At 45.5% G+C, this 121,896-nt stretch overlaps 1 protein-coding gene across 1 annotated transcript; it reads right to left on the minus strand.

Moving 5' to 3' along the window:
- Positions 1 to 24,250: 24,250 nt before the first annotated feature.
- On the minus strand, positions 24,251 to 116,654 carry ST8SIA1 (ST8 alpha-N-acetyl-neuraminide alpha-2,8-sialyltransferase 1). The gene is made up of 5 exons (XM_030959409.1): positions 116,335 to 116,654; positions 90,861 to 91,005; positions 64,363 to 64,472; positions 60,454 to 60,546; positions 24,251 to 26,697 (listed from the first exon to the last, which is right to left on the minus strand). Exons 1-5 carry the CDS (start codon positions 116,577 to 116,579, stop codon positions 26,217 to 26,219), a joined length of 1,074 nt encoding a protein of 357 aa, XP_030815269.1. The 5' UTR covers positions 116,580 to 116,654; the 3' UTR covers positions 24,251 to 26,216.
- Positions 116,655 to 121,896: the final 5,242 nt, after the last annotated feature.

Raw genomic sequence — 121,896 nt, forward strand, 5'->3', positions numbered from 1 at the left:
TCTCTAAATGCATTAAATATTGATTCTAAGGATGGGGAGCAGATACCATGTGCCTTATGGCTTTTTGCAATTCTTTTATCTCATGAGGTGGGATAGCAACCCATGTTCTAGTACCACCAGCTTGCTGGCTGAATAGCACAGGCATAGCTAAAGGAAATAGACTTTCTTCTTTGCAAATGTGGCATCTGACCTCATGCCAGTCTGTTAGTTGAAAATTATCAAAAGATTTTTGTGAATTTTCTAATTTTTGGATTAATGCTGGCGAATTTTCAAGGTTTAGTGTCTCATTTTGGATTGAGAAATCAGTCCCAAACACTGGGGGGACTCTGGAGCTATTTGGGAACAGTTCTTTTTCAGAATTCTTTTGTGTTGGGATCAAAGGGTTGGTATTTGCAGGGGCAAAATAATTCTCTGTCTGTCCTGTATTTATTAAAGCAGCCGTTATATTCCACCCTGCCCCTCCTCGTTGCAGGGTTTAGGTGCATGGATGTGGCTGTGAGGGAGAATCGCGACACAAAGTAGTCCCACTCGGTGCTGAGAGAGTGGAAGGCGAAAACGCGGTTGCGTGCTCGAGGCCGTGATGCGGTGCTGCTTGGGTCGGCTGCGGGTTGCGGCGGCAGGGGAGCGGGACGTGGCAGCGGAGGCACATGAGGTATCGGTTGCGCAAGGGCGCGCGCGCTGCGGTGGGATCTCTCAGTGACTTGGACGGGCCCGGGTCCTCAAGTTCGGCAGAGAGAGAGAGCGGAAGGATACATGCAAGGCGCTGCAGAGTCAGGGTGCTGTTGTACCCGTGTGTAGACCCGGTAGGGGCGGAAGCGGCATGACAGGGCACAGGGAGGCCGGCTCTGGCTGGACAGCGGCATGCAGCGGCTCGGGACCGGGAGGCTGTACCGACGCTGCGCCGAAGGCAGAGGAGGGTGGGGGCGGGGCCGTGGAGAGATAACTGCTCCGTGCGGCCGATTCCAGAAGCAGCGCAGTGGTCGGATGGGAAGGCGCGGAGTGGTATCACTGGTGCGGGAGGGGCGGGTTGCAGCAATTGCGCATGCGTGGCTTACGTCACTAGGTCAGCGTGGAGAGACTGGAGGGCGGGCGGCCGCGTGCCGGTCGCGTGGCAGGCGCCTGCCGGTCGTGCGTCGTCGCGTGCGGTCGTGGCAGGCGCCTGCCGGGCGCGTGCCGGGCGCTGCGCGGCGCTGCCGGGCGCCTGCCGGGCGCTTGCCGGGCGCGTGCCGGGCCGCGTGCCGGCGCGTGCCGGGCGCGTGCGGGCGCGCGGCGGGCGCTGCGGGCGCGGGGCGCGTGCCGGGCGGTGCGGCGTGCCGGGCGCGTGCGGCGGTGCCGGGCGCGTGCCGGGCGCGTGCGGCGCGTGCCGCCGCGTGGCGGGCGGGCGGCGGCCGCGTGGCGAGGCAGCGACGGACGCGGACGGAACTTCGGCCACCACCGGCGCCCTGTCGGCAGGGGCGAGGGGAACTTGAGCGGCGGGAGGAGCGGCCGCACTCGCGGGTAGCGGGGCCGGGAAGCGGCGGGGCCGCGGTGACGCTGCTGGGCGGGCTCGGAGAGGCGGAATTGAGGGGCGGGGCCGCGAGGATGGCCAAACCAGGGGCGGGAACCGCGGTAGCCGGGACAGCAGGGACGGCAAAGGCGGCGATGGCGGGAGCGGTGGGAGGGGCCGCGAGGTCCGCGGAGGCGGCTGGGGCCGCGGGGACGGGTATGGGACCGAGAGGCGGGGAGCGGGGCGGCAGGGCTGAGCGAGACTGCGGGTAATGTTGTCCGCACTCCCTCCCCCTGGGACATCTGCAGCGAAGGGTCTCTGGGTTATAAAATGCCATTCTGAGGGAAAATGAATTTGGCGCACCAGTCCTACCACGGCTTGGTTTCAGCTGTGGCGAATGAACAATGAGGTTGCCAAAAGAAAGCAGTGTGGGGATGTGGGAGCAATGTGGAGCTATTCCACCAGAAAAGCTTGCTGGGACTCTAAATGAGGTCCATATAGACAGGAACAGGAAATGAGGGGGGAAAACCCATCAGTCATTTTTATAACAGTGAATTCCCAGTTCCTAAAGAAAGAGGAAATTACCTCAGCTCTTGTGTCATGCTTTAGGTTTCATCCCAGGTGGCAACTACACCGCACAGGGCTGCGTGCTCATTCCGCCATCGGTGGGGTCAGGGAGAGAGTTGGAAGAGCAAAAGTGAGCAAGCCTATGGGTTGAGGTAAAGGCAGTTGAATGGGTTAAGCCAAAGCTGTGCACAGAAGCAAAACAAAACAAGGAATTAATTCACTGCTTCCCGTGGGCAGGCAGGGGTTCTGCCATCCCCAGGAGAGCAGGGCTCCATACAAGCCGAATAATATTAATAGGAAGAAGCACTACTGGGCTAAATTGTCTTTTAGGAGCACAAAAACTCGGGAGAAGTGATACCAAGGAGCACCAAACGTGTCTTTGAAGGGGAGGGTGTGTGAGGGAACTCCTTCACGAGGTTTTTGGAGGGAAGGACTAGAGAGGTGGTGCAAGATCTCACCATGCAGAGAAAAGAGAAAAAGCAATGGGGAAGTGGTCATACATAGGGGTTTTTTCCCTAAGTTTTTTACACTGAAAACAATGTGAACAGATTATATTTCTATCCCCTGGCTAAGGTCCCCCTGTTTTTTGCCACTGAAGCATCCTGGATTCCTCATGATCCATGCCAGCCCACTCTGGCATACCTGTGTCTTACAGCACTGCAGCAGGTGTGCATTTCACCTGCCCAAAACATTCAGCTACCAGAGATGTGAAGACTTGTGGCAGCCAACTGTAACTTCCCCCCAATCACCAGACCTTCAGTTTTCTTTGTAATAGCAAAGTCACAAGTGGTTAATTCTTGATGAATTTATATTTGTCCATGCAAACAGAGACAGACTGGCTGGAGGTTGTCTCCTGAATCAGCTGAGCTGAAATCCGCTGACCCTACAGGTCTATTTTCCTTCAGTCCTCTATGTTTCCCCCTGACATGTGAATTCATCAAATGCTGATGCTGCTCTCTCCCCCAAGGAGAGCTTTCACAAGCATTTTTCTGATTTGGAAAATGTGATTCAGAAAAACATTTTATTAGAATTAGTTTATATGCAGTGGGAATAACACCAGCATGGGGAATTTCAAGTTTGTTGAGTGGTATTAGTTAAATGTTTGATATGTTTCCCAAGAATGTTTTCCACTTGAAAAGACAATTAATTTGTGCCTGTTCACATCTTTTTTGTGTTTGCTTTGCACAACAGCAAAACATCTGCATTGCTCCAGGCCAAACTAATATGAATTACCACAAGAATTGTAATTTACCCATTTATACAATTGCTGTCAATGGTTTGACAGCTGACAAAGTTCCCTGCTTTTTAATTTTCCCTCTAGTCAGTCTTGCCCAGCTGACTAATTGCTCCATAAATTATGGGTTTTCCATGAAGGTTCACACTGCATGGAAAAGAGGGAGCACTGAATAGAGCTTGATTAGCCAAAAGGTAATAGCCAAGTGTTCCCCATGGGGACAGTCAAATGAACTAAGTCAAAATGTGTCTTTTTGTTTCATCACTGATTATACAAACATACCTTGACTCTGTCTGTGTGAGCATAGGAAATCTGGGGCAGAATGTCCAATAGATACAAAAACATACAGAACTGCTTGTGCTGCTTTGGAATGTGCAGCCACTGTGGCTTCACAAACCAAACCTAAATTTAAATTGAAAAATAAACCTGCCCAGAGCAATGATCTATATTTTTGCTTAGTATCTTGATGAACTTCTAAGTCTAGGCTTAATCTGTGGAAAAATGCTGCGCTCCAAACATAACTATTAGAGCTGATTTGACATGTGGAATCTATAAGATTATTAGGCTATCACCATATTAAAAAATAATTATAAATCATATGAAGCAGGAAAAAAACCCCTTCTTCCTGAATTGATGTAATTAAATTCTAGCCTTCTGTCAGGATAAAATGCAAACAGTGATTTTTCCTACTCTATTAATTCTGCATGAATACTGGTACAAATGCTTTAAGAATATTACAAGCTGCTTTGCTGCCCACATTTGAAGAAAGTGAAAAAGTAGAAGACTGAGAAGAGCAGCCTGGGAGTTGTTAAAGTATTACAAACATTCTGCAGACAGTCTTGAGGAGCTTACCTTTAAATCTAGCGAGGCAGCAAGGGCACGGTGACCGTAGTGCACGGACAGATACTTGTGGAGAGGAGGAGAAGTGCGAGGACAGCTTTCTTCAGCCTGGCAGGGAGGCACAGGAAGATCCAGGGGCCTTTCTGTGAGCTCAGATGGCTTCAGAATAGAAGGGAGTGCACACAGTAGTCCTCTTTGGAATCCTGTAGCTGCTAATATTAAAAATACCACAGTTTTACTCCATCTCTTCTTTTCATGAATGGCTTTAGCCTATTGAGCCCTGCCCTTAGCCTGCTCTTTATCACGGCTCAAAGCCAGTTTTCTCAGCAAGTGTGACCACGGCACACGCTGGCCCAGGCTGCCCGGAGCAGCTCCGGCTGTCCCTGGGTCCCTGGAGGGGCCCAAGGCCGGGCTGGATGGGCTCTGAGCACCCTGGGACAGTGGGAGTTGTCCCTGCCATGGCAGGGGCTTGGAACAAGATGAGCTTCCACGTCCCTTCCAACCCAACCCATTCTATGGCCCTGTGATATACCACAGACCATGGTACCAATGGGTTTTTTGATTTGAGGTAGAAGACATAAAGAGATATTCTTCATCTTCTATAAGGAGAAAGTCCACAAGCCATGAGAAGCTCATGCTGGGAGTCTGGGTTTCCACCTGTGCAAATCCTGAGTCAGCCTCCTGGCTGATAATGGTGATGTTCCACATCTTATCATGGGGATGTTAGAAACTAAAAATAAGAAACTCCAACCAAAAACAAGAAAACTCCAACCAATCTATTGCTTATTCCTCCCACAGAGACCCAAAACTACTTCACCTGATTTTATAAATGGCCCTGTTCCCAAGTCCAGATCCAGGAGACTATGAGAGCTTTGCAGATGCTTTTGGTTCACTTTTGTCTACCATAGCTAGTGACAACAATTTTCTTGAGATTTGCAAAGCTACAGCTATTATCCATTTCCAAAACCTCCTTTCAACAGATGGACCCAGAGCTGAGTGATGGTTCCATCAAACACTTCCATGGGATTTGCCCTCCTAGGGCCCATGTTTGCTGGTTTACCCATCTCCTGCAGGACGACAGGAGAGCTCTGCAAGGGATATTTACTTCTTTCAGGAAATCAAAACAAAAAGTCATCTCCAGACCCAGCTGTCACTTTTAGTAAGTTTGCAAGGATCAGTTTTTGCAAGTCTTAAGAGCCTGTCCAAGAGCAGCTTTGTTCTTAAGAAGTGTAAAGCAGACAGCTGCTGAAAACCAGGACCCAGAAATGCCACAGACTGAATTTGGGGACTTCCCAGGATTTAGCTGAACTACCCTGGTTGTGTTTGAAATTCCAGGCTGTAATCTTTGGTTGTCATAACAAGAAGTCAAGATTAGCTATTTAGCATTCAGTTTCTCACATCTGAAAAAGGAGATGTCTAGAGAGTATCAGTAACGTCCAGCTCTAAACTCTCCCAAGGATTTCTATTTCAGATGTGCTTCTCTGCTCTGGTAGAACTTGGCTACAATTTCATCTTCCTCTGGAAGTCTGTCTTTGCATGGGTGAATATATATTAACCCTTTATGAACAATGATCTGAGTCTGACAGGAATGTTAAAGACTTGTAGGGATGCTGGTAATTGCCAACAACTTTAACAGAAATGTATCCCACTAGCAAGATTGTTCAATATTGATTTCTGGGCAGTTTTACTTCTGCTCTTCTCAAGTCAAACTGAAATAGAGTTCCTAATTCCTGTTTCAATCTGAAAGAGTTTCTAATTCCTTCTCCTTGAGATTTTTAGTGAACTGAGCTTGAACTCATCTTACATTTTTATTAATCTTGTGTAATTGTTCTGGAAATCCTGGTACTCTTCCCTTTAAATTCACTCCATCTGCTCACAAGTTTTTTTAACACAGAATTGAACTTCTCCCCTTACACATCCATCTGAAATAGAAAAGTCTGGTTCATATTCTTTTTCATTAATTGCATGGCAAAAGACTTATGAACTATTGAAAATGGATTAAAACATGAGCACATTCATTGTAATCACATTATATCTTGGAACAGACTTCACTTAATGAGAAGCAGAAGGGAAGAGAAAATATTTTCTGGCAGGTTATGAAATAGTAAAGGCCCTGCTCTGTAACCAAACTGGAGAAAGTGGAACCTATTCCTTCATGTGAGGAACACTTCCACCAACATAGGCAGTCCAATATTAGTCCATCATTAAAGAAAAATATATGTGCCCATCCACATACAGCGGGCAGGTTTGAACAGATATTTTTTAAAAAAGGATAAAAAGAAAGCAAAAAGAAGGAAAGAAACATGGATCTAAAGATCTTGCCTGAATTGTTTCCCTCCTGGCCGAGCAGTGCTGGTGCAATGCCCACACAAGGCTCTTGCTCTGTGGAATGGACCAGTGACAGGAACCTGTCCAAGCAAGCCCCAACACTGCTTACTCAGTTATTCAACACCTGAAAAACAAACTATTACCTAGTTTGAGCTTGAACCAAACACAGAGTATTCTATAATCCACAAAACCAGCCAGCTGAGACCAAAGAAAACCAAAAAACAGAAACAACAACAAAAAACCCCAAACAAAACAAAACCAACCCCCCAAAAAAAAACCACCCAAACCAAAACAAAAAAACAAAACACCCAAAAAGTCACCCAGCTTTAGTTCCTGGACTTGCAGAACTGTTTTCTATTTACAGCCCCTCTGACTCAATTCCCTGCAGTGCAGATCCCTTCCCAAACTTTACCCACTCAGTACATACATCCCGCTATCAGTTTTACACGGAACCCTGGTGGACAGCAAGCAGGAAGAGCCAGCAGGACGCTGAGTTGCACCAACAAGGCCATGCCCAGCAGAGATGCAGCAGCCACTGTCCCACTCAGCGCTTGTCGGGCCCCGGCTGGAACACCATTCCCAGCTGTGGCTCCCACGGCACAGAAATGCTGCGGACAGGCTGGAGAGGGTCCAGAGCAGGCACAGAGATCAGCAAAGGCCTGGGAGGCTGCTCTATGAGGAAAGGCTGAGAGAAATGGATTTGAGAGGAGAATGCTGGGGGGAGACCTTAGGAGCACATCCCAGTGTTTAAGGGATGCCCACAAAGAAGGTGGAGATTCCCTTTTAACAGGAGTCACATGAAAAAGATGAGGGGCATGAGGACAAGCTGCACGCATGGAGATTCCTGCTAGTCACAAGAGGAAACTGTTCCACAGTTAGGTCAATCGGCCGCTGGACTGATGTCCCCAGGGACGTGATGGATTCACCAACACTGAACATGTCTAAGATTCACCAGGACAAGGGGCTGGGCCATCCTGCTGGGCTGTGCTTTTACTGAAAAGACTGGACCAGGTCATCTTTGACAGGTCACAGACTCACCTGTGATACCAAACAACAGTAATTTTAGTTTGCAGGCTTCTTTTTCTGCCCAGGGATTTTAGATCAGCAATCCCACCCTGCTCCACAGGTTTGTGTTGCTATCAGTATCCCCTCAACATGGCCAGCCTGTGCCAGGTATTTGTGGAAGAGCTTGCATAATATTTGTTTCCATTTTCTGGGTACATCTGTTCTGAGCCCTGCCTGGTGCCAGCGGGGTTGGCAGAATTAAACCTTGGGGATCTGTGAACTCAGAATTGCAGGAAGTAGGTAATATCCATCTGAGTAATGGATGGATACCAGTATTTGTCAGAAGGATGATGTTGGCATCAAAAGCACTTTTTCAGTAGTATTGGTTTTCTGTACTCCTTTTCCTCTTTTGATTTTTTTTTTCTTGCCAGACAGGAATCTCTTCTTTTTACACTGAATAAATAGTTATTTATACCTATTTTATATTCAGTGTGACTGTCACGATCTTCCTAGAGTTCAGACCATCAAAATATGCACAGATGAAAAAATATTTGCTTCCTCCAGGCTACTTTTGTGGAATCTTTCCCTACAGCACCTGCCTCAGTCTGCCCAAGGTCTTTAACGTGGAGCAGCAGCTTTAGCAATGCCTCTGGGGATCTGAGGGGAACAGTCTGGGGCTTGGAGGATCCCTCAGAGGGGGGAGTGGGCAGGGAACACCACCAACAGCAGGGCCCTACGGGGAAGGAGACGTCCGGGGACTAGGAAAGGAGCAAAAGGGAGGAGATGAAATGGAAGGAGAAGAAGAAATGCAGAGTACTCCAAAAATTGGGAAAGGTGATAGTTCTGAGAGGGCTTGGCCAGAGTGGGTGGGAGCAGGAAGGGACCTGGAAGGCAAAGGGAACCCAGGCCTCACCCACCGTGCCCCAGTCCCACCGAAACGCCAAGGGAGATGCTCCAGCTTCCCAGTGTCAGCCACCAGCTGAGGACACACTCACCCTCACCTGCCTGCTTGTCCTCCTCCATGTCAGTCAGCATGCTGGTACCTGGAAAAGCCAACAGGGGGGCCCCTGGGCTGCTGAACAGCCCCAGGGAGCAAACAGCAGCAGTCTCACCATGTAACCTGCTGCCAAGCTGGCAGGGCAGTGGGATCAAAGGAAGTACTCACAGTTTGGAGAATCATAGTTTGAAGAGACATCATTTCAGTTGGGAGGACCTTTAAAGGCCGTTTGGCCAACTCCAGCATCAGATGTGATGGCAGAGGCACAACTGACACTGAAGAAGGCTTCAAGCATCTGCAGCTCTGTGTTGTCCCTCAGCCCAGCCTTTTGTGCCCTGCTGCTGCTGCTGCAGTGCCCCTGTGTGCCCTCTGGCATTGGGCAGTGCCCCTGGGCACTCCATGGCTTGTTCCCTTCAATGCTGCTCACCTGTGCTGCACAGCTGGGGCCAATGGGGGATGATTGGGCACAGCCCACCCCAATCACCACTGACTCTGTGCCTACAAGACACAGCACTCAGACACTGGTTCAATCACTCCATTGCATGGGAAGATTCCCTGTCTCAGCCTCCTGGCCACACCACGGGGTCACTGGCCATGGCAAGTCTGCAGTATTGACTGGACACCCGGTTTGCTGCCCTCCCAAGCCCTCCTGCCACAGGCACAGTCCCTCAGAAGCACTGCTGCCCTTGCCATTTCCCTGTTAGACAGGAGCTCTGAGGACACCTGGTAACTACCAATTATCCATCCCAGCAGCTGATAATTCCAGGAGCCAAAGCACAGCTGACAGGCCATGTGCAATCTGGGCCCCAGGTGTAGTGCCATTTGATGGGCCCAAGGCCACGGTGCTGTCACTCGCAATTTCCTTTTGTTGCCATGTTTCTGGCACACTGTGCCCATCCCCAGCCAGGGCTGGTTTGTGCCACCTGGCATTTGTCAGCAACCTGTGCTGACCCAGTGGCAGTGAGGGGTGGGAGATGGGCGGGGTGAGGAAGGCAGAGCACCTGATCCACATGGATGGGTTACAAAGTTTGTCACATTGCTTTTCTGGACTGGTGAAGCCTTCAAACGAAATCTTCATTTTAATAACTTGGGTGGAACAACTTCTGGGAGACTTTTCTAAAAGGGACTCTGAAAAACACATTAAGATAAAAACACTCCATTATGGCACAGGGTTGTTACGAGAGAATGCAACTGAACTATTTTGAACTTTGTCTTCTCTCTCACATGCATATTTTCAGTTTCATCTCCTTACTGGAAAATCTCACACTAGCTTGATTTTCAAGTACTTTGTTTTGTTTTAGAATACTTTTTAAATTTAAACACCACACAGAGCCTGATGGTAATTCAGCATACACAGTTGTATTTTATTTTTAGTATCATGGCAGATAATTTTTATAACAGGGATTCTGAATAGCTTTTCCTCATAATCTGCAATGTTTTTTGGTAGTAAGCCTGCATAACACAGTAAAAAAATTCCCTTTTTGGGAAAGTACTCTGTGCCTTATGAAATCTTTTTGCACAACAACATGGATATAGATTAATTTCAACTGGTAGATCTGCAAGTATCACCACTTGTAATCCTAAAGAGTGGATACAAAGCTCTAAGAAATTGATGCATAAATCCTGCCTGAAAATTACCTAAATCTCTTTTTTTTACATGGTATTGGCTTTTTCTTTGGCAGTATATACAGATACTTGATTTTTTAAACCATTTTGTAGGACCTGTGCATTGCTGGTACTGGTTAAAAAAACCCTGGTTTTTTCCTCAGTTATGGGTACATAATATAGGAAAAATACAAAGTGGATGAACCAAAATCAAAATATTGAAAATGCTACAGTGATCTTTTTGAGAATTGGATGAAAATTTTTGAGACAAGGACCCCTGTTAAATGCCTACAAAATAAAAGGAGTCTGTAGCAGAGTGGACCAGAGCAAATGATTCCACCTCCCATTATCTTTTGAGATAATTAAATTAGTTCTTTTTGTTCTTTACAAAAGGGGCCCATGCAGACCTTTTAATGGAAAGTAGCTGAGCCCTAACAATCTTTCTTAAAAATATCCAGATATCCAAAGGGGTTGCATTTAAATCCCTCTTTAGTAAGAAGTCTACTTCAGATATCTGAAGCCTTCTCACCAAACCCCAGGATATATATGTGTACATATAGATATATACACACACACACATATATATATATGTACACAGAAATTAAATAGAACAATTCAAGAAAGTTCAAAAATGTTCTACTTTTAAATTTTAATTTTGGCTGCTTAGCCCACCAGATTTGCACATCTTGAGGTTCTCAGGGAAGAGGCTAAAAGCTGGAGATGGGTAAGGCCTGATTTGACAGCCACTGAAAACAGTGAAAAGGAACCTTGTAATTGGGATTCCATGACATTCTAAGCCTTTTATCTCAAAAAGAAAGAGGAAGGACCAGAAAAGAGTGCAGGGAAGAGCAACAGGGACAATAACCCCAGCTGCTGGATGGCTTTGATCAAAGCAGTGAGTAAACGGGGAGTCCTGTCTGCAGGAGATGCAGGGCCTTGGCATTGGCAGAGGCAGGAAAGCCACACTCCATGGTGGGAAGGTAAATTACCCACCTGACAGGACAGTACAGGAGCATATTTTATGGAGTAGCAGTTTAATTGAGATGGACTATGCAGTACCTCGTGGTTGTGGCACACTGGGAACATTCTCTGAGCAAATATGGCAACTCCAAATGTCGCGGTGGCCGGGGAGCAGTGCTCAGCTGGAGGGACTTTGGGCAGGGCAGCTTGTTTCTTTCCAGTCTCCAATTCTCTCTGCCACAATTTCTGAAGTTCCTTAAGAACATTTTACCTTTGTATTTGAGAGACTGCTAAGAATTGGTCCTTGTTGACAAACACAGCAACTTGACATAAAATGGTTGATCAACTTGAGGGGGTGAGGAGGAAATCTGCAGCAGAAAATCACAAATTAAGGTTCTTAGCCCAAGTCCCACATGTCTTTTCTGGAAAATCTTCTTCTTGATGTTGTTACTCATGTTAGACACAATTTCTGTGCTCATTAGGAGGACAGCACGTGCTGCCTGATGGAGGCTGGAGTCTCATTGTGACTGAACAGGCCCAGGCAAAATGCCACGGCCAGGTGATAGATCCTGGTGTGCCAGAGGCATCAACTCCACAAAACCTCTCAGCAGACCTGGGCAAAATTGCACCAGAGGGGGATATCTGCATTAACTCACCCTCACCAGCCCCACTGCAGCTCTCTCTGCCAGCTGAGCTTGGCATTTCAGAGTGACCCTCACATTTCCTACCAGACAGCCAGATCAAACCATGGAACACGAGCAGCACTTCTGCTGAAATGCCACAAGGGATGAACTGGAAAAGCACATCAGTGAAACTGATACTTGGAAGCCAAAAGTACCAGCCACACCAGGCTGTCCACGCTGGGGATGTCGCTGTGTGCTGGAAACGTGGGTGGAAGAGGATGTGAAGTGAGATAGCAGGAGAAATCTCTGCACTGGATGTGCTTCTCTTGTCCTTCCCTATGACATTCAAGCATCTCCTGTCAAAGCCAGACAGAAGGAATTCTAAGGCCCTGATGCTGACAACACTTTGCCTTTTCACAGCACATTTTCCTACAAGGAACGAACATCAGTGTACCAAGGTTACAGGGTTAGGAAGAAGAGGCACACTAAGAGCTAAACAGAAGTACCTGGGATCAGGGGTGTGACTAAGGAGGGATTCCCTTCCAGAAGGAGTAAAAACTGCAGACATCACTTTCAAGTGGCACTTCACCAGCTCCAAGTACAATGTACCTTGAAGGACTTGGATCTTTGACTGGGTTTCCCACATTCCAAGGCAATTCTGCCTCCAAAAGGAAGCACTCACAGAGAGATCCTGCACAGAAGTTTCCACCCGTGGAGAGCTCCCCTGGCAGGAGTTGGCAGAGGCAGGGAGTTCTCATTTTCTGAGCCCTCACTGACATTTGACTCTCCTTGCAACAGGAACTAACCTAGAGAGTCACCTTGATAGAGATGCTATATTAAAAAAAAAAGAGAGAACTATTAAAAGAGAAGAACTCTCATTTAATCACTGTGTAGGAACATGCATGTAAAGAAAGGAAATGAATGTGTGACAGAGCCAAGGAAAGCTACAGCATAACCTGAGGATTTCTAGCACAAACATCATCACTGGGATATTGTCCTTGACTGGCTTCAGCAATTTATATCTGCCCACACCTGAATAAACTGGAAGCTAAATGGACTCTAACTTATCTTGAAACGTGGGTTTTTGAAAAAGAACGATCACAGCTAAAGGAAAGCTGTCTGTCTTCCCCTCTTACCTCAGAAGAGACCACCTTTGCTATGGATAATCCCTCCAATGAAAGGAAAGCAGAGATGTTTGCTCTTTGGTACCTGCCAGCTGGGGAATCCTGCTCCAGCTGTCCCTGCAGTGGCCAGCACCGTCTGCCCCTCTGTCCCCATTGAGGTGGGGAGCTTTGACATGTAAAGAGCAACAGGAAATTGCCTCGATTGTTTGGGCATTTGGGGTTAGAGAGCGAGGAACAGAAAAGAAAAAGAAGCCCTGCAAATATTCTTTTCATTTCTTAAAATGGCGATATTTATTTGTTAAGATAATGAATTTCAAATAATGAGTAACATAATAGTTAACTCTGAAAAACTTCATCAAAACTAAATGAAACAATGAGCCTGTCCCTTCTGATCATGACTCTGCAGCTATGAAAAAAGGCATGGGCTACTATAAAATCATTATTTGTTTCCATCCACTTGCACAAACATTATAAATAAGACTTTCCTTATAAAAAATCACAGAAGATGCTTGTGGCACATTTTGTAAAATGCAACTAGAAAAAGACAAGATACTGTTAATAAATAATACATTCAATAGCAAAGCAATTTTTCCTATTAAGAGACATCTAGACATTTTGGGTACAGTCACCATGAAACCACCTGAAAAAGGGACATTCTTCAAAGAAGCACTGCACAGTACTTGAAAAATGAACAAATTCTACTGACATAATCATAGAAAATACATTATTGCAGGGCAAAGAAAGAGATTCCCTTAGTCCTTGAACGGTGTTGGCTGACAGCAAACATTTGCTACATTGGAGAGTGAATTAGATCGAAGCCCTAATCACGAGACTCAGAACAACACCACACTTTGGGATGTTTAACACACTCCACACAAGCACCTCTGCCCCTGAGCATGCCAAAAAACCAGTGATTCGAGACATTCACCCAAGTGCTCCTGTCATTTGGACACGATATCCAGCCTGTAAAGCTTACACACATCAGAAATGAGAGATAATGTTACATGCCGGGCACTGGAGGCAACACAAATCCATGGAATTATGCAATCTCAGGGGCATCATGGTTTGCTTATCTACTTTAAAATCACCTCAAGACATCGAACTACCACTTACCATCACACTTCTTCAATAAACTGGGCAAGAGAAGAAGGAATGCAAATAAAAGTACTAGAATTGAACAGCTAACACTGACATCCCACATCACACAGCTCTGTTGGGAATATTGTGAGAGAGCAAAAACGGCAACGGTGCCCGTCCCTAAGGAGCCAGGAGCAACCTGGAGTCTGTCCTGCCAGGGCTCTGCATGGCAGCAGTGCTGTGGGGCACAGACTGACCCCAAACCAGCTGGTTTTACCCAAACACTGAGCTCCCTACCAGCCTGCTGACGTTTTGGTGGCACCACGGATCCAAGCAGCCCTTCCCTGAGCACTGCCCCTGCCCCTCCTCACAGCCAGAGCAGCCTCAAAGATGTCAGGTGGCAGCTCAGGGAAGGTGACAGCACCTTTCTCTCAGGGAGAAGGCAGCAGAGGCTTTCAGCAGTGCTCCCTGGGCTGCTTGCCCTCAGATAACACAGCCTGTTCCCAAGGTCAGACACCAGGGGCTTGGGATAACCCAGAGACATTCCCTGCTCCCCTGGCAGGGCACGTGTTCAGGATGGCTGCAACTCCAACACACATTGGTGCCCTGTGGAATCACTCACTTCTCCTAAATACCTCCGTGAGGTAAATGCAAAATTAACAAGTTTGAAAACCCTTTGCCCGGCCCACTTCTGTTCTGGTTGAGCACAAAACTTCCCCAAGTTGCCCCACATTCCTTTCAGGTGGCTGTGCCTACAAGAAATGAAAGGGAATTCTCAGAGTTTTAGTTTGCACTGCAGCTTGTAGCCATAAGTGCAGGATGTACCAAACCCCAGGGAGTTATCTCCTGGCACAGGCCCAGACTGGGGATGCAGATGTGGGCTGGGGGCAGCAAACACACGCTGTGGCATCACCAGTGAGCCCGGCTGATGCCACCAGTGCAGCTGTGGCATCACCAGTGAGCCCGGCTGATGCCACCAGTGCAGCTGTGGCATCACCAGTGAGCCCGGCTGATGCCACCAGTGCAGCTGTGGCATCACCAGTGAGCCCGGCTGATGCCACCAGTGCAGCCCCGCGCCTGGCAACAAATCAGATGGGCTGGAAATACAAACAGATTGTCCCCCCCAGTGCTGGACAGAAGCAGATTTAACTTCAGGGACAGAGCAGTGTGTTTATTACTATCCTAATGCTAAGGGCAACGTTACCAAATCTGAGAAGGAAAAGCAGTCAAAAGGGGATGTGGTTCACTGCAAAACCCACCAGAACTATCTTCTTTCCACTTCCCTTCTCTTTGCAGTATTTTTACACTACAGAGCTCATACTAACAGTCCATCTCAGGGAGACAACATTCACATAAAAAGACATGCAAGTGTTTACATTCATCATCATCCACATGCTACATTTCACAGTTCATTATCAGAGCAGTGTACTGCTCTAGGAAAACACCACAGCAAGGCACCTGTCATTTCCTCGGTGTCTTTGTTTGCTTGCTTTTCGCTGGAGCTTTCAGAAATAGCCAGATGGAAGCAGCATTAGCACAGGTTAAAGCCAAGTGTCTGCTACCTGTAAAAACAAATAAGTTTACAAGTCCTTGTAACTTCTGTGAGACATAAAATTAAAACAAAAAATCCTGGACACATGTGCCCTGCTCCAGTCTGGAGGCTGGTCTGTGAAATGGTGGGACAGGTACCTCCAAACCAGGTGGGGAAGAACATTCAAAGCCCTGACTGCTCCCACTGAAGCCAGGGCTGCTGGCAGGGAACCCTGAATTCACTGCTCCAAAGCTGAGAGCCCTCTCTCCTGAAACAAGTGGAAAACAGAGACTGATACAAATCAGGACTGTGTTATTTGAATGGTTCTCCTGTGCATGTTCAGCACACAGTTAGTAACCACAGTGCAGATTTGGTCCCAAAATTTGCATGCAGCTTTAGTCCAAAATGTATCCAAAAGCTCTTCATAAGAACAACCTGCCAGGCTGGTACTGAATATGTGAAAATTCGGTCTGGTAAGTTTTGCCCCCAGATAAAGATCGGGCCTCTGCCCATGGGGCTGTAATTCCAAACATAATATTTGACCACAGTAAGGATTATTGAACATATTGAAAAGCAAATTTCAGGTGCAATTTTGGCCCCACAAGAAGTCCATGATTTGTCTGGTATAGTTTTACAAAACAGAATGACTCTAAATTTCCTACTGGCTGCAAAATCATTAACACTGGTTGTTGTTCTTATGTAGATCAGGGGGAAAGAATTATTAAGGATTTGGTTGAAATTTGAAAGCAAACTCAAATTCTACATCAGGTGGTTTTCAAAAGGCCCACTGAACTTTGAATATATCTTTGACATTCTGACCTCATGGTTATGGAACTGGGCCTGGATAAAAGGAACTGTTCATACTACTTGTACCTGTAGTTATTCTTTAAATAATAGCTGGCTGTCTGATACATGGGTCTGGTTAAATATGGAGTAGAGACTAGACGAGGCAGAGTCTGGTTAGTCTCTAAAAACAGGGGGAAATGACGCCAAATTGATTTTTACCTTTTTCCTGGTATATAAATTCTCTGTATTATTTACACACCTATTTGTACTTCTGCAGCCTATTATTGTATTCTAGTTTCCCCAGGACATTTCCCTGCCCTGACAAAGACAAAACCCATTCCAAGGCCCCCATCCTGCCTTGGCTCTCCCTAGGAACCAAGGCTGAGACATCTCAGCTCTCTGAGATGTATTGTTATTATCAAAGTTTAGTTCCCATCTAAGGGGAGGGGGGGCAGGATTCAGAGAGGGTTGAACTGGGGGAAATTGCCTCACCACTTCTGTCTCACTCAAAAAGTGGTGATTTTTGTCAATTATGCTAATTTGCTAAACTTACAAAACTGTATTCAGCCCGTTGTGGGGTGTGTGGGCATTTTGAGGACATTTTCCATGCCTGCCCCTGGAGGCCTGCAGTGAAGACCAGCCTTTATAACACCTGTACTAACATTATTATCTCCAAAGGGTGTTGTTTTATTCCTAGGTTCTTTAAGGCATCAGTACCACCATGGCAGTCACAGGCCCTTGTTAAGGGGAAAACTCCTCGTTTTTAACTGAAGTTGAAAGCTGTTTTGGAAATCAATTTCTATTTATTGACACCTGATTGAGTACGAGTGTACTAAGATGTGCCAAAGATTCAAAGTGTAACTGTGCTCAATTTAGGATAAAACCCAAAGACCCTTGACAGTTTCATGAACTGGGGTTTATGAAAGCCAGAAAATCTTTCAGTTTTTAAAGAGGAAGATAATTTGTTGAGATTTCATCACTGAAAACTTAAGTACTGTTATGAAAAGAAAATATTGTGCCCAACACAGAAAAAAGCATGAGACCAACTTTAAGAAAACCAGCATTTGAGATTAGAATAATGCCTTAAATATAAATTGTCATTTTAGAAAACAAGAGAGAAGAAAGAAGTATTTCTTCCTTGCAAACACTATCAGAAAAGAAGAACTGGAGTCAAAAAGCAGGGGGAAAAGATCATCCCATTCCATCAGTCAAATCTAACAAAATTATTTGATGAGAGGAAACACTCGCAGGCATCAGATCCATCAAGAATAATAAATTCAGGTTACAGTTACAGCCAGTGAATGGTGAAGCTTGCCAGTGTTGAAAAATCCTTTTTTCATTTTCCCTTGGTCACCCAATGCCCCTGACAAGTGGAGCAGCTCATGGATCACTTCCATGGGACGAGGCCCTGACATGGAGCACGACTGGATTCCAGCCTGTGACGCCTTCGTGTGGCAGGAGTTTGAAATGCAGTGAGATATTTGCCTTACAAAAGCAACCAGCAAACAGCAAAAACTGCTCAACTCGTGGGGGAAAAAGAACTGGCAGATTACAGAATTATGATACTTTGACTAAGTATCATAATCTGACAGTGCTTTAAAATAATTTCAGATTTTCATAGGATGAATTCCCTCAGGTTTGAGAAGAGCCAACTAGTTAAAATCCAGGCAACTCTGTTGATTTGATTGAGTCAGAACAGTGAAAGAGAGCAGAGAATCTGGTTTATAGATTGAAGGGTGTGGCTGAGAGGAGAAAACCTTTTCTCTTTATAAATGCACAGCTTTTCCCTCCCTGCCATCCAGGTGTGCCCTGAACATAATGTTCCTATTGTACTTCCTAACAATGGCAGGGGATTTTAGCACAAAGGCATAAATTCACTCAAATAGAGAGGGTAGTTCATTTGCTTGTTTGCATTGTTCAAAACAGATAAGCTTAATAACATTTCTGGGTTTTTTTCCCTTTAATTCCCAAGCATGAGTTAATTAATTCTCACAACGCCTGAGCTAAAAGCAATCTCCATTCACCTAACAGAGAAATCACCACAGGAAGAAAGACTTCAAAACTCTGGGATAAGCAGGAGTTTCCACTACTTAATTTAATTCTGAGTTAATAGAGTAATTAGTACTAGGAAGATGTAAGATGCTGCATACAAATATTGATAAACCTGAAGTGGTTTTTGCCTCTCTGGTAATTTTTAGGTTTAGGACCAGAGGAAAGTTCAGCGTAGTGCAGAGAAAATTTTAAGCAATTTGTGAACAGGGCAAGTTTCACCCCAGTACAACAAGAACTGAGAGAAAGAGAAGCAAAAGAATAAAGACTTAACATCAATTAACAACTTTGGGTTCCAAGCATTTAAACCTATGCTTCCATCCCTTTATCTTTACCAGAAATATTGTGTCATTTTGTGCATTCTTCTCCTTTCTGACCTTTGCCTACTTCTTTGGCCACCACTACTAAATGGCAGAACATAAACAGAGCTTTCAGAAGAGCTGAACCTGTCCTGGGGCTGCTTTTTTGACTACATTTGGAGTGTAACTTTTTTGTTGTTTCTTTGGTTTTGTTTTTTTGTTGGTTTTTTTTTAAATTTTTTTTAGTCTATGGACACCACATGGGACAATCTAGAAATGGAAGCTTTACAGAAGTATGGACTTGAATACAAAGCTTGAAGCACAGAATAAGTTGGAATGACCATGTCTCTTTTAACATGGTTTCTTCAGTTATTAGTACATTTTAGGAGAAAAAAAAAGGGGGGATATTTTTCACATGTAAAATTTTTGCAATTTTTTCCCTCTAAATGATTTGGAAGTAATTATTCAAGACACTAACCAGCATCTGAGCTATAAACTTCAGGCTACTTTGTTTATATTTATGTAACTGTGTGCCTATCTATTATTGAGGGAGTCTTCAGAGCTCTGCCTTTCTGTTCCATTTTCAGTGCAAGGTGGCATGCGTGAACAAGAAAAACATCTCCTGTTTCTGCCTTTGCACGGAGCAATTATTGGAAATGCTTATGGAGTGGGAGTCTCAAGAGCACTCAGGGCTGACCTGATCCAATATTACCTCAGTAGGGATTTCATTATTGACAGAAATAAAACCACAGTGGTTTCTGCAGTCTGCAGCATCAGGCAGTCACCTTCCAGTGACTCCTCCTACCTGTGAGTTATCTCGGTGTAACTCAGGTAAGATGGCTTTTGGAGACCCAGATAAATGGTTTTTATGTACATGTTCTGTAACAGGCCAGACCCTGCAGTGACCAAACGATAACACACTAAAGGACACAATTCCCAGGCATCTCCATGCCTTTAAACCAGCCAACACATGATTGATCTGTAGGATCAGAGTCCTTGAAGGGCCCCACAGAATGAACAAACATCACTCCACAGTGGGACACATCAAGCAGGCACAGCTGTGGCTAAAATATCTTTGTTTTTTCTGTATCATCTGCCCAAACTCTACAGCTCAGGAAGCAGCAGCCAACTCACGTGCTCCAGGGAGTCCTGCCAGACCACTCCAAGGCAGCATTTTCCTGGAAACTGCACATCTCCTGGCAGTTTCACTCTGCATACCATGGGTACCCAAACAGAAACTCGTGTTCCTGATGAAGGAGTGTTTGTTTTCAGCACATGAAGGGCATATAAAAAAATTCAAGCATTTCCTATAAGAACACATGCACAAAATAAAAAATAAGTTGTGATTATGGCACTTTTGCAGAACACCAAAATCTTTGCTGGAGATATCGGAGTAAAGACTCCAACTGGTGTCAGTACTCCAGATGATGCATTTATTTTCAGTGAAGAATTTTCATTTACTATCAAGATAATCACCCAATAACAAAGCTTCCTGCAGAAGGAAGATTCCTTGAGTTGTTGGTAAGAATTCAGCTTGAAATGTAATACAGTTCTGTAATTGCTTCCTTCCAATTAACAGAAAATAATGCAACTCATCTCGGCTATGGGTCCCATCTGACTGAAACAATTCATTGAATACACAGTTAGAAATCAGAAGGAGCTGTCCAAAAGGTACTCCAGTGTTTTGCTGAACACCATCTTTTTCATAACCCCAGAGAACAAGTACTAGTGGCGCTGCTTTCTTAAACTCACTCTGGAGTCACTCACAGGAGTTAAATCCAGGATAAAAGGGGAAAAAAAGGGTTTAACTTGGAAGATGAAGGCCTCAAATAACACAGTAATTTCCACATGGTCAGAGTGTAAAGGCTCCCTTGCTTTAGAGGGTCCCAGACAGGATAAATATTGAGCTCAGCAGAAAGCTGGCCCCCACAGCAGAGGGAGCACACAGTCAGTAATTAAAGATGCAATAATTAATGGGCCTTCCTGAGACTTGCAGGGATCTCAGGTGCTGCTGGGAGCAGGCTGGGCTCCGGAGGGATGAGCTCCCACCATTCCCAGCCCTCTCCAGTGCTTCCAGGAGCAGGCTGGGCTCCGGAGGGATGAGCTCCCACCATTCCCAGCACTCTCCTGTGCTGCTGGGAGCAGGCTGGGCTCCGGAGGGATGAGCTCCCACCATTCCCAGCACTCTCCTGTGCTGCCAGGAGTAGGCTGGGTTCCGGAGGGATGAGCTCCCACCATTCCCAGCACTCTCCTGTGCTGCCAGGAGCAGGCTGGGCTCCGGAGGGATGAGCTCCCACCATTCCCAGCCCTCCTGACCGTGAGGCAGGACAGGGCTTACCTTGCCTGGGGGCAGGCTGGGCTCCTGGAGCTGCATCCCCTGGCCCTGAGCCCAGGCAGGGGCACGGCTGGGCAGAGCCACAGAGGAGCAATCAGCCCGCTCCAGAGAGGGAGAGCCCCAGCCCCTGCTCTGTCCTGCCCAGCCACAGCTGCAGGGTTTGCACAGTCCTGCAGAGAACCCAGAGTGCCCAGAAGGAGCCCGGATCTGGCAGTGCCTCTCTCCTGGCTGCACCAAACCAAGCATTTTCAATTAGCAACATGTTTCTTCCCCCCACCATAACAGCTGTAAAGCAGAGTGAAATTCATTGTAAAGCACATGCATTAAGCTGAAGAGGCTGAATACACCAGGGCTCAGCCTGCTGCAATAAAAACTGATGAAACTGAATAATCAGAGAGGAATGAGTAGCTGTTTAAGTTCTCACTGCTGCCAAAAAATATTAGCCAGGGAGGACAGGCTAAGCCTCCTGTTGGCTCTTGGCATTCCACTTATGGAAATGGGTTTGTTGATATTTAACAATAAGAACTCTAAGTCTTTTACTAATTGTTCTCTTCAGGAACTACAAAAAAGTCAAACATATGATAGATTCCAAGAGATAAAATATGGGAATTCAAGGTAACAGGTATTATTTTACAACAGTTGGAAAACACAACCTTCTATCATCTATCATCTTTCTCTTCTCCAATGAGGCAATCACCAATACCTGGCTGAAGCCATAATTTTATTTAGAGGTATTTGGAGGCCTTGGTGAATTTGTCAACAGTTTAAAATAAAAGCTCGTTCAAACTACAAAACATATTAGCTGCCTTATGGCAGGATTTTTAAAATCATACTTCAATCCCCAAAGGGAATGGTCATCTGGAAGGACAGGGAAGAGAGATCCTTTCTGATGATGGTTTGGGGCAGAAATACAAGTCCACATTAAGAGGAGGTCACTGCACATTAGGACAGCTGCAGAACCCAGAACACCCCTCAAACAACCATGGAGATGGGGAACAGGCATTTCTGGACAAAGCCTGATGAGTTGTGCTTACCTGGAAGAATCAGCTAATGGAAACTCCACCATGTGAGCTTTTGAAGGAGGCCATGATTCAGGACAGCAGCTGGTTACTCCATTTTATATCTGTGATTTGATGGGAGTGGCAGGAAAACAGCTTGTCCTTCCTATAACCTGGACTTCTTCCAATGCTTACTAATCTGTTAAACTGAAGAAGAGTCAGAGAGGCAGCAAATGGTGAGATTGCTGTCACCTCCTTCATTTTCCTCACTTCTAGATGAAAAGTTCCCTTGCACCTTCAGTACAGGCCAGGGTGAGCTGGATACCAGGTTAGTGCTCATGAAGCTGTTTCCAGGAGAGGTTTTCTATAACTAACACATTTCAGGACACCAAGTTTCAAGAAGCAGATACTTTGCATAGTTTCAGCTCTCACAGAGGTGCTAACTCAGTTGCCTAGAAAACAACGTTAATTTTGAGGAAAATAACAAAAAGATGAAAGTAGTCAAGTCAAAAAAACAGCCAATATTTCCATATTCTGTAAGACTTCAGCTGTAACAGAGGCTTAGACCTTTGAATTTAGTAGCTGCCTCACACCAAACTTGTTATCTTCATTCCAGCGAAAATATAAAAATACAACATTCACGAGCAAGAGTTCTTAGCACTGCAACAAAGTCTGTGCCAAAATTAGAGATGGCTTTTTTCTCACGGGCACATCTCCCGCTCCCTTCTCTGGGATTCTGCTTTGCTGGTTTCTGTTCTGCTTGTCTGATCTGGAAAGAGCTCCAAGAGGCTTCCTAACCAACAAGGAGGGAAAGTTTCACATGGTTTTGTCACAAGTTCAAAAACTGGTCTTGACTTCCTCAAGAACATATACAGCCCCAAAAAGATTGTATCAAGAGGGGTTTCGGTGCATGCCTTTCTTGTAAAGGTATTTAATTTATTCTCCTTACAAACATGGGACAATGATTGCTCTGCAGGCACAGCAATATTCCAGCACTTCTGTCCCTTGCCAGCTCTATGATAAAATTAATAACTATGAATATTAACAAATCATTTGCCCAGCCTGAACCAGATTTTATTGAAGATGAACTGCAGTGGCTTTCAACCTGGCAGATTTGTGCAGCTTCAGCTACACTATCAGGGAAACTCAGGGACTGGCAGTGGAAATAGAGGTGCTGCAAGAGGGAACTTCACTAACAAATATAAGATTTCAAAAGACTTCACTAAAAATACAGCAAGACAAGCAACGACCTCCCTCCTGAGGATGGATAAATTCTCAGGCCCTGCCATGCAATGCCATATTTGGTATCAGTGTTCCTACACGTGGACTGCCCTCCTCTGGGAGATCCCCAAGGCCAGCTCCACACTCCCCATGGATGAGCCTTCACTCCAGCATTTTCTCAGCTAACAGCCACTCTTACCTTCCCAGCTATTTGGATTTGCCTTTTCCACTGCTCACGCCACAGAAGAGTTGCAGTGCTCCCCTGCATCCCTTTTTACCTGCTGGGCAAAGGCTGATTGCTGGCCAGCATTTCCAGGGACTGACAAGATAAACCAGATTTTGCCTCTCAACAGTGGCATTTATTTTTGTTTCTCTCCTCAACTGGCACTCTTGTGGAAGTTATAGAGAATGGTTTACCCTTGAAGCCATGACTTCCTCACCACATGTGGCTGCCTGGTACTGTGTGTGCCAGTTACACTCGCTGTAGGCAGACGTGAACAGAGCCAGAACTACAGATGTGTCCATTATCAGCTGCACACCACACACGGCCTGGGTGCCTCCTGCCCCCACAATTCCTGGGAAGCTGTCTCCTAGCAAACATCAGGACTGCAGACCCCAGAAAAGGCCTCAGGCTCAGTCCTGCAGAGGTGGGGAACACAACACCTCCAGGTATCCAGGGCACCGGCTGAGCACGAGCAGCCAGACATTACCAAACACTCCAGAGTTTTCCTGCACAAACACTTGTTCTTCTAATCCAATTACTTTCCCAACACACAGAACAAATAATCACCAAGGGGTTGGAGAGCTGTAGGAGAGGTTCAGAAGCAAATTCCTAAGTACTGCAACAACACCACGAGATGACCAGCAAAGAGGCAGTTCCCCCTCACTTTCCCATTCCCTCCTGCTCTGAAGGAGATGCTGGCACCCTGCTGAGGTGTCATTTGTAGCACATGGTATTCCAAATGTTGTTTTCACAGATAATGAAATCTATAAAGCACTCAAAAGTGCAAACCTGATGCACCCAATAAAAACCACACAGGCACCTCTTCGTCTCCAAGAAAGGCAGCTCAGTCAGTCAAATTCTGCCATAACAAGCAGAAATGAAAATATTTTACTTTCAAATCCTTCCTCACCGAGTCCCCACATCATGGACAATGCACTAATGAAACAGAATGAATTATCAGGTGAGGTTCCATCAGTGTGCTGACTGTACTTTTAATGAAAACATGGACAGAGATATCATGGGCTATGAGGTACATTCAGATTCTATCAGAACAATACCTAGAACACCCCAAAATCTCCACATTACCCTTTAGCATTGCCCTGTAATCCTATGAAACAGTGCCCACTTTATGCTTGGAATATCCATATTCCAAAATAAAATTTTTATTATGAAACATAGGTTCAAAAAGAAAAACATGATTATTTCCCCCCCATTTTCTTACACAGAGTGTTGAATTATTCATATTTAAAGAGGAGCCATGGATTTCACTTTTTAAAAAAAATTATTTGTATCTATAGAACTTGCAGCTGGTAGTCTAGAAGGAGAGACCTTATCAACTTGAGAAGAGACATCCCCCAAAATACCAGAACTTTGGGGCTAGAACAGCACAGGAAGTTGTGGAAAGTTGATGACAGGTTTGACAGTTGATGACACCTTGACTAGATTTTCAGTAAGAAGATAGTAAGAAAGAGAACACTGATCTGGATTTTTCAAGTTAATGGTGGCAACATCTTGCAGCTTAAATTGTGCTGCAGACCGAGCTGGGATTCTCCTCTTGTCCTCCAGAGCTAAACCAAAGCAAACAAACAAAAGGATTTCTCATTTCCACAGTGAGAGGACTATCTGCTGCCCAAGTAACAACCCAAAATAAAACAGTCCTTCAGGCACTGTGCACACTGACAGGATTCACCACTGCGAGCAGGGCCGCCTTGCATCAGGCATGCCCTGCTCTTTTTTCCTTTTCTTGCTGGCTGTGCAGCATTTCGGTGCTCCCAAAGGCTGTTTTATTTCCCAGACTCTCTTTAAGCAGAGACAATCTCGTGTGAGAAGTACAAGTCTTTAAGGCTAACGTTACAATCCAAGCAGAAGAGCAAGTCACACGCAGAGAAACGATTTTCAAAGCTTCGACTAATTTTAAATGACACTTACATTCATTTCTGCAATTTTCCTGCTGTAAGCACATGAAGAACCTCATTCTACATTCCACTGAACCCCTCAAATACCCTCAACAGTCCATGAACATCTGGAGTCCAAATGAATACAGAATTAATCCCTAAGGCTGGACAGAGAAAAAGGTCAGGAACCATCCCTGCTATGAGAGTCGCTGAGGAAATCTTGCAGCGGGTCACTGAAACCAGGCTGCACTTCCCTGCTGGTTTTGTAACACGCTTTCTTTTCAGAGCAGTTTGCCTTAACCAGCTCTTGCCCACAGCACAGCACTGGCATGGCTGTAATGCAGTGACCCGAACCATCCTGATAATACCTACGACACACAGCTCTATCTGTCCCCAGTAGCAAGGCATTCCTAGGACATTCTAACCAGATTCTTAGCACCTTCACTCTCCCAAGAGTCTTCAGAGGAGCTGATGGTGCTCAGCTCCTTGGGCTTCTAAGCCCTTCCTTTTCCTTCCTCAGGGGAGGGGGCGACGCATCAAAAATAAAAAAGAATAAAAGGAAAAGAAACAAAGAGTCAATGACACACACATGCTGTCCTACACACACACACACCCCCAAACAGAGGGAAAAAGCAAGGAAAAAGGAAAGTTCTACAGGGTGCTGATCTGGAATGAAATGGAATTTGGAAGAGATAGTCATATTTGGCACTGTCAGCAAAAGCTTATGAGCGGCCCGGTGACTCTCTGAGCCTTAATGCCCTTTGTACACTTGTCACTTAAAAACAGCCCTGGAAAGTTCAGCTGTGCTGCTTCTGACATGTTTTTCCCACCGCTGTTGAATGGACTTGATGGAGAGATACATTTCCTCCTCTCCCAGTTCCATACAGCACTGACCAAGAAGGACGTATTCCATTTGGCCTTCAAGTAGCGTTTTCATGGTCCATGCAGATCCCTTTAGAAACAACCAACATCAACCAGAGCTCTCTGTTGGAGAGCATGGAAATTAAAAACTCCTGATGTCCCAAAGTGCCCCTCAGGCTGAAGGCTGAGGCTCCTCACAAGGTTCCAGCTGCATCCTGAGCACGCCGCTCTTGTGCAGGAACCAGAGCTGCAGGAACTCCTCGGGCATGGCGTGGAAGCCGGAGTCGGGCAGCACGTTGTCGTAGTAGTGGTGGCTGATGAAGCTGCCGCGCAGGTCCACCGAGAAGGGCCAGAAGCCGTAGATGGTCACCTCCTCGCACAGCCCCAGGGCTGCGCTGACCAGGAAGAGCCCCGTGGAGAGGCGCTTGGCGTGGATGCCCTTGCCCTTCCAGAAGCGGCCGATGTCCCGCAGGAAGGTGGGGTTGGCAAACAGGACAGACTGCCTGGCACCGAAGTCCTGCAGGGTGTAATAGACGCGCAGGGAGGGCCCCGTCCCCGTCCTCATGGAAAAGGCTGGCATGTAGATGTAGCTGTGGTTGTACACCTTCACGCTGTCCACAAAGGCCTTCCGGGACCACAGCAGGTTCTGGAACCTGGAATAGCACAAGGGAAAATGAGCAGGTCACACATGGATTTCCCAGATGTCTCATAATCCACCTAAGGGCTCATACCCATATTTACAATCCACTGCACACCTTTTTGAGCCCAGAGAAACTCCAGACAAACTTCTGGCTGTCTGACACGGCCTCTCTTTTGAAAACAGACACCTGAATAGAGAGTTGAAAACTATCTGGTATCCTGCCAACTCCAAAACATTTCTGATTTCATATTCTTTAAAAAAAAACCAAATGAACACTGACAACATTCTGTAAGACTCAATCCTTTTTAGCAGTATCTTTCATCTGTCCAAAAATTCAGATTTTTCAGGTATGGGAATCTATAAAAAGAAATTTTCAAATCTGTGTTGTTCTTGTTCTTAAAGGCAGACTAAAATAAGGAGGCAAGTTAGATTAGGAGAGCAAGGTGCATGTACAGATTATTTCTGTGATAGCAAAACAGCACATTCCAATTTGTTTAATTGTCAATAGCTATTTGCTGATGGCTGTTTTATTCCTGATGTCTGACTGACAAACTGCTCCACAGCCAGCATCATGGGCTATAAACTTTCCTTGCCATACCCCAAAGGTGGGGTTTCCTCCCCACCTTGGTCACTTGACAATGTCCAAAGCCTTCAGAGTGCAAAGCTTACTACAAACCAAGCCTCGCACGCTCCTCTCACTGCAGCTAGGCTGCTCCCCTGCATGTGATCCCCATTTTTCCCTCAGCTCCCAAATGCCTGTGTGCTGCCTCCCCTCCCTGTTTCCTGCAGCCAAGGCAGATGTGTCATGACTAATTCCCTAGTCACACACCACAAGAGTCAGAACAACAAAGTTAAGCCAGCAGCACTGGATTTTTTTTTCCTTTCTCTTGTGAAGGCAGAAATAGGTATATTAATATGTTTTTAAATGGTTATAAAGAGATCAATTTTATGTATAAGCCTCTTTGAAACTATAACAAGAATGACACAGGTTTAAATAGAATGCCAGATGATCTCAAGAAGAATTAAACAAAACTTCAGCTGAAATGACTGGAAACAAAAAACCCCAAACAGCTTCAACAGCATTGGAATGTCTCATAATATATGCCAGGTCTTTTTGTAGTCTTTGTTTTGGCAAAAAAACCAAACCCTTGAAATATTCTTGATAAATTGAAAGGTTTTGTTGACATTTTTAATATGAAATATTTGGTCTCTTGATTTGCTACAAGGTTCTTGCAGAACTTCCTGCACATGGTGCTAGAATGAAGCTGGTTTGAAATCTGAAATCTGTCTGGCTCTCACTGCTTCTCTGCAGATCTGCTCCTACTGCATGGTGCTATTTGCTAATGGAGACAGAGCCACTAGCTTCCAAGCAAGACATCAATTCAACCCCAACCTACAAAAAATCCCCAGTAATTTCATAACTTATTGCATTTGGCATTCTCTTCTGTGGAACCAGCCAAGACACAGCTTTGTGCAGAAGGCTGGCCAAGACCAAAATGCCTTGGCAGAAATTCACTGTCTGCTCTCCACGTGGGCCTCTCCCGCCATCACTATCAGACCTGTGACTGTTCCCCAAAATCAGCTTTACCAGCCTCTCTTCCCAAGGGGCAGCAGGACAGCCCGCAGATCACCAGGTGCATGAGTTGGCTCCATCCTACCAAGCTAATTTTGTTTCCATCAGGACACTCTCACTGAAGGGTTAAAAACCAAAAAGAAACTTCAAGCTTAATTCTTTCAATATTCACCTAAGTGCTCAGACCCCCAGTACCCAAACACTGTCCTAATATCCCCAATCACTGTGGAAAGGTCCCTGTTCAGTCACAGGGCATTGCAGGCTCAAGCTTCCTTCCACAGTGAGGGGTGTGGAGCCAGCACCCTGGCTGAGGAGGGGCCAGAGGCTGTCCCCTGAAGAGGATGGTCACTGGCTCTCCTGAAGCACCACGTCCTTTCCCACTTGGAACTAGTCCACAGTTTTACTGCAGAGGGCAAATAGTTGTGGTTCTTCTAAACCTGCGTTTTCTAGCAAATGTACCATTCTTAGACAAGCCCCACGCAGCTCAGGATGAACACATTAAAACTCCTCAGTCTCAGAGGGCCAGAGACTCTCCCAATATTCATTTGCTATCACTGCCACAACATTTGCAATTCTTCTGGATAAATCTCCCCAAAAGCTTTAAAGTAACAGGGAGTAAAGAGCAGTGCCATGAGACTGGTGCATGGGAGGGTCCATGCAGGAGGGACAGCAACATTTGTCACCCTGCTGCAAACTGTCCTTCAGGAACATCATCACCTCCTGCAAGCCCAGCCTCATTCCAGCAGTCTGGATGGCAGTGCCGTGGGCATCCTGCCCAGTTCAGCACGTGGGCATTATGCAGGTGGCCAGGAGCCCATGGAGAAACATAAAACATGCTGATTATGGCTGGGCTGACAGTCTGACAGCCAAAAAGCTGCTGCCCATCTTGAGCACCTCATGAGGGGACATATTAGAAACAAATGAAAATTTCTGTTACCTATTTGTAAAAACGGGAGCGTTGTCCAGCATCCTGACACTTCACAGGCTGGACAGAAGCTGAGAAATCTGGGGACCAATGCTGTGCATAAGCAAGTTCCTAGAGCTGGTGCTGGAAGCTCAAGCGTGCTTTCCTTTAGCTCCCAATCCAGACAGGGAGTCCTGCAGGCTTTAAGGTACCACAGCACACCCATGCCAGCCAGAAGGCTGCTCCACGCTTGACAGAGACCAGGAAGGCTTTTCCCTAGCGGCTCTGTGGTGCCCACAGGAGCACCAAGGTGTTTGTCTCCCGCGTGTCCTGGCACAGCCCTCGATCCTCACGGGCACCAATGCCTTCCCTCGTGCCAATCCTCACCCAGAACGAGGAGCTGCTGGTTCCTGCTGGCCTCTCCGTGGCACAGCCCAGGAGCTGTGCAGCTCCACCACACACACAGCTTCCAAGGAAATGCATCAAGTGATCTAGAGCTTGCACAAGAGCGCATCTCAGGGGATGTTATCTCCCCAGCACAGCTTGGAGCAAGAAACAGCTGAACTGCTCTCAGGGTCCTGCCCTGACCTTCTGCAGGCAAGCTCACACAAACATGTGGTGAGTCGCTGGCTTCTGGGTAAAAGTGGAGCTGGAATCTTCCAAGCTCTGAGCAGCACCTGGAGACTCCACAAGCAGCTTGGGAATGTGCCATGATGTGTTCCAGCAGCTCCCAGAGAGGCACGAGTGACTGAACCCTGGCAAAAACAGATCACAGCAGCTCCAGCCCAGGCACTTCTATTTCCACTGCACTCATCAGGGGACAGTGAACAACTCAGAGCATCAGCACCACATGTTTCCGTCAGGTTCCTAGGAAAAATCAACTCAAACCCAGCAACTTTCAGCAGCATGTGGAGGCAGAGCTGCACAGGTATCAGAGAAATAGTTTCCTTGCCAGCAGCTGGAGAACTCCCTCAAATCTCTGCTCTACTTTTCCAGAGAGAAATATTCATCCAAGAGAAAACTGCCATGGCACACTGTCACAACAGAACCACCGAAGACTTAAGAGCAGTAAATGCTTTGGGTTTTGTTTTTAATCTGTTTTTTAATGTTCCTTAGCAGATTCACAGGGACTGTGCTGCTCTCTGGTACTGAGAGACAGTTCTCAGTAACCACGAGGAATTTGCTGCAGTGACATTGAGCTAACCCTCTTGCAGATAATTATGGCAGCATTCCCTTGCATCTTGGTTTCCTTTTGATCTCCCCAGAGTCGCTATCTCATGCCTGTGACGATATCCCAGGCATTGACTCTGCTGGCATCTGCAAAGTCACAGGTTCAGCATTCTGCAGTAACTGGCAGTTGACTTATCAGAGGGGAAAAATAAAATTATGTAACGAGGGGAACAGCTCAAATGCCAAAGAAATAGCATATTATTTTAAAATTATGACAGAGCTCAAGGGAATAGAGCAGAAGGTGTAAAGACTTACATTTGTTATGTCCCTATGACAAACAATAACCTCACAAAAACTATTTAGGTAATTTGATGTCAGCACTAGCCAAGAATGATTTAGCAATTGCTGCAGCTGTTGGACTCTGCTCACAGCTGGGGTCACAAGGAGTCAGCCTACAAACACACACGTGAGCCTGCTCTGCTGTGACAGAGGGGTTGTACTGCACTCATTGCTCAGAGCGCCATCCCAACAGTAGTGCCCTCCTCTGTGCCCTGTGCTCTCACATCCAGCTCCTCCTGAGGATGTGCCCCTCTGGGGCTGCAGCAGACAATCTCACTGGCACACAGCCTGTGTCCCAATTAACACATTGCTTCTGTGTGCTCATTCCACATCTAGCATGCTTTAGGTGCAAGGCAAACTTTGTACTTGTCCACACAGGGAGCCAGAATGGAGCACTTAAAGCACTATAAGTGGACCCCATTTCATTTTACCCCAGCTTTCCCAACAACACAAGCCACTGTTTACTCACCCTAAGGATGGCAACCTGACTTAAGGATCAATTATAATCCCACTAAGGTCAATGGCAAATCCAACTCTGATCCCAGTGTTCTGTCTGACCTCATTTCAGGCACCTTAAGCAGGAGGCATTCTCTCCTGTTCTCACTCTGGGTCCCTCCACAGGCACCCAGCTGAGAGCTCGTGGCACAAGTGGGATGATGCTATTCCCACATTTTCCTTCCCCTCTGCCCCTCTTTCCTGCTGGCTGTTTATGGACCAGATGCTCGCTGCCCTCAGGGGTGACTGACCCCCAGACTCACTCCAGCTCATCCCTTCCTGCTGAGACCCCACACTGCTGTTCCTATGGACAGGGGCCCCCAGCCTGTTCCTCTCTGTCCTCTCTGATACCAAGAGTTAAAGACACATTTGCCTCATTCTCCTTTTCATAAACCTTTGGAATGGTGTTTTCCAGTGCAGGGATTCTGGGTACTTCCACCATCGTCTTTAAATGGCCAGAAGCAGGGGAAAACACTCTTTCCAGTGACCTTCTGGGCTAATCTGTTTCTTTATGATGCCCTGTCCTTAGCATGTGACCTTCAGAATACTTTGATGCATTCAGAGAGTCCAGTGAGACATGGCAGAGGTATGTTTTAATCCTCATGAAGAAGTCGCCTCCTTTTCAGACTGAATTAAGCATTAATTAGAGCTTTTTAAAAAACCTCCACCATTCCTCAGTGGCCCCAGAAATACTGGATATAGTGCCAAGGGAAAGCTGACTTTTCCAATGGAACACAGAGCCAGTTATCCTGTACAGCAAAACAATGAAACATTAAAATCAGTGCTCACTGGTATTTTGGGACTGTGTGTGATCCTTATTCTGCCAGCTCAAATTCAAATGTGCTTTAAATAGCTACTCTTTCCAAAAGCAGCAGAGGTAAACATCAATCCTTTCTGTTATCTGACAGCTTGGATCTTAGCTTCCAGAAGATGAGCTGCTCATCTTAGTCTGACTCTTGGAAAATTGGGGCTGCTGTTGTCACACACAAGTGGAAATAATAAAAAAGGACAGGCAGAACAGCATGGATGTAAATTACCAGTATTGTTAAAATCACTGCTGCCTCGTGTTTCTAAGTCTTCTGAATACTTCCAAACGCTTGCAGCTGGAAGTCAGGAAGGTGGGGAAGTAGGAGAAGCAATGAAATCAGCTAGGAAAAACCCCAAACAGCACAAAACTAAGTCTAATATCTTTGAATTGGCATTGAATTATCTAAGTCTGATATCTTTGGCATTGAATTTCACTGGACTGCACGCCAGAAAGAGCTGAGCAGAAACATAACCAGATCACACATTTCCTCAGGTTTTAATGGAAAAAGAACCACAACAAAGCCCAGACAGAGACTTTGGGAGATTTGCTTTGGATTAAGACAGTGTCCCTAAGACTGCTGTGTCTTTGGGACAGCAACAAAAGAGATTGATCACGTGGATCTTTCACTCAAATACATTCCAGAGCCAGGTCCCTGTGGATCACTGCAGAAACAAGGCTAATAACATCACACCTTCCTGACTGTGCTGGCCTCCCGTGCTTTGCCACCCAAACACAAAACCTACCAAATGATTGCAGTTATGAAAGACCTGCTCATAGCTGAGAACACTTTTGCTGAGTCTTTGAGTTCTCTCTTGAACGTCATGACATCCTTCACACATTAATAATTTGCAAATATCAGTGAAGGTGACATTCAGCTACATCCTCTCTTCAGACTCCTGGAGCTCTCTCCAAAAAAAGCTGGAAAGGGAGAGGAAAACAGCGATGTTTGAATGAGTATTCTTTTTAAAGGTGCTCTCTGCTACAAAAATTATAGACTGAAGGACGATATTTAAAACACTAAATGCTTCAACAGGGATTATGGCAAGACCTGTAACTAGGATGTGCTCCCTTTTGAGTATGTAAGCACCCTTTTTAAACTTTAGTACATGAATCACTGGTGCTCTCTGAGACCATGCCACAGCTGCAGCACAAATCCCTCTCAAAACTGCCAACTAGAAGCCTGGTAAGAAAATCAGAAGCTCAGAGCCCATAGGAATATGTGGTGAATGTAAAATATTTGAAATGGGGTAAAATAAATTCACACAACTGTACAATACATAAAAGAAGATCTCTGATTTTCTTCTGTTGGCTGCTCCTACTGGGTAACCTCTCCCGCACTCCTGAGTGGACAAGCATTGTAACTGAGCAGTCAACTGGTGGCCACCTGAGTATGAACAGAGGAGGTGACAAACTGCTCTGGATCCAAACACGAGGCTGAAACTATAGGAAAAAAAGAAGAAATAAACAGCTGTCTGACAGACAAAGAAGTCCCTTCCAGTCCTTGGCACACAAAAGCTCAGGTCACTTGTAAAATCCCTGGCAATAAGCCAGGGGAATTCAAACCAGCCCAAGGACTGCAGCTGCAGACCCGCAGAACAAAAAGGCTTTCCTGCCATCTAATGCCCATTTACAGCCATCCTGGTGCTGTTCAGCCATGCTGGAAGCATCAGATGCTCCTCCAGGCTGCCAGCAGGGTCCAAGGTGTGTTGATTGCTGCACACTGGATCTTTGAAAGAGCTTTCTTTCCCTTCACACACAGAGCCTTAAGGAAGACTAGAAACAACACCAGTATATTTTCAACTGCACATGCAAGTATTTTCAGCTCAGATTCCCTGATATTGCTGTAGTTTGTCAGTGAAGAAACCCCAGTAAATCTTCCAAATATTTGCCTCATCTGTTATCCTCTGCATCCTCCTAACCAATTAGTTTACCAATACTTTTTTTACTTCATGATTGCTTCAATGCCTTTGTAGAAAGCCTTTTAAAATTTCAAATATACTCTTATCTACTGGATATCCACATGCACCTATTCAAAGAGCCCCCAGAGTTTTGCAGGAGCACATACATTTATCCAGGTGTTCACTAATACTACCTTTTACTGTAGTCTCCACCAACTGAGCTGGAAGAGATGTCAGGCTTGCAGATTCACTTGAGCTGTTTTTCATTTGGACTGTTTTTAAGCACTGATCCCATTTCTAACATCTCCAGTCTCCAAGCACAGAGGCAGCTTTCAGTGAGGAAGTACACACAGGGCTCTTCTTTCATGGGCGAGCCCAGCTCTGCCTACAAACCCATATCCATCCTGATCTATGCCTTAAATTCACCTACAATTATCTCAGTCTCAGCCTGATGAGTGTCCCCATGGGCACAGGGAATGATCTCAGTGTCTTCCACAGTGAGGAAAGATGCAAATAATTCATACAGCCTCCCTTTTAATCCTGTTTTCTATAGCTGGCCAACAACTAGCCGCACACACAGCAGGTGGGGGTGGGTGTTTTCTGCTGCTTTTTGGCTTGTGTGGCTGTGCAAAGAGGCTGCAGCACCAGGCTTTCATCCCTCTGACTGCTCTTGGAAACTTTTTCTACTTGCCACATAGGTAAAATATTTAATCAGTCAGAGTTAATTATAGGTGCAATTTCCTTTGGAAACAACTCCAGCTTTTGGTAGGATGTTTCTCTGTTTCCATTAATCTCCTCTGTCCTTCAGCGATGTCTTTAGTAACTTCCTGTTACCTTTTCTTAAGGTTAACTGATGCTTCTGGAACTTTGTCCAGAATGATACCCTTAGAAGAGTCCATTATTTTGGGTAGGTCATCCAGATGAATTTTCCAAGATGCTCCTTGGTGCTTAAGGCTGAGAATGCCACTTAAACTTCTTTTCAACACAATCAAACAGCCAAGGTTTCCACTCAACTCTTTGTGCAGCCTGTACTCAATTTAAATTGCTGTAGCTACAACAATTCTGACCAAAATAATAGAACAGAATCAAAGTACAGACAGCTGAAATATGCTGGAGCTTTTCCTGATATCTTCAACTGTTTTGATATCTGTGCAAGTTCTAGTTCCTATGCCTTTTTACCCTTCACTAACTTCATTTAAAGGAGACACAGTGTAAAAGAAGTAAGCAAACTTTTTTCCTAAGGTAGCAGGAAAGAGCTACTATTTGCTAGGACAAAACGATGCTTTTGAAAGCCATTGAGTACTGTAGAGCCCTCTCTGCATTGCCTGAGGAAAGTGGAGCACAACAGTTAATTTCCCATTTCTCTTAGTTTCCAAATGCCAGTGAAGATTCAATGGCAGAAATATTTATATTATTTAGGAGTAACTTGATAATTGTGGTTGGTGGTTTCCCTGTCACATCTAAAGATGCTATAGCTCTTCTTTTTTATATAATGTGTCATAGCTCAGATGTGGCCCCATCTCCTCACAATCTGAAACACCATGCAAAAATACCTTTCTCCCTTTTGCTCTCTGCCTCAGGGAACGGTCAACCCCAATGAATTGTCAGAACTGGATTGGCACTTCTTTCAGATTCAGGCAGCACAAAAATAAGCTCCTTTTCTTTAATGCTCAGGGCATTTAATCCTGAATTACAGTAGAAATTCTATCAAAGGATTTCAGACAATCACATTGATACTAAATAAGTCCCACGTGCTTTCTGTGATTACAATAAACACCAAAGATACAAACACAGATTAAGCCCCTATTTTCAAGTATTACTGGCTAATCAAACAGAAACAAAAGCTACCATGAGTGCCTTGGCTCCCTGAAGCAGCAGTAACATATTACCTTAAAAAAAACAGGGATGTGGACCTAAAAGCCAGGCTTTTTGAGGGAGCAGGGAGGCATGGCCTGGTGTCTACAGCACAATTCAGACACAGGAAAAGAGAATACCTTAAGGGCACCTGTTAGAGAAGGCCAAAGTATTTTTCAGATGATGCCAAACTGTAGGTTTGAAAGTTGCTATAAATGTCAGCAGCTGTCTGTCAGCAGCTCCAAAGAACCTGAGCTTGGCCATGAATCACTGGAACAGCCACAGCCATAAACTCCTCCTTGAGGAATCAGCCCCAGAAGACTTCCAGACACTGGAATGATCATTCAGGGATGATGCCTGACAGACCTTTATATCCCAGCAGCTCAGCACACATATTCCTAAAGCAGCAACTCAAAACAGCACAAGTGGTGAAATCCAGCCCCATGTTTGCACAGACCAGAGCCAGAATACTTTGTCTGGTGATGTGCAACCCTGGGAAGCTCTTGCTGAGGTTTATATCCACAGGCTTTACCCAGATAATGATTTGTAAAACAAATATAGCTTTTAACAAGTGACATATCTTTATCTGAATTTGTCTCAGGGCCAGAATTTCCCTTCCTTAAGCTGCCACTGCAGCAGATCAAGCCCCAGTGCACAGCACTGCTCTGCTCCACCAGTAACCTTACACACTCCAGTAAATCCAGCACTTTGCTTGACTACCAACTACTCTTCAGCAGTAGTAACTAGCCTTAGCTATTTACTCGTAGTAACTAGTCTCCCTTGTTCTAAAGATCAGACAACTTTTTCTACTTTCCCCCATATCTGCATTTTTATGTTAAAAATGACCACCCTAAGGAGCACTGTCAAATATGACAAATCCTTTACTTTGAATATAGTTTGACATGGAGTAAAAATGCAATCATGAAGATTCTGCCTGGAGTCTTTAAATTGACACAATTCCCCCGGTATCAGTGGATTTACACCAACTTCCATCAAATTAGGATACAGCTCAGTGTTGATGCTCTCATATGCCAGATGCTGAAAGTTTCAGGGAGCACCAGCACACTGCATTATTCAAGAGGCACACTGTGAGCACACAGCAGAGACAATGACATCATCTGGATGCACAGGGCCATGGAGATGATTCACCCAGCACAATCATTTGCATTCCTGAACCGGGTTTAATGTACCGGGGAAAATGAGGGATGGCAGCGACTGTGCTGGAGCATGAAGTGAGGAAAATAAACAGAGCACGGATCTCTGGCAAAATCCGTCCTGCGTGCTGCTTCCAGAAGCCTTTCCCAGTCCCATTTCCAGCTTAATGGGCCCAGGAGCACACAGCGAAAAGCACAACAATTTGCAGGAGAGCACGCTGGTGTGCCTAAGGGATTTCCTTTCCCCAAGGCAGGCTGCAGAAGCAATGCACACCGTCAACCAGCACACACCATCCCGCTCCCGGCTGAAAAACAAGAAAAAAAAGAGCAGAAGAAATCAGGGATATCACCAGTGTCCTCTTGCCTCTGAACTATGATATTTGCTATATAAAAAGCTCACAGATGATAAGCAGCTATCTCTGACTATACTGCAAAATCTATGAGTAGACTCATAACTCACACTCTTGACATGGAGAAAAACTTCTTGCTCAGCCCTGAGGCAGAGAGCATTTTCCTTTCAAAGTCAAGTGTACAGACAACTGAGTGCAGCCACACCATCTTCACTCTAAACCTTGTTCTAAAAATTCTTGCTGAGAGAACAGCAGGAACTTGTGCAAGTTCCCCTTTGCAGGACAATGGTTTTGTTCAGCCTTCCCGTGTAGCAGCTGGGGACACAGTGCTGTGGCACTGTGAGACACAGAGTCCCCTTTCCATTCAGAAGGACCTCGAGGCCAGCAGAAGAGCTGGATTCCCAGCTGGACTCCAGATCCTGCCTGCAGGAAAAGAGCCGGGGCTGGGGACGGGGCAGAGCAGGGCTGAGCTGTCAGCCCAGGCAGGGCAGGAACTCAGTGCCTCCCGTCAAGGGTCACAGCAATGTACTCCTCACGCTCACAGGAGCCAATGGAGTCTCCTATAATCCTTTCTACAGCACAATCTGCGCACTGCCCACAGTTTTCTACTTTATTTTTACATTTGTGCTGACTATAGTGCTATAGGCTTTCACATGCTTTCAACTTCCACATGCGTACCAGTTCCTACTCACAATATCTTGCTTGTCATCCTCCCAGGTTTTATTCCCTTTGGGAAAGCTCCAAGATTCAAGTAGCCACCTTCTGATTTACTGTCCTGAATTGGGAAAAAAGCCCTCAACTTTCTTCTGCAACATTCTGACACTTGAGAGCCTGGTCTATTTTCAGATATAATTAGCAGCCCATTTCCTCCACAGAAATACCCCATTAAAAAACATCATTGCCGTGTTTGAAAACCAATGATGACAAAGAATAAAATTCTAGGATCACAATATTCAAACCCACATTCAAAAAAGTTACATTACCAGTTCAACATTTCTAAATATACAGCAATATTTTTTAAAACGTTCCCAAATAACTTAAAAACCAATTTGCAATAAAGAGCAACTTATTTACATTTCTTTAACATTATCCCTGAGCATTCACAGCTAAGCTGTAGCTTAACAAGAAATCCAGTGTGCAAGAATAGCTTATTACACCCATAATAGTAGAAGTTACTTCCTCATTTGCCTTCCACAAATCCTCCTATTTCAGTGCCATGAAACTTGTAAGCATCTTTACTGCTGTTTGCACATTTGATGAAAAATTGGTGACTGTCCTTACTGAAGTGCACGTTAGCTAAAGAATAACAAAAGCTGAAGAGAGAATTTTGCTAAGGGTTTTTCTCCTAGGAAAATTCTCTGCGTGACCCACATGGCAGGAACTGGCTACAGAAATAAATACAGTCTCTCCAATCTATTTTTCCATCTTCATCTACTCTCAAAGTTCCTTGACTTTTAAATTGCTACTAAAAGAAGATACAGAGATTCAGGTCCTACTTTTTATTTCTTTTGGGCAATTTTTCTGCCATGAGAGCCACGGTATTCTCTGCCCTGCTGAATTGCACTCCTGACAGCTTGGTTTGCCCCATCCTGCTTTATCTTTCAGCAGCACCATTTGGTTCTCGTTCAGCACGATGACAGCTTTTGGCAGGTTTGTGTTTCCTCTCCCAACAAACAAGCTATTGTGGGCTAAGGATTAAACCAAGATGAAGAATTCCAGTGGATCAGCTTTAAGCTACCAAATTGCTCCTCATATCTTGAAAACCACCGTCCTTTCACCACTTACTCTTTCAAATCAGAAATTGAAAAAACATCATTCCCAGAGACAACCGCCCCCAAAAAAGGAGACAGGGAGTAGAAATTAAGTATTAAAGAGGCATATTTATAATTTAATTAACTAATTCTTGCCTGTAGTATATTCCAGACCTGATGGCAGAAAACTGCCATGAAAAACTGATTAAAACAAACTTCCTCAAAAAGAAAGCAATTGAAACTAACAGGAAAGAGATCTGTGACATTTACTATGATGCCCAAATACACCAGCCAGAACTAATTCCAGTCATTCAACTTTTCACCAAAAACTACATCCCGGAGAGGGCTCTTATCATGTTCTACAATAAAACATAAAATCACTTGCTGACCTAGGATCTGACATACTTATTTTTGTGTTTATACTTGGTCCTATTTTACATTTGCTTCTAGACTTTCAGTTATCACCACTGCAGACCGTTTAGCAAAAGTAAAAAATCAACTAATTTTTTCAATTAAAAAAATACTATCCTGAGAAGAACTTGCTTTTAAAAACACAAAAATTTTAAATTTCATTTTTCAATGAATAAATTATTCTTCTGCAAAATGTACCCCAAAACTCAAACGACCTTTAAAAGTGGATTTTGCTGTACCAATACTGAGGGAAGCCTCACGCATGTCTGTGATGCTCAGTGTGCAAACAGGGAATGTTAACGAGCACACAGCCTGGTAACCCTTGCACTGCTGAGCCCAGACGGAGCCCACCTGTGCTGACTCTGGCAGGGCACACACAGCCAGACACATCCACCAGGTATGCTGTACTTTCAATGAGTGAAAAAACACTGCACAAACTCCATGTCTCATCAGCTCAACTGGAGATCCAAAAGAGCTCTAATGGGAGAAGGGGAAAACAGCCAGAAGCAGTCATTAAGATGCAAGCAGAAATAAACAGCTCAGAGATGGTGAAACATGGAAAATGCCAAAGCAGTCTAGAAACAGATGCCACCAAAGAGAAGAGACTTCTTTCACACAAAACGGTCTGATCCCACACAGAGCAACAAAAGAAACTCCTGTTGGCTTCAGCATACAGCAACACACAGCACAAATCAAATAGGACACGGATTTCTGCAAGGGAAGCTGTTATTTGATGAAAGAGCACTTGCAATCCAGCTGCATCATTATCATAGCAAGAAACTCACTGGGATGAAGCTATCTAAATCTAACAAAGATGAATGCAGTATCACCCTGGTATAGATCCCAGATGCACTTTTGAGATGATGTATATCACCTTAGCCTGAGGCATTGCATTTATCCTTGTAAATTCAGGGATGACAGATGGGTCTGTTAGGCACCAGCAGTGCACCCTGAACATGTTATGACAAGTAATCTGCTTACAAGCAAGGAATAATCCCTTCTCTAATGCCAGGATCTTACACTGAACGTGCTGCTTGGACAACAAAACCATTGATAACAAAGAAGCCTGCTTTGTTTCTGCAAGTGCAAACACTGACCACATCCCAATGCCTGTGCTGCACCTCCTGCTGCAGGATGGTGATCACAGATGTGGTTACAGAGCCCAGCTGGGGCTGGGGCAGTGTGTGGCACAGGGACAAAGGATGGAGCTGCTGCCTGGGCAACGCTGCTGATGTCATGTCTGACTCCAGCGGAGTCACTCCAGGACTCCCCTCAATTAGGGCACAATTACCCCAGCAGCAGCATTTGGAAACGTGCAGGGAAGGAGGAAAGGAAAGGAAAGCAAGAGGGACTTTTTTCAAGCCTTTTGGAGTCAACAACAGTGCAGCAGCCTCAGCTAAGCCCTGTGCAAGAAACGAGCCACAGTCCCTGAAGGATGACCACTCAAAACACTTCCTTGTCTTTTAAATGCTCTGGCCCATGAATAAATAATGAAAGGACACGTGTGGAGATGTCTGTCATGCATGAAGAAAATGGAATGATGCAAACAATTTCCCCACAGTTCAGGGAAAACACTGCAGCTGCAATTGTGGATAAAAACAAAGCCCCATCAGCACAGCCTCAAAGTCTGCTTGTGCAGCACAAGTGCAGGTGGCCAAAGACCAGGTGTAAGAGTGTCTGGCCATTTCTAACTCCCCAAGGCAATGTCTTGCCTAGCAGATGGCCCCAGCCTTTTGCCTTTTCATGGTTAACACATTTCTTGAGCTGTTCAACTTCCCTCGCTCTGCAAGAAAATCGCACTGTGCAAAATCATCTTTACCTTGGAGTACTCTGAGAAAGTTCTGACATGAGGTGACTGCATGGACTTACATCAGCCGGCAGATGGTAACTACTCACACAGTTCATCATGCCCTCCTTGCAAAGCTGGCATTGCAAGGTAAGACAAACAAAAGGCAGGGACAAAAATGATGCAAAGGCTGTGTAGATCACCCAGGAACAGGCTGAGGTCAAAGCCATAGAAGGATGCTTTGAGAGATGCAGCCTGAAAACAGAGGGAGAAAACTCCCAATAAAACATTTAAAAACAATTATGTGGAAAGAAATGTTTAAAGCTAGCACTGTGCAAGTCACAAGCGAGTCACAGACTGAGTTTAGTTTACGAGAGGGTGAGAAAGACAAAGGTGACCTTAAGTGACACAGGTTTGTATAGAAATATAAACACCTTTCAAAAATCTCTCCATTCCCTTCTCCAGGCCATGATTCCTTCCCAGAGGAGCAGGGTTTTCATGCTTTTCTAACATTTGTTAGCAAAATCCTTTCTCTCTTTTCTTCATGAACATTAACCTAGACGCCAGAGGTCACCATTGTCACTGCCAGCCACCTGCTGACCCAACATGGCACAGTCAGCTCCATCCATCCACCTGCCTCCTATTTCCAGGATCTCAGCTGAGAGCTTCACTAAGGGAGAGATCTGCTGGTGCCTGTTTTTCTATGAAATCATTCATGGCAAATGATGGCATTCCTTGTTTTACAGTTTTATCACTATTACCATGCTCAGTAAAGGTGTTTGAAATGGTTGGCATGGCATGGCCCCAATAAGGGCTCTGCAAGGACAAGGTTACAGTTCAGGAAGGAAAACAAAGCAAACTGATAAACACTGCTGAGACACCACATAATATCAAAGAAACATACCCCCGACATTGTAACTAAAGCCTCAGAGAACATGAGGCAGCTCAGGTGTTTCTGTGCTCTTTTATCACCCAGCAAAAACCAAAACCAAGGGAGTGCCTACACTCTAAACCCTCTAAAATGCTGCAACTGCAGAGACATGTAAAAACCACATTTCTAGGAGACTTTGCAAAGAACTTTTTATACCAGAGCTTCTCCAACAGGTCAGGTGTGTAGCAGGACAGCCTTAGCTCAGGTGTGGATCAGCTCTGTTTGTGTACCTGCTGTGATAATGTGGTTTAATGATTACACATGGGCTGCTCCCATTTCCCCTTTCAAATCTTTTAGATTAATCTGCAGAGTGCTGAAACTCACACCTGCATCCATGTTCAAACAGATGATGGGGCTTGTGGAGGTTCAAAATTCTGGCACATCCATTGCAGAGGAAAGCTCTAGGGAAGAAAAGGCAAGCCTAGCCATTACCTCAGATGCCTGATTCTGCAAGGCTCGGATTTATAAATACATAAATGCAAACTCTGATTTAATTTCTCACATTTCATTCAGTGCTAAATGGAAGTTGCAACCATGACAGCTAGAGCATTTATTTTGCTTATGGGAACGCTAGCAAAGCAGTAATTAAATGGAAGCAGCTCAGTAACATGCTTCCTTCCCCACAAACCTCTCCAAAGTACCCTTGTCAATTGACTTGCAGCAGAAAGTAAAATCTCATCATGTGTCCTGATACATTATTTTGTAGCAAGTTGTGTCGGCTTTGCAGAGCCTGGTTTTTGGTAGCAGAGGGGCACGGAGGTGGCTGCTGTGAGAAGCTGCTGGAAGCTTCCACCACATCCAGCAGTTCCTGATGGCTCTGAGCACAGACCTGCTGCTGGCCAGGGCTGGGCCACTCAGGGATGATGGTAATGCCTCTGTGGTGACAGACTGAAGAAGAAAATCAAAAAGTGAGGCACAGTTTTTTTTCTCACCAAAGAAGAGGAGGAGGTGAGAACATGTGAAGGAAACAACCTGGAGACACAAAGGTCAGTGCAGAAGGAGGGGCAGGAGGTGCTCCCAGTCCTTATCTCAGCTCATGAACCCTTCATTAAATCTTTCTCTGCTCTGCCCAGAGTGGCAGGGGAGGCCGAGCAAGAGATTTCTGTGGGTGCCTGGCTTGGGCCAGAGCCAAACCACAACACAAGAACCTGCACTGCACAGCATTTCTCCCTCCCACCCTATCTCCTACTGCCTTTCCTCCTCACTTCCCAGCAGTCACATGAACTCTCAGATGTCACCACAAGACCGGTTTCCAAGACTTCCTTTTTTTATTTTTTGACATCCTCCACAGTAGAGTAATGCACAGGTGGCTTTTGCCACAAAAATGATGCGCAGCAACATGCACAGTGTTTGCATCAAGTGATTTTGCTGCCTGGCTGGAAACAAGACCTCAATGAACAACAAGGAGCTGCCTCATTCCCTGTGGAGCCAAGGTATTCCTACCTTTGCTTCCCAGGACCTGCTGCTGGAACTGAGTCCGAACTCCATAAGGAAATAAGCCTTGAGCATCTTTGGGATTTCAAACCACAGCTTTCACTCTCAGATCTCTTGACACTCATTTATTGACTTTCTTTCATTTAATCCTCACAGAGACCAAGGAGCAGCGAGTGCAGAACAGCACGTAAAGGCCAAGCAGCGCTATCATCATTGAAATGTCACATAAAATATTTCTTTCCTGGATGTAGATCTGCACCAGAAGCCAGGCAGACACACCATCCCTTTCTGTGTGACTGCTAAATGTACCAGAGTTCTTACTCTGGCCTAGGGCTGGGGGAAGAAAAGGCTGCTGGTAACAGAGAGGGAGATACACAAGGATCTTGAGCCCTGGTTCAGTCCTGGAGCACACTGAACCAGGTGTTTGTGCCAGCTTATCAGGGCAATAAAAAAAATATTTTTTTTTTGTGAATGAGAGAACATTTTTGGAGAGAAAGCTCTTGATATTGAAACCAGCTTTTTCCGATCCATTTTTAGCTGGCATGGCTGTTGTGTAATTCAGGGATCAACTTCCCCCTTCTGCTGATTTAAAAAAAGCTTTACTGTAAGCTCTCCCTCTCATTCCATGCCAGGGAACTCTCACACAGATCATCTGAGCTTTTGCAGTGCTGGGGCAAACAGGCTGATGCCACTTGAGTGAAAGCCTTATCCTCTCTGTGCAGCATTCAGAACTGTGGGCTGTGATGTTCCCTCCAGATGTCACAGCACAGCCCAGTCCGTCTGTCCTTCTGTCCCTCCCTGAACAGCTCTGAATTCCCTGCACCTGTGGGGCTTTTTCCCACAAATCACCCCTGACTCCTCACCTCTAAATGCACTTCAGGGTGATTCCCTTTAAAACCCAGGGCTGATGTGTGACTGCAAGGACAAGACCAAAGATGTCCCTTTAGAAGAGGCTGCAGGTCACAGTGCAAAGGTAAACAGAAACAGCCGCAGGGATTTTCAGAATTGCTAGAGGCCCTGACTCACAGTCATTGCGAGATGATTCAAAAGGTAACGACCTGCTCTCCCAAGTGTTTGCTCTCACCTCATGCTAGGGGTTACAGACTCCAAGGAAAACCAGGAAAATGAAACTTGGGAAGGCTGGTTCAACCCAAAGCTCTGCAACTTTGCTAAAGCCACACTTGGAGATGAATTGAGCTATGGGACATGCACCAAACCCCACAAATTCTATCTCAAATCAGTAGCAAGCAGCTAGCAATGAGGCACTTCAATCCCTGTACAGCACTGGGTAAATAAATACACATGTAATGCATAAGGCCCTAGTGTGTCTGTGGAAAGGGGCCAGAAATCCAAAGGTTGCCTGAAGAATACTCATTCTGAGAGATTTCATCAACTAGTATAAAAGTACTTTTTCTCAAAAGCAAATGATTAATCACCCGTAAATTAGCTGATTATCTTTTAATCAGAATTTCTTTAAACATCCAAAGTTAAAGATGTAAAACTTTACTCAGTAGCTAAATTTTAAATCACTAGAACAGTAAACAAAGAAAAAGTACTATTTCCTTGTTTTGGAGCAGAACTGAGTAACCAGCTGGTGGAGATTAGGATCTCCTAATGTCCTACAGGGAGGATATAAATTCTTGTTTCACTTCTGCTACAGCAGGGTGAAAGAGGAGGTGGGCACTGCTGCCACACGAGCTGTCTGTCTGTCCAGCTCAGCCACCAGCTCTCAGGCTTCACTCGTTTGCTCTGTCTGAGCAACAATTGCCAGGTGCTACTTTCAGTTCTCAGTGCTCAGCTAAGATTTGTGTTCTCCCCTCACATTTGGACCAGGTTAAACTGTTCTCACTAACAGTGAAGCTGTGAAACTGCACCCATGCTGGACATTTATATACAAGGAAAGGTCAAGGAGCTTTTCCCCATACTCAGACTGCTCCAAGTGTCCCCTGGCAAGGGCAAAAGGAAGCAGCAGGAAATCAGAAACGGGATAACAGAGTCCTTTTTTCGTAACACACTGTGCTGTCACACACGTTACTGACCGGCTGATTCCTCAAGAAAGGAATGTTGGTGCTCTGGTGGCCAAAAGCACATTGCTGGTTTATGGGGAGTCTCATCATGTCAGGTTACAAAATATGAGGCAGCCTTCCCTGCTATCCACCATACAAATATTCCATCACACTCTCTAAAGAAATCACATGAATTTAAAGGCATAGGCATTGGAAAATATACAGCAAGTGAGAGGCTTTTGGAAACACCAAGGTTTCTATCAGTTAATCATTGCCAGAAGGGCTGTTTTAGTCATTCTGTAGTTCATCATTGAATAAAAACAAGAAATTACAATTTCAGGTAATAACCAGTAGCATCTGGTTCCTAATAAGTTCAGCTTTCCTACAAAACAAACCCAAATTCTGCTTTAATTACGTAATTGCAAATCCAGAGTAACTGATTTGGGAGATAGAACACTGCAATGAGAATAAAAGGCTACTAAGAGTTTGATGCAGAGTTCTTCTGCTCGCTGACCTTAACTGATGGGAATTAGGCAACATTTTTCATGGGCCCTTCCATTCCATTCTTGAGCTGCATGTACAGTTAGCACAGATGCTCTCTGAAGTGCAGTACAGCAGCTGCAAACATTGTTCACCAGGTAAAGCAGCTTCTCTGTCTCTGAGAGACTGGAGAGGATTCGTTTTGGAGGAGGGCCAAGACAGTTCAAACTACTCCTTTTAATACATTTGGCCAAAACCACAAGTAATGCTGGAGCACAGGATTTTTGTAATAAAAATCTTCCCCATGACACCTATTTTTCTGAAAAATAGTCAGAAATTATTGACCTGCATTTTTAAGAAGTACAGGCTTGTTTATGTAATAGATTTCTGCAATAATGTGTATGTGGCTACATTTGACTGTGGACAGCTGAAAAGCAGACAAGCGCAGATAATTTAAAGGGTAAAGGAAATGGGGAATCTGTCTCTAATTAAGGGCTCTGGTATGAAATGGGCTTATGAACTGCTAATTCAAATAAGCAGCCTTAGTTCAGTGCTACCTCCATCACGAAAGAAGGGTGCAGTAAAAGGTACAAGCAGCTCACGTGAGGTAAATCTGGTCCTGCAGAAGGGCTCCCCGTGCCTCAGCTCTGAGGAGGAGCAAAGGCAGCTCCCAACACCACACTCATCCTTCCACACAGAGCCTGCTGTTTGTGGGGCACTCTGCCCCGCTCAGGCACAAGGGATTTCATTGAGTTCTGCTGGGGAAGCACAAAGGCACAAACTGAGCTGTGGCAGCCGAGAGAGACAGAGAGCAACTGCAGGAACTGCACTGTTCAGATGGTGAGAATTAGTGTAGCTCCCTTGGCTTCCCCAGAATGATATGGCCATACTGCAGCAGCTGAGGATGTTAGCCATTATCTGCAGCTCCAGCTGCGCCTGCATGGCTAATCCAGCCAGATCTCTGAGGCAAGGCTTACAGGGCATGAAGCATGCTGCTTAATGTAATATCATTTATCAAGAAGAGACTCCTGGATAATTTCTGCATCAGCTCACAATCCAGAGCTAAGTGAATATGGCAGAGCAAATAAACAAGATCAGAGTTATTAGGAGGGCTACTAAGTGATCCAAAGCCCACTGAGTGATCCATGTGCACATCAAAAAGTCATAGGAATTATTTAATTGTTGAAATGACCCACGTTGTGCAATTTGAAAGCAGTTTGTTCGAGCACTGAGCACTCCATATTCAAGCTGTTCTCATTCAAAGTCCACAGCTGCTGCAAGATGGGGGATAGTTTGTGAATTCCTACCTTTATAAACAGTTTACTCTTAAAATCCTTTATGCAGCCACCCTTCCCCCGCTCCTTAATTTAACCTAAAATTCATGGCAAATTTACAGCAAATATTTTAAAAAGAAATCTTCTAATTTCTTGTGAGCAAGCGTACAAAGGGAGGGAAAATCTAGGTTGGAACCAGCTTTTCCCACCAAGTGGAAGGATATGCACAGAAAACCAGTGACAACATACACCTGGCTCTGTTAGTGAGCCACCCTTCTGAAAGCTGTCCCCCCATCCTGTCCTCTTTCCTGAGGCTGCTGCTGCCAGAGCAGCTTGCATTTACTGATCACAGCCTATGCCCCCAGCCCCTGTGTCACTGCATGGCTCACAACTCCTGGCACACTGTGCTGCAGCAAAAGGCAGCGCGCCGCCCAAGGGACAAGGCAAAAGGATTAAATCTTTCATCTGCCAACAGCCCCATCCCCTGCCCCCAAGCTCTTCCTGCACCTTGTCTGTGCCTGCCAGTGCACACCACTGGTTCCAGCAGCAGCAATTTCCACTCTCTTGGGCTGGGAAGGAGTCACTTGGCTACTCAGACTTTGCTGAGGGACCTCCACTCAAAGTGAGACTGGACAGAAGGTTGCCAAAGGCTGGATTCAGCCCCCATGCACACCCTCAGTCAGACAATGTTACTTTACACTGAAAGCCAGAATAAACAGCTGAATAAAGCATAACGCAGAAAATGAGAGAAGGATTACCTAATATTCCAGCTCAACTTAGGAACTTCACCCTGCTTACAAAGGCAAAACCAGTCTCACTTTGGTTCTAAGCAGAAGATGTAATTTGAGCTCTAGCCAAGGTCATCAGGAACTGCATATTTACTCTAAGAACCAACCCCTTCTTTGCCAGTAGCACTACAGCCAATTTCTCAAACAAATGATCTAAAGCAAAAGATCTTCACTAACATCTGAACGTTAGCACACAACATCAACCTTGCTTCTCAGTTTCTGCTCTTGACCACTGGAATGCTGCTGCCACTACAAACACTGTCCCTCAGGGAATGAGAAGCCTTTATGAATACCTCAAGATAAATAAAATTTATATGGCAAATTCTGGTTCAGGGCTTCAGCTCTCATACCTCTGTTTTCTAAAGATTGCCAGCAGAGCCTCAGTAGAGCCACCACCTGAAGACAGCAAAACACAATTTGGAACCTCTCAAACATGAATTCCCTTTGTGTGAAGGGATCAGTCCCTTAAAAGGCAGCTCACTCTTCAGGACAAAATCTTCCTTTGTAACTGCTAAGCACACACAGGGAAAAAAAACCCCACTGATATCTCACACCGACTTTATTCCAAGTAAATAATTTTAAATAATTAATCACCATCACTATTAATTTACTTTCTTTTTTCCTTGGGATCCCAGGGCTGTTGCTAATGGCAGTTTATTTAAGGCTTCACATCACAGAGACCTATTTTCATGCAAGGTTGCAAAGGGCAGAATGAGAGGAAGGGCAAACAGTACCGTGGAACTGAGCTGACCTAGAACATCCAGGAACACTGACAAACATAAAAGGAGGATGGTGGAGGTGCTTCTCTGCAGTGGCTCCTCAGTGATGGCAGAAAACTACAGAAAGAGACACACCCCTGATGGCATCACTGGCTCCTAGGAAGGCAGCGTGCTCAGGGTCCTGCCACCCCATGCCAGAAGAAAATGTCTTGGACAGTCTTGATGTGCACTTCTGCACCTGAGGGAGAAGCATCAGAGATAAGGGCCAAACACTGCAATATCCTGACAGTGTGTGAACAGCAATTAGCAACTCTGTGGACAGAAACAGATTTTCTGGCAGGTCTCATTAATCTCTTTATGCAGATTTAATACTCATGAAAGAAACTGTGTGAGTGGCCAAGAACATGAAGTCTTCTTCACATGAGGTAACTCAGTAGACACCTCTGATCAAAGAATGGGCAAAAAGCCAGGGATACACAGCTCTGGGCTTCACTGGCTCACCGCTGGACGGTGACAGCTCCCTCTGTTTCTGTTATCCTGTCTGAAATGAGGGACAGGAGTATTTCATCCACCTTGCTAAACACATCTCTACACCAGCCTGCAAACAGCAGCTTGACTTACAACTTACAAAAAATGCACCTTCTAAAGCACGAGAGCAGATCTTTTAAATCACACCCCACAAACAAACCTTTTGCTGCCTGCTCTCCACCACAGAACCAGCAGCCAGAAGCCCTTCCCAAACGCCAGCTCAAACCTTGCCCCTTGCAGTCACACATGCCTTCATCCCAAAACCCCCACAGCTTTGCTGGAGATTGCTTCCTGTCTGACACAGAAGGGTGAGATTCAGTCATTCCTGGGGGGCTGGCTGGGACAGGGCAGGAGTGGGCTGCAGCCAGGAGACAGCTGGAAGGAGCTGCATTTCTGAGGTGTCTCTGGTTTGCTCAGCAGTACCCAGGCCCCTGTGTGCCAATAGAAACATCTGGATTCAGAGCTGTTCCACCTCCAAGCACCTGCTGGCCCATGCCTGCATCCCACAGGCATGACCTGAGAGGAGAGCACAGCTGGGACTCCTGGGACAGCCATCTGCTAAAGCTCCAGCTGGGCACCCCAGAGTACACTGAGCTCACCTGACCCTTGCAGGGCTGCTGGGAAGAGCCTGGGCAGAGGATAAGCTGCCCCTCTCCTGGAATGAGCCCTCCAGAGCCCAATGAGCTCTGCTGGCTAACACAGCTGTGCTTCACATCCACAAGAGCACTCAGATCTGTACATGCAGCACCTTCACATTCTGATCAGCACAGAAACTCCACCTTGGACTCAGATTTACAAGGCTTTCCCCTGGCTATTCATCCTCCCTAACATCCACAAATAATGGGAGCACTGATGCCAGCTCTTCACTGTATTTAACTGGCAGCCTCTAATATCTATCTGAGTAAGTTTGTGTCTTGTGTTACAAGGCCCAGGTCTCACAAAATTGATGACTGCAACTGCTATAAAAGAATGGTGTGTTTGGTTGCAGGACTTTTTAAAAATTTCTTTTCTAAGTCAGTTGCTTTCTTTAACAATTAATCTTAACTCTTATTGTTTGCTTCCCGTTGCTACTGCTCAACAAGCCCACTGTCAGTACACATATCTGGCTACTTCTTGGATTGCCTTCTTGCCCAAACACTAGTCTGGCATAACTAAAATGGAAGGTAGGACAGATTGGTCAGAAATATCTGAAAAGCAACTCTCTACCATATCAAGAGCAAGTTTAATTAGCCTAATGAATCTAAGAATCACACCCTTTTACCTCATAGAGTGTCAGTACATCTTTCAGTTAGTGAGCTCACCTTTATAAAAAGAAAAGTGAGTCACATTTCATCATTTTATCTGATTACTCCATTCTGTCTTTTATTCTTTTTGAAAGTCTTTACTGTTGTCATTGGGAGTGAGTAGAAAAGTGCTACGAGTATGTCTACAGACCAGATTTCAAGCTTTTTCTAAAAACTGCTGAAGCAATCCAGGGGCTGCCAGGACTGGGTGGGCCTGCTTTGAGCAGAGGCTCACCTCCAGGGGTCCCTCACAATTTATGCCATTCCATGATTTTGTGAATCCTCCTCAAGCTTAGCTTTACACAAAGATTTCAACCCAAACCTGCCAGGGTGGCAGCTGCTTTCATTGTGTATCTGCAGCACTGCCAAGACTCGGGTAAGTCATCTCAGCAATCAAGTCTCCAGAGAGTAAGATGAATTTTACAAATTATGTGCTTAGATGTGGGGATTTAAAAGTCTACCTCCAGTGTTCAGCCAGTCTCTGCCTGGAATGGGGTTGGAAAAGGTGACATTAGATGAGTCCCTCTTGGCTGGATAGTAAATACAACCATCTGGTGGTAAGCCTACGTTACTGATTTACAGTTCTTCATTACTGGATACTACAGAAGAGCAGAGACTGAGGCTGATAAGAGATCAGAACGAGGAAGGAAATCTTGACTGAAGTTTTAATGAGCCACAACTTTTAAACCACAGGATGAACTTTTGCCATGGAAACAGTGACAGGCTCAGCTCTCTGTTCTACACTGCGCCTCATATCAGTGTTGCTCAGTGCCAACCTGCTGTATGAAACAGGCAGGGCACTGAAAAATTCAGCTCAGAGTATTCTGAGTACAAATTCAGCACTGCTACTAATTAGAAATACTGCTCTGGGCATAAACCCAGGCAGAAACACTCTCTTGTTTGTAAGCAAGGCCTGCCAATAGTAGCAGAAGTAATAATTACCATGCAAGAATCAACACCCTCCCACACCATAACAGAATAAATTAATTAGAAATGTAATAATACATGTATTTTTAGAGAAACATAGAATGGTTTGGGTTGGAAGGGACCTCGAAGGTCATCTGTTTCCAGCCCCACTGCACTGGGCAGGGACACCTTCACTAGACCAGGGTGACATTTTGCACATTGTTTGCTATCCTTGTAGAAAAAGCAAAAAACGTAGGACAGTCACAGTGGAACGTTCTAGTCTGAAAAATGAATTTCTTTTTCCTTCTAAATACAAAGTATCCATACCCCCTTAGGCAAGCCAGTTATAGGGGTTGGCACAAATGGAGTTAAAAACACAGACTTCCTGTACAAAAATCTCATAAAGTAGCTAAAATTTCTTATTTTAAGACACTTGAGAAATCTCTTATGTATTGCTTCAGAACTCATGTGAAACAGACCCTTAATTTTAGTGTGCAATTTGACTTAGAGAGTCAGAACCTTAAGGGTCTGATTTTAGCGCCCATCCTGCCTCAGTGAGAAGGGCACAAGTGATCCAAATGCACAGACAGCTGCCAAAATCAGCCATGCCAAATCTTACAACTATCTCCACACACCCAGGGGAGAGTGTTAAAATAACTGGAGATATTTTCTAGTCCCACTTTACAGCTCCATCTTTTATTAGCTGTTAATAACACACTTCAACATTACAAGCCGTCTACACACTCTGATCTAGCTTTGTATTCTAATTTTTCAAATTTAAACTCATGGAAACCTGAGCTTATTTTATGATTATTCCTTGGATATTCAGGCTTTAATTAACGCAAGTAAATGCACTGAAACCTTTCAGTGTCACAGGGCTGACAAAACTGACAGGAGGTAAAGCTCAAATTAGCACACCATCCCCTGAATGTCCTGTGTGCTGATGTAATTCATGAGGAATCTGTGGTTATTTTAGTCAGACAACAGAACCAGAAATTGAAATAAGAGTCTTCCTTGTTTACAAATAATCCCAACAGCCTCCAAAATCCCCCCCCGAGCTCCAGAGAAACCATGAGAGCAACACCCTGCAATCACAACTCACTGTCTTGGCTGCTTGGAGACCACCTTCAGAAATTCAACTAACTTGGAAGAGAAAAGCAAAGATTTTGCGTAAAAAAACCTCCAAAACTTGTTTGTCTTTTTCTCCCTGTTGTGCCATTTTGAAATGTTGGCTCCCATAAATATTCCACCCATTCTGCATTTACACAGTTACCTAATTGTTCATTCTGTCAGCCTGCATGCAAGTGAAACAGACATCCAGACAATAAAATGAGCACATTTCCTCCAGAGACCTCTTAATGAGCAGTAATGACACTGTGGGTAGAGCTGCTCAGCACTTTCTTCTCCCACTTGCCTGCCTCTAGGTTTAAAAGCACATTCTAGAATGGTCAGAACTAAGCTGTTAACAAAGATTCTTATGGAACATAAATCAATCAGGATCAGCAACTCACAACTTTCTGAGACAGACTTGGAAATTTGGCTTTCATATCTTGCACACCGTGTTTTGAAAATAGGTTTTAATCCCTGACAATTCCTCTCCCTCAATGATGGTGCCAGTTAACTTCTTTGTAACCTCCTAGGAAGGGCCTTCTGAGCATGGAGATATTTCTTCCATGTTTAACCATTTCTACTCTCTTTCTGGAGACTAAACTAAGTCAGAACAACTGATTTCTTCTGCCCTTGATTCCCCTACCCCTGACAGAATCATAGAATCCTTAAGGTTTGGAAAGACCTCTCAGATAATCAAATCTAGCCATCAACCACCACCATTTTCACCATTAAACTATGTCCTCAAGTGCCATATCCTCACATCTTTTGACACTTTCAGGGATGGTGACTCACCATGGCTATCTGTTCCAATGTTTTAAAACCCTTTCAGTGAAAAAAAACTTTCCTAGTATCCAATTTAAGCCTTTCCTAAGGCACTACATTGCTTTTTTTGCCAGCTCCTAAGAACATGTGGAAAAAAGTCCCAAAAATTCTTCCTTAGTGGTTCTGATATTGCTCTGGCTGTTTATAAATAAACTCCTGAAAAAACATTTCTCAAGATCCATCTGCCTTCTGGTTTACCTAAAAATCCCTGCAGTTTGTGAAGCACTGCAGTGATTTACGCTGCAGAGTCTGTTCCCCTAAAGGACTCCACATGAGGGTTTCTCTCCCCATTCATCCTTTCCTTCAGCATCTATTCCAAGTGCTGCTTCAAGTTAATTCAGCCTTCTCAGGTGCTGATCTCATTCTCGGGGATCCCCAGGTGTTTAACGAGAAAACAGACCCTAATTAATCCCTCTGACTCTGACATCTATGCTTTAACCTAAAGCTTTTGGCCTGCTATCCGTAAGGATAACTTCCACGCTCCTGTGCCCATGTCCTGAATTTGCAGGTTTTCTTGGAAGTTTATGGGATCACATGGCTGCAGATGCTGCAAACTGTGGAAGACAGGAACAAAAGAAAAAGTGGCAATGTCACAACCTGGCAGATTACAGAGAAGTAGCCATCTGTGTTCTCATTATCTGCAGTCATTTAGATTGCAGGATGCCTTGTATCTCCATTTAAAAGAAAAATATATATATATACTTTTGCTTTCCAACCAGTATCTGAAAATATCCAAGAGATGCAATAATGCTAAAAAAATCTGGGTTAACATTAAAGACTGTAAATAAAGACTGGTTACCTAAATGTGGATTAGGCACTTAAAAATCTTTGGGGAAGTTACTCTGAACAAACCTGGGCGGTCCATACAAGACACTAAAGTATTCCAATGGCTTTGAAGATACTAGTCACATACTTAAATATAAGGCACCTGATTAACTATTCCTCATATTGCTAGTAGGATTTAGGAGCTCTCATATCAAGTCCTACTGCAGGAATATAAGGATGAGAAAATCCTCACGTTAATTAAAAGCATGATTTGCTCAGGGACATATATAGCTTTCCCATTTCACAGACCTAATAATGGAAAATCAGACAGCTGGCTGTCTCTGTTTGGTAGTGCTGGCAGACTCTTGGATACAGTGGTCTGAAGAAGACACCAGGAGGTGGGAGAGGGGGGAGGAATGAAAAGGAACAGTCTTCCTGCCACAGCTTGCCAAGAAAATAAAAATGTGTGAGACAATGTGTTAATGAATATCCCCACAGCTGAGCAAGCACTGGTGATTTTGGTAAGGCAAAGATTTTGCAATTAAAATGTCATTCACGATGGAGATAATGATGATTGTCATCAAAATCCCAGACAAGAAACTTCCAAATGTGTGTGTAAAGCAATGCCTCCTATTCCTCTCCAATCCTACAATAAATACACAGTAGAACTGAAATTTGAGGCTATTTCAATCACAAATCCAAATGGATTCTTTTAATCCTGGTATCGTCTATCTCTACGACAACGACTACTAAAACATTTATTTTCAAGAAAAAGCATCAAACCATGATTTCATGAGATCTCATTTATAATTTCCCATTTCATCTCCACATCAATTCAACCTTTAAATTACTGTAAGATGGAGACATCTGTAGGTTCTCTGGGAGGTTCTTCCTAACACCGGGCACTTGCTTTCACTATGAGGTACCACCCCTAAGTGTATCCCAGAAAACTCTCCCTGTTCTCCTCAGTCTTTCCTCTCCCAGATTAAATAACTTTCTCTCCTAGTTCCCATTTCCCTAACCCAAAATTTCACCCCATTGCAACAGCACCTGACCTTTCTCTTTGGAGCCAAAGGTGCATTTTGAGACACCTCTAAAGCCACCAGTCCTGTCCTTAGGCTGCGGGCTCCTGGATCTCCTTCCTGCTCATTGCTGTATCTCGTGGTTAAGAGAGTAAAAGCCCCTGATTTAAATGGGGTCAAAGCATGGCTGTAATAGCAGCAAACTGTTCTAATCACAGCAGGACTTTTTGCCAACTCCAGGTATTTCTGCTCATCAGCTAAGAAAACACAAAAGCAAACCAGAAATTCTGGAATTTTTCTTTCCTGGCTCTGCCTTTGGCCTGCTGGTAGCACTGGGAGAGTCCTCTCCATCCCCAGAGCTCTGCTTCCTTTTCTGTTCAAACAAGGGCAAAAATAGATGTCCCACACAAAGAGAAGATAAGGCAAAATTTATAAATGTAAAGGTTTTTAAAGAAACTTTGTATTAGAGGAGGGACAAAACTGATTACCACCAAATGGGGCTTCAGGCAACCTCCATGTACAGAAGAGTTATCACAGTCTTGCCTCCTCAGAAGTACTTCCCAGAAATATAATCCCCTTGATGTTGGCACAGATGTTCAGAGACTCTTGTAGATAACTTCGGACTTCTCATCAATGAAATAATCTGAGATATATTTAAATACCAGGAATGAAAAAAGGACCTCTATATGAAGTGTTTAAAATCTGGTGACTAATTGACTTTACAGGGAAAGATCTTCCCATCACTTGGCTTGTATAGAAAGGACAAGGTAAGCACAAAGACCTTTCCTTCAGGAACATATTTTATGGGTGGTTTCTACCTTTCTTTTTCTGATCTTTTGCAATTACCAAAAAATAATGTAACCACCTAGGAATTGAATATGTCATTTTTACATGGAGACACACTGAAGAGGAATTCTCATGAAACATTTTCATGAGTGTAAGCAGCAGGCATAATACTGTACATTTGTTTGATCAAAGATGAAGGAAGCTTTTATCAAAGTAAATGATTGCTTCAATTCCAGCTTTTTATTCCTAATAGTCTAAGTCAGTTGGATTCAGACATGTCTTCAGGACTGAACCCAGGAAAGATTATTAGCTGCCTTTAAAATGTAGGGGACACTGGAAAGCAAATTTAAGCCCACTCAAAATCCATGGGAACCTAATAAACAGCAGTGATATTTAGCTGGCATTTCCAAGCTGAGAGGCAGAATCATTGCATTTGTTAGTCTTTAATCTCATTCCTTCATCAGGGTTTAGTGCAAGACACTGGATGCAGCAAAAACTTCTCAAATATCACAGAGATCAAAAAAGTGAATTAATTTACTGGAAGGAAAACATTCCCATTCAGTGGTGGAAGTTCAAACTTCCACACAGGCCATGGACGCACAGCTCATGGATAAAATATTCCCTAAAAATCATCAGCTGGTCTAAAACTCCCTGAATGCTGGGAAACATCTGTTTGGAGTACTATATCCATGCTACTGATGATACAAGCGTGCATGGGTTAGACAGATAAGCAGAACATGGCACTAGAAAGGAACACTGCTGCAGATTTAATTAGGAGCTCAGACAAATTATTACTGTATGACATTTGCAAGAGTTGTTGAAGATAAGAAATTCATAAAATTGGCTTCTCCTAAACAGCCCAGATGCAGTGACTTTAGAAACAGATAATAATCCACATCCACAAATTCTTTGTACTTCCTAGTTAAAATTCTTATGCCATTGATCAAAAATCAGCACTGCCTCTTAAGCATTTTATGTTCATTGACTGGTCCCTCTCCACAGCTGTAGACAAGGGTTCAGAATATGGAAACAACCTCTGTAAGTGACATAACCTTGCTGATTTTCCCCAGAGTCTTAAGAATGGTTGTAGGCACATCACAGGTACTGCTACTGCACTGCCTCTTTCCTAGGAGGGACTTAGAGCAGCTAGGCTTGGAAAGAAAATAAAACCCAGGACAAATACAAAATCATCCTCTGCCTACAAAGATGAAGCCAAGCTGGGTAGGATGGTAGGGGAATGAACTGGAAACAGCAAAGATGTGGGACTGCAGTCCCACAACAATACTCAGGGCTAGAGGGTGGGAGAGGTCACCTTGGCCCCAGGAGCACCTTTATGCAACATTTCAACCCTAACACAGGCTTTGACAGAAAAGTTATGCTTTGAATGCAAAGTGGGAAAAGGAGTTTCACACAGGAGCGAAGGACTGTGAGTTCCAGTATTAACTGAAGAGAGACATCTGTGAAAAGTTTTAGACAAAAAAAGAAACTGGGACACTGAACACACATCCTCTTACACTGGAAAATTTCTACCACAGTACATCTGTTGTCATTTCTCCTGTATTACACTAATTGAAGTTACGGTAGGACATCCCCAAAACCCAAATGAGTAGGACATTCAAACCCAAATGAGAACAGAGTAAAATAACTCACAGCTGAAAACTGTACTACCTTTCAGAAGGACGGTGGAGCCACAACCAGCACCCAGGAAGGCTTCAGGCACCAGCTCTGTACTGTCCTCCAGCCCAGCCTTTTGTGCCCTGCTGCTGATGCCCTGCACCTGTGTGCCCTCCATGGCTCGTTACTGTCAATGCTGCTCACCTGTGCTGCACAGCTGGGGCCAACTGGGGGTGATTGGGCACAGCCCGCCCCAATCACCACTGACTCTGTGCCTACACCACCTGCAGAGTCTCATTTGCTGCTGGAAACAGAGAAGGAACTTAATCTCCAAGTTTTGCAAAAAGCAATGTTTAGAACTTATTTTTAAAGTCAAGGTACTCCTAAATTAAAATTGTGATTCTTCCATCCCAAGGTGCTACATCGATAGGGAAATGGGGGTGTCTCTGCAGTAACTGCTGGCAGCAATTATTTTTTAAAGGCCCTAATTCTGGTTTTAAAACCACACAGAAAATTGCTTCCACATCCCTTGTATGAAAACTTGGCCCTACTCAACATGCATCACCATAAATTATCTGGTAAGGGTAAATCTTCTAGAAACCATGAATGGTGTTGCAGGACCAATTCACTAAACCTGCCATAAGACACTTGAGAGATAATTGAGATGTCAAGCCTCATCAATATCAACATACTTCAAGTAAGGACAAGAGGAGAGGGGAAGAATGGCAATGAATAATCCCATCATGTGATGCTACATAACACTCAGCTTAGAAACAGATACATCAGTCACAAATATCAATGTCTTTGAATTTCATCAGAAGTATAAGTAACCTTAATTCCTAAAAATGCTTCTTTCTATTGGAGTGATGACACAGTTGTAGTCTTTTTTTTTCTATTTTAACTTTCAAGATATAACCTTTATTTCCCCACTCTACCTTAACACACAGGACATAAAATAATTACTTTGGGCAGCACACAGGAAACATGAGTCAATTTTTTTAAAAAAATTAAAATGTTTCTTCCTGACAGGCAGAGGAAGCAAAGCCTCAAAGGAGGCTTCTGCCAATTTTCAGTGCTATGAATTTGTTCCCTGCGTTATTCTCAGTTACTGGTTGTGTATCTCCCCCTAATCAATACACATGCACATACATTCCACAATACTCTCTCATCCAAGGTCTTGCATCACAGTAACTGTCCACTCACTTGGAAAACTGACATTAATCACAACCTTGTTTCCTTTATCTCTTTTTTCCCATTTCCCACCCCCCTCCACTCCTCCTTGAGCTAAGCAGCATCTCGCTCCTCCATCATGCTACCCCTCACAAAGCAGCATCTCACTCTCTCCATCTGCTTCTTCAACCCTCTCCTCATTCCATCCTTCCCTCTTGCTGGAACACTCCATGGTCTCTCCCGTGTGGCTCCATGGTCTCCCCCAAGCATCACTAAAACTTTCCCTTTTCTGTTCAAAAATAGTAACTACAGTCGGCTTCCTACTCCAGACCTTGATAGAAGGGAGGGTGTCAAACAAACGCCTGAGTTAGATATCCCTCTGTCTTGCAAACTGTAAAACCCTCTGAAAGGCTGTGTTTCACACTGCTCCTCTTCATTTCATCCCAAATGCCATGGCCAAACTGATCTGTCCTTGACGAGATGCTCTGGCCATTTCATTCCACTTTTAAACCATTTAGCCATCTACATACCACAGCAATTTCAGATCCACAGCCCTGGGTAACTGCCTGGTTTTGCCTGGCACCTGGTGCCATCCCCTGCCAGTTCTGCTTGCTTTGCTTTGATCTCATCCCACAAGCATTTATTTCTGTGCCTTCCCCTACTCAAGCACACTCTGCCTGCAATCAGCTCTTGAAGCTCATTGTTATTATTACTGCTCCACTTCCCTCTTGCTTGTCCTCTCAGTTCTACTCTGTCAAAGACTCATCTCTTCCACACACTAAACTACAGAACCCTTCAATGCCTGAAAGAGAGGAAAAATATTACATTTAAATATCATCAAACATCCATTTCCAAGCCAGTGCCTTTCTTTTTAAAACACCTGGCTTTCTACCATGCATTTAATTTCCCTGCTTTGCTTCCTTTCACAGTCCTTCACCTGCCAGTACTCACATTATACATTTCTTTGTGCTTAATCATTTCCTGCTCATCCCCTTGGCTCATATTTTTTCTCCTGTGTTTTTCAGTAACCATGGCAGGTTACTACCAGATCTTGTTCTGCCTGAGAACAACCTACCTCATTCCAGAGGATAAACAAAGAACATGGCAATTAAAATTCAGGAAGACAAAAATCAGAGAGATAGCACTGACATTTTTTTCCCCACTTGCTCTTCCCAACTCTCATCAGCAACTGACGTTTGGAAAATTTCAACCAACTCTAATGAAAAACACAAATCTGTCCCAGTTTGCTAAGAAAGCAAAGCTTGTATGATCACACCCTGCCAAGCAGTATCAAACAAATAATGCAAAGCAGTGAGACTCAGAGGTTATCTGTGCTGAAATACAGAGCAACCCAAATCAGCATTCCATGGACTGTGGGATGCAGCAGGAGCTGGCCTGGCCAGCAGAGCAGGGTGGGGTACCCATCAATTCACCCCTCCCTGCTTACACTGAAAGCATCCCAGGTTTAGCTTTAATTATTTCACCTAACACCAAACCATTGCCTGCTGCACCTTTTCCAGATCCCCTTCCAGGATCAGATTATTAGGAACACAACTCTGATGCACTAGTTTCTATAACTGATGAAGCATTTTTCTCTTTGCCTACCCCCAACCAGAAAAGGAAAAATCTGCTCTCTACCTTTTTTGAATGATACTGGGGTTTGCAGTCACCAGTTGGGTTTTGGATCCAACGTCCCTGCTGTACTCACTGGATAGAGGAGGAAGGTTGCACCTGCACACAAAGACAGCCAAGATTTTAGATGACATTGAGGACTGATAGGCTTCATAAAATGTAAAAACAATGTATTACTGGACCAGGCTACAATTGCTCCCTACTGCACCACACCTGTAAGCATTTTTGTACCAGACTGTGGGGAAATAGAGAAATAAAACCTTTTACAGAGATGAGATCTGGGTAGCTGCTAAGGAAAACATGCATGCATGCAGCTGACATTTCTGACAGGCTGAAAGGCTGTGGAAGAGGCTGTAGAAGAACTTTTTTTAAAAATCCAAACTCTTTAGAAGTTCTGGCTTTCACTCTGTTTTGTCTTGTTTACCAGAATCAGGCTTTGGATGGATAATACCACTCGATGGTATTACAGGCATTATAACTGGCACTTTTAATATCACACTGTGAGGTACAGTCATCTTATAGAATTTACTGAGAAAACACAGAAGAAAAAATCAGGTGGCTTTTTAGACACGTGTATCTCAGTTCTGCTCACAATCTTGTTCTGGTGGGCAGGGTGGTGATGTAATAAAGCCAAAGCAATTGAGCAAATTTACTCTGGGAAGCAGAGAATCAAGACTCAATAAACCAGAAGTAGAGGGAAACATCCACACAGTGAACAGTCCTAAGAACTCCTTTGTAAAGACCTAAGAGAAGGAGGAAGGTGCAGGAGATAAAGATGAAGATGCATTCAAACAGTATCCAAGCCTGTGCACTGCCCCAAAAATTACTCAGGAGAAATCTACTCAATACATAAAAATTGCACTAAAAACTGGTTTCCAAACATTATTAATTTCAGATTTCTCCATTAAAACAAAGACATAAAGAGTATTTGGAATGCTTAAAATGCAAAAATGAAACCATGATTCTCAAAGACAAGCAGAATTTGGAATTTTTTCAGAGAAAGGCTTTTAGGTGTTTATGTTGTTGTGGTTTTCTCTCTGCAGTTTTTGTAAAGTTGAAAAAAACCAACCAACCCAAAACCAGCCGACCAACAAGAAGAACAACAAAACAACCCCAACCAAATCCACAGTGGTGCTATATCAGCCTCTGTCTGCATGGAAACACCACCTCTGAAACCTTTAAATTCTCATCATCCAGCAATGCCAAGGAAAAGGATAGCAATGTCCTACATGAAACATAATTAATTAAATCACATCCACCAAGGAATACAGAATATCCAGGAACATTTTCTCATTTTCATGACTGTACTTGTTAGGATGTGTACAATGTATTGAGATTTCAGTCAGGAAACAGCTTTTAGTTCACTGTAACACAAATTAAGAGAAGTTAGAGAAATTCAAAAGAAGACAGAAGAGGTTTCAGAAACTGCAGTCATTGATGGGAAAGGCCAGAAGCATAGGGAAATTTTAATTCTCAAACATAAATAACAAAATCTTAACAAGAAAAAAGTTCCTTAAAGTAAAATAAAAGTCAAACAAATATTTATGGAGGAGGATTCATAGCTGATTTGCCCTAGGGCAGAGAGGTGGCATAATATCTCTAGCAGATCACAATTGAATGCTCCCTGCTTTGAATAAACAAGCTCATAGGGCATGCTTTTCAAAAACTAGTTTTGGTTTAAGTTGATTTAAAAGCACTATGAAGGATTAAGACCTCACCCAAGTTTTTATCATCTCAGCATCTAGATAATGACAATTCTTTCATAAGCCAGTCACAGATGCATTATTTCAACACATCACCTGTAAGCCTGACTCCCACCTTACAGTGCAGGAAACATTGAGCAATGGGCTGAGTATCCACAGGAAACTGCAGGAAATCTGTTACCTGACCTTCCCAATTATTTCCTTGGATTGGTCAGCAGGGTGCTGAGTGTTCTGCAGGTGAGGAACACACTGAAGCACAAAACTCATCCTAAGAAATTTTATTTTTATTTCTCTTACTGTTATATCTGGTACTGAGAAGTAAGCACATGAAAAATAAAGTTAAAGACATGGCCTGGGACTACTAACCAACACTTTTCTCTTAAAATAAGCATTAGCAGGTAGGGAGTGGGGAAATACTTTTTTTTTCCATTAGAAATAAGAATTAGAAACTTGAAAATCAGAAGAAGAGCCCATACAACCACAATACCTAAACATGGAGACCATATGCACCTTTCTCATTGCATATGCAGCCTGCTATGCCTTAGGGGCTGAAAACTGCTGCTCTTTTCATCTCTGTGTTGGAACAACTGTGTTGGTAGAAGATGCTCAGCAACCAGATGAGTCTAAACTCATTAAATAACCTTTGCAATTACAATATATGACTGCAGCCATCTTCTCTCACAGGACAAAGCTTATGGAAATATACCTAAGTGAAATAAAAATTCACATGAAAGGAATTAACAAACCAGGGCAAAATCTGGCAGGGCATTTCACACTGCAGAAACACTTTGAAGACATTGCACAAATTTCTTGTAAAAAACGATAACTGTTATGGAAGTCGCTATTGTGCTCTTTCTTTCTCAGTTCTCAGATTCTAGAAATGAGATTTAGAAAAGATCAACTAAATTTTCCATAAAAATGATTTCATATCACTAATACAACAGAGCCTGCAGACAGCAAATGGGATTCTAGCAGGATTCTCCCTATCACTTATTTCCAAATCAAAACAAGCTCTGCACATATAATGGTTGCTTTACCCTCCCTGCAGAGAAAGAGGGTTTTATGATCAAGCTGAAATAGCTGCTGTTTTGTTGGCTTTTTTTTTTTCAACTCCTGTTGTTTTTGTAACCGGTTGCTCCCACAGCATTTTAATTTCTAGAAAATATAGAATGCAAGAAACTGCATACAGACTGCAGTCTCTGGTATTTAGTCTATGGAACACCTCAGGAGTTCTGCAGTAATGGCAATCAGAGTGCTGCTCTCCCCTGTGCTTTACATCTTCTCTTCCCTAAGTGCTCCAAGGATATGTTTGCCTTTAATATGTTCTGTTTCTTCGCATTAACAGGCATTTAATATTGAAGGCATTTTTGGTCTTTGCAAATCAGAAATAACAGGAATGGTTTAGAGCAAATTTGTATAGTTTTATAATAAGCCATCAGGATGTAATAAGGAGACTTGTTCTAGTGGGTGTTTATTATGCATCCATCAGAAACCCAAAGAAACTCCAGTTCTCATCTCTTTTGGAGCATTCCTCCAGTTTCTCCCCCACAACGTTTCTCTTGTTCGTGTTTATCAGGGAGGAACTAATTTCTGTCTTTCTTCCTTAAGGATCACAGACCTAGAAAATGCCAAATTTAATCACAAAAGCAGTAGCTGGTTCAACATCCCTCCTGACAGGTTCTTGTAAATTGAGGAAGGCTGGAGGGAAAGGAAATGTGAAGAATCAAAAACCTCAAGGGAAGAAGTTTGGCCTTTCCTCAGCCACAGTTCAGTCTTGAGGGAAGAAAAACAAAGGAAGATTTTGGCTTGCAGCAACTCAAGCCCTGTCCCCTAAACCAGCCCCTACTCATTCTGAGTTCCATGGGTTGCACAGATGGCATTTAGCTTCAGAGGACAGAGCAGGATGAAGCAGCCTGGCTATCACTGCATGAATAATGAGGAAAGCAGCTCCTCAGCACCTCCCTGAGACACTGCACAGGCCCTCACAGCTTTGCTGACCAGCACACTGTCCCCTCACCCACACTCCCTTGCAGAACCAAGCCCAAACTCCTTTTTTGCCTCTCCTCACACTTGGACCCAAATTGCTTGTGCAAAGCATCCTGCAAAGGCAGGGCACCAAGGCAATGGATTAACGCCAAGGGAACAACTCTGAAAAGGCTGAGGCTGAGCAGGTGGAAGGGGGGATAATGTGCCATGAAGGTTTCTGTCTTACCGCATGACAAAATCTGCTTGATCTATCTGTTTGCCGCAGCCACTCTTTTTCAGGATCCCACCGTTGCCCACCACAGAACACTTCTTCAGTGGCAGCTGGAAGGGAGTAGCCTAGCAACACAAAACAAGACCAGTTTTACACAGGAGAAAAACATCTTTGTAGCAGCCACTCCTGGAGAGCCCAGGGAGGTGTTAGGGCTCAAAGTGACAGAAAGAAAAAGGGAGAATTAGGAGTGAAGGAAAATACATGCACAGAAATGAGCTGGTAAGTACATGTAGAACCAGTCTGATCCCCACTCCCCAAACCAGGATGCAACAAACGTGACACAGAAGATGATTTTCTGCAAAACTAAAACTGCCTGGTCCTGATGCAGAACTGGCCAAAATCAGGCAGCTCACAAGCCTGGCAGGCAAGCTGCAAGGACACGGGGGAAACAAGACAACCAGGAAAACAGGACAAACAACCCATGAGAGTGATCTTCCTGAGCTGATATACAAAAGACACCTCTGAGGAAGAAAGGAAGGAAGGAACAGGGAATGCTGTGACGACAGAAGTGTACTGGGAATCTGGAGTCACCCTGGCTCTCTCCATGGCTGTGTTGCTGGGACAGGTCAATCCAGAGCTTTAGGCAAAGATATTTGGAGCTTGACAGCAGCTCCTCAAACAGCCACTTGCCCAGACACATTACAAATCAGTATCAGCATAAATTAAAATTAGAATGGGACCATTTTAGCTGAGGAGCTCTTGTAGCTGCTGAACAGGGCATGAAAGCGCAAAGTCAAATGGTCATGGGATCCCGTGCACCAAACACAGTAAGCATAGTCCTCATTCCAGAGGATCTCCACCTATGGATGGGACATGTTCCTGTCAGCCACAAGCCTCTTGTGAGCTTGGGGCAGCCGTGTAAGCAGCACACAGCACTTCAGAGCAGCCCAGCACATGGAAAAAAAGGTGGTGAAGAGACAAGTGAATTTAAAGCAGTGTGACTTAGTTACAGAATGTGATTTGTCTACAATACAAGAGTTAATATTCTCCTCAAGCAGAAACAGTTGTGCAGGGATTTTTATTTATCACACCCGCCAAAGCCTGGCTTTGCAACAGAGACAGGAGTTACTGCACAGGCCTCAGAGAACAGGGATGCCAGGGAGAGAGGCTGCAGCAGCACAGAACCATTCTCTCTGGGTGGCCTCACTTGCATGTACAGAGCAACATCTGCCATTGCTCATGTATTCACCAGGCACTGCAATACAGGACACGGTCCAGAAAGCACAGCCAGGATTACAGCACAGACTCTGCATTTTTTACAACTTATCCCTGCTGCCTTATTTCTCTTCTTCCTAATTTACTTGCTTTGTCTACCTTTCTCTGCAAACTAGGCTCTGTTCAGCTTGCACAAAGTCACAGCTTGCCTTTTAATGAAAAACAACTAACTGTGGCTTAAGATATGCTTAAGCAGAAAAGTAAATTTTAGTGTCCTGAGAGCCAGTCGTGACAGCACAGCAGAGCAATACTGACTACACAGCTGCATTCTTGTCCTGCATCTGCCTTCTCAAGGTTTTTTAACTGAACAGTTACTGGAGCATATCTTGAGATTCAAAGGACATCTCATCTCTGAGATGACCCTGATCAAATGAGAATTCACATTCTCTGTAAAGGCATGGGGGTGGGAAGCAGAGGAAATGCAGACTAGATGTGTTCTATAAATAACAGTACCTTTCCTAAAGATACATCAAAGCTCCCTTCAAGACAGCTGGCTACACAAAGGCTGTGCCAAACCACAAAGGCAGCAGACATTAACTCTTGCTTTTAAGGGTAGTGGGCACTGTCACAAATTCTGTGCCTTTAGACCCCCCAAACAGACATTTAGCAGTTGTTAAATGCCTCCAAATTCTGTGAGTTGCAAACAGCCTTTAACATTGCTTGAGATGACTTGCTGCCCTTCAAGGGAGGCTTATTTCCTGTTCTGCTCAGAGATGATAATACCAGTTCTCATTTGCATACATACTTTGGTTTCCAGAAGCTGATGAAATTTTGAAACTCTTGTCCTTTTTTTTAATCCTGAGCACAGCCTTGCTACCTGGTGTGTACAGAGAATTCCCACAGCAAGGTGAGGCACTTCTATTTTTTATTTTAGTTTGTGCAAAGTAGGGAGCTTGGTGGGAACCCACACTTTGTGTAAATAGACACAATTTCTACATTTTAACAAACAATGGCATCAACACACATTGGTTCCAAATTACACTCATTTTTCATTAATCAAACCCTAATTTACTATCTATATATCTTGCTTATCATTCTAATTCTTCTTCCCCCCATTTACTGCTTAGTCCTGTTGACTTCACTCCCAGAGGCTCTTGTCCAAGCAGCCTATTCATTTCAGAATAGCACTCCCTTTCCCTTAAAACAAAGGGTTAGCCAAGCCTATAAATTTCCACAAGTTTCACAATGCAGCTACTCAATCACACCTGCCAAGGTATAGCTACTGATTAACAACAAAACAATTCTCGAGTTTGGCTCACATCTTGGATTAGGTATCACTTCAGTGAGTCTAAAAGGCAAAAGAACAAGCTCAGGACTGACAGGGTGATGTGAAGAAGCCAAAGGAAAGCAGAAAGGGCAGATTATATCACCATGGTGGGCGTCCCTCTGCCTAACCTGTGCAGATCCACTTGCTCTATGCACAGAGAGGAAAACCAGGCTGGACACAGCTCTTGGTGAAAGCCACCATGCCCACAGACACTTGTGCCTTCCCCAGCACAGCACTGAAGATTCAGGACATGGCACACCACCCTTTAGCTTAAAATGATCCATGGCCTGTTTGCCACAAGCCCACCCTTTTAAACTCGCTACAGGCATTGAGCAAAGGCAGGGTTCCAGTGCCGCTGCCAGTGTGCAAAGTCCAAAGGATCCACTGTCCCTGCTGCTTGGTGGCACTGCAGGTGCTCTGGGCTCAGAGAAGAGCAATCACTTAGGATGACCTGGGAGAACCCTGCCTTTGTTATCTTGCACATGACTTTGCTTCAGACGTTCAGATCACAGATCTGTGTTATTGCTGAGACTGCAGGGACAGTCCAGGAGATCTTTGTCCAAACAAACACAAAACTGTCTGCTCACACAAAACTGACACAAGTCCTAGACTCAAGTGTGCACATAAGCAGCTATGAAATACATGGCTTTTTTTCCTCTCTCCACAAAACCTTCTAATGCTTTCCTTCTTTACCTTCCACATCACAACACTTTGCTAGGCAAATTATCAGTTCATAGTTAACAGAGTGTAAATTCTCACATTAAAGGGACCCAGCTGTCATTTGTGCTAAATGATCATAAAAACCTCAGCTGTTTTCCTCCTTAGAATTCTAAGCCAGACTAACAAATGCAGGCTTTAGGCAGCAGAGTTGTAACAAAAGCATTTCCACTAATATTAGCTTCCTGAAACTCTGTTATTTTCATTGTCAGCACATGCTATTTTCTTCATTCATAAAATTTTTATGAATGGCCACAGTCTTGTGGGTGAACTGGAAAAAAACAGCCTCAGTTTATTTAGTATGATAGAGAAAATGTACCAGAAACCCACCAATTTATCCCCATTATTAAGCAATAATTACCATAGAATTTACAAATACTTTTAAATAGTAACACCTTGCATATTGAAAATAAGCAGGAGGAATTCCCTTGTAAACACAAGTCAAGCACTTTATTAAATGAATTGCATGAGGCATTTTTTAAAAAGGTATCTCCCAACAACACCAGAGCCAGGAAGGCCCCATTGTCTCATTTCCCCCTTTCAAACAATGAAACTCTACTGGCAATCAGTGAAGGCACTCTAGTTCACATTCATGTAAACAAAAAAAGAACCTGCACATCCCCCTGCAAATTCAATGACAAATAAGCACACAGAGCAATGGATTAAAGACTCCCAGTTGAACGTGGGACTAATTTAACAAAGCATCTCTCAAGCAATGCACTGATTAGCTTCATCATTCATCTAAGCAGAAATAAATCATTGTCATCAGTTAAAAGAACATTACACATACTAACAAAAAATAATTTCAGATAATGCTGCTCTAAACCACTTTGATTTCATTGTTAGGTTGTTAATGCACTAATTTTTTGCCCACTCACTGCCAACGACTTCAATCAGAAACCACGTTCTTACTGGAAAAACAGGAAAAACTACAGTATTCAGCCTCTGCTTTAATGCTGAAGATACAGAAATCATTGAAAACGCTGAGAACACAAATGAGAATAATTTATCTTTTAAATAAGCCTTTTGAATTGGAAAGATGCTGTGATTTTGCTGTCCCTTTTGAGCAGGCAGCATCACGATGAGGAGGGTGAGGTTGTGGTGGATTCCCTAGGAGCCAGCTGGACCCCAAGAGCCCCGGTGCCTTTTCAGCTGCCAGGTGCTGCAGGGTGGCAGTGGCTCCTCCTCCATTGTCCACAGGTCACATTTGGGCTGGTGGCCCTTGGTGCCACCCTCAGGGCTGTGAGACACGACAGCTCGGCCAGAAATCCCATCAGTGCCAGGGAAGGTGTGTCCCAACAGGGAAATGGGGGCTCTGCTTCGCCCATTTCCTCCTCTCCAGCTAGGTGCAGGAGCCCAGAGCTAGGAGTGACCCAGGGGCAGCAAGGGAACAGGCACAGCATCAGTCACAGACTGGTTTGGCTTGGAGGGACCTTCGAGATCACCGTGCTCCAACTCCTCTGGGCAGGAACACCTTCCACCAGACCAGGCTGTGCAGAGCCCCATCCAAACCTCCCTGGCCTTGAACACTTCCAGGGATGGGGCCCCCACAACTCCTCTGGGCAGCCTGTTTCACTGCCTCACCACCCTCACAGAAATGAATCTCAAACTCCACATACCTAGTCTAAACCCACTCTCTCTCACTGGAGCAGGTGGGACTCTGATTAAAATGTGATTATTACAAGAAGAAATGGTGGCAGTGACCATGAAAAGATAGAGATCCCACGTGGACCTCCAGCTACCTTCTTCAGCTGATTTTGGCACTGCCAGCTGGTACATGTTGAAACCTGAAGCTCGGTGTTTGCACCAAAGAGAAGTTGCCCAGGTGGGACAAGCCCCTCTGTAGGTGTCCGTGTCGCAGCCATGACAGCAGCGTCTTTATTCAGCCCTCAGGGGGAATTCACATTCAAGCTTATGCAAACTTTGTGCTCTCCACAAATATCTGCTTTAGGCAGTACTGTTTTTCACAAGATTAGAAGCTCAGGAACTATTTACACAGGGACCACTTGGAAGGCTAAATGCATTGCAGTGCTGCTGCAGGAAAAGCTCTGCTACCCAAAAGGATCCACGAGCTGAGAGCAGCCACACGCTGAAGAGAGAACACTTTGCAACATTATTCACATAAAGCACGGAGCAGCAGTGACTAAGCTGGCAGTCACTTTTAGTTCCAGCTGCACTTTAAGTAGGAACTTCAAAATGGTGTGAACTTTAACAGCTTTCTACCCAGCATGATGTCACTGCAAGGGAGCACTTGCTTGGAATTAAAAGAACGTTTCACGTTGCTGATGTGACATTTAGTTCAATAGAGTCAGCCCCCATACAGCCAGGACAGCACAGTGTGGGGATTACGGAAAAAATAAACCAAAAAAAGCACGTCTGTAGATGGGAACAGACTACTGACTGTATATCATAGGCAGCATTTTAAATAATGAATGCTCTGGCAATGCCAAGGGTATCTTCCATGACAAGACAAAAATAATAAATAGATCTGCAAGATTTCTGGATCCAAACTTTACAACCTGCAATGCATGAGGACCCCAAAATTTAATTAAAAATTATAAAAAGAAAATATCATTTGGTGATATTGTGGGGGTGGGGAGGGTTTCTCTTATTCCAGGAGATGTTACAGTTTCCAACATTTCCACAGTTGGGAAGCCTCAAGAAGAACTTACTCATAAATAGCTGCATTTAAATGTTCTGTGCAGTCACCCAGCCCCATGTAAATGGTAGAAAAAAGGTAAAATAGCACACAAATTCCTTGGGGAGCAGCACGACCAGAACCCATAAACAACAGCTCTGCTGGCTTCCCTCACCCCCTGCCTGCACTCTTGGGTGCCTCCTTTGACTGATGCAGGCACTGCCCAGGTTTGCACTGCCTCCCACACCACTGGCACCAGGTGGCACAAAGACACAGCAGGTATTCCAGCACTTATTTCCCTGCTTCTCAATCTGCTCCAAGTCTGAGCAGAAGATAAAAAGCTGTGTATCAACCTGTAAACACCAGGGCTGCATGAACAAAATGCTCTAAGCCTAAGCCAAAAAAAGTGCACCCAAACCTTTTCAAGTTGGGACTGCGTGTTGCGTGGAAACAAGAATGAACACAAATCATTACTTCTGGGCAGAAAACTACCTTTTTAATGTCATGTAAATCTATCAAACAGCACAAGCAGTTATCTTATGATAGTTTAATGAGTTTTCCTGCAGGTCTGGGAAAACGCAGTATGAACTCCAAGGCAGTTAATCTCCTGCCTTGCAGTGCACAATATCCTGGCCGAGGAAGGCACTCTCTGCAGGCACACACAAACTCTCATGCACAAAAGCCTTTGTTAAAGTAAATAACTGTTACATTCCAGATAGAGAAACGAAGATTAAACCAAAGAATGTGACTGCCAAATGACAAAGTCCTCCAACTCTTGCCTGTACATTCTCCCCCAGTGATTTCAAGATGCACAGTTTGAGTAGCAAGCAGAAACCAGAAGAGAACAGGGAAAATTGCAGGGTGTCTGCTTACTTATGTCTGGTGTAGGAATAAGTAAAGAACGTTGAACTGTTCTCCTGTGGCAGTGTGGGACAGCACATAGTCAGCAAGGAAGATATCTGCAGATTTTGCAAGACCAACTATTGCTCAGGAAGGAGTACTGTTTACTTTCCCCAGTTTTACAAAAGGTTTATCAACAAATTCATGTTCCTCAAAATCTTATTAGCAAGACACAGCATATGCAATAAATAAGGCTAGCTTCAGCGCATAAAAAATAAAAAGGGCTTCCAATCCTAATTGCAGAAAGGACAATAACACCTACAGAAATGCATCTCTGAATTCCTGATCCCATTGATATGAATATGCAGATACAGCAAAGGTAATCAATCAACTTATATAGGCACCAAAATATGGATTTAGATATCATGGGAGGTATCAAAGTAGCAACACACTTCCATTTTGACACAAACTCAGACAATGAACCTCTACAAGGAAAAGATCCTCTCATCAACAAGCGAGCCTTGCCTTTCTCTTACCTCTGAATAGTTCAGATGAATCACTGACATCTTTTGAGACTCACTGGTTAAAAAGACAACTAGCAAGGACTGAGCTGTCCAGGAAATTTGAGCAGAGTTTAAACACTGAGACTGGTTTCTCAGCAGCATGGAACGACTGCTGATGTCAATACTAGCACACTTCCATTTTTTTCTCCTCTATTAATGAGAAAAATTAAGCCTCTTAAGAAAGTTTCACTTACCTTATTGATAAGGAGGCAAAACATAACTTTAAAGACAAATTTCAGACCTTGAAAACTGCAAATTTTACAACAGCTATGCAGGTTATTCAACAATGCATCAGCCTGCATCTTCCACCTTTATTCTAGCCTTCATGCAGAAGCACATGATCATATGGCACATGACCTGGCTATGTAACTAACAGGACATGAAAAGCTGACACAAAGACTTGGAAAGCAAATCACAGCACACCAAGAGAACAACAGAGAGACCTTCAAGGACTGCACATCAGGCAGTGGTGCAGGTCTGCATTTACAACACTCTGTTCAGGCCAGTCTTTCTGTGGAGAAGTAGAGCCAAGGTTAAAAGCCCTCGCTGCAAAGTCAGAAAGGAGGTCAGCAGCATCAAAGGATTTACACATAATGAGTGACTACCAATGTGCTTAAAAAGCCACGTTTACCAACTGAGGAAGCAATTAGAGGGAAGTGCAATGCCATGTAATGTCATGTCTAAAGGTTATGAAAACAGAAGTTTAGAAGGCCAAGGAGGTAAAGGAGAATAACTATTGAAATTACAGAACCAATGAAGTTTCCATTAGCTATTTATCTTTCTGGTAATGAAAACAGAACTCCTTAAAATGCATTATCACACAGGGGCATGCGAATAATTAATGAATAGCTTATCATGGCTGATTTGAATGAACAGCAGTCACTTCTACATCAATAATAAAACACTTAGCAACATAAGACTAAATGGGGAAAAGTGCCATTTCATTATATAAGGATATAGCTTCCCTTAAAAGTAATCAGAAAATGTCATTTTTTTGCAAACCTACGCAAAGCCTTGTCCAGAGAAGAGCAACTGAGCTGGGGAAGGGTCTGTAGCACAAGTCCTGTGGGGAGCAGCTGAGGGAGCAGGGGTGTTTAGCCTGGAGAAAAGGAGGCTCAGGGGGAGCCTCCTCACTCTCCACAAGTACCTGAAAGCAGGATGCAGCCAGGTGGGGGTCAGGCTCTGCTCCCAGATAATGCAGGATGCAGCCAGGTGGGGCTCAGGCTCTGCTCCCAGATAATGCAGGACGCAGCCAGGTGGGGCTCAGGCTCTGCTCCCAGCACAAGAGGAGGTGGCCTCAAGCTGTGCCAGGGAAGGTTCAGGGTGGAATCAGGATGAATTTCTCCACTGAAGGGTTGGCCAGGCACTAGAACAGGCTGCCCAGGCAGGTGGGGCAATCACCATCCTTGGGAGTGCTCAGCAAACACCTGGATGTGGCACTCAGTACTCTGGTCTAGTTGAGAACGTGGAAATCATTCCAAGATTGGAATCAAGGCTCCTGCAGGTCTTGTCCAACCTAAACGACCCTGTGATTCTGTGATAGTACTCGGGGACTCACTCCCCTACTGACAGCACAGCCAGACAGGGAGGCCAGGCCTGAGGGGCCCAGCCCAAACCAAGACAGCACAATTACGCATAAGGATCTGAAATCTGACCTCACACAAAGAAAGGCCTCTTCTCACTGACTCGGTGCTTCCCTTGCTTTCGGCACCAGAGAATTCAGAGAACCCAGTGCACCTCCTGCCGCAGCCGGGTCTCCCCGTGTGTGCGGTTTGTGGGTGCAGGACCCTGGACAGCGCTGGGATCCGCCGGGCCCGGCCTGCCCTCAGCCGGGGTGACCGCGTCCCGCAGCAAAGGGCCGGAAACAAACCCTCCGCACCCTGGAGAACACAACGAACAGCTTCAATAAACTGCAACTCCCTCAGCCGGGGTGACCGCGTCCCTCGGCAAAGAGCCCTCAGCCGGGGTGACCGCGTCCCTCGGCAAAGAGCCCTCAGCCGGGGTGACCGCGTCCCTCGGCAAAGAGCCCTCAGCCGGGGTGACCGCGTCCCTCGCCAAAGAGCCCTCAGCCGGGGTGACCGCGTCCCGCAGCAAAGGGCCGGAAACAAACCCTCTGCACCCTGGAGAACACAACGGAAAGTTTCAATAAACTGCAACTCCCTCAGCCGGGGTGACTGCGTCCCTCAGCAAAGAGCCTGAAACAAACCCTCTGCTCCAGGCTGTAACCTGGAGAACACAACAAACAGCTTCAATAAAATGCAACTCCCTCAGTCGGGGGATGCCTGCATCCCTCAGCAAAGAGCCCTCAGCTGGGGTGACTGCATCCTGCCTAAAGAGCCCTCAGCCAGGCAGGGCCGCATCCCTGAACAAAGGGCCTGAAACAAACCCTCCACACCCTGGAGAACACAACAGAAAGTTTCAATAAACTGCAACTACCTCTGCCAGGGGTGACCACATCCCTCAGGAAAGGGCCCTCAGCCAGGGGTGACTGCATCCCTGAACAAAGGGCCTGAAACAAACCCTCTGCTCCAGGCTGCACCCTGGGCAACACAACAAACAGCTTCAATAAACTGCAACTCCCTCAGCCAGCTGAACAAGCAGCCATGGAAGTGAAGTTCCGGAGGGAATTCCTCCACAGAAAGGTGGCTAGGCATTGGAATGGTCTGCCCAGGGAAGTGGTGGAGTCACCATCCCTGGAGGTGTTATGAAATGACCCAGTGCTATGCTTTAAATGGCAAGGGGGTGATTGGTCAAAGGTTGGACCTGATGACCTTGGAAGTCTTTTCCAACCTTAATGATTCTATGGTTCTGTGAAATCACAGTAGCTGCTAGGACACCATATTATTTTGTTATTTTTAAGGTATTGTCAGACCCAGCAAGTAGGTTTTGAGCTTCCTATCAAGCTAAACCCAGTTTTTCACTTAAAGCAATTCCCAAACCTGCTGCAAATCCAGGGCAAATTAATGAACATCCAGAGCAGCAGGAAGTTGTTAACAGCATGGGAATGGATGGAATACTCCCTGAGTAATAAGCACTACCCAACAGCAAGCTACCGAAGCCCAGAGCCTTCCCTCCACTTTGTTTTTGGGGCCTGCTTCAGCCCCAGTTTAATGGCTAGGCTGAGGAAGGACAGCTTCCTATCTGCAAACATTTGAGCCTTGCGACCTGGAAGAGGATGGGGTAAAGGAGCAAACAGCTTGGAGTGCATCAGCAGGAGTATCTGAGTCCCAGCAGGGATGAGAGGCTGTTAATTAGGCTCATGCTGAACCCACTTTCAGTACTTGCTAACATAGAACAGTAACACTCAAACACGATGCCTGCAGCTCCCATGCAGCATTTCCAAAGACATCCTTAGGGCAGACTCGTTTCTGTGGCTGAGAAAATTACTCCATTCTGCCTCTTATCCTCACTCTGCTGCTTTACATTCCATCCTGTTACCAAGATACATCATACAAGAATTGTCATCATCTTTCACCTTTTGAAAACTGAGTTGTCTGACTTTGATGCTCCCCAAAATTAAGCTTCTGAATTTTCCTTTAGCTTTCTTTATTCATATGATTGATCTTACAGAGGACAGCACAGGTTGATTGGTGGCTTTTGATAACAGATATATGAAATCATAGAATGGCCTGGGCTGGAAGGGACCTTAAAAGGTCATCTTGTTTCAACACCTTCCACTCTCCCAGGTTGCTCAGAGCCCCATCCAACCTGGCTTTGAGCTCTTGCATGGATGGGGCATCCACAGCTCTGGGCACCCTCTGCCAGGGCCTCACCAGCCTCAGAGTGAAGATTTTCTTCCTAATATCCAATGTAAACCTACTCTCTGTTAGTTGGAAGCCATTCCCTCCTGGCCTGTCACTACATGTAACTGTGCCCTCTGGTTTCATCTTCCCACAGGATCTCTAACTTGTTTTTTTGAGTTAGCTCTAAGTCAATTAAAGAGACGTATTCAAGTGTTGTTGCTCTCCACACATGTCTAGATAGCCTTTAAAGGGCAGACAGAAATGATTACAAAATGACTTTTTGAATGCTGTACAATATATTTTCTCAATTATATCCAGCCAAAAAAGTCACACTTAGAGAAAATGTTTCTCCCCTAGGCATAGAATCTCTTATACTGTGACCTGTAATTAGAAAGATTAGGCTCTTTCTTTTTTGCATCACTAGTAAATATTCTACACAAGTGGCCCACCAGGCCTTCAATTTTTGTCTTGGTCCTGTGACAATGCCATTCATGACACCTGGAAACGGCAGATATTAGACCATCCCACTGCTAACAACCAAGTTAGCAACAATATCGGGCCCCTTTTTCCCCCCAGTAAATAAGATTTTAGTGACTCTAGAATACGCAGAAGAAACAGATTCCTTTTAACAGCATCCTCCTTGTAGTGTTACTTAGTTTTTCCTGCCTTTCAACATAGATCTGTACTCTTTTCACCACAAACAAATGTGACTCTTGGACTGCCAGAGCCTACATATCCTCCTTTTCATTCAGCTTCTCCTTTTTGTCAGCAAAGCAATGGCACATTTGGGTGTTTCATGTCAGTTAAATCCCAAAGAAAACCTTACCAGAACCACTGAGTTACATTGAGCTTTTTTGTAATCTTTCATAAATCAAATCCAGATTCAACTGAAAAGTTTATGTATATTAATAAATTAATGGCCTGCATTTTTCATTCATGAAATAGTTTAGTGGCGAAGCCTCCACTAAAGCAGTGAGAATTTTCAAGGTTTCATTAAGCCTGAAGAGGACACTTGTAGACACAACTGCCTGGCAGACTCTGCACTCCAAATATTCCAGTGAAGAGGAGGTTGTTTTACAGCACTTTGCTAAAGATAAATTAGCAATGATTCTACATCAGAATTCAAAACGGGCAAGTCTTTCACAGCAAGTTTGCAAAGTGGTGGGTCACAGGCTACACTGTTTTGTTTAAATCACTTCTCCCACTCCTACTCAAAATTCAGACATCCAAACTCAATACAGCAAAGCAATCTCAGCAAGAGCTGCAGTGAACTTGCAGTAACTCATGTGTACCACGACTCCCCACAGAACAAGCACAAACCCCACGTGTTTCAGAGCAGGAGCTCTACTCTGTGTGCAAATTAAACATTCCCTCAGGAATTTCCCTCTCCAGCCTCAGACACTGAATGCACTCATCCCACGGTGTGGACCAGGAACAGCTCCTCACAGTTTGGTATAAAAGGTGAAAAAATCCCCTTTGCTAGAGCATTGCATAGGAGCATGCAAGGTTTCAGGCAGCCAGCACTCAGCACTTCTCCCAGCTGCCACACACACAGCCTGTTCCAAGGATGAAGGCACACAGGCAGACAGACAAAAGAGGGATTTTTGTCTGGCTGCCTGTGGCAGAACAGGTTGCTCTGAAGGACAGACATCTAAGGCAAAAGCTCACACAATCTGATAAAACGCCTCTGTAGTTCCCAACACGAAGCATGCGTTCATATGAAGAAATATCAAGGCCTAACATGGAGAGTTTTCAATAGATATTTCCTTGGTAGACAGATTATTTTCAGTTACTTCCAAAGCGCTGAATGATGTAATTGTATATTCCTATGCATCACACACATAGACCTACAAAGAGAGGCCACAGCAACAAAAATGCAATTAGACACCATAACATCTGGGAATAAGCAATAAACAGAGAAAACAATCAACCCCAAACATGAATGGAAAAATACTGCCATGATTTTGTAATAAATTTATGAAAAGACCAAGCGCTCAGTGCTGACCCAACAGATGAGGTAATTGCCTACACAGCTGATTGGACAACCCTGAATTCATTTTCTCTAAACACTGTTGTAATTTATATCCATTTTCACAGCCACATCAGTGCCTTAAAGAACCTAAGGCACAAGGGTAAAGCTCAGTCATTCAATTAACAGCCCAAGCAGCTGTGAGGATAGAAATTAAAATTATTTTCTCCAGTGAGAAATTAAAATTATTTTCTTCACTGTAATTTCTACAGTGAATTTTAAATTTGAGATATTCTATGTATGAATTTCAAATAGAGGATAACTTGGGCTAGCATTTTTCGGCATTCTGATTGCAATCCGGATGTGTGGTATGGGTAATTTCTGTTTTGATTGTTGACAGCTTTCCAGGATTTGGCCTGGGATCTGATCTCCCAGCAGCCTTTCCATGGCACTCTAAGCACAGAATTGCTAACCCCAGAGAACCTACAGGCCTGCAACACAGCCTCGACTGCATCTGCTTTGTTTTCTGTTCCTTCCCTCAAATCCAAGTTTCTCTCCTCCATCCAAATGAAACTACCGCAAGTCCCAGAAGAGTGGGAAGAACATTAAAGTACAGCATAAATTGCTCTTAACACACCAGCAAAGACAAAAATAATTTTCACTCAGCTCATCATTTTTGCAGAGACAGCTTTTTATCCCTCGAATAAGTAGCTAGACATCCACTGAAGGCAAAACAAAGACGTGGTAATCAAAAGACAAATTTTGCAGTAAAACCTGTGGTTTTTAGATTTACTCTTTCTGACAGGAATTTGGAGTGCACCCACTGCAAGTTAAGTGGTAGTTAGGCATATGTTCGTGAAAGGAAGAAGACTCTGAAAGCATCATTTCAGAGCAAATGCTTCTTGAAAGACTATGAATTCTGGTGGAAAGGCTACTCATCAAAGCCAAATACACATCTTTCACATTTTTACAAGTTGTACTGCATTTAGCTTCTTTGAAAATACAACAGGGTATTAGCCTATTTGCCAGGGGAAACTTCCTAAATGTACAGGGAAAAGGGCTATGAAGTGATTGCTGCCAAGTCAGCAATCCTGCACAACTTATGCTTTCCATATTTACTCAAGCTTTAAGGAGATTTCAAAAAGGAACCCCACCTGACCTGCTAACGAGATATTTAACAAAATAATTTTCCAGGTTTTGGAACCCTGCTCTGCAGAGCATATTTTAATGACATCAAATTGACTTGAAAACTCCACAAATGTCATCCCAAGATGCTGATTGAGAATGGAACCAAAGTATTTCTGTGATCAGAAAAGATCAAAACAGCGCAAAGAAATAAATTGAGGGAGCAAAGGAAAACATAGTAACAGAATAATTTAGGAGGGAAAAGACCTCCAAGGTCATCAAGTGCAACCTTTGAGCCATGACCAGCTTGTCAACTAACCCAGGGCACTGAGTGCCACATCCAGCTGTTTCCTGAACACCTCCAGGGCTGTGACTCCACCATGCTCTTCACCATCTGAGCTCCTCTCACCACTAAATTTTACTGGGTAAGACTAGAAGCAGCTGTGGCTTAGATCAGGCAAATTCAGAACATACCAAAACCTCATAGAGGCATTTAAAACCCCAAAGAACTGTGCACTTTTTCCTTCAGCTATGGCAAACCAAACAAATGATGCCCATCATATAACCCAGTTCCACTGGAGCTCTGCTCTAGGTTACAGAGGGTAGGAGATGTCTTTGACAAAAGCCAGCACAAAAGTACACTGGAATGAGAGAGTTTTGAAAAAATACTGATTTCCTCTCACCCTCTTAGCTGTAACAGAATTAATCACAAATACACCATTAACAGAATGTACATGTTAATTCACCTTACTTCTATACTACCAAAATCGCTGTTGCTATCAACAAAAGGTGTATTTACTGGTTTTTTACAATTTTTTCCCCTCTCAGTCAGACACCAGCTCCAAGTTGAGCTCAGGCATTGAAAGATCCTGTCCCAACTGACAGGCCAGAGTTTTGCTCTTGCAGATTTAAAGACAAAGTGTCTCTCATGAGAACTTGTGTAATCAAGATTTCTCTGTGAGGTCTCTTGGTAAATCAGGCTTGATTTTGATCTTTTACACTGTCATCTCCATGGAGAAATAAGGGTAGCAGAGTCATGTAGAACATTAGCCCCTGACAAATGTATGACAAAAACCCAATTAAGCTGGTGACACTATTTAGGAGCAGGGCAACTTACAGCCCAGCCTGCTTTTCTGCAGCTGGAGATGCTCTGAAGGAACACAAATATAGCTCATCAGTGGGAAGATAAAACAAAGTGGGGTATGAAAGAAGAAGCTCTGCTGAATAGAGAGGGCAGCGTTTTTGCTTGCGCACATATCTGTAAACATCTGTGCCTGACATGGCTTGGCAGAGCTGCTCCAGCAGCTCCCCTCAGAGCCACCAGCGCAGAGTGGGCACAGCCACCACCCTGAGGGCCCTGCCAGGTCCAGTGGCCTTTCAGGTCACCTCACCCTGGGCAAATATCACCCTCAACCAGAGCTGGCAGACAGAATCAGGTGCAGTGTTCCATAAAGCAGGAGCCAGCAGTGCTCACAGGAAGGGGAAAGAAAAAATATAGCAGGGACATAGTTATTACCATGCATTTTACAAACCAAATGAGTGTGAAAATCAAGTTTACATGGTTAGCAAGAGTAATATTGCATGGAGGTAACTGGCATATCAAACTTCAGAGCACAGGAAAAATGGAAAGAAGGGCCAAAAGCTAATGTTTAAAAGAATAAAACCAGGTACTATACCCTGCATAGCTAATTACTGTGAACGAGGAGCTCCTTGCAGGATCAAAATGCTAATAATGAAGCAAGCAAGAAGGACCTAATTTACATTAGAGTAGACCCATGCTGAACACTTTCTAACTTTGCCTCTACGTTTTTTACCTCTGAGGAACAAAGACCCTTTGAAAGCACAAAAAGCAAGTTTCTGGTCTACTTGGAAACGTTATTTATTTTGTAGGCTTCACATAACAGCAGGTTTCAGAAAAGTACTCAGCCTTACAAGTGCTCAGTGGGAGCACATATCAACTTTAGAGGGAAACCAACATTGCTAATTATCACTAGATAGGGTTTTTCTACAACTTCCTTGTCTCTCAGAGGGTCTGTTCTCAAACAAACAGATAGTTGACATGAAATTCACAAAACACAGGGACTACCTTGGCTCCACGACAACAATCTGGTGTAAATGCACACCTGAACATGGCAGTATCTGATCATCTCTCAAGAGAATGTTGCAGAAAATAACAGAATCAGAGAACAGCTTGGGTTGGGAAGGACCTTAAAGATTATTGAGTTCCAACCCCACTGCTGGAGGCAAGGACACTGTCTACTAGACCAGGTTGCTCAGAGCCCCATCCTTAAACAGTTCCAGGGATGGGATATGCAGAACTTGTCTGTTTCAGTACCTCACCTCCCTCATGGTAAAGAATTTTCCCTAACATCCCATCCGAACCCACTCTCTGTCAGTGCGAAGCCATTCCCCCTGTCCTGTCCCTCCAGGCCCCTGTAAAATGTCTCTCTCCCCCTCTGTTGTAGGTTCCCTTCAGGCACTGCAAGGCCACCATGAGGTCACCCCAAAGGCTGAACAATCCCAATTTTCCCTGCTTTCCTCCCAGCAGAGCTGCTCCATCCCTGTAATCAACTCTGGTGTTCCTCCTCTGGACTCACTCCAGCAGCTCCATGGCCATGAAGGAATCCTCGTTCAGTCAGATTAGACAAAGAGAACTCATTCACTACATAAAAACATGGCTAATAAAAGCTGAGAAACTGGAAAAAAGGAAAAAGAATGTAATTATTTGTTGTGCAAGAAGCCACAATACCAAAATTATGAGTCCTTAGCAGAACTGCACTCAGCAAAAGGTTACAGGGCTAAATCCTGGCTGTGCTGAAGTCAGCTGAACACTTCTGTTGGCTCAGAAGTAACCAGGCTTCACTTCCCCTATTGTACCACATACTTTATTACTCATTTTGCCACCACAGCTCCTTCTGTATTCATGTACTGGCCAGAGTATCACAGGGGCTCTCTAGGTCTCTTCCTTTTTTTTTTTTTGTTTTGTTCTTTGTGTGAAGGAAAATGAATAGCGGTCGAGCATCTCTATTTGTTTACTGTGTGGAAGAAAGGGATTTTGCAACATTTCTTCCCCACAAACTCTACCTGAAGAAACCCTTATTTTAATTTTCTCCAGAGGTGTTCAGGCATAGATTTACCTATGCAATAACACCATGCATTGAATTTGAATGACCATGAGGTGCCCGAGTGAATTGCTACAAAAGCATCATACTCATACAAGAATTATTTCTCTTTGGCTTTCTCATTTTGACTGGCAGAATGCTGGATCAGAGAACAGATCTCTGTAGCCTTTGCTTTTATTATCTTCCTTCACCTCAACTGTCTCCTATTGAGCCCAGTCCCAACACCGAAATTTGCAGCATTGCTCCACAGTACCAAGCTACACTGTGCATAGAATAATCAGCAACACTAAATACAAGCTTGTTCAAGCAGAAAGGTGACATTAAGCTCTGCTTTGGAGTATTTGGTACTGATGTGTTGGACCACTCCAAAGGATAAATCTCAGAATATATTTCTGAGGGCACCACACAGTTAATTGGCACATATTTTCCTTACAGACCATCAGAAAAACAACAACGTTCAGAAGTTTAAAAAAACCCCAACTATTTGAGTAAAAGACTTGTGGTTGTTCAGCCTAGAGAAAAAGACTGTGGGGAGACTTGATAGCAGTCATATGTGGAAAAGAGAAGAAAAAAACTTCTCTTAACTTATAGCCAAGGGGAATTTCAAGTTAGATGTCAGGAAATGTATTCTGTGCATAAGGGCAGCAGCTTACTAGACTGGACAGCCTAGTGGGTTTTGGAATTTCCATGAAGAAGCTGTAAAAATTATTAGATAAATATTTCTGAAAAACATGAAAGATGGGAGGCTTAGATTAGATGTTACAAAGAAACGGATCCTGGCAGAGGCTGCCCAGAGCAGCTGTGGCTGCCCCATCCCTGCCAGTGCTCAGGGCCAGGCTGGATGGGCTCTGAACAGCCAGGTCTGGGGGGAGGTGTCCCTGCCCATGGGGCATGAGGTGATTGTTAGGGTCCCTTCCACCCCAAACCCTTCCAGTGTGCTGGCAGAGCTCTCTGAGCATCCCCTGCAGCCGCTGGCTTGGCACAGGTTCCACTGAGGCTCCATGAACTGCTGCTGCTGCTGCCTTGTGTTTGGGTGCATCCCTGCCTCCTTCCTGGGGGCCAAACCAGGCACCCACAGCAGCCACTCACTCGCCCTCCCCTGCCACAGCTGGGCAAGGACAGAAAAACATTAATGGAGGGTTCATGAGCTGAGCTTAAGCCATGGTCTTGGGCTTCAAACCATCTGCAAAGCCAGGTATGCCTTTACGAAAATCGCCAACTGCCCCCAGCCCCAAATGCCCATGGCTGGCAGAAATCTCCAGGACAGTCTTTGAAAAAGAAATTATTGAAGAAAAAAAAAAAAAAAAAAAAAAACAAAAAAAACCCCAACACTATTTCTGCACTGAAAAGAACTATTTCTTTCTGCACTAGTGGTTCACAGTTACATGACACAAGGTCAGATTCTCTGGGCCATTAAATGTCAAACATTGGCTCAGTTCATAGCAGTACGTTCAGTTTCCTTGCCTTTGCCACCACACTCCAAAGCCACCTCAGGCTGGTAGTGACTGGCCAGTAGACAATCTGCAGCACGGATTTAATTGCCAAATTTCTCCTTAAATGACTCCAAAAGAGTATCAAGCTTTGTGGATCAAGAAGGAGCAAGCAGGCTGGATTCTTGGTCTGAGCAAGCTGCACATGCAGGATTTATGCAGTGCATCCTGACGGGAGAAAGGCACTACTGTGTTACTTGCCCTGTGCCCAAAATGCCACTTGGAAGCCAGTGCCTGCTGCACGGGAATCCTTCAGGTGATACAAGCAGCTGCAGGAGAGAACCCCAGTCCTTCCCCTCCCCACCATATCAGGTGCTAAGGACTCTCAGTCAATAATGCCTGGCTACATTGAGCCAGTTTCTGACCTGTGATGCAGCAGAGCTCCCATTACATCTACAGCTGGGCTTACACTCCCCTCTAGGCAAGAGGACACAAAGGATTTCTTGAAAGTCACTACATAACCTTCCTACAACCTTGCTACCCCTCCTTATTAGCTTCAGCAGTGGCATAACCTTCCCTGGCTTTGTCCAGGCCTGCAGAGTCCACTAAGCCACACTTCCATCTGTGTTTAGGAATGTATGGGAGAAGGGGCGGCTGCACCTCTGCTACACAATAAATACCTTCTGAACATAACCTGGAATCCTGCTATATGCCAGTAAAATTTACATCAGCCATTCCGAGAAAACAAATAACAGCACCAAAAAAAAAAAAATTATATATACAGAGGTATGTAGCATCCCATAAATTAATACTCATCAGTCTGCCAGGTGGTAAGAAAGAGCTGGGTAAAATATGGACCCAGCCCTAAGCCTCAAATAAGCCAGTACAGGTATTAAGCCTATTTTAAGAAATATCTTACCAAAAAAGGCAACTGCTGCAGAGAGAAAATTAATGTAATGTGCTGATCACTGAATAATTCAAATATATAGCCACATATACAGTAAAAGATCTTTAAACTGAACAAGATGAATTTAAATAACAAAATTCATAAATAAAATAAAGGCCAAGAGGTGAACAGCATATAAAGGATAAAGCTTTTCCTAGAAGCAAAGGCTGCACTGCACCTGTAGGTGGAAGTCTCAGTATATAAACAAGTTCACTGCCAGAAAAACCTCTGCATGGAGGAACAATCTCCTTTTAGCATCTTGTCAGGTATATACAACTGCAATAAAACAAACAAAGCAAACCCAACTGTGTTGCCCTTGGGCAGACTCGAACCCACCCTCATTTCTATTTCTACACCCCCATCCAGGCAGCTCACATGCCCCGAGGTCGCTCAGAGCCATCACAAGTCTGGTGTCCCTGCAGCTCCTCATCTGCGCCCACTTGCTTTAATTATTCTTTTGCTTGCAACAGCTCCTGCTTCTAAAGCAGCAAGTTTACGTCCTCATAAAGCAGATGAACATTGACAAAAAAGCCCATAAAATTCCCAGGGCCTCTCTGTCCCTCTCTGCTTGCACTCCCACTTCCTCTTGGAGCTCAGCCTTTTTGCTCTGTGCTTGGCAACCCCACAGCAGAACATCTGTAGCAGTGCCCAGTAGGTAGTGCAGAAATGAACCTCCAGGGAGAACATTTCAGTTGTGCAGGCAGTGGGTAGAGCCAGGAGCTCCTGTATCACCCAGGAAAGAGCGTGATTGATGCTCAGTCACTGTGGATTGAGGCACAGAGGCTGGGTCAGGGCAGCCCATGCTCTCTGCCTGCAGGCCAAGCTGACACTCTGCAGGCAGATCCAGCCCTCCCCTGTCTCTGTCACACGTGGGAAGGGCAGCATCTATTCGTGTGTTTGCACTGACCTGGCCTTGCATTGCTGCAGACAAACCCACAAGGCAGCCTGGCTGGAGACACCGAGCAGCCGGGCTGACCAAAGCCCACCTCAACAGGGGACAGGCAGCAGCTCCTGGCTCCCACTCAGCTCACCCCCACAAGGGCACGCTGCCCTTCCTTCATTTCATTACTCCACACTAGACACGCTCCAGCTTTCCAGCACAAATTGAATTTTCACCATCAGGAATGGCTGCCCCTTGTCTCCACGGAGCAGTGTCACAAACACTGAGCAGCCAGAGCAGAGGATGCTCCATGACAGCATTTCTAACACACCCCACAAACTGGCCCAATTACACTGCTCTTCATTAGTCAGGATGGAATTTTTGTTTGGATCACCCTGATACCAATGGCTAAAGACAATCCAGGACTGAAGGTGATGCCTTACGTTTTAGCTTTCATATTATCCAGATTCCCTTCTGCATTCTGTGCCCTGTGAAGTGTCAGCAGCCCTCCTCGCAGCCCAGTCACACAGAACAATCCTTTTCCAGCCCCAGAACCAAGGACACCGCTGCAGCTTCAGCCCAAAAAGTGCAAACAGCAGAGAATTGAGCACAGCAACCTGGGAGGGTGGGACTGCATCACCTGGAGCTGGAACTGGACAATTAACCCAATACAGAAATGCACCAAAGCTTATAAAAGCATGAGAACTCATGGCCCATCATCCATGCTGGGTGCAGCCATGGCCAGGCTCTTGCACTGCCCAAGGTACATCCTTTGAGGCCTTCCAATAAATCCCTGCTTTATCCTTTAGCTCTGCCCAGCCTCTGCTCCAGGGAGCCTCTGCAGGCACCACAGGGAGGACCCAGGCTCCAGAAGAGCACAATTTGTCAGGTCTCTACAGACAGCATTGCAGCTCCCAGTTTATGAAAAGCACTGTATAATACCATTGCTTGAATAATAAAAATTATGAGTAGTTTTTATTCTTTATTTACTAGAATAATAAATAATTACTTGAACAATAAAAAACCTATTAGTTGCTTTCCCAAAACAAAACTTATATTTCCCAATATTTAAATACCTCTTCACCTTTTAGTATATGTTTTCCACATTTCCAATAACTAACGTTTAGCACGTTTTCATTTTGAATCAATATATGTAGCCCGAATCAAGAACAGAGCTTGCATATTAATGTAGGCATATGGAGCAGGAAAAAAAATGAAGGAAGAAAAAAAAAAGAATCACAAGGGAAAGCAGCAAGAAATCTCCCCAAATCCTAACTAAATACAACTCAAAGGCACACAAGGTGGTACCTATTTAGGCAGCAGAATTAACGCAAATAGAAATTAAAGTTGCTTAAAAGAATGTCTGTAGACCTAAAATTTATGTCCACATCCAAGGCATCAAGAAAAAGCATCACAAATGACAGCCAATATTTCACTGTATTTCTCCAAGCAGTTCTTAATTACAGAGCATCACTGAGAACAGAGCACACTGCTAGCAAAAATTAACCGAGCACATCCAAAACCAACAGCAGGGCAGCAATTCCTGGGCTTTCCTGGTATTCCCAGCATGCAAAAAGGGACAAAGCCTGCACACTCTACAGCAAACTCCCTTTCCACACCCTTTATTCCCCTGAAATAATTACAAATTATTCTACCTGCTGCAGGCTGTAACTGCAAGAGCAGGGAATCTGCCTGGAAACAGCACCAGCAGGACAACACAAAGATCTCTGGCTAAAGGAAAGATGTTGTGAGCATAAGCTCCCAAAATTTAACAGGTACTCTGAATGAAAAACACAAATCACACAGCACAATCATCAAGTAAGTCACTGTTACCCAACACACCATTCAGAAAATCCAGAAAACGTCAAAGAACGTCTCCATTTTACATTTACAATTAGAGCAACTTTTTCTCTGCTTTTAAATTAGTGGTGGGATTTTAAACTTCAAATAAATATTTGTATTACATGTGTGATTTGGAAAATGTCATCTTTCTCCTGATCACAAAGTGCCCAGAAACAGATGCCACACTTCCCAATTTTTTTTTTTGCGGCTGGCAGTTTGTTTTTGTTTTTTGATTTCTCTAGCACTATTTGTGATGACTATTCATGAGGATCTCAGCGCAAGTAGCCACTCTTGTAACTGACAGCTTCTGCAGGCAAAACTTTACAAGGGATCTGAGCAGCTGAGGAACCATAATTCAGTAATTTAAAATAACTTACTGGCACCAAAACATCTAACTGCTTAAGTGAAATACAATGAAACCAGAACATTTTTTTCAATGAATAATTTTATTTTGCCAGATTAAAAAGTTAAAGTTTAATGTCTGAAATGTCTTTTGAAATGTATTCACTCCTCTACCCTCCAAAACAATACATATCAGAGTGAAAAGTTACATTTGATTTAACAGGGGTTTTTAACCCCTTGGGGGATGGAGAAAAGTGACCTCAGAGATTGACCTCAGTTCTTCCTTGCTGCAGGCTTTTGCCAACAAGCACCAAAAATCAGATATTTGCACAAAAATCTAACTATCGAAATGAGCAGTTTTTTCCCCTCTGATGCTAAAGGTAGTCTGAAACTTGATTTTGAAGCTCTAAGGAGGACAAAAATAGCACGGAGTAAAAAATTATTTCAAAAAAAACCAATTGAAACTGGGGCTCGGTGCATTCTCTAATCCCAGAGCAGCTGAGTGCTGGTTCACACATCCCTCACGTGGTTTTGAGTTACATCCAGCTGCTGGTGGGGCTACACCCTGCTCCCACCATCCCAGCTGTTCTGGGTTACACCCTGCTCCCAGAGCCTGCTCCCACCATCCCAGCTGTTCTGGGTTACACCCTGCTCCCAGAGCCTGCTCCCACCATCCCAGCTGTTCTGGGTTACACCCTGCTCCCACCATCCCAGCTGTTCTGGGTTACACCCTGCTCCCACCATCCCAGCTGTTCTGGGTTACACCCTGCTCCCAGAGCCTGCTCCCACCATCCCAGCTGTTCTGGGTTACACCCCGCTCCCAGAGCCTGCTCCCACCATCCCAGCTGTTCTGGGTTACACCCTGCTCCCAGAGCCTGCTCCCACCATCCCAGCCCATGGTGAGCCCTGCCTGAGCCCAGGCTGCGGGAAGGGACTCTGTCTGTGTCTGTCTGTCTGTCTGTGGCAGCAGGGGCTGCAGCCCTGGGCTCTCAGCAGCCTCAGCCCTGTCCTGCTCAGTCCACAGTGGGACAAGGCTCCTCCCAAGGCACCCTGGAGCTGCAGTGCCAGCCTGGCTGCTCCACAGGGAGGGATGGGGCACTCGGTGCCAGAGCTCATTCCTGCTCCCAAAACCTCATTCTCACCATCCAGGGCTAAAACCACACAGAGGGCAGGCTGAGAGGAGCTGCTTGCAGCATCTGCTGCTTCATGCAAAACCCTGCCACATCCTATTTGGTCCTCATAAACTGAAATGCAACACTCAATGACTATTTCCACTTAAAGCTTTTCTCTTTTGCAAATTTCTCCCTTGGTGGTTCAAAAACTTGAAAAAAGAAAAGGAGTAATATAACCACTCAAAGTCTGAGGAAAAAGGAGGCAGCAACAGAGCTGATAAAAAGAAACCCCAACAGCTGAAGTATTACATTAAAAAAAAGTTAACATGAAATGTCCTAACACCATCAAAACCTTTCAACCTTTTCACTTCAAAGAAAAATTGAAAAACTAATGAAGTGATTCTAAATTTATATTTTCATGAAATAGCATTTCTAGTGGAAAAGCACTCTGTCAGAAAATGTTGACCCAGCTGTAAGAACTTCATCTACAGACTGCTCAGAAGAAAAATTATGCTATTTTTTATTGCTCACATTCAGAAATAATTGACATTTTACATGTTAACTTTGGACATATTTATTTTTCTATAACATGAAATACAGCAAGTTCCCTACTGAATTTTGAGTTACATTATCCTATGAGTTAGTCACTGGTTCAGGACTGAGAAATCTCCTGCAATCACCAAATTGCTCAAGCCCATCAATGTGGATGGAGCCATTTTTATTATTCCAGAGGAAATATTTCTTTGATTATATCAACATAGCTGTGGCCCTTTACATTCCTGTTACATCCCCACAGCATTTCAGAGCATTAACCATATTTTTGAATTGTTTTAAGCTTCTGGATACTTTTGAAAGGAAAATTCATCTTCAGGAAAATTGCTTGGAAGCAAGGTAATAATAGACACCACTCTTCAAAGAACGAGCCTGAAAAATTTAGGCAAGTACTTCTCTTAAAGCAAAGAGAGAAGCAGAAAAATGCATTTAAAAATTAACTGCAAATAAACCCCCCTTGGCTTTTAAGCCTACCAGGATTTAGTCTGATAAAGGCCTGCAAAGTTCCTCTGGGCAAAAGGCATGGGAATAACAAATCAAATTAGAGGCAGTGGTACTTGCAAGGGAAGAAGGAACAGCACTTGTGAGAAACAAACTGCCCATCCCCTCACTACAGGGACAGCATTCCTGGGTGGGAACACGATCAGAATTCCCCTTTTCCACCCCAACCCTAGAGCAGCACCCACCCAGCCCCTCTGCAGCCTCTCCTCAGCCCGACACTCCTCAGGACATCAAGGCCCATCTGCTCAACCCGTGCTGTCCCCCAGGAGCTTCTCTCTGCAGGACTTCCCAGATATTTACTCTCTATCTCTACTGATAAGCTTTAGGACAGGTCTTAGGGTCCTGGGGAGCAGTGGAGCTGCAGAGACCACGATTCCTCTCTGAGCTCTGTGAAGGAGCCCACCCAGCAGCTGCTCTGTGCTGTGAAAGGAGGCAGGACACCTCTGTGGCCAAGCAGAGTGCTTGGTTTCAATCAAAAACCCCCAAATCTGAAATCCCCAATCCGTCACAAACCAGTGACCCCCCTCTGCCAGCCCAGGTGGGGCTTCCCGGAAGCCTTGGGCAGGACACACACACTCTGAGCCCCTGCTGCAGCACCCTGTGGGGCAGAGCTCTGCCAGTGAGCACTGCAACACGCAGCAGCACGTCACTCCAGCCAGCATAAACAAGCTTACAGGCACTGACTGCTCTGCAGCACACCAGACTCCCCGTCAGCCCCCAGAGAAACCCAAGCCCACCTGCCTGGCAGGTGTGAGCAGCTGCTGTTTGCTGGGCTGGGCAGGCTCAGGGGGCACAGCTCCATGCCCCAGCCCAGGGCAGCAGGGACGAGTGACCAGATGGAGCCCCTGGCACCCTGAGCAGGCTCAGCTGCAGCAGAGCCCCTCTGGATCCTGCCAAACACACGGGGCTGCTGCCGTCATCTCCTCTGCCCCACCCTGCAGCTCCCCCTCACTGCCCTGCATCCAACTGAACTCACTCCAAGTAATAACTCTGGCTTCGAGATCTAAAAAGTACTGTTAAAAAACCACCTAAAACTTCTTTATTTGCAGGATGAAGTTCACAAGTAAGAACTCTGCCACACATTTCACTGAAACAGCAACAATGAGAAGCCCTGTGTGAGTGACTCAACACTGGGAGGCTGAATAAATCCCTAGACCTTGAATTGGACAGGTTACAGCAGCAGGGAAATCAATTCATACAGCCAGAAGTTCTGCTTTCTTTAAGTGTGTAGCCACATAAAGTATTTGTATTCAACATACAAAAGTCAATGTAACAAACTCACTATTTAGTATCAGTCCCTGTATTAATCAAAAATATAAGCAGCAGCCTAGATCAGTATTGCAGGACTGCAACCCCTGGCTGAAATGCAGAAATCTCCCTCCTGAAACAGCCAGAACCAAACTCTCCAGAAACTGAGACAGGTGACCCAAGTCCATCCCTTGTGCACATTCCAAAAAGCAGCCAGGGAAGCATTAGCATTCACACAACCAAAATTTTCACAATGTGGAAGTAAAAAATCAGATGCTGTCTGGTATTGAGAAATAAAGATACAATTTCTTGATGACCCTTTAGCATATTTACACTTATGTGAATCATGTTACCATTTAGTATTTTAATACTTAAAATGAAAACAAAACATGGTTACTAACCTGTGGGAAGAGAGAGTAAGTTGCATTGTCAATTGTGACAGAATATAAAAATTCCCCGTCAAACCAGAGGTTCTTTCCCATGGGGGAATTCATCTTTGTCATAGCAAAGAGCTGCCCAGGGTCACAGCATTCTTCCAGCAGCTTCCTAGAGAAGGGAACAAAAGAGTAAAAGCCATTAATTGGAGCCAGCTTTGTTAATCATCCCCCCTCACACCCCTGTTCCTTCTGCCCCCAATGCTCCCAAGCCACACTTCCCAGCCAGCAGAGGAAGCACGGCACTTCTTTTGGCTTAAAGAGCCAGAAAACCTGCTTTTATTGCACAAAATCTTAGAAACAGGGGAAAAAAAATCTAAGTTTTCAGTCTGACACACAAAAAAACCCAAGATTCAGCAAAAGAAATTCCATCCTATACAGCCTGTTTTAATGGGTGAAAACTGGCCTCCAACACATACAGAAACCAGACAAGCCACTTTGAGACCTCCATCCAAGGTGCATAAACAGTCAGTTATTTATGGTTATTTCTGAGGATCAGGCCTCCCAAAAGGCCACAGCTGCAGAGTTAGGTAGGGCAGCACTGGCACCTCTCTGCACGTCCTTGTGCTGCGTTCCCAGCAGTGTCAGAGCCACCCAGGGCGATGGATATTTATAGAGAGTGGCTGTGCTCCTCAGTGCCCTGTGAAACCCCATAGCCTCTCACTCCCTCGTGTCCCAAAAATACTTCTCGGCCTCAGTACAAACTGGAGAGGTGCTGAGGGGGTTGAAGGTGATCCTGCAAATTCTGTACCACAGCAAACTCAGCAATTAATATCCTAAACCACAGAATGATGGAAAGCTCTAAAGGCCCAGAATATCCTCTATTTCCAAAGCCTGCATGGCCCTAGGAAGGGTGACATTCACAGATGGATGTAAACACACACTGCAGAATTCCACCACCACAGTTTAATATTATCATATTCATTCCCCATATATTCAAAAGGTAATCCCAAAGAGACTGGAACTATTTCCAGTGGCTGCACAGGAGATGGAAGCAGAAAAACTTCACTTATTAGTGACTACTAAAATGCTTGCTATAGCTGTTCTCCTCTGCAAGAGAGAAGATTTTATTCAAAACCATAAAGTCATCCACAAAAGTTTAAATTTAAGCATTTTTAAAAGTTTTAACGCCACTTTTCATCTCCAATAATTGGTATTTCAAAAAACACATGATTTTTCCCTATCAAAAATTGATTTTGCTGTAAGTTCATAGTTCTCTGCAAATGTGTGAGTATTGTTTTTCAGGCACATCTCAACTGAAGTAACAATAAAGTCCCCAGCTACAACATCCCTCAGAAAGCGGCAGAGTCCACAGGGCTGGAGATCCACAAGAGGACAAGCTGCTGCACGTTCCCATCAGGGTCTGATCCCCCAAAGGCTGGGACAGGGGAGCACCTGAGGCCCCTTCCCAGCCTGGCAGGTGTGGGGTGCTGGAGCTGGTTGTGTCCCTGGGAGCAGGACCCAGCTCCAGGGCAGCCACAGCAGCAATTCCCACCCCAAACCCAATGGCTTCACCCACAAGGTTCTGGAGCTGATCCTGTCCCTGGGAGCAGGACCCAGCTCTGGGCCAGCCACAGCAGCAATTCCCACCCCGAAACACCAATGGCTTCATCCACACCCACACCAAGGAAAGGCTTCACATCACCCTCCTGCTGCTTACCCAATAAAGCCTTCAGCACAGAGCTGCGAAAAACAAATTACAGTCAATTTGAAACCTCTCACTGAATAACCTTTGCAAGACAGGGTAAAACAGGCATGGAATACTGTTCTAAACACAAGATTTGACAGTGGAGATTTTTCTGGCTGTCCACAAACCAGTTTGCAGATTTTGGAAAATGATTTCTCTCTCTCAAGGGGAAAGAAAATAATTCTGCAGATTTTTCTATCCCCACAGCAACTCTTTCAAAAAACCTAAATTAATCCAAGATCAGCTGGAGCCATTTGTTACAAAGCTGTATAACACAATTACAATTTTCCAGTGAAATTCTGCAACTCACACCTCCTCTGGAAGTCTGGTCTGAGCAAAAGCACAAAGAAACCTCCAAATAACTTAGTGGAAAATTATCTAGGGAGTGTTTTATATTAATGAATCTTTTCTTAGCCAGGGTAGACTGAAGAGCTAAGGAACAGCTCTGTACAAGTCCCACCCTATTTATTAGGTGAGATATGCATCCCTCTTCCTTCCCATCCCCTAAAACAACTCCTTCCAGTTCCCATTGAATGCTTCATTAATAAACCCATTACAAAAAGCAGTAGGGGTCTCCTGGAAGGGCCACAAACAGGCAGGCCACTCGTTCAAGAATGAAGCTGTGTGCATGAACACAGAAATCTTGTTCACTCGTGTGTGCCCTCTGTCAGAAAAGAATAATTTATCCAAGGTCTCTTTCTGATCCAAATCCCAAAGTTACAAAGCCAGAAAAGCCTCATAGGAAAATTGAAAAGCAGAACAGATTCAAATCCAAACCTACAGCAGGATAGTGTGCAGGATCAGGGAGACTGAGCTGCTTGCTGAGCTTGATTAAAATGTACAGCATAAATATTATTACGGAATGTGCAGAACTGCAGCAGCCTTCAGTCAGCAGCCTCAGCTCGCTGCAAGCATTCCTCCACTCCCAGGACATAAACAACATGCCTTTGGTTCCAAGTTCTCTCCAGTTCAGAGAAGACCTATCTGTGAGGGGAATTACTATTGGGATTGAAAAGGCACTGGGGGCCCTCAGACCCAAGAGCACTTAGGGGACAAATCCCTACTTGTGAGAGGAGCAGGAGAAATGTTCCTTGGAGAATCTCACTTCAAGCCCCTCAGATTTCAGCTGTAATTGGGCACCAGGCAGGTCATTAAGCAAAAGGCAGCCTCAGCACTGAGGTCTTAACCTGAATTCATTCACAGAACTTTCATAAAACTCCCAAACTATTGATTCTCCACCTTAAGCTAACAAACTTTGCGGTCTGATTTCAGCTTGCAGACCGTCAGTGCTTAATGGCAGCCTGGTGTGACTCAAGTCCCAGTCAACAATGACACAGGAGCTATTTTGAACATCCCAAACGCAGCAAATATAGCAGCCAAAAGAAGAAAAGGCCTATTCCATGGCACGGGCTGTCAGCCAGGGGGTCACAGCTCTTTATCTGTCTCTCCCTGCAGTGGGGGTCCTGCCTCCCCAGCTGGGCACCATTCCTGCAGCTGCCCTGCGATGCTGTCCGGCACGGAGCATGGAAGCACCCCCAGCACTGCGCAAGGCAGGGGGAGCAAAGCTCCTGCTCCCAGCTTTTCCCTTTTACACCCATGCCCGTGAGCTGTGCTGCATGCATGTGAAAGAGCAGAGGGATGGGGAGCCAGCAGCAGCAGGAGGAAGGCACCTTCAAAGATGCTGCAGCAAAGCGGAGTCACCACGCCTGGAAGCGTCCAGAAAAAAAGGATGGCCCAGAGCACGTGGATGGGGAGAGGACAGGAGAGAGAGACTACAGCCTGATGCTGCTCCTGCAGCTCCCAGCAAATGCCAGCAGTGCCCTCACTGAACAAGGGCACGGATTCAACCACTGCACAAAAATGTTAACATGAGACTTAATATTTCATTACAGTATGGCTTTAATGGAGCGTTAAAATAACGACTGAGGCTCACATCCCAGTCTGAGATAAAAATAATCTGTGAATTGCTTTAGTCAGTCTCTGCCCAGCTGCCTGGAGTTAGGTGGCTTCATGCTAGCCTTGATCTGGTGACTGCAAAACAGAGCAGGATGCGGCAGCACAGCCTGACACAAACCTTCCCTTCACATGGCAGCTCCCACCCGCCCCAACTTCCCTTGCTTTGCTTTGGGATCAAATGAAAACCCAGGAAAAAAAAAGTACCTGGCTTTGGAGTTTTGGCTGGTGTCAAGACAGAGCCATCAGGCTTTCAGTCACTAGTGGTCACTTGCATTCAGTGGGGAAGGGTTGCACAGATCCCTTTCACTGCACTTTACTATTGCCCCCACCTGCGTGCTCCCGGCAGAGGCAGGGACACCCACCAGGGTGTCCTGCAGTCCTGCTTCCCAGCACGTGCATCCCCTCTGGAAACACCTCAGGGACTAAAGTCACCAGAGGCTCTGAAACACATCAGGCTTCACCAACTCCAACAGCCTCAAAATCTAATCCTGGAATTCTCCTCATTACGTCTTTGGTTAATGTTTCCACGAGGATGACACATCCCCATGTTTTTCCAAGAAGTGGCAAGGGGAAAAACCAAAATCACTGCTTAATAATGTATTGTCTTTAGAAACCCTGATCAGAGTCTGGTTTTTTTTGGCACTTCAGGTTTTGGCTCATTTATAAATATTTATTCCTCTCTCCTTTAGGAGATCCTTATAGGAGGCTGCTCAAATTTCAGCCTCCCCTCTGATGACCAAAAAAGTTGGAGTTTCCTGAATTCCTTGCTATGAACAAAGCTTTTTACTCTTTCCATAATTCCTGTGGCTATTCTCTCTTTTCCAAGACCCATGCCTAAATATTTCATTCTAAATAAAGCCTGGAAATATTATTTCTAGGGTAGCTACCCCCTGCTAACTCCAGGCACAAACTGACCTCTCATTACTCACACATCCCACACCAGAACAAAAATCCAGGCTCGTATCCCAAGTCCCAGAGCAGGCAGCAGCCAATGCCTGCAGCTCTAAGAGAGCCCTCTCAAACACCACATAATGACCATTTTCCTGGCCATTTTTCTGCTCCAGGCTGGCAGCCTGGGAATTTTATGGCACTCCAGAATTCTACAAAGCCATCCAGTAACAGTAAAATCACTGGTTCTACTACAGTCTGTGGGCTTGGAGCTGCAGCTGACATTTGGCTTCTGAACATTCTGTGCAAACATTGCTGGGTTTGGTCACACACACTGAATTTGTCTTTGCTAGAATTCTCTTTTCCTAAAAAGCTCAACCTAATCCTTGCAACTGGGGATTAGCATGAGGAATTCACTGAGACTTTGGGGTTCTCATGGTGTTTAAAGCACCTTAGTACCCCAGGCGTACCACCCCACTCAAGATAAATTGGAAATTATCCTCAGCACAAGTGTTAGGGAACGTGATCTCAAAACCTCCCTGCTAAGGAAGATCAGCTGGACAACCACCAAATGGATAAGAGAATGGCCAGTGCAAGTGCTCTGGACACCCACAAAAGCACGCCAAACTGGGATTTTGGGACAACAGGCAGAGCTGGAGCTCCAGCTGAGACTCAGCTTTGCCAAATCCAGCATCTAAATCAGGAATACATTGCTGTGCAGAGGTTCACTTGTGAAAACACCGAGTTACCTACACTTGGAGAATAGCTCTAAAAGCAACAAAAAACACATATGAGAAGAGTGGATAGCACAGAGCAGAACAGAGACAATCTGCTTTACTCCCCAGCCAAGGGCTCTGCAATATGGGAAGATTTTATGAAGAATGAAGTCATGACCGTATTCCTCCTCACATTTATTGTTATATTGTTCCTTGGTGCGAAGCTCTCAGCCTATTTCAATGCCTCCTGCAGCAGTTCCTGGAGTCTGGACTTGACAAGGATCATGCAATATTTCCCCAACTTCCTCAAGAGAGGAGAGTTGTCAGGACACCAGGAAGGCTGCAGGCAGTAAATCATGCCTGGCACTGCAACCTGCATGAAAGGCAAGAGGCAGCACAGCAGAGACCACAGAATAAGGACAATTCATGGAAAACATCTTCATTAGCTTAGCAACAGAGCTGCTGTGACTTTTGAAAGTAAGAAATTAAACTACAAATTAATGATAATTTGCTACAAATTGTGAAAATAATAGTTGGGGAGGAAACTATGAAATCAAAAACTTGCACCTTTACTCCATCATCAGTATCTTTTTAGGATTTTCCAGGCTTTTTTGAGGTGCCCAAAAGGGAAACAAAGTATTTTATTTAACCTGAGAATATAGTTTTCAGTACCTACTTTGGTTTATCCAGAGAATATTTGGGTTTTCATCACCTATTTTAAAATCACTGATCTGTGGTGCCACCCACACAGTATAGTTCACAGTTCTGCTTCCCAGACTGCAAAAGAAATAGAAAACTGTTTTTCCATCCTGTGGGATGATATGGTTACCCTATCCTGGCTGCCTTGGCCTTGAGCAAACACACCCTGCTGCCTTCCAGAAGGCAAAATCTGAGCTGGCAGTCACTGCAGCACCTCATCCTCATCTCTGACTGTGTTTAACTCCACTTTTTTTAATACAAAAGTGATACATTTTTCTTCCAGGCACATTCAAAGTGCTATAGAAAGCGAGGGATTTGACTTTGATTGCAAACTTAGGCGTATTTAGATTGGAGAAATACAGATGAGGCTAAAATGTGGCAGGGACTACCTTTTTGATTGAACAATGTTTGTGAACGAGAAGAACCCAGGATACAGAGCTGAGAGAATTCAGATTTCTCCACCTGGAGAAGTGAAGGCTTTGGGGTGACGTCATTCTGGTGCCTGAGGAGAGCCTACAGGAACGATGGAGAGGGATGATTCCCAAGGGTCTGGAGTGAAGGACAGGGGGAATGGCCTCACACTGCCAGAGAGTGGGCTTGGATGGGATATGGGAAGGAATTGCTCCCTGTGAGGATGGTGATGCCCTGGCACAGGCGCCCAGAGCAGCTGTGGCTGCCCCTGGATCCCTGGCAGTGTCCCAGGCCAGGCTGGATGGGCTCTGAGCACCCTGGGATGGTGGGAGGTGTCCCTGCCATGGCAGGGGATGGAATGGAATGATCTTTGAGGTTTGTTCCATCCCAGGCCATTCCAGGATTCTGTAACTGAGTCAATAAAAGCCTACCAGGTCACGTGACAAGCTTTCAGTTGACCTTCCCTCCTGCCGATTCTTTTACTAAAATATGGAGCAGCTTTGATCTGAAAAGCTACTGCCACACAGAATTGTTCACTTCCATCCAGAAAAACACGTTTTGATTCATGCAAAATTGTCTCAAACCCCTATGCACAAAGCCTGCTTGCAAACTCTGAAATACAAATTATAAGGTATGAACTCTAGATTATGAATTCTAGGGCTTGGTCAGAGGAGGTTTTTCTCAGACTCTCCTATCAGATGTATAAAAGAGTTGTATGATCAGGAAACCACCAAAAATTGTGACTAGCAATAGCGAAGATATCCAAATTATTCATGCAGTAAAATCTACGGGAATGCAAGATGTCTCTGAGCAGCAGCCCCCAAATACAGCTGTGCCCACAGCAGCCACAGAGCTCCAGCTGTGCCACAGCAGCCCCACAGGGCTCCAGCTGTGCCCACAGCACTGGAAATGCAGACTGAGCTCATTCCAATCCCTCCCCACAGAGAGGGGCACAGCTTTTAGGGTGGGCTCCATCTCAGCCTGCCCTCCCTGATGGCCACGGAGGCAGGAGTGCCTCAGGTACACCCATGCACATCTGCCAGCTTTATTCTCTATTCCAGCCCAGAGCCAGGCCAGCTGCTGCAGATGCTGGGGAGTCAGAGGGGGCTCCTGCAGCAGAGCTGAGCTCTGAGGAGGGGGCTGCAACCCCCATGGAGGATCCAGCAGCCCCATGTGATGGGTTTCCACCTCTGCGCACACATCCCTCACCAGAGGAGCTGGAGCAGCTGCACTGACAGGAGATTTTGTCACAGAGCATTCAGAGGCAAAGGGAGCGGGCAGGGGAGGAGATTAATTGCTACATGTGCTATCCTTTTTTTTCTTTTAATCTTATAAACCTGGCAGGAGGAGAGCAGTTTTCACAGATATGAGGTGAAATTAATGACCAGCTGTCCTGCAGACAGCAGAACCATCAATGGAGACACAAAGTTACACTGCATGAGGCGCTGCTGCAGGAGGCAAAAATCAGCTGTTCTCATTCCTTCCCTCCTTCCTTCCTAAGAAGTCACTGCTTTCTTTGTGCCACCTCAAGCACAGAGAAATACTTGGCCTCAACAAGGACACAGGGCGGCTGTTTTCTTTCAGGAGAAGGAGATTCACTAAAAATTAATTGAGCAGCTCTAATCTTACATCTGAGCTTGCACTAAAGCGCTGATGGGTCCCCCCTGGATGCAAGCAGTCAATTATCACACCACAGTGACTTCTCCACCTGCTTCTGCAGGGCAGATGAGAGCCCTGTAAGTAAAGCTCCTTGCAAAAGTGCCCCCGTGCTCCAAGCCAAAACACTCCATCAAGTGCTTTTCACTAATTTGATCAGTTCAGTCATGGCCCTTGATAAAAAAGGTGAACAAGACAAAAAGAAAACAAGAAGTTCCTTCGTTAGACAGATTTCCTAAAAGCTGAGGCAACAGAAATGAAGAGGAAAGGAATACTCCTGCACTTGTCACTCCGAGTGGTTTCTGATGCAAAGCCTGTATGTGACCCAGCAGCCACTGCCTACACATGTGACAGAGACAAGAATATGTGAAAATACCCCAGGAAAAGGCATGGAAAAACAATGTATTTTCAAAGGCATCTGGAGGTGCACATCTGGAGAACAGTTTTAAGCCATCAAAGATGGATTAATAAATCTGAAGGAACAGACTGAAGGAAGCCCAGATCTGAAGGGAAACTTGTTCCTGTCATTTCTCAGACACTGCTTCCCACATCCCATAACTCTCAATTGTTCAGGAGTGGAACGGGTTTTGCCTGGCTGGCAGCATCCATCTGATGCCTAGCAGCCAACAGGATGAGCTGATCAGCCAAACAAAACAGGAAACCTTGGGCGTGACCTCTCTTTTTTATCCAGGTTTCCATTGAACTGGTAGGAACTCACTACCCTTAAGACTTCTATTATTCTGTTTCCTTTGGATGAAATCTGCCAGTCAGAGAAATTTCTTACAGTGAGTGGGTTATGATTTGAGATTTCAGTTATATCACATTTCCTACTGCCTGAAAAGGCAAAAATAATCCATAAATGCCAAATAATGCCTTGCTTTAGCCTCCTTGAGGTGGACACTGACAGAACAGTGTGCTCTTTGTTGCTCCCATACACCCAAATTACACACCAGTTAAGCTGTAATAGTCTGGTTTTGGGTGAGAGCCAGGATTTAATGCACCACCAAGCACTGACACTGGACTCCACTCGCAGCCCGAGCTGCTGCCACTGTCAGCAGCTGAGCCCCAGCTGGCCTGGGACCCAGAGATGCTTCTGAGCTGAGCTCAGGGCTCCTTCTGAGCGCTGACAGATGGCCTCCAACAGATAAACAAGAGCAGTAAAACCGTCAGATAAAAACAGAGCCCTTCATCTGAAACACCCCTTGAACTTGCAGCTCCTCTGTTCGCAGCTACAAGATTCATTTTTGAAATTTTGCTAATGTGTTTTAGGCTTGCCTGAGCACTGGCTGCCATAAAGTCACGAATGCAAGCACTTTGCTAAAGGCACTGATAGATTAAAATAAAGGAAAGACATATCTAAACCAGAACCTCTTATTATCAGAAACTCCAATTCCAGATCTTGTTGAGTCTCTTTTGGTGAAGCCACAGAAAAAGTTCCGTGGCAGTCACCTTGCACCCATATTGAACCCCATCACAGTTGGATTCTTTTGCCTCTTTACAGACCTCCTGAAAGGAGGTGGGCTCTCCCCCGCTCTGGGTTGAGATGAGTCTGTTCCTACAGGGAAGATCAGCTGAGCAGCTTTCACAAATCCCCTCCAGACACCCGTCCCAAGAACAAGAGGCCACACTCCCTGTTTGCCTTCACACCTTTCTGCTGTAGGCCCAGTGAAACCCAGAAATCAAGTTTATTGATGATCATCAGGGACTCTTATGATGAAACAAAAGCAGAAGCAAGTTCTGGATCACAGAATTTCTTTTCGCTCCTCTCCTACTCCCATTCCCAGGGGCTGAGTGACAGCTGTGTGCTGGATTAATTGATTTGAGATGGTCACAGCTACATCCTGCTCTCAGGAAAGTGATTTTTTTTCTTTCTGAACATATGTGAGTAACAAACACTGCCTTACTCCTGCTAGCCCCACGTTAGAAAGGACAAATGCTGGTGCAGAAGTCATCTTTTGCCATTTGGTCTAACAGTGCTGCCAGCTTACCAACAACTGTAAAATGCCTCTTGTGATTACCCACAGCATCCTCAAACCTCCTCTCTATCCTATGGCAAAGAAACCCCAGGAGTCTCTGACAGGAGGTGGGGAAGGGTCCAGGAGACACTTCATGAGTTTCCTCCTCCCACATCCCCTCATTTCTGAGCCTCTCCACTCCTTCACTGGCCACCCAGCCTGAGCTGAGTCCCTGTTCAGCCACAGCTCATCCCCTGCTCACCACAAACACCCCCTGGATTCCAGGGCTGCAAAACACTGGGAATTCCCTGGCTTGGACTGAAGTAGTGGGGATCTGAGCACTCCTGCTGCATCCAAACATTGATGCACATTTCTGTTACTCAACAAAGACATGCTGGGGCTTATCATCTGAGCTATTCCAGACCCAAAAAGACATGGCAGAACTTCCCCCAGCCCACAAGAAAGAATTTTCCAGCGTAATCAAGGAGCATAAACCTGGCTTTCACTACAAATATTCATGTGGTGCTGAAAGCAGGGTTTCCAAAACTCACCCTTCCAAAGCACCCAGAAGTTCGCAGGCAGCACTACAGCTTGTGAGGGCTCTCAAACAGTCCTTACATATCATACATTATATAATCCAAACAGCCCCAGCCATCCAGCTCATCACATGTTCACAACTCTCAACCCAGTGCACACTGCCATCACCATTCAGGAAATGGCATTTGGCAGCACTCTGCAAACAGGGAGCTACACAACACACCACACACAATGTTTAGTGGCTCTGGGTGGGGAGGTTTCCTGTGCAGGCACAGGGCAGCAGCACAAGTGGAAAACAGAGAGCTGGCAGTGAAAAAGGAGAGGTGAGCACAAGGGAGGAAGCATGTTTGGGTCTGTCCTAATCCGACCAGTTTGCTGTGAGTAAATCAGGAATGCACAAACCCCATTACCCAGAGCAATCAAACAGCTTCCCAGGGGATAAACATGATTTATGTACTATGTTCTTACAGGCCTGAAGCCCTGGCAGAAAATGTAATTTATCCAACTTCCCCCTCTGCCCAATCTGGTGGCCTTAACAAGCTCACACTCCGTGTGAGATTAGACTTCCTAAAAGCCTGTCAAACTCAACCACAGCGATTACTGCATGCTATGGCTCCCACCCACCCCGCCAAGATGTTTTGTTTTCCATCCAGCTCTCCTGCCTCTGCCAGCCTTGCTCCAGCTGTACCATCACATCTCCCCTCATGCCCAGCATCAGAGGGGGCGTCTGGAGAACCCTGGGCTTCCAAGGGCAGTGGAGCAGCTTCAGGAAATGCTCCTGGCAGAAACCACGTCTGGAGTTTCGCCTTCCCCTCCTCTTTCTGACTGAGCTTCCCATCCTTCACAGACTTCTTTATTCTGAGAGAACACAGCTACAGAATATGCTAGAGTAAAGGTAGTAAACAGGAGCTGCCAAGCACACTACAGCAAAGCAAAACACACCACCTTGGAATGCCTGCAGGAGTTATATATACTGCAACACTGCGAAATTCTAAATTAAAGCCAAGCCTGACGAGTTTGACATATACAGCCACACATATCACAGGAAACTATTTTGGGTTGAAGCACTGTTGGAATTCCTAAGTTTAATTAGCTGCCATGCTCCAGATTTCACAGACTACCCGTAATCCAAAGAAATCTAAATATTAAAAACACTTGAACTAGGCTCTGAAAAGATCTGAGGGAGGAATTTCTAAACCAGCTCTTTCCAAGGAGACATGAAACTCACACATGCAGTCTCCCAGGCTAGTGCATCCAACCCGAGTTTTCTTTCACCCAGGAGCCCCCACCCACCATTCCCAAAGAGCGAGGCGCAGTGCTGGGGACAAACCTCCTTCAAGAGACTCCAGGAAACCCCTGGATCACAAACTCTGGGTCCCCTGGGAGACTTGCATCTGTCTCCCTGACAGCCTCAGGAAGGTCAGCTGCTGTCTTATATAGTGAGAGTTCTATTATCATGATGGGGCAAGGATTCCATATGCCAGAGTTCCATACCTCCTCGATGTTTCCCACAGGCAGCTCCTCTAAGCACTGGCTGCTCCTGGTCCTTGCAGCAGCCATCTGACTCCAGACCCCATCAATCCACTCTTGTATACCACTGTTCTTATTGGCTACAGGTGTGGCCTGTTACCATTAGGCTTGCTCCTAATTTTTAGGAATTGGCTCAGCTGCAACTCTTTGGGGGATAAGATGACATTCTATACCACCTTCATACTGTATCCCCCTGCAGCTCCCGGAGTGCTGTGAGCAGCCTGGCAGACCTCTGGCGTGTCAGGGATCAGTTTTGGTGCTGGTATTGATGGGCCAGCTGCAGCTCAACCACTGCTCCCCAGCAGAGAGCCCTGACTGGGGAGATGCCATCCATCAAAGCCCTGGCCCATGGCACACTGCAGTCAGGATCCCCAGGGCAGTGAGGAAGGGAGGAGGCAGACTCTCTGGTTATTGATCGATCCGGAACTCATCAGTTGGCACTGGAGGAAGCTCAATCCTTCAGGAACACTGTGGGAACTGTGCTGGGAACAGGAGACCCCCAGCCCCAGGACACGCTCTCTATCTGACCCCTCTGTCCCCAGCTTCCTGGGGCAGCTCTGGCCTTGTTGCACAATGAACTGGCAGAACCTGTGGTTTTCCTTCCTGCTACCAAGCAAAGATAAAAATGTGCCCTATCAGGAAGATAAATGTCATCTCCTGACCTGCATGAGCAGCCTCCCATGGTCTCACCTACAGGATGTGCCCTGCACAGAAGTGAACCCAAAATGCTTTTTTCTTTGACCCAGCCTCAGCTCCCAGGCTGATCCGAGAGCATCCTCCAGCTGAGCAGTCCAACTGACACCTTGTTAGGTCTCAAACTCATCTTGAAAATTCACCTTGCAGCTCAATAATGCATGACAAGTTACAGAGCTCTACTGCATCATGACCAGTTGCTCTATGCTACTCATTTCAAGAAACTTATACAGTGAATTATTTAGGGGAAAAAAAAGGATCAGTTCAGAAGCAACAACTGAACAATTTTAGAGAGCAATAATCCAGTTTCCACAGCAATTAAACTGTTTACCACAGGGTTGAAGATGAGCTATTTAGTTTTCAACAGCATGGTGACATTTTGTTTTCTGGTACAATGTCAAAAGCTAAAAATCAACCAGATAAAAAAGCAAATTATTACAAAAAGGGTGTATGAGCCAAAGAAGAAGCATCTTTTAAAAGCAATTAAGCAGCAATCTAAGAATATGAGAAATATATTTAAGAAGTAACCATTCCAAGAACACTTGCACTTCCTTAATTAAGCATAATGAAGGAATTGATTGTTTATGTAAGCTCCAAGAACATGGAAGGTTGTTGTAAGTAACAACAGTAATTTGGAATGAGCGTTGAACTAAGTTAGTACAGGCTAAATGAAGTCTCAAAATGCTAAGGACCTGAGACATTGATTTATTTGGGACATCATACTACTCCTGCATTTATTGCATGACTCTTCTGCAGCATTTGGTGCCAAGCTTTGACAGAGACAGGAAACTAAACTTAAAGGACCTGATGTAGTAATTAGTCCTGCTGAAGGCATTTCTGAGTTTTTATGCACTGCAATAAAAGTCCACTATCAGCAGATTTATGCTGCGCACCTCTCACAAATCTGCAGATCCCCTCAGGGTTCCCAAACCACTGGGAGTGGGCACGTTTGGGGCAGGAGCTACACAATGGAAGTGCTGCAGAAGAGACAAGAGCAGCACCCAGAGCCAGAGTGCCCCTGCACAGCCAGGTCCCTGGGGACAGGCTGGCATGTCACACAGACCTGCAGCAGCTCCCTGTCCCTGCTCTGGGGACAGGCTGGCATGTCACACAGACCTGCAGCAGCTCCCCATCTGCCCCACACAGCCCTGACCTCCCCAGAGCTGCCCCAAAGCCTGGAACCCCATCTGGCCAAGGGCACATGGCCCAGGAGCTCTGCAGTAGCTGAGCACCCCCGGAACAGAAAGCTGGGAGCTTTGTGAACACACATTTATACCCATGCCATGCCAGCAGTGTGCCTGATCCTGCTGGAGCAGACAATGAGGAGTCGCCTCATCAGAAATGCAGTGTCTGCATGCAGCCAGAACAAAGCATGCCTCGTTCCCAAGTCTCACCCCAAAACCACAGTAACCAGCCCCACTTTGAGATAGAAGTCAAGGAATTGCCTGCTGTAACTCATCATCCCTCAGCCTGAGCTGCTGGTGCCCCAAAGGACAAGCTGACCCTCAGCAAACAAAGTTCACTGGATGCCAAGCCTGTCTAGCTGGCAAAATTCAATCAGAGAATGAAAAAAAGCAGAGCAGCAAATGTTGTTTTCCTGTCTTTTTGCTAACCATATGGACATTTTCCCTAGCACAGCTCTTAAGTAGGACAGGTACCAGAGATAGCTGCAGTGAGTGGGCTGTACTCCACATATTTCATCACTCCACTTCCAAGCCTCACCACCTCAACAGTCATCTCTAGAGCAAAATGATTCTCCTCCCCTGTGGCATGAAAATGCCCTCTCCTATTATGGTTTCATAGCCTCTCTCATACCTCTGGCCATTGAAACTGGACCCTCAATCTACTCAAGTGATCTGCTTCCATCTGACACTCGAGCTTCCTCCCTGAAATTATCGTTTACCTCATGCTGTTTTAATTAATTGTTACCTCCTTGGGTAACCTTGCTTAACCAACAGAGCAGTCCTTAAATTGTCCACTTCACTGAATGTTTCACCCTTACTTGATTGCTGCTCTGATTTAGCCACATACTTGTTCTCAAATTTCCTAACTGTAGTCTTTCTCTGCTATTCTGCTTCACACAAATGTTTATTTTATTCTCTGCTCTTTGTGTTCTTCTTCAGTGCCCCTGCTGCCACAAACTCCTTGTCTCTACTGTGTTAAGCCCTCTACCAACCTTCCACCTCCCTTCCAACCTCACAAGGCTTCTCCATCTCACCACCTTCCCTCCGGCCCTCCAAGAGCATTTTCCTTCCTTCTGGAGCACCCCTTCCACAATCCTTTCCTTCCAGCTGACAGGAGGGCTCTGGCACTTCTCCCAGGAGAAAATTCAGCTTCTAAATAAGAATGGGTGAAGGAAGGCACCCTGCCCTGAGAGCAAGGCTAGAGCTGGCAAAGCAGGACAAGGACAAGGCTAAAGCTGGCAGAGCTGTGCCCCTGCCCAGCACCTGCTCCCTCCCACCCCACACTCCTGTCACCAGGGATGGAAGAAGCTGGGGGATCTGGGACACAACCAGAGCCCAATTTGCACCACTATTTATAGAACATATTACTCTTTCAAGTGGGAAGAGCTGCTGGTGACAGCTGAGGTGGTTCTGGAAAGGATCCAGAGCATTGAGGCAATCCTTTTCCAGAACACCAGGGCACAGGCTGGTCTGGAGCTGGCATGCCTGTGGTGTCACCTGTAAGTCCCCAAGGGCCAGCAGGCACAGCCAGCACCTCGGGCAGCACCAGGGAAAGCAGGGAAACCTCCCAAAGGTGTCCCCTTTCCAGAGGAGGTGCAGCAGCTTGCTCAGGAATAGCACAAGCCCAGAGGACTCGGAGTGCTTTCCTCTGGGAGTTAACTTTCTGAAGGTTTATGGTCTTTTACAGCATTAACATTTAAAAGCTGCTCCTAAAAAGAGCAAGCAAAAATCCTAAACATCCTTCAGGAAATTTATCCAACATATCTACTCAGGATGAGGATAAAAGTAAAAAATCCACTAAATAAATCATTCAACCTACTTAGTCCTGCAACGAGGCATCTTAAGACAGGAATATTGCCTGAAAGTTGGTTTTAAAATACTTTTAAAGTCGTGTTTATGTGCTCAATCAGTTGTCCAGAGCGTTGTGGGAGATCTTCCTCTGCAATACATTCAGCCCATTCACTTCAGACCCAAAGAGGTGATGATGAAATAACAATGCCTGCCTATTTCTTCCTTAAACTTGCTAAAAGCTGGTCTGTTCCTAGCAGTTATCCAGGTTTTTGAGAAACACCTCTACACTGGCAGCAATTCACGAGTGGAAACAACTTCAAGACTTTGGGGTTTCTTCTGAATTTCTCTAAGGCAAAACAAGTTATTGATCTTGAATGGAAGGGAGCAAGAGTCTCACCAGGCAGACTGCAGAGACACCGCCTGAAACCAAAGCACAAAGCTGAAAGCTCTCTGGGAAAGAGCTGATTAAGCTCCAAAGTGCTGAGAAAGCTCCAATTCACCGAGGGTGAGCCCTGATTTCAGGTGACAGACACTGCCCATGCCACAGAAGAGCCCAGCAGCCCACGTCCCCACACTGCAGAGGGAACTCAGCTTTTCTCCCTGGTGCAGATCTGCTGTTCTGCAGCACATGAGACAACTGATTTTGCACTCAATTTGTAAAACCAACTCAACATTTTCCCACAGATTAGGTGGGGAACAACAACAAACCCAACCCTCTTAGTACAAGACTTTCAGTAGCAATGGCCTGTTAGACAAGTGAAGCACAAAACAGTTTGTTTGTGAGAGAAACAGTTTGTAAATGAGAGAAAGGATCAAAGACCCAAGGCAAAAATAAACATGTTCTCAGATGCTGGACCCATTAGCAGTTACTGAACTACAGTAAATAAGTGTTTTCCACTTGTTCTCTTGTCTAAACAGATCTATCAAAACACAATTTCTCTATTGATAGGTTCAGTTCCTCGCTGTTGTTGCCATTTGCGGATCAGAAAGCTCCAGCAGCACTCTGCCATTCCCTTCTGGATACACTGAAGGCAATGGCTGAAGCAGGACAGGAAGCATAACAACCCCATGTGCATTTCCACTGCCTCATCCAGCTGGGCACACATAAACCTGGAGATGTTCAGCATTTGTCCATAAGGCTCAGCAAGTGTGTTTGTGCTGGATGCTTGCTGGCTGCCAAGACAAAATGTTCAATAATATGACCTATGAAGGAATGCCCAGATTAGTTTTGTTTCTCTTATTCCCTTCGCTGTTGCAGTTTCCTTAATTAAAAAATGCATCTAATTATAGGCTGATATGTAATTCTCACTATAGCAATCCCTAGCACTTAAAAACTGTGAGTCAGGCCCCCAAAATGATGATTAAGCACAGAAATGAGGCATCTGAATTACAACAACCCACACTGGATTTTTACTTGCCTTTTGGGGGCCAAGCCACCATTCACATTTCCAGCACTTCCCTGCAGTTATGAGGGCTCAAACATTCAGTTTCATTTCCATGCCATGAAAACAAGACTGTCACAAAGTCCTGATTGCAGGAGCTGGCACAGCTCTGCAAGGGGGGGCATTCTCCAGGTTACACTGAGCACCCCCAGCCTCAAATCCTTCAGCATCCTTTGCCCCGAGGGAGGAGTGAGCATCCCCAAGCCAGGTGAAATTCTGCAGGGGCATCCCCTGGCCTGCTGAGCCTCAGAGCCTGAAAACAGCTGGGATCCTGGTCCTTGGCAAAAGCTGCTCTCCTCATAACCCTAAATACTGACCACCACAGTGATAAACCTTAAATCCCTCTCCAGGTAACTGAGGAATTGTTTCTGAGAACTTACAGGTGAGCTATCTGCTTTACAGACAGGTCGACAAACCAAAGCTTCTCAACCAATTTCTTAATTCTATCATTAAAATCACACAGTCTAAGAGCAAATAAAAATTAAATACAGTATATATTTATCTCAAAATTGTTTTTCAAATCAATCTTTAAACAAGCTGTAGACAGAGTGTTCACTTGATCATTCCCATTCTCATCTGATCCAACCACATTCCTCTACTCCTGCCTCATAAATATTGCATCTCCTTTCTATCCCATGTTACAGCCACACCCTAGAGAGATGAATTCTCATGCTTTTTACATTGCCATTAGGTACTAAACAGCACAACACAGGAGACTGCAGGGTCTGAACCTCGCTCAGACAAATAAGGAGGTAACATTGCCTGAGTGGATGGCAGGAAATCACCCACAAGGAGCAGGGATAACCTACAGACTGCATTCCAATTAGGAATGTCTGCTGCAGCACTCACTGTTGGCTCAGTTGTGACAGAACTCACAGGTGCAGCAGCAAATCTGACATTCACCAGTAGCTGGCAATTCATTCTTTATACTCTAAGTAACTGCGAGCTACTATCCAGGAACAGGATTAATAGCCCTAGTGAATGCTGCACATGGAATAAAGAGCTCTTCTATTCTCTCTGAAATAGATAAATGCTTCAATGGAAGTCCTAGGAAGAAGAAAACCACTGAAACAAACGCATTTCCCACATCACAAGCAGTGAGCTGGTGCCCCAGGCTGTAGCAGCAGGGAGAGCTGTACCCACCAAACCCTGAGCTCAGTTACTGGGGCACCCCATAGGAACAGTCACAGAGCCTGCACTCACCCAGGGAAATCCTTTCTTGGCACGGCAGCGCAGCCACAACCAACACCCAGGGAGGCTCCAAGGGTCTGCAGTGCCCTCCAGCCCAGCCCTTTGTGCCCTGCTGCTGATGCAGTGCACCTGTGTGCCCTGTGGGGTTGGGCAGTGCCCCTCAGTGCTGCTCACCTGTGCTGCACAGCTGGAGCCAGCTGGGGAGGATTGGGCACAGCCCACCCCAACCAGCCCTGACTCTGCCTACAGTGCTCCATCCCATTAACACCTGCACTGACCCACGGGAAACCCACCCCAGGCATCAGAATTCATCATGTGCACAGCCAGGATCTCACTGCACACCTCCCTGGAAGGAAAATCCTTCTGAGCACAGAATGTCTCTCTGCAAGCTTATGGCACTGTAAAAATAATAATTTCTGGACAACGATAATTTTTCACAGAATTCCCAACCAGCACCAGTGGTGACCTAGACCTGAAGTTGAGTTACAGGAGATAACCATGCCATGTACAGAGTTTCCTCAATTCCCTTTACACCTCTGCTTCCTTTGCTGTACAGAAGTCCATGGGGAACCAAAGCCCAGTGCGTCCTGCAGTTCAAAGCAGGAGCACTGAAACCCAGATGAGTGACCCCAATAGTCCTCACCCCATTTGCCATTGGGCCTAAATCTGAGTGCCTCACTGAGAAAGGCAGAGAGCTTTGAGTTCAGCATCACCCCTCACTGCACATCTCGGCCTTTTGGACTGGTTTCCTCAACTCTCCTGGCATTTCTGAGCACTGCCCAGAGCAGAGGGTCCCTCATCACCCTGCCCTGGGACACCACCACAGCACCAGCAGAACAAGGGAACCTCCAAACACTGAGGCAGATGGAACAGAATTCCCAGAACTGACATTTGGCCAAGATGGACTGCATAGGAAAATATTAAAATCTTTTCACTGGAGAAAAAAAAAGTCTTGTTTGTTTGTCTTCCATCTCTGACAGGAAATACAAAGCTGTTATTTCTCTATTACAGCAATGGCCACTCCTGGCATTCCAGAAATATGCAGAGCAAGTTTTTCCCACAGGAAACCAAGGAAAATAGCTGATGATCTGTTTTCCCAGCACTCCTTAAAGTACAGGAGATCTATATAGCAACTATTAAATGAAAGCTGGTGGTGCTTTCTCGGAGCAGAGGCAAGCTGGTAAGTAAAGCCTTCATCTTGCTAATAGGTGAAGGCAGAGTCTGGAATCTACCTGGAAAGCCTGATAGCCAACTGCTGGAACATCAGGGATGCAAAACAACAGATGCCCTGATCATCAGTGGGAGCTGCAGGACTCTGGACAAGGGTACTGCTAGTTCAGATGGGGAAGGACAGAGAGGAGTGAATAATTTCACACGAGTTCTCTGTATCCCCGCTGTGAACGTTTATTGGACAATTCTAAAAGGTGCCACTCCAGTTGTCTGGGGCTCCCCTTGAACTGAGGAGGGCCTCAAGCAGCTTAAGAATGGGAATAGACTGAAGAAGAGGCGCAGGGGAAAATAGAAGGAAAAATAAAAACACAATGGTTGTTCAGGAAACGTTCAGGATGCTTTCAGCAAACATGAAGGACATTAAAAATGTTAACCATTTCTATTCAGCTGTTCCCAGCAGCTTTAAAAGCCTCACTGTAGCCACATCTCCATTTGAAAAGAGCATCTCTAAACCAAGAAATTAAGGAGGGCATTTTCCAGCAAATGGAACAAAAGTCAAAATAAAAGTCTGTTGATGTAATGCAATAACAACAAAAACCCCACACCATTCTGCTAGCCATAAAATATTGTATAACAATCTAATTTCATAACTTTCACCTTTATCCCGAATGGAGCAGTGGGAAAGTGACCTCCAGAATCCTGCTGAAAGCCGGGATTTAATTCTCCACAATATAATTCACCTTGTTAAAAATTTCAAATACCACTAAGGTCAAGGCAATGGGCACAGCTTCTCCAGGAAGCTCAGAGCTTCTGTAGCAAACACTTCACAGAAAAAATGCTTTGCCAGGGTCCAGGGACTTATCAGTGCCTTGTCCCACCCCATCTGCTGTTTATCTAATCAGGTGAAATTCCAAGATCTGGGAGAAGAACCTCTGGTCTTCTGCGTGTAGAAATCGTGACAAGACAAAAGCTGAACCCACACTGAGGTTTACAAACACTACTCAGCTTGGATTAATGTGCTTCAGTCTGAATTCAACTGTATGCAGCTGTGTTAAAATGATTTAGCACCAGGAGCAATTTCCTTATGTTTTGAGAACCCCATGCAGCATACAGAAAAATATTAACATATACCCAGGGATTTAGAATTTAAGGTTTTTTTTTTTGGTGCTCAGAAAACTGGAACAACAGAAGTCTGCAGTCAAAACAGCTTCCTCATTTCAGTGAGGTTGATCCTCACTGGGCAAAGACAAATTCCAAAGGGTGAAAGACAATTCATTTTCCATGCATCTACCTACTAGCAACTAGCCTCAAAAATAGGAATTTTCATATATGTCACTGAACACACGTCAAACGGGAGCAGCACTCCTGGCTGCTCTGAGGATGAAAATTACAAGGAGAGGAATAAATCACCCACTGCTCCGTTGGATGGGTGATTCAGTGCCCACTGCACAGCAGAGAAAGGGAAAATCTAAATGGGAACATCCAAACATGCAGCAGTGCCTGGTGTGTCCATAGCAGACCTTGGGGGTCCAGCTGGGTAACCTGAATTCCAGCAAAGTCCCCAGAGCCTGGCTGTGGGCCTTTGGCTGCTCCCAGCCAACAGGAAAGGAGCCTCAGGGAGCTGGCCACATCCTCCCATATCTGCTGGCAGACTGGGCTTTGTACAAATCCAGAGGAGAGCAGCAATCCAACATGGTGCAGGATACCAGGGATCTCAGCAGCCTGTTTCATCAGCACTGCCAACCAGAGTCTGCAAGAAAATGCTGCTTAGGGGCAAGGAAGGAGAGAGCAGGAGCTGCTGGAACTCAGGAATTTAAATCAATTCCTATCTTGCCAGCACAGCTCTCATCTGCAAAGGCACTGTGAGCTAACTCAGATCACTATTGCTCATTGTTTTCATGGCATTCAGGTATCCACCTTGAACAGATGGAGCCAAGCCTCTCTACAGCTTGCTTTCTTCATCACAGCCTCCAAATAATAACATGCAATAAGAACATTTCTTTCCTCTCGCCTTTAACCAGCTCTTCAGAACTGAACCTCTTCACCAAAACAACTCATCTCAGCGGGAAACACAAATTGCAAATACTCCATTTACCACCAGCGAAGCAAACACAACAGCAACAACAACAAAATCAAGCAAAATGTTGATGAAAACACAGGCAGGCAGTAGCACCACCTAGTAAGGACAGGAAAATGAACTGGATTTGGCTCTACACGTGGGCATATCCATGAGTTTCAGGGCAGGGCTTCTCAGGGCACAGAGGCAGAACTAACCTAATCCAGCACCTCCCAGGTCTGTTCCTAGCTCTGTCCTTCACATGCATCCAGGGAAAGCAGGGATAATTCTGTATCTGATGAAGCTGTTTAAGAAGGGCCAAACTCCTATCTAAAGCCAACCCAAGCAATACAAAGGTTAATCTCAGATTTGCCTTGAAATAGCCCAGTGAGGATCCCCAGACTCACATAACTTGCAGTGCTGCCATAAAAAGAGAAGGAAAAAACCCCATCTGAATAAGGAAAACCTTGCTGACTCAGCAACAGCAGCTGCCATACCCATGGGGGAGTGAACTGGAACTGCATCCCTGCGCTCATGAATCCAGGATGAGCAGTGGTGTGCTTGGGATTCGTGGCTCTATGGAGCTTGTCAGGCAGATAAAAAGATCCAGTTCTGCCTTTAATGAATTGCAGTATTTTAAACAGAATCGTCCTAAAGGTATTACTGTATGCAATTTACTTCAGCAAATAACAGACAACAAGTAAAAACATTCTTGCCTAAATAATCTCAGCAGCACTAGGCCCTAAAAAAACCCCTAAGCAATTTGTAAAAACAATTAGGGCTCAATAACATTAACCACCTCAGAGGATGACAAGCCATTATACTGGAGGCAGATTAGACACATTAGCTATTAGTGGCTCTAATGATGGTCTTACTCCTATTTTGACCACTTTGCAGCTCAAAATTTTTTACCATCTGACTGACAGAATATTTAGCATTTGTCAGACAGGAGATGCTTTCGCTGTATGACTACCCTCAACCTCTAGGGTCTTGAAATTTAAAGGCATCCATGGCTAATTATGCAGGTATTTATGTTTGAAAAGCAGTTCTGGAAATTCATTCACACACAAAACCCCCACTGAATCACTCCACGAGAACCAGGCCAGTCTGGGTTCTTGCACAGGGGGTCAGATCTTTCCTTGAGGTTTCTGGCTGTACAGAGAGGACAAGGAAGCAGCAGTGGAGATTGAGGGGCCACCAGCACTTGGCTGCCAGGGTTCAACCCAAACTACCCCAAATTACCCCAGTGGTTTTGCTGAACTTGCCAAGTCACTCAGTGAAGTTGTCCCTGGTACAGAAGGCAAAGGGGGAATAGTCTTTCTGAGGTTTGAAAAATATGATTTCATCAAATTAATTACCCAAGATCCACGTCAGCAATAGGAGTCAGTGAGTCTGTGGGAGGAGGAAGTCGCAGACCTAGCAGGTGTTTGCTCTGTGTAGCAGGAGCCTGGCTATACAGTCCCACAAGTGCCACTCTATTACACAAAGTAGAACTGCATTTGTAGCCCAGATTAATTCCAACTTATGCTTCAAACTGACTGAAACCAAAATTGCCTGTTAACCAGAACGTGGCAGGGGGGCTAGCGAGAACAGCAATTAACACTGTTCTTCACCAACATTTTATTAATAATACATTAAAGAATACTTAATATTAGACTATTATGGAAAGCCATATTACTTGAAAGTTCACATGCAGGTTTTCTGTGAAGCTCTGTCCCTCCTTTCCCATTCCAACAGAGACTGACATTCTCTGGAATTTTCCAGCAGAAAGTTAAATTTGGAGTTTTTACAGCTGGCTTGCTTAGGGACAGCAGGAGCAGAGCAAGGAGTTTCTGTAAACCTCAAATGTACAGCAGCTTGCCTGCCATGGGCTTCAGCTTCAAAATCTTCCATCATGAAGAGAAGCAAATTAAAGCAGCAAAAATAGAGTTCTACTTCACAAGTGTTGGAATAATACAGTTTACTCACTACATATCTCCAGCATACAATTTGTTTTAAAAACTACTTTTAAAGCAGGTTGATCTAAAGTTCATTGTATTTAGTGCTGTAAGAACTCATCAAGAGGCTCAGACAAGAAACAACAGCTCCTTTGATTGCATGAGACTCTCTTCAATAGCATCTCTGAGATAATCACTATGCTTGGAGAGTAGAAAAACATGTGGGCAAGCGGAATAGCTGATCAGCCACACAGAGTTTGTTACTAAACCATGTGGTGGAACTGTTTTGTAAAGTGGAGCTGCAGCAGCACTACCGTTCTTCAAACATTTGGTTTACTAACATGACAACTGATAGACCAAACTCTTTCCTACATAACCTATGGGGCAATTTTTAAAAAGCTGGATTCATCTACCCACAAAAATGGGGGAATTTGGTGCACAGGATCAAGACTAACTAATAGTCAAGAAGATCAACGTAGCTTCTACTGTTAGTTAAGTGCTTTAGGGAGGGATCCTGCATCTTATTGAACTTACAGCCAGTTCTGTATTAAAGTGAGGACTGCCTCCAGGCCTGCCCAATGAGACAGTATCAGCACATTCCTGCTCATCACCCATCACTGCTCAGACTTCCTCCGGGCTTTGGGGGCTACCCAACAAATGTGCATCTCAAGAACTGTAAGGTTTCTGTTATCCCAGCAGACAAGATATTCAGCTTGATATTAACATCAGCTCCAGCTCATGACAAAGGCAAATACATTCAGAAAATACTGAAGAATTTAAAATAAATCTGTACGCCACTTAAAAACAAACAAAAATATTTTTAAAAAGGAAAATAAGTCCCTTGAATTTTGGATCTGATTCATTTTACTAAAGAGGGTATTTCTGGAGGCAGTTTGATTACCACTCTCTCTGATCTTTACTTTGCTACTTGCTACAGGGAGAAAAAACCACCTTCCCTCCGGGAAAGGGAGGGAAATCTGCCTCTCTTCCAATTGCCTGTATTCTACCCAAACATGTGAGAAATTTCTGAGGGGATGCAGGTCTCCACTGCAGACGCTTTTAAAGGAGAGTGATTAGAAATTCCTGCCCAGCACAGGAGGGACGAGCTGGGTTTCCTCGGCTGGCAGCGGGGGTAGCTCGGCTGCCGCTTCCCCCTCTCCCGTGCAGCCGGGCAAAAGGCGAAACGGGCCCCAAGGATTATCGCCATTTCCCCGCCACGTCAGGAGCAGAGAGGAGAGAGAAAAGGTGCCTTTTCACGTGGCTTCTCTAATAAACCGCACAGAGCCCAGGAGCAGCGCGAAGCCTCCCGAGGCTGCTCGGATGCACATCCGCGGAAACCTTCCCGGAGCATCCCGGGCTCTCTGCAAAAACATCCATCCTGGAGCATCCCGGGAGCCGCACGGGTTCTCTGCACAGACATCCATCCCTGAGCATCCCGGGCTCTCTGCAAAAATATCCATCCCTGAGCCTCCCGGGAGCCGCACGGGTTCTCTGTACAGACATCCCTGAGCATCCCGGGCTCTCTGCACAGACATCCCTCCCTGCGCAGCCCGGAGCCGCACGGGCCGGGCTCTCTGCGGCCAGCCGCGGGCTTTGTTAGCAGCCCCGGAGCTTTGTTCGGTGCCTCTGATACCCGCCAAGCGAGCAGCATCCCATTGTGCAGGCGCCGCCGCAGCCTCGGAGCCCTCACCCCGCTGGCAGCGCATCCCTGCGGGGACGAGCCTCCATCCCCGCGCCGAGCCCCTTCCCCTCCGCAGCCAGCGGAGCCACCCCAAAAAAAGTTTTGCGGGGCAGGAGGGGCCCTGCCCGCTCGCTGCGATAGAACAAAGGGTCGGGGCAGAAGGAATAAAGTTTGGGGCTCGGCGCGGCCGGGCGGGCTCCGGGCGCGGCTGGCGGTCCCCGCTGCCCGTCCCCGCTGCCCTTGGGCCGCGCACGGCGGTACCTGAACAGCGCGACCGCGGTCTGGTTCCTCCTCCACGCCTTGCCCTGCTGCAGCAGCACGCCCTGCACGATCTCCTTCTCGTCGGGCAGCCGGTACACGGGGAACACGTAGAGCCAGCAGAGCACGAAGACGCCCAGGGCGCTGGCGCCCACGGGCAGGCGGGTGCGCGGCCACTTCCACGCCAGCCCCGCCATCCTCCTCCGGCTCCCGCAGCGCCGCCGCGGCTCCGGGCCGCGCTCCGACATCAGGCCCGCGCCATGCGGGGGCCGCGGGCGGGGGCCCGGCCCGGCCCGGCGCGGTTCGGCCCGGCTCAGCTCCGCTCAGCCCCGCCGCCGCCCGCCGCCATCGCCGCGGGTGAGCGGGGCTGCTGCTGCCGCTGCGGCTCGCTGCTCTCTCGGCGGCGGTGGCGGCTGCCGCCCTTGCTCACAGTCATTTGGTCCCTCGCGTTCCCCGCCAGATGATGCTCCGCCGCTCCCCGCCCTCCCTCCGCCTCCTGCCGAGCCCCTCGCTGAGCACCGACCCGGTAAATTTCCACCCCGCCCCGGCCGCGGGGTGCTCCGGCCTCGCTGCCCGGCCCGCAGCCGCCGGGGGAGGGAGGGAGGGAGTGAGGGAGGGAGGCAGCGGAGACCTCGATGCTGCGGGCTCCGCTCGGCGCCACGCCCGCCCCGCCCCGCCGCGGGCACCGAGCGAGGGAGGAACCCGGCCACGGAGGGAGCTCCGCTCCGGCCTCGGCCCGGCTCCCACCGGCCGCTCTCCCTCTGTGTCTCCTTCCCTGCCGGCGCCTGGCGCCCTTCCCCGGCAGAGGCCGCAGCTTCTCCAAGGCGCTCCGGCGGCACCGACCCCGGCCCGGCCTCCCTCCCCCGCCGGGACCCCCCCGGGCCGGCCTCGGGCCCAGCCGAGAGGCCCGGGCCGCGATCCCCGCGATCCCCGCCCGCTCAGAGCGGGTCCCGCACGAAGGACATGCCACAGGAACATGCGCGGGTTCAGGGACCCCGGGAGGACGGAGCAAAGCGGGGCCCGGCAGAGCCATGGGCAGAGCGAGCCTGCCCTCAGCGCCCGTCCCTCAGCGCCCGTCCCTCAGCGGCGGCGGCTCCGGCGGGGAGCGCTGAGGGCGCTCGGTCTCGGCAGCCTGGAGCTGAGGGGCCTGGGGGACAGCTCGCAGCTCTTTGTGAGGGGAAGCGCAGGGACAAGCACGGCTCGCATCGCCGCGGTGGCCCCCGAAGGACCCGAGGGAAGGACACGAAGCTGTGTCGGTGTCCGTGTCACCACCCAGAGGGTGCTGGGCACTGCCAGAGGCTCCCCGGGGAAGCGCTCGTGGGATCAGCCCCGGCACAGCTCAAGAAGCGTTTGGACAGCACTCTCCGGCACACGGTGGGTTCTTGGGGCTGCCCTGTGCAGGAGCAGGAGTTGGATTTCAATGATCCTTTTGGGTTTCTTCCAGCTGAGGATATTCTCTGATTTTCTGTGCCCGCTAGGGTGGTTGGGTCTGTGATGGGAGCACGGTGAGGGGCTGATGGTGCCCCAGCCCTCTGGAGTGCTCAGAGAGAGGGAGAGCTGGCAGAGAAGCCACCCACAAACCAAGGAGCAGCAGCGTGACCCTTGCACACCTGTGCCAGTGCCCAGCTCAGGCTTCCCGCTGGGAATCCATCTGCACACCAGGGTGAGGGTGCCCCTGCACAGCCCTCAGCCCTCCTAAATCCCAGTGCCATGGTTTCATGCCAGCAGAGCCACCCCAGCAGTAGAAAGCACCTCTCTGATAATCAGGCTGAAACATGGGAGGCACGCTCAGCTCCTCTCAGTGTCTCAGCGGCAGGTCCCACCTTCAGAGCCACTCTAGAGTGTCCCTGGCACAAAAGGCAGATCCAGCCCATCCATCTGTGCTCACCATCTCAGCCACACCTTCCAGAGCCCCCGGGAACACTGCAGCCTCCACAGACCCTGAGTGAGCAGCCAGTGCTCTCCAGACTGTCAGCACAAGGAGCCTGGGCTGTTCTGGGGCAGCTTTCAGGGCTGAGCAGTAATTAAGGGAATTAGGGGGTAATGGGGTGAAGGAAGGAAATCAGGAACAAAGTTTGATACAGTTTGGCATCTCCCGGCCTAAGGCAGCAATACAATACCATAAATACCAGCTGGGTGTTCCAACAGTGTTTTCAGCTAGAGATCCCAACGTGCTTAGTTCTCAGTGCAAAAATAAACCTGGACATCTCAATGCACTATCAGTGCTTGAGAGAAGGAATAACATTCTCATTCACGGTGTGTTGCTGTGTAGAAACATACACTGACAAACAGAACACTTACTTCATGATGCCTAATGAGCATCAAAATGCCAGAAACGTGTAATTGCAGAAGAAATATTATTTTCATTCATATTTGATATGCTACAGTTGTCTGGAGTATTATAGGTGTTCTCTAATGATAAAAAATGGGAAAAGACACTCCCATTTCAAGCAAGGCATTTTGATTAGCCTCTAGGAAAAAATATTTAGAACCAGGTAAATATTTTCATTTTGGTGAGGAAATTATTTACCAACAGCAGAATAAACCAGAATCTGTTCAGTCCCGTCTGTTAAAAACAAACAGAACCATTCAGTCTCTGGAGACTAATTCAAAACATAGTGAGCTAGAGCCATCAAAAATAAAACAAAAAAGTGATTGAAAATAAGGTGAACAGAACTGTATCCCAAGTTAGATCCTGCCTGTTTGCTCACCTTTGGTTGAGAAGAGACAGACTGGAGGCTCTGTCCTGCTTGGGAAATGAGAAAGTGGAAAAGAACGAGAGGAAGCAGGAATGACTTATTCCTTCAGCGTGCAAAGGCTTGCAGTGAATTAACTTAAAGTACACCCAATATACGCAAGATTTTGGGATATCTTGTATTTGTGATCCTGTGAGATATTCCTCAGCATTTCCTGCCCTGTTTTGTGAGCCCATTTCAGCATGAAGCCCTGGGCAGGCTGCTCCAGGTTCAGGAGAAAATGAACCCTGCTTACAAGCAAACAGCCTGAGATACTGGAGTGGCACTTTGCAACTGTTGAGAAGATACAGAGATGTTGTGATCAACAATCCACGTCTTTAAATTGAAGCAGAAAGTTGATATTCAGGCCAGATTCCACTCTTTTGAACTCCATTTCAGTGAGAATTGATGGTGAGTTTACACTCACCTCCATTACTTGGTTCCGAGTAAATTCCCAGCCAGAAGGGCCAGGTAATCCTGGGCAGGGTCTGTCCACTACAGGGAAAAAAAAAAAAAAAAAAAGAAAAGAAAAAAAAAAAAAAAAAAAAAGAAAGAAAGAAAGAAAAAAGTTGTTCTGAGAAGTGCCTTTAAGAAGCAGCACAGAGAGAAGCCACGAGTGGCAGCATGGAATAAAACGCCTTTTAAACGCTCAGGTGACGCGGCGTGGCTGTTCACGGGTCAGAAGGAAAGCACCGTGCTGAGGAGGATTTCCCGGTTTGCCCCCAAAACGCACCAGCAGCAGCATCCCTGCGTTCCCTGCTGCGTTCCTCCGCTGCCCTGCGGGTGGAGCTGACACTCTGCCGACACCTTCCTTTCCCATCATAGAATCCAGGTTTCCTTCCTGCCCTCGCTCCCAGCCCAGAACGCTGGCGAGGTTTCGAACTGCATCCTCCCGAAGATGCAGCTTTGCCTGCTTCATTCGAAGCGCCGTGTACTCCCACAGGCATCCCCTGTACCTCGTCTTTGCACTCTCTCAGCTCTCTCACTCCCAAAATAACAGGGAATTTCCCTCCACTGCAGCATCCCACACACTTTCTGCTCTGCGGAATTTAGCAGAGTTGCACTGGAATCAGTTTTCAGGGGATGGCATCCTCTTAGTGATGAAAATGTCACCATGCCCTATTCCTGGCAGACCCAGTACCTTCCCAATGCATCAGCTACCACCTGACTAAAATGCCTTGCTCTGTGCTGTGCCCTCTGTTCTGCAAGTATTTCATGCTGTGTCAGTAGAGTCTGTATGAAAATTGGATGTTATTTTTCAAGGGAAAACGAAGCTGAAAGCAAAGTAAGCACTCTGTGTGGGACCCCAGCCCTTATTCCCCACTGCCACAAATAACCAGTGCTCCTCTGCTATGGTTTTTCTTTTGACCCAATGTACAACACAAAAATAATCAGAAATCATCACCTGCCTGAACTGTCATTGTAGGCCAGCTTTGGTGTGGTGTCACCTGTGAGCAGGCTGGTTTCTCTGAATTCCTTCTGCTCACACAGGTCTGAAACTGGCATCTGCATCTCCCTCTGTAAGAACAGCACAAACAGTAGACTGTATGAATGGATGCACAGCTGCCCTGTTGGCAAATTCCCATTCTGCCTCTCCCTGTCAGAATGTACTCTGCAGCTCTGTTGAAACCACCCACAAATGTATGTTCTCACTGAAAAAGCATTTTAAGCCCCTAATTTGACAGACAGTTTTTATATAGTCCTATTAAAGGGGAGAATTGTAACTCCAATATCAAATTAATTCCTGTAAAGTCCTAATCAGAAGCTAATCAGTTTTTACCTGGCTTGTGCCAGTCCTCTGAGAAAACATCACCAGTTTGGCCACATGTTTGCCCCCCAGCTGTCATGCTGTGACAGTGCCATTGCTGTGACAACATCTGCAGTCACCCTTCCAGCTGCACACAGGAGTCAGGATGCACAAGAGTGAAGCACAAAAGGAGTGAAAACACTTACTGATGAAAGACATAACTCATTCTCTGAAACTGAGAACCTCTTCTACGAGCAGCGTTGAAAGGACTTTCAAAACAGCTTTTGATGCCAACAGTGATGCTGGCTGGTAAAAAGGCGGAACAAGAATGAGTGAAAACGTGCAGGAGTAATGACAAGGAGTGTGTCAAAGCATTAGCCACAGGTACTTTGCTTTTTGGTTCTGCATGGAAAGAAGGCTTTCTCATAAAATGGAATTTTATGTGTTTCTACACAGGCAATTTTTACAACCTCACCATCACTGCTGTACATTATTGAAGTAAGGCATAAAACCCAGACTTCTGTTCTCCGGCTCTGGCTTCAGGATGCCTCTTTAGCATGTTTTAATGCAGGTGGAAATGCCCATGTAAGATGTGGGTGGGCAGGAGCAGCAGTAAGGTGGAGACAGGCAAGTACAGGGAAATTCTGGGTGAAATTCCTGCCTGTGCAGCTCCATGGGTTTGTGCTCGCTGTTGACAGGAGGGAGCTGTGCTGCAGTTAATGAGATTAATCACACACACAGCTCCTCAGAAGGGTAAGGGACTTGCTGGGGGAGTACCAATTCAGTTCTGTTCAGCCTGGAGAACAGAAGGTTGCATGAAGACCTCATGGCAGCCTTCCTGCATCTGAAAAGGCTGAAGAGGAAGCTGAGGAGGGACTTTGATCAGGAACTGTAGTGGTGGGAAAAGGGGGAATGGGTTCAGACTCCAACAGGGGGAGAATTAGGCTAGATTTACAGAAGAAATCCTGCCCTGTGAGGGTGGGCAGGCCCTGGCACAGGTGCCCAGAGCAGCTGTGGCTGCCCCTGGGTCCCTGGAAGTGCCCAAGGCCAGGCTGGATGGGGCTCTGAGCATGGTGGAACTGG

This window comes from Camarhynchus parvulus, chromosome 1A, assembly GCF_901933205.1.
Source record: "Camarhynchus parvulus chromosome 1A, STF_HiC, whole genome shotgun sequence".
NCBI lineage: Eukaryota > Metazoa > Chordata > Aves > Passeriformes > Thraupidae > Camarhynchus > Camarhynchus parvulus.

What these genes read in the sequence shown, in the direction of transcription:
- ST8SIA1 (XM_030959409.1), bottom strand. Translation starts at nt 116,579, where the DNA reads ATGTCGGAGCGCGGCCCGGAGCCGCGGCGGCGCTGCGGGAGCCGGAGG. An exon ending in CTTACTCTCTCTTCCCACAG is followed by an intron (nt 64,473 to 90,860) that starts GTTAGTAACCAT and finishes TTGTGTTGCTAG; the next exon opens with GCTACTCCCTTCCAGCTGCC. An exon ending in CCCAGTATCATTCAAAAAAG is followed by an intron (nt 26,698 to 60,453) that starts GTAGAGAGCAGA and finishes GTGCTATTCCAG; the next exon opens with GTTCCAGAACCTGCTGTGGT.